The following is a 137316-nucleotide window of genomic DNA, read 5'->3' as shown; positions in this document are numbered from 1 at the left end:
AGTTCCTGGCCAGCTTCCACGACCTTCTTCATGAAGAAAACCTGGGGGGGAAAGATAAGGGGAGAAAGTAGCATCCGTCGCTTTTCGCTCCGATCTCCTCCCTTGGTCACGGAACCCGTACCGGCCTACGTGAGAAGCCCGTAGGCAGGCACGGGATATAGAACAGTGGATGATAGCTGTAGGCGTCGTGCTTCTTGCGTAAGCACCGGTTGTTTGTTTGTCAGACAGCGCGGTAGAGAATGCAAAGTCGCAAAAGGGTTTGCCTCTCTATCTCAGAGAGCATTCCCAGTTGTACACCTCGCTGAGGTTGCCTATTGGATGGAACTGTCTAGGATTTATACAGCTTACGGGGGTCCGTGCGCATGCAATGTTGCCCTCATTCCTCTTTCCTATGACATAACCAGCTTAGACCAGACATGCAGGTTAAAAACAGTGAGAAGAAGGTTCAGACTTATTCCCTGGCCTCAGGTGACGATGTGGGTCTTTTGACAGTGTTTCCACGGGAACCCTCGAATGGGAAGGGACACTCTACGGACTCTACGAGGTGTCCCTTGGAATCGACGCAGCCTCTCGCCTCATTCAGAGACAACCGGGCTGTATTGTTGTTCTTACGCAAATCGTGGGAGAGCCCGTGTTCTGCTCGTGTGTTCCCTGAAACCACTTACAGAGCTTAGGAACTGAACAGATCAAGGTGCATTCCTTTCGCAAAAATACTACCGTGCTTCCTTTCCGCTCCTTGAGTGTTCCCCCGTTTGTACCCTCACCAGATCCTCGTAGCGCTCAGTCTCTTCGGCCAGTCTGGCCATGTACAAACTGTCCTCTCGGGCCATTGTGAACGCAGTTTCCCGTCCTTCGCTGTTTTGCTTTTTGCCAACAGTTTTCTTCCCTTTTCTTCCGCACGGGTCTGAAACGTAGAGCCGCTTTTCCTGAGACAAGAGGCCAGGCTGTAGTTTACTTGAAAGGAAGGTGAAACAGTCCAAATCTCGAGTGTCTGTCGTCCACGGCGGGCACGGTCCACTCTGCAACTTCTTTCCAGAGACCTTTGTCGGGTAGGCAGTACGGGTACAGGTACGAAGGAAAAGTGAAGAACACGCAGGCTCGATCCAGCACGACAGGAAGTGCTTTCTCTGTTCGTAGGGGGCTCTTTTGGCGGTTTCTGAGGGAGGACTCTAGACGTGGCGTGCCTGCTCTGCGGAAGGGAGAACAGTCACGCCAGGCCGATGGCGAATTGTGTTCCAGATGAAGAGCTGGTCAAAAAACACAATCCAGGGGCATGCGTCCAACAAGTGCAAGAAGGTAGCAGTTGCGACAGAAACGAAACTGCACGAGAACTGACTGGGTCATCTCCGTAGTGGCAGTAGACGTATACACATATGTGTAGGATAGATGCGCTGAGGCAGAAGATAGTCAAGCGGATGAAGACCTAAGTAGACGGGCACATACCGATGATACGTGGATCTGTTTTTGTATCTTCGGAAATAATTCTTGCCGTTGTGTGGTCAGGCACGATTCTCGTGTTGGAACAGCGGCAGCCATGAAAGAGGAGTGAGGAAACGATCGTGTGACACTCTTGATTGCCAGTCAACAATCACCTTTGGTTTCGTGAGTGTCGTTGTCTTCCATGTTTCAGATGAAAGAGACCCGTCAGGCTGTAAATGAGAGTGTGCATCAAGGGAAAATATTTCCGGACGTCTTCAGTTCTCCCCCCCAGAAATAATGCGAAAGCAGGGAACAAAGCCTAGGTCAAGGGAGGGACAGGCGCAGCATATCCGCCACTTCCAGGCATAAACATATTTAGCTTCGAGAGAACATCAGCTGGAGAAGCAAAGTCGAGGTTCAAACAGCCGGCAAAGAAAGACCTACTTTCCACACGCGTGTTTTGAGGGACCCGACACTATGCGTAGCGTACGGAGACTCATGCACGTGTCCTGCATGTTTCTACTGATGACTTTTCTCCTGAGGAAGCCCTGTATCACCACTTCGCTGGACAACTGGATTAGCGAGAACCGTGTTACTGAGCTGGCCCTGTGGGCCTAGTTTCGCCAGAAACTGCATAGATCTGAGTTCCAACTTCACCGTCACACGACGCAGCAGTTGAAGTGGCTAACGGCTTCACAGAGCGAGATTCATCTTTTCCGGTCACGGAGACTGTCTCTTTTGGCAAACTCTGTTGTAATTTGTTCTGTAAGGTTATGAAACCCGCGCGGTTCCTTGGTAGCTTGTCGTCTTCCGGTTCCGACGACGAATGGGCCCCGTGATAACGCGTAGGCATTCTCTCACCCCAAGAGGAGGGCGCATATCTCTTTCCTTCGACAGAGTTCGGGGCGCGATTTTGGTCCTGAGGCCTCTGCTTCGTGGAGAGAGAGTTTGACCTCCTGCCCGAAGACTTCCTGTTAGCGCCTCTCTCGTGGTGCCTCGCTACCTCAGCCTTATCTTCATGTGTTTTTTCCCTCCAGTCCCTTTCTGTCTCTCTCTAAGCGAACGTGTCTCCATTTCCCGCATCACCACGTCCTTGAAGTGGCATAATCTCTCCTGTGTAGATTTAGGATTATCTTTTCTCAGTTTTTTGCGCTCGCAGCGTCAGCACCTCCCATGCGATCCACAGTAACGCAGCCCCAAACAATGCCACATGCGCAGGATCGCGTCATTCTATTTAGTGATCTGGGTTATAATGCCTCCCCGATTGTCCGTGTCTCCGGGTTCCCAATAGGGTCACCAAAGCTCAAGGTTCCCAATGAAATCGAACGAGCTACCCGAGTTTGGGACCTCCCCCGTGCGTGGAAATCAATACGGTCTCACGCTCTTTATTCTACAGTCAACTCCCCTCTTTTTTGCATCGTCCGGTGTCACAAAGCACCATGCTTTCATGCGAGGCAAAACCACAGTGTTGCAGGGAGACTGGGGTACGAGGCACACCGGGTACAGAAAAAAAAACCGAAGCTCCTTCCATCGGAATCGTACGGATGAGAACGACTACAGCCCGCGGGCCCGCGCGTTTCCAACACAGCCACAAGAGCAGAAAGCTGAAGCATGTCTGTTCATCTGCCCTGGAAGCACAAATTCTTCTTTTGTCTTCACAGAGAAAAAGAGAGATGGCTAAAGCGGCACTGACTTCAGTGAGGATGTCACTGCGTCGTGGAGTTTTCAAACACCCACACACAGTTTCTCCTGCGATCACAACACCCGCAAGGGGCACGCCAACGGAGGAAGTTGTAAGTGCAGTTGTCATTTCCTTGACCATAATGATGTGGAAAAGACGCATATTGATTCGACGTCCCTGCCTCGCTGCTTCGGCAAATTTGACGCCGATGCACCTTGCTGTCCATTTACCTTGTCAACGCTTGAAATCCCCGCCAAAGGCAAGCGGACTATTCCAGCGACCTTTGGCAACAAGTCTATCCTTGTCCTGTTTGGTTCTCAAGGATTTCTAACAGACTCTGACCCTGTTTTGTTGAGACTCCCTCACGCGATCGTACCGAGGCCACAACGCCGTCGCAGGGGCTTTTGATTATTGTTTCCATTTTCATCGCTTCAATAACTGCTAACGGGGCGTTCTGCACGGTGAACGAAGAAACGAGGCACATAAGCCTGGGGTGTTTTTTCTCTTCGTCTGTTCACACATGTATAGAGCTGTGCCTCAGCGTCCATCGAGCAGACAGCTGAGTTGCGTTGTGCGTCTATGCGTACCTTTGTAACATGCTCTCCTTCTTTGACTCCAATTTTAAGGATTGTGCCATTCATGGGGGCCCGCACCTCACAAACGTTCCTCCATTTTCCTACTCCCTCAGGATCGTCTCTGTATGTGAAGGATGTTAGAACCTGGAGGACAAAGAAGATCAGTGTCGACTCCGTCCCTCGGAAATTACATCCCCTTGCATTTTCATATACTTCTGTATCTTGCTAGAACGGTCTTACCAGTCGCCAAGGAATTTTCTGACTGCCTCGGGGGAACTACTCCGCTGCTTCAGATGTTTTCACATGTCTATGAGCACGCATCGGAAGCGGCGCATATGTTCCGCCGAATACGTAGTGTCACGAGTTAAAGGAAGTCGCATGATGGAAAGGAGCATACAGTTAGATCGCCGGATTTCTTTGGCTAAGAGGGTGCACATTAGAGTATCCATTCATCCCTTGGTCGCCATAACACTTTTCCAACATTTCGTTTGATTGGTTCCTTCGCATCTCCGTGGACGCGCACGTATAAATCAAGATGTCTATGTAGCAAAACATACGGAAATAACTGTACATATTAGGGGACGACTAAACGCCAGGGGATCCAGACAGATAGGCCCGCAGATGGGAAAGCGCTCTAGACCGTGAGATGTGTAATTGTCTAACCTTCCCCAGCGGAATCTTCGCGTCGAGCATCTGTCCACCTAGTAACTTCTGGCTGTCGCGAGGATCATCCAGTCTCTCAGCTGGGCTGTTTTTCCCCAATTTGTCAGTTCCAGAGAAAGAGGCGGGATTCTCCATGTGGGCTTCTTCGATCTCGCGTTGAACCTCTCCGCAGTCGAAGTGGGGAGACGACGACACAACAGCACGAAGACAGACTGTCTCTCGTTCAGATTGTAAAGAGGTGGTGATGATCAGAGCCGGCATACGCTCTGCCTGGAAAAGACACAATGACTTCAAACCTCAGGGGTGCAGAGATGGCAGCAACTGGGCACGTGGACTTTATCCCCCTCTAGGTGTATGCTGTGAAATGGAAACAAGCACTAGGATCATATCTTGCTATTCGGAGGAAGTTATCTTGCGATAAGGTTCAGGCAGGGGGAGCTCGGTCTCTCGCTCAAGCAAAAACTGTTGATTTTTCGGGAACGCTAGAATCGAGATCCTGAAACTTCCTATGAGCGAGAGCCGCCTGTAGCAGCCCTTTTCTGCAGGGTGCGTGGCAAACGTCATTGGTCTTTCTTCAAAAAGATTTTGCTCAAGGCTTATAGCATTCACCCTTCAACAGTTACCAGAAGTGATGTTTTTCCGTCTTGCCAAATCTAGGATAGGCAGCACTGGCTTTCCAATCGGAGAAGGGCACAGACACAGAAGCGCCGCGCAACCGCATTTCGATGAAAGTCGTGTAGAAACTTCGCACATCTTCTACTGACGCAGAATCTTCGACGGTCCAAAACAGAAATGTTAGGAAGCCATCGTTACCTCTCGCCATGTCGCGGAGTCCTCTTCAGAGAGAGATCTGGTCTCCTCAGTGTTAATTTCAGCCACACCGGAGAAGGCGCCAGACTTCCCTTCAACGTCGTATAGCAGTCGTCCCTCCGCATCGACAGCAGCTGCAGGCGAGAACGCGGCGTAGACAGAGGCGTAACCCAGATACGTACATTCAGTCAAGAGGGCAACAAACGTGTTTGTTTCAAGTCTGCTCTCTACTCAGAACCAAGACGTTCATTTCGCTGTAGCTCACTTTAAGTCCTTCCAGTCTGTAAACCCGGCTACTACACCCTGGTGAATCCAGTGCCCGATTTCCTGTGTCATGTGCCATCTTCAACGAATCCAGTTCTTTCCCAGAACCGTTCCGTCTTCAAATCCGCCTTTCGACACGTGCGTCTCTCTTTTCATGGCCGTTTTCGTTAAGCCCCTTTTTTCCAGGGCCGTTTTCGGTCAGCTTGCCTGTCACGCGTATCGCGCTCTCGCTCTGAAAAAGTTCTTCACTATCGGGCGTTTCGGCCTGCGAGGCGGCCGCATCAGAGGATGGCGTGTCAGTCTTCTCGGCAGCCTTCTCGGCTGTTCGGCTAGATGCGTCTGTCTGAGTATTCAGTAACGAAACACCCAAAGGAGACGCATGAAAAACACGCAGGTTGATGGGGTCTGTGAATCACTAATGAGGGCAAAAAGCGATGCTACCAACACGGACCACATGAGTAACAGCCAGTAAGTTCATTCTGTGCATTTCCTCGATCACCATGAGGCAGGTTTTTCGTCACTCGCTCTGAGCACGCTTCTAACGTGAATGCCTTCTCCCTCTCCTAACATGTTTCCATGTAGTTGTTTTGGTAGTAAGAGACTGTCTGGTTATTGCTTACGAATTCCCCTGATGCAGTCAGTATCCTTCACACTCAGATACCTCAGATACAACAAAGAAGAAAAGTGAGACACGTTCGGTACAAACTCGATTACCTGTATTTCTATACACACGCGTAAAAGTTTCTGCTGGCAGATATGGACTCATACTGCGCGGATAGGCAAAAACAAATACGCAAAATACGCATCTCTCTGTTTGATATATAATTCGAATTTGCACTTGTGCTGTACTTTATTGTCATCTTCTGCAAGGCAGATGCGTAATTTGTAGGCAGACCCTCTCGTTGTTTTCCATGCAGAAGCTTTTGGGGATCTATTGTTTTCCAGTCGATTTGTCTCAAAGGACTCCTTATTTGTTAACAACGTGTCTCCTTCAGGCTCGTTGTGTCGCTTGTTTTGTTCCACTTCTCGTCCGTCGAAGTCAGACGTCGAAGTTGCAAGTAATCTTCTCGGAGACGAAGGCACCTCCAACACCCAGACACGAGCTGTTACTGCAGATGCTTGCTGATCAGAGAGTAGACGACCTCCGTTTCCAGCGTACAACACACCAGGTGTTTGCTCCCAGTTCCGAGTCAAATCTTCCTCAGTGCCAACAACGGACGCATCTGATCGCGGTTGGTCCGAATTTCGATCCGTTTCCTCTATGGATACATCAGAAGACGCTCTTCCACGCTGGAGGTCTGGCATGTGTGGAGACTGACAGGTGGTGGCTATTTTATGAGGGGCCTGACTCCAGCGATGGTCACGATTGAAGATTGATGCAGCGACCGTCAGACGGAAGTCGACAGGGGCGGGAGAAAGATTCACACGAAAACCTAAAGGCAAGGCATTATGGTGAGGGGGGACTGATCGAACGTGCAAGCGCACCATTGATATGAGCATATTGGCGTTTTTTACACCTATGTCACAAAAAATGGGGAGAGCGGTATTGGATAGGGGGTGCCCACGGACTTGGTTTTGAGGATATTTGCATATGAATATGCCAACACCATCACGGAGAGAACCACACTAAGTCGCCGGAGGTAATCACAAGCCATCGCAATCGTTATGCATTTTCAGACATAATAGAACAACTCTGGAACAAAATGGAATGAGTTGACATTTTTTTCTTTAGGTATAGCAGTAGGCTTTTGTGCACAGCAACGCAGAAGCGCAACTCGGGGAGAACACGGAGTGGTACTCAGGTAGTATAGAAGACCCTCCCCACCAGTAAAATCTGCCCACGGCATTTTGGAGAGAACTGCAGAAACCGGCGAAACTGCAGAGAGCGGCGACGAGGAGGCTGCTCCGGGATAGACGAAACACAGCGCTGGAGGAATACCGATGACTGCAGCCGTGGCTTCCAAAGTCCTCCTATGCTGAAAATGAATGTAGACTCAAAGCAGCATGAAGCCATGGTAAGAAATTTACCAAGGACCACTTACACAGGGGGGAGAGCACACAAAAGGAGGTGCACGCGAACACGAAGCCGAGCGCGCTAACGCATAGATATGCTGAGAGGGGGAAAAGAGCGAATGATAGCGGCAAGGAAGAAGGAATAGCTCCTATACAGAGAGAACCAATGACGAGTCAGAGCTCATCTACACTATGGGAGATGACAGTGAAGAAGACGATCCGTTAAGCTGCGCTGTCCATCGTAGAGCTCGTCATTTGTCCACGGTAAACGCCTCTCATCTTGTGCTCACTCTTGCTTCTGATTGATAAAGTACATTTGCCCTTTTCGAGATTTCGTAATGTTTGTACAGTTATACTTCTGTGTGGCGACGCCACAGGGCTATGTGGGAAACAGTCGCTCTAACATTTCTTCTGCTGGTGGCCAGCTAACACAAGACCAGAACGCAAGGCAAATATAGTGGCAGAAGGCAAGAATAAAAAGCAAACACGAAGGGGCGTAGGGGAAGGCAAACTGCAGGCGTCTTTTTCAGCCGTGCAGTTGCGTTCCTTCAACAACCACGTTTGTTCGTTTGCTTATCTGCTTGCAGTTTTCATTAACTCTGTTCGATTTTTTCACAACGGACTGACCTCGTGGATGGTCATGACAGCTGCAGCCAGGGTGAAGAGAAGCCTTTTCTCGCTTTCGTGTAATTGCCGCCTTCCATTTGGTTCCTTTCCTTCTTCCGTCTGGATATGACGTTCCGTGTACAAACTTTTCCAGCTCTCGCCGTTTCGCTGTTGGATTCCCTGTCGACTGTCCACTTCTGCCATTCTGTTCTGAGCTGTCGACACCGTGTCGCGGAAGATTTCTCTTCCCGTCATGTCCTGGGTTACAGGTTGCGATGGCATGCCCGTCGGCTTCGCTGGATTTCCATTATCATCTTCCTCACGGTATGTTTTTTTGCGTTTGTCGTTCTGTGGACCTGAGAGGACCGGCTTATCCATTGCAAAGAGAAAAGCGTGGACACGTACAGAGCAAGTGCCACGTGCATGGGGCACTTTGCTGCTTCCACTAGGGTGGGAGGTTTGTTCGTGTTTCTCCGGAACGGTTGTGCTTATTTTTGCCGATGGTGAATTCTCTAGAAACGCATGAGCTACAAAGTGAAGAGTCTCTTCTATGCAATCGTCTGCGCCGGTCGATGCAGATCGGGCACACTGCGGAACTGCCGGCTCTCTGCAAAAGCTTGTCAGCCCTTGTTCCTCGCCGTAGCCTTCAGGAAAGAACTCCACCGACGAGAAGCCCCTAGAGGACCCCACCCCGACGGCTGTGGCAACTTGGTTGGCGCGTACACGAGCGGTCGGAGCCGTGGTTATGCCCATGGGATAGCCGACAAGACGACGATAATCCTCTCTAGTTTGCTGAATAGCAGAGGCAAGTTTCTCTCCGATTTTCCACGGGAGACGCTTCCGCACTGGCAGAAAGCGCGGCGCCCGACGATAAAGGAAAGGAGCGGAAGGTACCCGGAGGCAGACGAAAAAGCTCAGAGGCGGCATAGTCTCGAAGAAAGATAAAACGAAGACGCATGGGAACACACTGGGAGTCAAATCAGCTGCATGTGGCGCACCCGAGTGGCTGTTGTAGAAGGGAAGGCTCCTCTCGTCTGTTCACAACCACCTCGCCTAGTCTTCTAGAAAAGAAAGCAAAACGCATTTGAGGGTGACCTGAATACCCAATCACTTTCATCTACCAGTTGAGTATGGAGAAACGCACGTGTGGCTTCACAACCACGGAGCACGACTTGTCTCTCATGGGTGACTGTATATAACGTCAGCACGAAGCAGCTCGGCGTTTTCAACTAGGCAGCCTTTCTCCGTGAATAAAAAATCAAGCACACCAGCCAAAGGCTGTACTCGCCAAAATCGTAAATTTGGTTTGGGGTGATTATGTCAGGGAGATTTGTCGGCTTCGCTCTGTGTGGGCGCCAAAAAGAAGTCGCTTTCTTGGGAGAAAATCAAAATAGAAACGTTCGGACACGAGGCGGGGGGGGATACGGGGCTAACACTCTGACGTCTAAGGACCCGTTTCAACATGAATGGCCTCTCCAATGTGAGACCACATGCTCAGCGACAAACGACGATAGCATTCATTTTACTCGCTAACCTTCTCCGAAATAGTCGGCATCCTTTTCAAGATCTGCGGTCGCTTCAAGAGAACAGCTTGGGTCTCGCTTCCCCGCTAATGGGTCACGTAGAACGCAGCCGCGCGGTGGCATGTCCCTAGTGGACAAACAATAATCTGTTAAGACCCTGTTCTTTTGGTCAGTCTTGTGCCTTTCATGTTCCATGCAGGGAGCGTTGTCCTCAGAACTAGCCGTATTTCTGTGCAGTTGTATCCGCCGAGCGACAATGCCATGCGAACTTTGGCCATTGCATGCCAAGACAATGTATGGAAACGGCTTTCTTCCTAGAAGTTGTTTCATAGCTAGAATTTCTAGTGCTTTTTCGTTTACGTTGGTGGGCAGGTGTTTGTGAACAGGACAGGTTGTTCACATCAATCCCAGGTGCTATCACCCGAGAAGCTTGTACGCTTGTGAATTGATTCTCACAGGCGATGTTTTCTTTCATCCCCTGCGAAAGCAAGGCAACTGTGGCCTCGGCACTATCGCAGCATTGAGCACGCAATTGCATCCCCCTTTAGTCCCTCTATCGGGAACCTCTGGAACCGCTCTGCAACACACAGTACATAACGCAGGCCAGTTCCCAGTAAACGTCCACGTGTTTCTGATTTTGCCAGGGTGCTCCATTGTTCGTTTCGCACGGTGTTGGGGGCTTTAGTGACGCTGTTGCCTGTACGTAAAGCGCGCCGCCCCATGCGCTCAGTGCCAACTGAATTGTGTCTCGCCGACCACTGGTCGAACTCTTGAAGAAGCTTGACCCATCGATTGGGCATTTCCACACGTCAGGCATCGAGCTGTGACCGAGGCACTAGACAATAGGGCCAAGAGATATTAGAACAGTCAAAGTCTCCCATGAACAGGCTGGTCCACGTGAACCCGTCGTGTACTGCCAGTGAAACTTTGTTCTGCGGTACAGTACAAAGCCATACAGGGGCGCAGGACAGTGAGGCAACTACGACTTCAGCTGCGCAAGTGCAAATCTTCCAAGGCCCATCTCTCTCGAAAAGAAACTAGGTTAAGGAGGGCGTCTCGGATAACGCAGCTAATGCATGAAACACATACTCGGCATTTTCATAGAGAGGCGCCTTCTTCCTGTACCTTTTTTAGGTCCTCATCGAGCGCCTTCTTCCTGTACCTTTTTTAGGTCCTCATCGATTTCGCAAAGCGTGGCTCACGAAATATGTCCTTATGTATGCGAACAGGCAGCTATAGCTATGAATACCACTGCCTTTTCTCTTGTCTGGCGATGATGAAACACATGACTCCTCCCTCGCGACAGACAGGCATGTGACGGGACACTGTGCCTTTGCGGTGTTGTGCAACGTGCTGTGCCACCGAGTCGTTTTTTGTAGCGACACCTTCGGCCTCTCCCTTGGCCTGAGGGACGAAAGAAAGCCCGTACCATCAGCCACTTCGAAAAAAAACACAATGATTGTGTCTACGGCGTCCGTTCAGAAGTCGCTTTTCTCTCTAGGAACACATCTTCAAGCATACGTTTGCATCATATATGATCAGTGCCTATACACGGATATACGGATACATTACGTACACGGATGTGGACGCTTATGTACATGAATGTTTAACCCAGAGACGAAGAGGTCCTCCTACAATGACGCTTCTCTTCCAGACTGCTTCTTCGTCACACGTCTTATCCCGTTAACCTTGGCAACAGACAAGGCGAAACAAAACACAAGGAGGCAGCAGAAAAAAAGTTGCGCTCTCTCGTGGATGACGACGACCCGACACAAAAAAAAGCTCGTACTGCGTACACGCGTACCGTCAAATCCCACCACTATATCTGTACACTTTTTTTACCACGCACAGTTGTACACACAGATTCATGTGGAGTAGTTACGTAAATAGGGTGTGTGTTTGTGTAGGTATCGGGGAGGATATGCAAGCAACAGCGGCGAACACGAAACGTGACTGCACGCGAGGTGAGAGCCAGCAGAATCGGTGAGAGTACGAGAATATCCCACTCTTTCCTGATGAAAGGAATACCGACGAACCCCGCGAAACACGGCTCAAATGTTGGCTCGCTTTGCATCCCTCTTCCTGACAATTCCCTCCGGGCACCCAGGGCCCCCGGTTTGTCCCTCGACAGCGGGGGGGGTTCCGGCAACCCCATTCGCTTGGACGGGAAGACGGAAAAATAAACACCGTGGATACACTTTCACACTTCCCTTTTAAACAACGGTACTCCACACATATACGCAGCCATACACTCAAAGATCACTCAGACACGTCTGCAAAGACATGCACAAGTGAGAACAAATTCGCATATACATGTCAGGTGCACGATCGAGGCATACAGCAGTGTTCGTGCACCAACGTAGAACGACACACCCGAGAAACTGCAACCCCTGCTCTGCGTTGCCTGCGTTTCCCATGGGGCGCATCTTCCAAGTTTCACCCTACCGCGCTCTCACACAAGGAACACACCGTAGTGACAGTTGGGGGCTGCGGCGAAAAGGAAGCGCGCATCCTGTTGTCTTTGGTAGCGCGCGAGCGTCACTGTCTTTCCGTGGAAAACCAAAGAAACTAATTGCTTTTCGCCTCCTAGCCGTTTCCTGAGACGCATCGTGTCTCGTTCTTGTTCCTTCGGGCCGCCTCTGTACAAGGCCCACGGGTAAAAAAATAACACCTGCTAACCTCGCAGAGGACGCCCGTTGATTCCCGTTGTACGCCACGGCATGCTCCTTTCACACTCACAAAAACACCTCTCGACCGCCGAAGGCACAGACCTGGGGCAAAGGCCAAATCCGTGCCTTCGCTCTCTGGGTCCGTGGCCACTCATTTCCATTCAGTTCTGCACATCACGAGTCCCTTGCGAATACAAGTATCTGTCGACAAACACAGACGCGCAGCGCTGCAAACACAGGGCGGTCCCTCGTGTGCATCCTGACGCTTTCAACACACCGTCAGCGATGTCGTCGCTCTCTAACGATCCCAAGTGCCCCAGTATATAGGAATACTCAACATCCAAATCGAAAGCGGGCACCCTCAAGCGTATTGTTGAAGTGCTGCGCGGATCCTGCCCAGTTGATGGAAAGTGTGATGACGATATCCGCCTTCCCGACCCCAGGGAGCGAGCCTACAGTGCGCCCGCGCTGCGCTTGTCCGTGTCTTGAAAGCACGTGTCGACAAAAATAGGGAGAGCGTGGATATGGGAAACAGCCCCCGTCCACACCTGACCGGTAAAAAATAAAACCGGGTGCGTCAAAAAAACGAAAGCGCTGGATACGCTGAAAACTGGGCAAAAATATGGCCGGAGTAGTGCCCTAGCTTTTTTGCCTATCACCTACAATACAAAGTCACGCCGTCGTCCCGACCCGGAGCGGATGTGCATGCAACGCCCTCGACAGCAAAAAATACAACAGCCACGGCCCCTCATACGTTTTTCATCGCCAATGCCACACGAACGGGAACCACATTCACACAATTACACAGGCACAAACACGCAAAACGGCATACACTAATGCATCAACGCAAATTCACAAATCTAAAAACACTCCAGTACAAATCCGCAAATACAACTGCATGAACACGAAACCACAGCTACAAATACACATGCACAAGCAGGCAACTCGGAACACGCACCACGCAGACACTGGTAGGACGATATGGCAATACTTTGCCAGCACTTTAACGAAAGATGCACTTTTTTCGAGAAGAGAGGGAACGGAGGCGAGAGGCACACGTGTTCCAAAACCCGGCGCCTGGCCGTCGTTCGTCGCCCTCTTTGCTTTTTGATCGCAGCCACAAACAGACCCCCGTGCGAGGGCCACTTCCGCTCTTTCCTCCCCATCTGATCCTGTGTGGAGTTCAGCATCGACATCTTAACTCCCGTTGAACGGTCACGGGAGAACCCTACACCCATACATTTACACGTGTGTATGTGTACATGCATATATGGTGTGTACAGTTTGACGCCATAGAGTGAGTGGGGCAACTGGAAAGCCTCGGCGTTGCTCAAATGAGTAAGCACAGTGTATGCATGTCTCTACCTGCAGTACATCGACATGCAAATGCGTACACCTGTCTCCTGCGGGAACTCGCAAACGCATTCCCCATGGTTTTCTCGGGGTGCGAGAAGGTTTCGGCACACCGTTCCTTGGACTGTTTCAATCCCGCGGAGTGGGCATCCGTTCTGGCAGGTCCAGCGAGGGAGGCAAACCGCGAGTTGAGCTGTAGTCCATGCTGTCGCGACGTTCGCTTTGGCGCCTGATGTTTTCGAGAGCGAACGTCAACAGCGGAGACACTACAAAGGCGCCAGTGCGCTCTTTGTGGAGAGCCTGTGCGCAGTCACTGTCGGAGTCAATCGGGCCCTGCTTCACCTCGGCGCGGCTGCCTTCTGCAGACGAAACGGCGCTGGACGGGACTGCCGACTCGGGATCCACTGGCGACTCACTCCTGCGATGGCTGGCCCCAGCCAGAAGGCGCGTCTCCAGCGCTTGCGCTTGGGGTGCTTCGTGTGCCTCCGTCGGACACGCCCTGGACCCGTTTGCTGTAAAAGGCGTCTCTCCAGCAAAGTGGCGTTCCCACGATGCGGCGTTGTCACATCCGCCCACGGGCGCACTTCGTGCATCCCCGCCGTGCATCCCCGCCCCGCTCCGCGGGTCGTCGCCTGTCATCGACTCCTCCCTCTCCCAGAAGTCCCTCGCAGCAGTCCGACTCCCGCGAGCAGATTCGTGCTCGGAAAAACAGCCGTCGCTTGGATTCGGCAGTCCCGTTCCCTGAATGCCTTCTCCGCAGACACTCAGCGCGCGAAAGTCCGTGGCGTCCGGGGTGGTGGGTCGCCGCTGAGCGAAGCCGTCTTGTGTCTCGCGCGGCCACGATCCACCCAGAGACACTCTCTCTAGCAGGGAGACAGCCTCCTTCTCGATGGTGTCCTCGCCGTGCGCCGCGAGAGACGCCACACAGGCACCGATCGTTGAGCCGCTAGAGTCTCCGCTGGGTTTCTCGCCCTCGCTTCCGCAGGTCGGCTCCACGGCGCACTCGCCGGACGGCAGCGGCGCGGTGTCTGGTTTCGAACTCGGCGACGCGGAGCGTGAGCTACTCTTTGGGTCGACGGGCGCGGGCCAGAAGGTCCCCTCGGCGGACTCACACGGCCGGGCCTTCCACATGTCAGGGTACAGAGAGGAAACCGCCGCGTACGGCGAAAACAACGAAGACGGAGACTGCGCGGTCTGCAGGTGGGGCAAGGCAAGATCGCTTTCATCGTCGTCGACAGCGCCCAAGATGCTGGGAACCAAGTTGAACCTACAAAGCAACACAGACACCAGCGCGCGAGAAAAGGGTGGCTGCGAATAACCCGACACTTGCCACGGCAAGTCCAGTGCTTCTCCCCGGTTTTGCCCGAATGCGCCAGACCTGCGGTCTGCATGCACTGGCGCCGCGCAGGTCAGTCCCAGGCTGACGGCGACTCGCAGGAAAGCCGAAAAGAAGCGGTACAAACCGCCGAACCGGGGCCTCGCGGGGAGCGGAAACCGTGAGACCGCCAAATCGAGAAGGACACAACGGGAACCAGCAGAACAGCTACATACAGCATATAGCCACTTTTGACTACACTTTTGTCTTCGATATCGACTCTACGCATATACCTATATATATATATATATATATATATATATATTATATGGACGTGTGTGGAGATTGGGGGGATGGTAAGAGTAGATTCTGGCAAAAGCGCCTCGGAGACTTTCGCGGAAGACTTTCGCTCTCGCTTGTCGCTTCCCATGTGCGAAGCAACTCTCTCTTTTTACGAGAGCACTTACTGAGGAGGTTGGCTCGGAGGTTCGCTGGGTCTGGGGACGACGGACGCCGGCGGGATGAGGTACGGACTACCATTCGTTCCTTCTCGACGCCGCGGCAAGATGATGAATCCGTCCGTGTTGCAACGGACGCGGTTTCTGATGATGATGGGCCGGGACCTCCTCGCAGTGGGGAGGGAGACCGGCATGCGCGACACGAGCTCCGAGCCGCACATTTTGGCTGCCTTTTCACTTTGAAGTCTCGCGTCTTCCTGCGGTTCATACATGCCGGTTCCTTCGGGGGTTCGCGGGCTCAGGGGTTCGTCCCTGTCTCTCCCGGTTTCGTCCTCGGCACTCTTCCTCTCTGGCTCGCTCTCGGGCGCCTTCTCCCTTCCCTCTGCGGCGCCGGGCGTTTGGCCTTCGGTTTGCTCCCCGCGCAGCCTCTGTACAGTCACCAGCGAAGCGACGGATGGCGCCGGATCGCCACGCGCGGAGTCGTCGGGAGTTTGTTGATCCTCGGACCGCAAATTACACGGAAAATTGCAAGAATCGCTGCATGCGTGCATGTCGTCTCTCGGACGGGAAGGCAAGAGACTCTTGCTGGGGCCCGTCCTCCACCGTCCGGTGTGCCTGTGGAATGGGAATCACGGGGAAGGCGAGTGCAACCACGGAGTCTAGCGGCACAGAGTTGCGTCAGCCTGAGGTAGCCAGATGACGACAAAGGTCCAGCAGAGTTGCGCTCTCAACTTCCTGGTCCCTCCTGATTCAAGAGCCAGGTCTGCGAAGTCAGCGACGTCGCAAGGCCAGACGAGAAAGAGCAAACGCGCCTCGAGCGTTCGTTTTCGCCGGGGATTGTCGCGAAAAAGAGGGGTCGTTCCAGAACACCCAGACGCAAGCGAACAAGCTCTTCAAAGGTGTCGAGGTGAACAGCGCGTGTCAACAACCGCGTAGGCGCAGACTTGTCCACGCGGTCGCTAACCGTCAAAGCTGCAGATGTCCAACGGCGACAGGACAAATGGGAGGTCCTCGAGGGGTGCGCCTACGATCCCCGACAAAGCGTGGCCGAGGCACAGGAGAGAGGCGTTTCCGAGACAGTCGCAGAATCTACACACGCCGGAGCGCATGTACTCGAGTTTGGAATCGATCTGTCGAAAGATTCACGCAAATGAACGGGTGTGCCGAACAGGCGAAACGCACGCGCTTGGTTGGCAACGTCAAAGGAATGCGAAGGTAACCGGATCCCGAGGGAGACGGTCGCGAGGCTCCGAAGGCGCCGAGGGGACTGTCGCTGCGCAGGAAGCGTTGTAACTCGCAGGACAGTGGACCCCACGACGCATGCATAAGTTCTCTTCTCGCCTGTCTCCCCCAGTGGAAACGGAGAAGGCGCGCACAGGCGACCGCAAATCGCCCTCCACGACTGGAGGTCCAGACGGCTCGTCGCGTGCACTGGGCAGACAAGAGTGCGGTGGTCAGGCGGAGAAACCAGAGTTGAGACGCCGTGAAAAAAAAATCCCAGGGGAGCAACGGCAAGAGAGCGGCGCGATGTAAAAAGAGCGCAGACGGAACTGAAGTCAAGCAGCGCGAAAAGATGAGCCACGACTGCTGCCGAGCAAAGACCAGCGACGGCGTTCAGCGCTGTGCTTGGACCGAACGCGAGCCAAACGGACACACAGGCCATTACAGGTGAGCAGGAGAATCCAATCGTCTCCCTGCCTGACGGTTCGGCTGGGGGAATATCGTGCCCAGTTCTACAGCATTTTTCGCGTTGCGTCTCAGAAATAGCAGAGCGAGCTATGCACATGGAAAAGAAAAGCGAGGCCGGCGGGAAAAGTGCACGAAAAACACGTTTCTTGACGCATGCTTCTTCGGCGCCGAAACACATTGGCGGCGCCGAGGAACAGAACGAGCAACGCGAGTCGCTGTTCTCTACACGGAGGCTGGCGGGCGTATTCTGTACGGTGACAGAAAGTACCGTTAGACAAACAGCGTTCCTTCACTTTGGCTAAGAATGCTTCGAAAGCACTTCATGGAGGCGCACAAAACCACACACACACACACACACGCAAATGATCACGTACACTCACACACACACGACTTTCTGTGTTTGCGCAGAGAACAGACACCGGGGAAGAAAGCGAGGAACTTGGAATCACAACAACTGGACCATTTGAGTTGACGATTCAGGAAGGACGGAGAGAAAAGGCCCAAGACAGAAGAACTTCGCGCGAGTCATCGCCCACGGGGGTGCACATACACCGCGCGGGACTGGAGCACGGAAAGAAGGCAGGGAGGGCGAGGAGAGAGAGGGGCCGAAAAGACGCAGGAGAGAAGTGAAAGTGTGGCCGCAGTTTTCTCGGAAGCAGCTGGTTTGGCTGCAAAAAAGATAGTGCGGTTTTCGCTGGTTCCCTCGGCGGCTGCGTGGCAACATGGGGGTGACGGAGTTGGGTGGGAATCGAGCCTTTTGTCCAGAAACGACGGCAGAGGGCGAAGCTTTGCGCGCTCTATCCAGTTTTTTCCAACGACTCGTCAAACAAGCACGGTCCGTACGTTGGCATCGAGTTCCAGAAGGAAAAACAGCGCTACGGATTGACCTTGAAGAGAGTCTGCCCACATGTAGTACTGACGTACACGAGCGGAATGCCCAACATGTGGACAGGCTTCACCTCTTTGTCGTCAGCCTCGGGCTGTGTCCTTCGACAGTGTTTCGGTGCTAGTGTAACGGCATTTTGTTGCTTTGTTCGCGAAAACGACGAAACATCCATGTTGAAAGCGGAAAAGGGCAAAAGAGAGAAGTGGGAGAGCGCGGGCGGTCAATCTCACGAGAAATCGGAGAGACATGCGCCGACAGCTTCCGCGCACGAGACTCGTTGTGGGCGCAAAACACGCGCCTTCTCCTGGTCCCCCCCCAGCAACTTGTCTCCTGGACCCCGAGGGTCGCCAGAGACATCTCCAGCGCCAGCCTGGGTTCCTCAACTCTGGCGTCGCTTCCGTTGCCTCCAAGAAACGAAGGAAGGGGCGTCGCAGGGAAAATCGGAGCAACGGACGGAGTCTAATCAGCACGATATACACGCGTTCGCTTCTCGAAATTGCTTTCTCGGGTGACGCACGTCAGAGACACCGTTCCACGTGCAACCCCTCCACAAACACCACACGAAAAACAGCAACAACGCCGTCCTCTGAAGTGGAAACGGAGACACGCAACGGGAAATTCGTTGCGACTGGGGTAGCTGCGAAACAGCGACGAACGACAAACCGCACGATTTCCCGATGTTGCTCTCGCTTCGCCTGCCTTTCACTCCACTTCCGCCCTGGCGAAAAGAACTCGCTTCGTATGCGTTCACTCGTCCCTCTGCCTAGAATCCGCAGGCGTGTAATGTTAAAACCTTCCGAGACAAAAATAAGTGTGGAAACGCCCACTTGGTGTCCGTCTTCCCCGAAAAGGATGCCGTCACATCGCAATATCGGGACGTTGGTACGACCTTTCAAAGATACAGAGGTCTCCGCACCTCCCTGCGTTACAACACCTGGCAGATTGTAACTGTCCATGTGCCATATCTTTCGTAGTAAGCGGCGAAGGGTTCGCGCGCGCTACAGCTGCTCGTGAGGGATCCTCGTGTGGTGAGAAACGAACCAAGTGAACGGATGTAATTTTGAAGGAACAGAAAGGCAGAAGAAACTCCAGACCGACGGGAAGCGACAGCGGCATGCGCGGACTCCGAGCAGGATGCCTGTAGGCGCGCGTAGCATTGCATTTTCGGGGGTCGGGGTGCTTCCACACGAGTCCGAGCACTCTTTGACTCCGAAAGTGTTTCAAGCCCTGTGTCTTGGAAGCCAAGAGCGGATTTTAACGCAAAGAAACAAGGGTAGCTGTCGACTGGAACCCCCCTGGGTAAAACAGAACAAACTGATTCGCTCCGCCCAGAGAGACACGATATCGAAATGGTGCAACAGAGACGAAGACCGTCGCCCCCCGTTGGCCGAGGCATAATGACAGAGAACAGTCTGTCGAAATGACAACGCGGTAAACCCAACACGAAAGCCACTTGGGGGGTACAGATCACGGTGGCAGCGCAGAACAAGTGTGAAAGCATCGCGGTACACCGCTGAGGTGTTCCCGTCTCTCTCTTCTTGGTTACGGCTCTCGACCTTTCGAATAGAACACGTCGCGCCAAGAGACCGAGGCTCCCTCACGCCTTCACACTTAACTGGAGTCGCATCTTCCTCACCAACGGCGCAGGTATCACGATTTGTGGCAGGGTGCCTACATCCCAAACCCCCCGCCCAAACAGTTTTTCGTGCTCGGCGACTGCAAGTCTGCCTTCCTTCTAAGAAAGCGAGGATGCAGAGTGGGTTCTCCGGATTCTCTTCGCTTCTCATGAGCGGTGGTCGGCCACGAACAAGGCCAGGCCGCGCAAAGGTGGAAGGAGATGCGGAACGTCAGGCATGATTCAAGGCAACTAGTCTTGAGGTCAAATTGGCGTGGTGTTGTTCTAATATGGCCCGTACAAGTGTACAACAGCGGTAAGCATTCTCTACACAGTTTCAAGTTCGGTCCTTCCCTGGCAGCTGTGGCTGTCAAGGACACAAAAATACTTTGGGACGACCACGGCGACACGACGAAGCTCCTACATAGGGATGGGAAAGATACGAAGCTAACACGGGGCACCGCCAGCTTTCCTGCGAACCCCGCCTACGAAAGGATACTCGTCCGAGGGGCGGAGTGTTGACACGCAGACGGGTGCGAAGAAAAGAGCTGTACACCACAAGACTGTCACAACAGAAGCAGACAATAATCGGGAAGTAGCACAAAAAAGTGCTTCTGTTCATGCAACAAGAGACACACAAATTTGGATAGGTCCGTGTACAAGATCTGCTCCCAGAGTCACGGAAGGCGTGTATACAAGGGCAGCTACACCAAGGAGCATTGACGCACTAGAGAAACGGTGAGAGGGATAGCGATACCGAAAGTGAGAGAGGGAAGCGAGAAGTCGAGAGAGAGAAGGCAAATCCAGTGTCCCTCTGCTGTTCCTGCTGCTCAGACGGTTTGGAACTGCGTTCTCTCCACGCCATAAACCGTGGGCAAATGCAGGTGATCCGTCCGGTTGTCTGCCTCACTACCGTCTCTGGTCCTTATCACATCTGTTAATATCGCTGCGGGTCAAGCCTCTGCAGCCACTCGACTTCTTCACTTCGCCGTCCACAATTGCAAAGCACTAACGCAACGGATGGCAGCTCTGCACAGAGACACGGTTCCTTGCGTCCAGTACGTTGCTGGTGGAGGCACCATTGGCAAGGCGAGCTCTTCTCAGGGTGGCCCAGAGATGGCCGGGAAATGCAGGGAAAACTGGTCAGAAACTACAGGTCTGGGGAAATGCAGTAGCTGACGCCGGAGTGTCGCTTCATTCCAAAGTCCGCGCGTACTTTCGGAACAGATCCCAAGCCCTCTGCCTTGATCCCTAGCTCTCGCTAACTTTCGCAGTCCCACCTTAGCGCTCCACTTCCCTTACGGCGTTGTTTTCTCCCGTGAACTTCCACCACTGTTCACGTGTTGCGCACGGCTTCTTCCTGCGCGGCAGCAAACGAAAACCGGCCTGCAGCCCACGCAGTTTACATCCCCACTCCCCTCCTGAAACGTTTAGAAGACATGCACGCCGAAAAGGGTGGCGCTCTCAGCCAATCTACAGACTCGGTTTGTCCGTTTATGAGCGTTTTTTTTTTCGCAAGATTCGTCCGGCGTCTTGCGCCCCGAGGCGCCGTTCTGTGAAGGCTGTGTTCAGGGCTTCCTCGATCATTAGCCGAGCCAGATCGTAGTAAGACTCAGCCCTGTCGTCTTGAAAAGAGAGATTGTTGACGCAGAAAGGGGACGGACTCAGGAGTGGTTTCTCTTTACTTTCCCCTCTCCTCTTTTGTGGTGCCGAGCCTCCTCACTCGGGAAAAAGTGAACCTCCGCTCTCGCGAAGAAGTGAACCTCCGCTCTCGCGAAGAAGTGAACCTCCGCTCTCGCGAAGAAGTGAACCTCCGCTCTCGCGAAGAAGTGAACCTCCGCTCTCGCGAAGAAGTGAACCTCCGCTCTCGCGAAGAAGTGAACGTGCTGGTGACTGTGCGATTTTTGCCTGCATGCGCGATGTGCGGGCGAGAGGCAGTGCAAATAGCGCTGGCCGTGAAAAAGTGTGTGGCTCGGTGACCAGGCCCAGAGAGGAAAACAGTGAAATAGCGGGGAGAAACAAGGATTTCTCAGACGACGTCTTCTCGCTTTCCGGGTCCTCTCGTGGGACGGCCTGCCTCCCCCTCTCCTCAGGTCTGTGTCTCCCGCTCTTCACCTTCCGTGCTACTTATCTCACTTCCTCGCTCACTATACCTTTTGCTTCTCCCCAGTCTCTGGGACTTCTCATTTCCATAGTCACACCGAACAGTCACGCCACCAAAAGGAGAGCGACTCTGCTGGGGGAAGACGCACTGCCTTGGCGTCCATCGGTAGCGACACACTGGGCAACCACTTCAGGTTGCCTCCTTCCGTGCTTAACCCCTCCTCGCCTGCCTTTCGCCAGCAACCTGGGACGCCGCACATTTCTGCAGTGGCGCCAGAGAGACGAAGAGAGGACCCAAGGGAGAAAGGGGGAAAACTTCTGTCTTCTCCGTGTGCACCTCTGTCGCGCTCTTCCGCTCCATGTCCCGTTCTCTCATTGTCTCCCGTTCCTCGATCCTCCGCTTCTCCTTTTCCCCTCGGTTTCCTCCTTTCTTTCCTGCGCTGCGGCGTCTCCCTGTCCTCTCCACTCCCTCTCTGTTTGGGTCCCGCCTCCCAGCGCCTTCAAATGCGGAGTGCCTCAGTCGCGTCCCCACTTGTCCCGCTGTCGACTTTCCTCCCGTTCCGTTGCGGCGCTTTTTTCGAGCTCCACAGGCGGCAGGCACCAATCCTCTCGTGATCTTTCCTCGCCACAGACGACAACTGTTGACCTGAAGATCTCTCTGCGTCACTGGGCTCCAAGACCTAACGCCGTCTCACGGGAAACCCGTCCCCTCTCGGCAAGGGACGCCAGCTGAAGCATCTGCTTCCAAGTATTCGTCTCCTCACCTGCCTGTGGCTCTCTGCGGCTTCTGGGACCTGTCCCACACACAGCACGTCCTCCGGCAGCGCCGTCCGCCAGAGAACTCAAATCAGAAGTCGCCCAGTTTGACCAGGGGCGGGCTGAGCTCTGTTTTCCAACAGAGTCACGAGGTGGATGAAGCACTGGGGACTGGTCACATAGAACGCAGCCGACTCGCAGAAATATGTCACGTCCTGGTCCTTCAGAGGAGCTCCGCGCTCCTTCGTGTTCGCGTTCTTCCTCGGAAGAGAGCGAGACACGCTCACCGAGAACAAGAACTCGAAGAACAGAGTCACCTTGTCCGTTCTCTCCCTCCGCGGCTTGTCTCCCTACTTCGTCTCCGGACTGTGCATCCTCCGCGTGTGCATCTTCCTCTGTGCGTCTGTCTTCCGTCTCTGCTTCTTCGTCTGCCGCTCCACTTTGCTCGTCTGCAAGCGAGGGAAAATCGAAGAATGGCGACGACGGCGTGGAGCGCTCTTTCCCGCCTCTTCGCGGCGTCTGGGCTTCCCGGGCTAAGGCGAGACAGGACGCGAGCTCCAGTTGTCTCTCTTCAGAAGCGAAGACGGAGGACGAGGAAGGAGGAGCAAAGCAGCCGGGGCTCGAGGAGAGGGAAGGGCTCTCCTCCGCCCCGGTGGAGGCGTCTCTCCTGTCTCTCTCTGTAGCAGGGGCGGAGCCCGCTGGTGAGATCTACCGGAGCACGGAGCGAAGGATAGAGTCTGAAACGTCCTTGTCTCCGTCTCCGGACGCGTCTGCATGCGAGAAAACTTGTAAGCGAAAACCCGACCCTGTCCAAAAGGACGAGAACGTAAGTTCTCATATCATCAACGGCGCTGTTCGCGAGACCGACAACACTCAGTCTCCGAATGCGTCACCCGGCATAGAACGAACAGAAACTAAATTTGGGGGGGGCGAGACGCAGCAGTCGTTTTCTGGGACCGATGAAGGAATGCTAAGTCCCGGAAGGAAACTCGTCCCTCATGCTAGAATGTCAGGCGTCTCCGCGCCGAACGCAGCTTGTGAAGTCTCGCGTTCTGCTTTCCTGCCAACTTCCGCATCGCCTTCTTCCTCTCCTCTCCCTTCGCCTCCTCCGTCGTCGTCTCCTCCGTCGTCTCCTTCTTCTCGTTCCTCTTCCCCTGCGTCTCCGCTCTGCTCTTCCAAGGCCAGGGGTGGGGTGAAAACGCTCCTGGAAGGCGTGGGGAAAGGGGGCGACGGAGCGAAGCCTAAGAAAATGATTGTTTTGCGCAGAGGCGACTTCTCGGCGCCTGGATCGCGTCCGTCTCTCTGCGCGACAAAAGAACGAGAGAACGAGGAGGATGCGCCAGGAACCCCGAGCAACGGCCACGTAGATGGAGCCTCACGGCACGAGGGACCGGTCGGAGAGGTGAAGCAGGCAGGAGACCAGACAGAAGATGAAGCTGCCGGAGGAAGGCGAACACCGTCGTTGGGAGGTGTGGGAAAGAGTCTAGAAGAGAGAGAAAGAGAGGTGAGAACGCAGAGGAAGCCGGAAGGGATGTGAACTCGCTGTCGGCCGCGTTCTGTCCGACCAGCACTTCGCGGCTGCCTCGTGTGGGTTTCGCGAAGCGGCACTGATGTCTGAACTCCCCAGACACTGCAGGACCGCGTGAGCGGCCCGCGCGCGCCTCGAAGTGTGCAGGGCGCTCGTGCATTCCCATGCAGTTATGCGTCCTCTGTAGATGTTATGTCCGCCTACAGGGTTTAGGGTTTAGGGTCAAGACGTCGTATTCCTCCAAACGGTCTGGCGTGTGCGTGCGTGCACGGGCAGCACAAGCGTTGTCTTTCGGCCGCCAGTGCTTACGCCTCTCTCGTGTGCCTCGCGCGTGCGTTCTGCTTCAGTATAACGAGTTACGGGCGCGCATTTTTTCGGCCTCGCAGAGGCGATCCCCGGCCTCTTCACCCAGTGCCTGCTCGCCTTCGTTCCGCCCGCCACGCAAGAACCTCACTCGCTCTTACCAGGACCGCTTCGATCCGGAGTTCATGCGCAGCGTCATCCCGCCTCCTGGGCCTTCCCACCCCCCTCTCGCCTGCGGGGCCTCTGTCCCCTCTGTCTCGGGCCTCCCACGCGGCGCAGCCCCTCCGCCGAGCCCGTTCCGCGGTTCAGCCGGTCAGCGGCCGTCTTCCGCCTTCTCTCGAGGCGCCGGAGGGCATCCCCGTTTCGAGGACCACCACAGTCAGGCGGAGCGCCCGTCTCCTTTCGTGCCTGCGTGCGAGTCCGGCCGCAGCGCGTACGGGGCGTTGCCGCGAGAAGCACGCCACAGGTTTTACGGGGACAAAGGCGCGCACCACTCCGGCGCATTTGAAGCGAGGACACAAAGGTCTGGCTTCCGGCGAGACCCGCGCCTAAACAGAGAGGGCCTTCGAGACGCCGGCGGGATGGCGCTGAGTGCTCCTGGAGGCGCAGAAGTCCATCCGACAGCGACACGCGCAGCGGGAGGGCTCGGCAGGCAAGGGGAGATGAATGGCCTTGCAAGTTCCCATGAGGTTTATTCGACGGGAGGGGCGATACCTGGCGGAGATCCGACCTACGGCCTGTTTCACCAGGACGACGGGCAAGGGAGAGGAGGCGGAATCTACCCTTACCGTGCAGTTCCTCCTTTTGCGTATCCGGGGTTCCCAGCGCAGCCGGGCTGTCTCCCGAATCCAGGCGATGTCGGTTCACCTTACAGTCGCGCTGGCGGCTGCATTCCGGCTCCACCAGCTACCTCGTTTTCGGGTGTACAGCCCCCCCTAGCTAATGTCCAGGCCGTGGCGAGCGCCTGCGCAGGTCTACCAACCCTTCCAGGCGCGGGGTTTGGGAACCCGTGCTTTCCGGAAAACTGTCTGCCCGAGAGTCTGGTCGGTTTTGTGTCTCCTGCGAACGAAGGCTGGCCGGGTTTCCCGGTGGACGGTCACCTGGTCCAAGGAGTTGGATCGACGGGTGTCAGTTGCGTCTCCGGCTGTCTGTACACCTCGGGAGACGGGGCGGTCTCGCCTTCATTCGTGAATGTCTACGGTCACTCCGGTGGATCGCAGCGTCTCGCGCATCAAAGTCCAAACGTGGTTCCGCCTCCGCCTCCGCCACCCGTAGATGGGGTAGGATTCTTCCCGTATAGTAACCGCCCGTCTCGGCAGAATGAAGTGTTTCAGGCGCGCGTCCCTGGTTTCTCATCCGCCGGCGGTGTTTCTCCCGGTGGACACAAAGCTCGGACAGCAGCAAAACGGGAAGTGGCTACAGCAGAAACCGAAGTGGGCCTGGACGCCGTGGCGCACAAGGGTCTCCCGGCGGCGCCGTGGAAAAGCTAACGACAGCGAATGGCAAGCATAATAGCCTCTCGGGTCCCGTGCTGGGAACTGTGAACGGCTCCGCAGGTGCGTGTATGCCTGCAGAAAGTGCTAGTTCCCTGCGTTCGAGGGTTACAAGGACTTCCCAGCCACTGGAGGAAACGGGGACGGCCATGAGTCATCGGTTGCAACTGAGGTCGAGGCCGGTTTGCCTCTCTGCCGCGACGGCGGGGGAGGCACGTCCTCGTAACGAGTGGCTCGATATTTCACTCAAACCAGGCGGCCAGACTCGTCTCCGAAGCTTAACGCTGGGGTTTTGTGCAAGGAGAGAGGAGTCAACGTTCCTGCAGCGGTGCTGGTCGCGCTGGCGTCTGTGCCAGTGTCTCCTTACGGGGCTGGTCGCGTGCGGTCTTCCTATCTGGTCTGTGGTCTGACCGTATGTTTCGCAGCGTTGCTTGCCTTCCACGGGAGGCAGCTTCAGGAGAGTCTCTCTTGTAGTCTCCGGACTAAGAATGTGAGGGCCGTTGACACGGATAGCGTGCGTGGTCGCTATCTCTTTGGCGTACGAGGCACTTTCCCTACGGGTTTCCTAGTAACAACGCTTCTTTTTAAATTGTTATATGGCCTTCAAAAAGTGTGTAGCGGCACAGGGAGTTAAGACCGAACGCACACGCATCGCTTCGTCTCCGTGGCGGCGTCCCGCAGACCGCCTCATAAATTCTTGGGGAGGTTCTGAATGGCGACCAAGCCCGAGTCGGAGTGGAAATCGAAGCAGGAAGTGGATCTACCGAGGCATTAGGCAGCGGATGAAAGGGACCAAGTGCCCAGACACGCCGTCTTGTTCCTCCGGTGTGTCTTCGCACCCACACGATAGATCCAGAAGAGAGAAAGAATGTCAATCTTGGGAAGCAGTCGAATGCGAGACTGCCTCGCTTGTCAGAATGTGTTTCCGACTCGTTGTTTCCTTCATTTGTCTTTTTCCTCACTTCTCGTTTGTTGCCTCTGTCTCTTCTGTGTAACTCAATGCGGCATGCTCCTGCCTGCCCTCATGCTTTTTGTTACTCCGCATTAGACAGAAGACTTTTTGTCGGCGAAAGTCAATGCAGAACTCGTGCGATTGTAAGATTCAGTTGTTTTCTCTCGGCCCGTTAGCCCGTTGCAATTGCTCACAGTTCAGTACGGTAGAGAGGTCTCGCTATGTCCGTGCCTAGAGAAGCGACTTGCTGGCTGTTTTCTAGAGACCACTGAGCGCCGCATCATGTACTGGCTTTGCCAACCATGAACAGTAGAAAGGATCGACGGTATTTGCTGGCCAAACAACTTGTCTCCAAGAGAAACAACAGACAAGCTAGAAAACAGACACACTCCAGCAACAGAGGCTCAAGCATAGACCTCTGTAAGAACTGCACACCGGGCACGTACCACGTCGAATGAGACATATGCTACATGTCTTAGAGTTTCAGGGGTTGGGGTGAAACCCATTCGCCTTCATCTGTTGTACACAGCAGACAGCGAATGCCCATAAGTTTGCTGTTTGACACACGTTTGGGCAAAAGGAAGAAGCCAAACACTCTGGACAGTGAGTCGATCGTCAGCCTCGGTCCGCGTGACGCATCGAGAACCGAGCAATCCTCAAGTGCACCGTCTGACAAGAATTTCCAGGCCACAAGAAAGCAGGGAAAAGAACGACTCTAACCCCTGGCAACGTCGTTCCGCAACAAAATTCGTGGAAAAATAGTGCTCCCTCAAAACAAGCACATCCTGCAACGTCACGCGCGAGAACAAAACGAAAATACTTGTTGTAACATGGGCGACCGGCTTCACGAACAAATGTTGTGCATGTGCACGATAGGGGAGAGATAATCTCATCGGGGCCACGGGCGTATGCAACAGGGGGAGATCCACTTGGGCGGTCTTCTCTGCTGGGAGACCTTCTCCGGCGGCGTGCCTAGCTTCTGTTGTGTTTTAACTCGCAGATGCGTCCAGCTTTTGGAACATATTTCGGTGCATTTGCTTGAAATACAGCTCTCCCGTTTTCGTGATATCGCAGGATCGGCGGGGAACACGCCAGTACTGCTCCGAGTCTGGCCTTCGAAGGCCTGACGTTGACCCGTCCGGTCGCCACTCGGTACCTTTCTCTAGTTCCTTGAGCACAATCCAACCAACCTAAACAGGGAAGCTCCAACAAGAACAGAAACAAGTTCTTCAGGCGAAGAAACACAGCATCTGTTCTACGGGAGAAAGCTTCTGGTGTGCACGTAACGCTACACGAGTTCCGCAGCGCGAAACGTGCGTCTTGGTGCAGGCGTGTGTGCTACGCCATCGGTAGTGTCGGCACCGTTTAACACGGGCACGACCGTCTTACCCATTCGTCTGCTGTCAGAAGCACGACCATGGGTGAACGATTCTTCCCGACGAAGCGCCCCGTAAGAGGCCTTGAGATCCCCGGTTTCAGATCGGCATGACAAAACGGCTGTGCATTTCTTTACCTCCTGGGAACTTGTTTCAGAGAAACGGAGCTTCTGAATGCTGGGCTGCAAATGCTCTTGAACTTTCCTCGTAATATCCGCATATGCTGGATGAGGGACTTTCGTCTCATGGCTGCCACGATGGTTGACCTTCTCTGCAGCCACATGTATGGGCAGTCAAGAAAGAAGGCTATCAAAAATTGTTTGGCCCCCAGTGAATGCTTTACCATGGCTGAATGTTACTATGAGCCTACCAGCACTTGAAAACGACAATCGGAAAATGGAAGGCGAGGAGTCAATGTATAGAAACGCAAGGGAACAGGTAGAGGAAGCACGAAAAACAAAGACTTGGCGTGCGACCTGACCCCCTGGTCATCCGCGGCATCCCACGGTCTTTACTGCGTGGAATAGAACCGGGCGGAGTCCAGCATACACACGAGTATCATCCTAACATGCGCGTTTGCCAATCAACTTAACCTGTGATGACTGGCACATGAGACGGGTTCATCTGGTAATTTTGTGAAAGCTTGAGATGCTTGAGTTCTGTGGCCACACTCTCCTCGAAGACCCGTATTGCCTCAATACATTCGAATCCTCGACGCGACTTCGGAGCTGGAGGCACAGACGCCCCCTTTCTTCCTGATGGTTCCGCCATCTGGTCGGCTATTTTTTCCCCGAGTCCTCAAGACATAGCAGGAACTGCGTGATGGGCAGTTGCCGATCCGCCCCTGGCACTGGCGTTGCGAAAACGAGCTGCGTATTTTCTGCAGGTGACACCGTCGATCACAATCCCCCTGAGTTCCTTTCTTGGACTACTACGGCACATGAGAATAGTCGTTCATCGGTGTCCTAATGAAACGTAGAAGACACGTCCAAAGTATCCGCTTCGGAAGAAATGGCGAAAGACATTGGAAAAGAGACCTCAGGGGGTAGTCGCGTATGAAAGAAAGGACAATCCTAGACCCTAGTAGAAACCTCCGCTTCCAAATTTGTGGTCTTTACGCGACAGACTAGGTTTTTTATACAGAAGCAAGGCACTTTACGTTCGAGACCAACCAGAAGTCTGCCTTTTTGTTACCTTCCCGTGAGGGCTACGGCCCTCTAAAAAACTGCAGATCCAGCTCTAGGCAAGGCAGCTGCCACAATCGTTTCGCGTTTGGCGTGGAGACGTGATGAGACTGTCAAGGAGACACTGTTTTCCAATAATAAATATGTGGGGCGGTTCCCCTCACAGTGTCTCCCTTCTTGCGAGAAAACGGTGTCTCGAGAAGCGGGAAACAGGGAGATCGTAGCACCTTAACGCTTTAGTTCTGTGCATCCTGCAGTCGCTTTCCTGGACTCATCAACTGGAGTCTTGTGCAATCAGTTCCCCCTCCCCGGCTTTCTACAAGGTCGCCCCACACGCCATGCAGAAGCGTGTTAGCGCAAAAATACACTCCCGTACGAGACTCCTCTTTAGAGCACGAACGCTGTTTCCACAGCAAAAGAGACCTGCGGGAGACCCTAGTCCTAGGAGAAAAACAGGGCACACTTCTTTGTCATTGGATCCTTACAGTAGTGCCGTCAGCTCTAATGGACACAGCGACGGACTCGCCTTGGTACAGCAATCAGCTACAACACCCAGAAGCTGCAAAAGTCGGAGCCTACGTTGCCTTGCGTGGCCTTCCACAGGCGTAAACGGCTTCCTTCGGCGACCTGCTTCATGCTTATTCTCAAAAGGGACTCCGCGTAAAAGAACTCCCTTTTCGCACTGTTGTTTGCAAAATAAAGAACGCAATGCTGGGAAGTCAGCGCCGAGAGGGTGGCTTGGTCAGGGCAGTCAAAGAAGCGAAGAAGCTTCGATTCAGCTCTGCCGAGCTAAGGCAACTAACCGAAGAGACTCACTGTAAGGAACTGGAAGATGCTCTTGTCGTCCAGTATATCTCTGGAACCGCGTCTCGATCGTAGTCCGAGTGGTCCAGTCACAGCAGCCGACCCGAACCATCCTTGCTTCTTTGTGTGGAAAGAGGTCAAAAACGACCTCTGTGCCAGTGCTCTAATCCCCCGTAGGGCCTCTCAACTGACACATTCGAGCTTTTATGCGTCTGCTTATATTAATTTACAGTCACCCTCGACGAAGTCCAAGAACTTTACAAATGTGAGTCTCTTCTCAAGGTGCAGTGGACATCGCCAAAGATGGATAATTGTTTAGGGGTCAGAATATGCATCCGTAGCTTCTTGTTGGAGAACAGAAAAGGGCAACAGAGGACGGAGAGGAGATAACATCGTTCTTAGAAGTGTTGCTCGTGGATCTGCTGCGCTCACGCCCCACCGGCGTCAGCTGCCGGACACCGCCAACATGAGCAGTGCAAATTTTCCTACAAAGACGAGGGACACGGCGTGCGATTGTCCAGCGTGACAACTCGGCCGACACACACACTTCTTTAACAAGATTTTCTGCCGTGTGGGCTTGCGAGTCTCCCGTAAAAAAACGTGAAGAATGACACATCTCCACGATGTTAGAAGTGAGTTATTTCATGCTAAGTTATGCAAGTTGACCCTCTGTTTTCACAGGTTTCCGTGCACAGGCGGGAGAGAGACGACCGGTTGAAGGCGGCTTGAACGCTGTGCAGCTGCTCGGCCTCTTCAAGCTTAGCAACGCCATAAGTTACATGTTTGCTGACCGATTCTCTCGGCTCTTTTGGCTGCATCGAACGCAAGACAGAGGTGTGGAAATCGGATTCGAAGAGTTCGTCAAAGTTCTGTCGCTTTGGACGCGCGGTGAGGCTAGCCTCAGGGTTGTGCACATCAGGCGGGTGCCCTTCTACTGCAGCTGCCTCGGTTGGTTTGGAAGGTACTCTCCGGAGCCAGAGTGGAAGGTGACAGGCCACCGCAAGCAATGATGTGCCTTGATCCCTTTGGGTTGCATAACGTCATACCACAATGATGAGCATGCAGTTGACTACCGTCAAAAGGCTTCCGTATGCTTCGTGACATGGCACAACATACTCGACTTGGAGTTGGGTATGCAGTGGATCACCCTTCAGTGGCTGATGCAAACTTGGCGGTTGTACCCTCTGCACGATCATGAGGCGTTCATGCAGCTGCTTTTCACTTGGGGATCTTGCTATTGCATGTCCCTCGATCCTGGCAATAGAATGTTCCTCTTGTTTTTGCTTCTGTCTCCGCTCAGGCACTCCTCATCAGCGGTTGACGCGTGAGTGATGGAAGCCATCGTAAAAGCTGCGCCTCTTTCTGGTTGCATCCGCATGTGAAGTGCTTTCTCCTTTCCTTTCGAGGGGCCTGGATGCCCAGCCTGGTTCCGAGTTCTGCCGACACACTGGTAGACTTCAAAAGGGACAGGCATGCATTTGTTCAGGAATCTTCCGGAACTCAGGCGCCGCATCAGTTCAGAAAAGACTGTAGCCACGTGTTGACAAAAAGCACTGTTCAGCTGCTTCCCCTCCGGCTCGGTCAGGGGTTGTTTGACACGAAGTGCTCTTTCCTCCACGGGATCTCTAGATATTGCGGCCGCCTGCACAGTAATTTATGATGCGCAGGATCTTTCGGCACTCCTGTATCCCTGGAATCGAATGCGCGGGCACGCCGTCGGATGCCTCAGTCGAACCCGTTTTGCAGGATCAAACATATAACGCCTTCTCACACTCTCCGCAAATACCATTTGCATCTCTGGATGTTTGTAACGTGCAGTGCTATTTCATCTATACGACAGAGGAAACAAAGGGTAAGCTTCTACTCGACGCGATCGAAAGGAACTGGTCCTGGTGTGCGCTACCAACCTGTTCTTACAGAAACTTGCAGTCAACTTCTGAAGTGTAAATGCCTCGCGATACCCTATGGCAGGAATGCATAGACGGAAAGTTTGTGTCGAATTCGGCCTGCAGATACGTGGTTAAGGAGGATATCGTCGAAATAATGCAGTCCCTTTTCCTCTGCTTTCTAAAATCTGGGGTCGTCCCATTCGACTGGAACAGCGAAGAGTTCAAGGCAAAGTACGTCTCCAGTACGGGAAAAAATGATGAATACCTTTACGAAGAACTTGAGCACATAACGAGACTTTGTTCTCCTGTGTCGTCTCCGTCTTCGCAGCAAGGAGTGTGCATTGAGACACATGTAAACGGTTGTTGAGAATATGCATTCGACAGGTGTTTGGGGGGACGATATTGTTACTTTCTCTGCTCGCCCGTATGGCAGATCGCCTCGTGGGCAGTCTGCTTTATTCGGTTGGGAAGGCAGATTCGCCGCTAAGAGACCGCCTACCAAACGGGGATAGCCCTTCTCGCCGAGGCACTGGCGAACGATCATTTTGTGATGGACAGCACCACCTACTGGAGGGATACGCAGCCAAAACTGCCTGACTTTGAAAAGATAGCTCCGAATTTCTCATGAACGGCAGGCGTAAACTACTGTGTCATCTACAGTTTTCCAGATCGGACGTCCCATTGGGCGTTAGAGTGACGGTGTTATGCAAAGACGGGCGCAGTTTGCAGCTCCGTTTGTGCCGGTGTCACACGGAAAATCCTTCAATTGGCCTGACGGGGTCAGAGCAAAGCACTTCTGCATTGCATAATGTGAGGATTCAGAGTCGTTCTTGAGAGGCATACAGAAGAAGAAATTAGCAAGTGAGTGAAGGGCAGCCGGCAACTAATCAGGTACATGGGACTAGTGCCAGAGTCGAAGATAAAAGCGTTCCTGAAATCGCTAGAGAGAGCTAGAGTCCAATTCAACCACTTAGACATTCCTGACGGCTACACTGCACAACGGTCCTCGATGTCTATCTTCCAAGAGGGGTTCTTTTAGCCGCCGATACAGAAGTCACCAAGTTGAGTTCACTGCAGACCTGACGAACCAATAGCGTCTCCATGTGTCTCCCTATCCTCCCTCCCAGAGCAGCATATGGAATTTTGGAGGCCTGGGCCGATGCGGCAATCCAGTAAGCTCTCCGCCTCACTCAACGGTTGCAACCAAGTTCGTAGTTCAGTCTATCGGAGGGACTGTCATCGTCCGTAACTCTGTCTCTTGGTGCTTTTCTCTTAGACAGTTTCATCCAGAAGACAACCAGAAGCTCTTGTGGTATAACGGTAAGCGGAGCACGTCATGCACGAAAGCAGGACGGCAGGCTGGTTCATGCCAACACCTCCCATGGTATAAAGAAGCATGCACAAAAAGTTAACCAGTAGTTCACGGTGTGGTGAGGGACCTGAGCGGCAGCTCGCCCGTCAGCTTGTGCCTCGCGTGGCATGCCTTCCCCAACATCAGCGGAATCCCGAGAGTGCACGTGTGCGTCACCACCACAACGTTCTGGGAAAGCGGTCCAAGTCAACCATATCTGCTGAAAACGTTGATAAAGAACTGTCTGCTGTCTCATTGCAGAGTTCCTGCAGTGGATTGTCCATATGCCGGGCGTCGCGGAGACACTGTGCGTACCAACAGACGTCCGCACATGGCTGTACAACGAAGACCGCCTTGGTCTGAAAATGTGACAGGATTCTGAGCGCTTTTGTCTTAAGCCTTCTCTCTCGGTCTCCCTCCCCCCTCTCTCTTGCGGGCTACACGAAGCCCCGTTCGGTTGCCGTCCCGTGCAATTCAGGAGCTTCGTCCTGAAGCGTTGAGGAACCAAAGCAGGTTTCATCGTTCCCCCGATGGAGTATCCAAAGGATTTGGAGAAGTTCGGCCGTGCTAACGCCTTTAGGGGAAGCAGAAGCGCCGCCCTGACGCAATTGTGACCGTTTCCCCTTTGTGTTGGGTGGGCAGTTCGTCCGTCCGCCCAAGGCCACAACGCTCGGACCGTCTTCAACCTACACTAAACTTAGACTGACAGCTGCTGAAGCCTAGAGTGGTTTGGCACGACTCTCGAGAATCAAGTCACCTGCTGAACTTCTACTCTCTCTCCTTCAGAAGTTGCAAAACGTGTAACGCTTTGGGCTCACCGCGGATTTTACGGCTACCTGTCCTGTGGTCTAATGAGTCTCTCACATGCGTCTGTTCAGTTTTCGGCTGCTACGTGCCCCTCTTTTTACACGCTGGACCGTTTCTATTGCTGCCACAAACGGAGGGCGTCGTTGTCTGCATCAAGACGTCCTGAGCTGGTGCACATTGAGGCGCTCGCTTTCACATGCTCGGCAACTGGAGGCTTTTACGCTGTTCCTTCAAACCATCTAGTTTCCGAGATAGCAATCGATCTGGGCATCAAGAGCAGCACGGGGCGCCATCGCTATAAGGCATTCGAGTCTCGAACGTCCGGCAAAACACGACGGTTTATTTGCAGGCATCGGATTGTACGTCTCTTTCCACACGTACTCCGGGCCTCTGCAGCGCTTTCTTGCTTCCGATAGGCCTGCCTATCCCCCTCCTCTCGCCCCAGGAAGGGACAGCGCGTCTCTTGGCCTCACAAAAAATCCCCGTTCCTCGAAACTTCCCGCCACCCCTACGTCTTTCATAGACCGTTGCACTTCAGCCAACGGGGCTTCGGGGGGCAAGCTGGTCTGTGGGGGCAACACTTTTTTCAACTGGGCAAAAGACGGAGTTCTCTACCTTATCTCCTCAAAGTTTCCCTCCTACGATCCTCTCTGTTCTGCACTGGTCGCTAGGCGAGCGCGACTCTTTTCAGTGCGGAAAGCCTTCTTTGCCGTTAGGCCGCCGTAGGTTTTTCTGTCATGATCGGTACCATACCGAAGTTGTGTTCGCTACTTGGTGAAAGGCACGTCAGAAACGCACATACACGGATATGCATATACGAATGGATGCATATACGTATAGGGGCACGAAGAGTTGCAGAACACAGACCGGCTGGTCTGCAGCTCGACGAGTCAATGGCAAGATATATAGACGGGGGACAAAAAAACGACGCAGTCTTCGTTTGTTGTCCCAGAAGCATCCCATCTTTCTTCATCTGTGACATCGGACAGCGTTCTCCACCTGTCTTTCCCATCGTTTTATATTTCACATCTTGTCGCCTCCAACCCAAGCGACTGTCCGACCGAAGTCCGACTCTGTTGTCCCCTTCCTCTCTGTTTTTTCCTTACTTCGGCGAAACAAATGCCTCCCCTGGAGCCGCACCTTGTCTCCCTCTCTCCTGCGACCTTTCGGCTTTCTCCCTTTTCTGTTGCATTTGCTTCTCTTTTTCTTCTCGCCCATTTCCTGGCTTCCGACAAGAGTTCTTCCCGCCCCCCACTGCCACCGTTCTCTCACTCCCCGTCATCCCAGCTCTTCCTGCACTCTTCAAAGCATAAAGAGCGGTATCAACACCTTGTTCTTGCCACTCAATCACATGGTCATCGACCTAACATATATTTGAAGCAAAAACGCACGCCATTGGAAACATGTCCCCCCGTTTTCCCTTTCCTCCCACGCCTTTTGAGATCACTTTGCCTTCATGTCACTTTCACGTTTTGTCAGCAAAACGAGCCACCATTCCTGTGTGCAGTCACCTTCCGCTTTGGGCCACGTCCGTTCTTCTCCTCTCTGACCTCAGAACGCTTCACAAAAATGTGCTGGTTTGTGGCAACATACGCCGCGTTCACGTTCTCTTGATCCGCTCTCATATCCCGCGGTGTTGCGTTTAAAAAACCAACAGCAGCTGCGGTGGCTACTTGTTCCTAGGCGTTACTGTTTTAGATCCTTCTGGTCTTTCCCTCTTCAGAAAAAGCGTCACTGGGCACTCCATCCTCCCTTATCGCATCGCTCATTTGGTTTCCTTGCAGCGTCTCTCTATTTGCTCGTTTCTCGTTCTTCTCTCGCTTTATCTTTTTTTCTCGCCCTCGTCCTGCTGCGTTGTTCATTAAAACAACACCGCAACAGATCACAAGACGATCTACGTCATGGTCTCCCCCGCGTTCTTCCACAGGTTCATTTGTCTCCCTAGAACGGAAGACTCTCCGCTGATGCTCTTTCCTTCTTCACTTCCCTCGTGTTTCCCGTATTCTCCGTTGAAAAAAGAAAGCCGTCTCCTATTCCCGAACCTCTTGCCTTTGCTTCAGCGTGAGTGACCTCCTCAGATCCGCTTCCCGCTCTTCCCTTTCGCGTCTTTTGTGCTCTCTAGACATCACCATACCAGTCGAGAGGTCTCTGCTCTCTCCTTTGCCTCCTCTCCCTCACTCCCCCACTGGGTGGTTTCAGTACATGGCACGGCCGCAGTGCGCACGCGCCTCTTGCAGTTCCCGTGCGAAACAACGCCACGCACGGGCGTTCGCTCTTCCTCTTTGGCGACTCTACCAAGAAAGCGCCGTCTCCACGGCGGGCTTCGTCGGCCAGCAGCTCTTGTTTCCATCTCTCTTCACGGGTGCCCTTCACTCCCGATTTCTCTCCATCCGGAGTCTGCCCCTGTCGCGAAGTTCAACGGGGGAGAGACGCACACACACACTTTGGTCTCGTGGTGCCGCGGTAGCTCCATTTTTTCTGGTCTCTTACAGGTCGTCACCGGCTCGTCCTCCTCGGCCTCTGCCTCGCCCTCTGCGGCCGCCTCGGCCTCCGCGTCGTCCTCTCCCCGGGCCACCCCAACCCTGCATGGGTCGGTAGTGCGCAGCTTGAGAACCGAAGGTGCTCACGTCGAGTTCTCTCTGTTTCTGACGGTCGAACCGCTCTTCGCGTCCTTGTTGTTTGTCCAGCGCTTCACAAGAAATTGAATCGAAGAAAGACTCGTTTTTGTCATACGGCTTCTTCTTCTCGATCCCAAACTCCTCCGCACCCTCGAGTCCCGGGCCCTTCTCATCGGTCCTCTCCGCCGGCGGAAGCGACGCTACGAACGACAACGCACAACACACAAACCACGCAGGCTCCTGCCAGAAAAGCACAGTTGACCAATGTAGAGATCCACACCCACCCACCGATACACCAACCTATATATATATATATATACATATATATATATGCAGATCTACGTTACACACAGGTACGGCTGTGGTCATGTGCGTTCAGAACCGAGGCGGTCCACGTGTCGGTTTTCCCGCGCTTTCCGTCTTTGCGAGCCAATCTCGTCGCGCGCGCAGGGACCGGTCCGCACCGTCTCGCCCCTTGTGCAGGGATTGGACTCGCACCCGCGCAGCCTGCTTTCGCTGCTCGACGGCAACTGCTTGGAAGCGCGCAGTTGCCGTTCTGCCCTCCCGCGTCTCTCGGCGTTGTGCCTTACTGGGTTTCGCGAACTGTTTGTTCATTGTTTCAAAGTCGAAGTCCTGGGCAGTTTCGCTCTTCAGTTGCTCATTCGGGTGGCTCTTCAGTTCCCCGATAGGGTTCCGCTGGTGGTAGCCCCTGCGGCCTTGCTCGGGGCCGCCAGGCCCGCTTGGGGCGCCGTAGTACCCGTTCTTCCGCCCATAGTAGCCGCCGTACATGGCGCCGCCTCGCCCAGCCCCGTTGCCGTAGAAGCCCCGCCCGCCTGCATGCTGCCCGTTCTTCGGCCCGCGGTTGTAGCCCGCGCCGCCCGCGCCGCGCCCGTAGTTCGGGCCGAAGGGCCTCAGGCCGTCGTCTCGGCCCCCCCTCGTGCCCATGTCTCTGCCGTTGAGCGCGCCGGGGACGCCGTACTGCGGGAGGCCGTGCCCGCCTCGCCCTGTGCGCTGGCTGCCTGGCAGCGAAGAAGTCTGACTGCTTGGCGCTGCGAGGAAACTGCCTTCGCCCTCCCCTGGGCGACCCGCCCCACCAGCGGGGTATGCAGGGTACCCCGTTTCCTGGGCCCCGCAGACCACGCCGGGTGCCGGGTGCGGCTCGGCGCTCAGAAGGGGCGACCCATTTCCGCCGAGGAAAGAGGGAGACGGGAAGCCTCCGCCGCCGAGAATGCCGCTGGAGCCGGGGAGCGACGAGGGATTCAGAGGCAACAAGCTGTGTGGGGTCGCCCCCATGAGAGAGGGAGAGGAGACACTGCCGTGTCTCCCCCGGTTCGGCGTACCCAGCGCGCCCGAAGAGCCGTCCATGTACAGAGGGTCCGAGGACAGAGCCGGCGCCGGCGACGCGTAGCCGTGCGCATTTGCCGAAGGGCCCGACATGGAGACAATTGCAGGATCTGGGGGAAAGGCGCTCAGGTGATTCACCAGCGACGGGTCAGGCTCCGAACATACCGTCAAATCCTTGATGTCCGAACCTGAGCAACGACACAGATGCAGGCACAAAACGGCCAACTGCCAGAGGCAAAAGACCCACGGAATCCCACAAAGAGGCAGAAGTTCTGCAGTCCTTGCCCCGCAACATATATATATATATATATATATATTCCTAGATAGATTGAATGATATGGGCGCTTTGGCGGAGTACAGATCGCGAGGAAACGGGAAGGGAGAGAACCGTCTTGAGAGTGGAGCGACAGGTGAACACAAAAAAGAAGCGAGAGAGATGGCGGCTTCACTGCCTTTTTTGTGCGGCACGTCAACGAGGGAGGCGACCGCGTTTCGACGGGACAAAAGGTAAAAGGTACCGAAAGTTACCTCACAATGGACTAGCCATCCTTGACTCGTATCTCTGTGCCAGGCGTACCTTTGAACACGATGCAGTCATACACTTGCGGAGAAGGCGGGATGTCTTCTGGGTGTCTCCGTCCCTCCGTCCCCAGGGAGCGAACCATGCGGAGGGCCACCGTCGCTTGCTCCGCGTTGATCGAGTCCAAAATTCCTGAAGAGACACAGAACACGAAGACGGAACCGTTGACACATCTCGAACAAGTTGTATCTATCCATCACTGTACCGACAGCTGAGGCGCTCGTGTAAAAAAAAATGCACCGTTCCCTCCCCAGGTCCGGAGGTAAGTGTGCAGAGTAGTTCCGTCCATGCACGCCAGCTGGCGTTCTCGGCACCAGGCGCCTTCGCAGTTCTCCGAGATCGAAGGAGAAGTCAGCGCAGAGGAAAAGGGAACACTGCGTGGGCCAGATGTGCGAGACTTAGCAACGGCCCATTCCTTTATATTTCCGTTACACGGCATCAAATTTCGCGTTTGGACAAAGTTCGTGGTGGCCCTACACACATTCGAACAACTTCTATCCCTTCCACCGTGCACTTGCCTCCACCTCCACTTAAATATCGCTCACAAATCTTTTTCCCGATTTATTTACGCGTTACATACCGATAGACCTAGATCTCAAATCAACATCAATATATGCATATTCCCATGCCTCTCTTGCTATGCATATGCACATACGCATCACTAGACATATCTACAGATTTCCCATCCTGCACGAATATACATACATATATGAAACTGTACGGCTACGCAACACATAAATGTACGAAAGTTTTTCAGTGTCGCTGGAGTTGCTGAAACGCGGACCTTCATAGCGGATTTCCGTGTTGGAAATGAGAGAAATTCGACTGCCGAGGTAAGGGAGTTCTGCGCCTGGGCCGACGTCCGCGGCGCCTGCAGCTGAGGCGTCGCCTCCCGCCGCAGAGGTCGCCGATCCGAGCGAAGCGGCCGCCATTCTGGTGCGAGAGAGAGAGAGAGACAGACGCCCCTTTTCCTTTCGAAAAGAGGAAGGGAAGGCGCGGTGGGGAGGGGAACACAGGAGTAGGGGGAAAGTGAAACGGTCGGTCGCGTCAGCGAGGAACTCGTTTTTTCACAGACAGCGCGCGAGAGTGCAAAGTCTGGCCCAGGAAATCTCAGAAAAGAGGGGGAGACCAAAGAGCCAACAAGCCTGCGGAATCGAGGAACCGGCGCAGAGAAGGGGAGAGACTGTGAAGACACGTGAAGGGACAGAGAGAAGATACGTTCGGAATTTTAGGGCCGAGCAAACTTCGTCCGTCGCACATTCTTTTTGCAGCCGCGCCGCGCGTTGTTTCCAACTCCGTCCGACGGATATACGGCTTTTCCAGTTTCTGGCTTGGGCACTGAAGGTCGGAGAAGTTGGAAAAGCAGCTGTGAGGAAAGTGGAGACGAAAACGAGAGGCAGAAGAGCGTGATGTATGTACACGCGACGGGGTCCCGCCGTCGAGGCGGCTTGGCCACGCAGAGCGATTTCCGGGATAGAGAGGTCGACACCGGAGACGCGTTCGTCTGGGAAGAAAAATGCACGTCTCCCAGAGTCGAGTCCTGGCAAGGAGACTGCGCCAAAAAGAAGAAAGGAAGCCTCGTCGTTTCTCCTCGCTTTCCGCAGCCTGCTTTCTGTGTGGGGTATACGGAGTACACTCAGAGGCGTCCAACTCCGGAAAGTCGGTTCGGTGCGGCCGTACGCGAGCAGAAAAAAAGGGGACTGAAAGTGGCGCTGTCTCTTACACGCACAAAATCCCAAATCTCGCCGTTTTCGCTCTTCTGCAAAGGAGGAAACCGCAAAGAGGCTTCCAACCGCAAAGCCGGATGACGCACGCGTGCGCCAGCCCGTGCGCAAGCACAAAACCTCTGAGAAACAGCGGCGTGTGCGCGCCGCTCGCGGCAGGCGCATACTCTCCTGTGACCTCGGAGACGAGCTTGGCGGGCTCCGGAGACAGCACTCGCCCAATCGCAACATCGAAGCTTCTGCTCTCGAAACTTTTCGCCCGTTCCTTTCGCACGGTCCGCGAATCTCGCGCGCGACAGGCGTCCGGCATTTCGTTTCCAGCAGCCAGCCGCCTGGAGGTTCTCTCCTGGGATAGCCGGGAATGGACGGCCCCGTGTGGATGCAAAAGGACAGCCTGGAAAGGCGGGAAGGAGAGAACACAAAGAGAGGCTTGGGCAGCGCACAGAGCGCCGAGCGGCCGCGGGAAGGACAGAGGAAAAGAGAGAAAGAAGGTGAACGGCTAGGCGTTTGGGTCTCTGGTTGTCTTTGGTTGTGCAAGGTCCAACACACTGGCGGGATGTGGTGTCACGGACCGATTTCGACAAAGGTAAGAACACGCCAGGGGACGTTTATAGCACAAACGCAAAGCGACAGAGCCGACAGGAGGGGCTCTTTCTGGCCTGGAATTGCACACGCCTCCGGCCGCGAGAACGCGCTGGCATTGGTCAAGTGATGCCTGAACTTGGATCCGGTAAAAACAAAGACATCAAGATCCAGTTCCTCGTGATCCACCAGAGACCGTGAATCCCCAACGCCTCGCGGGAGAGAGACAGCGACGCAAAAAGTGTGCAGAGGTTCCGTGCTTCACGATGAAAATGAGAGAGTCGGGGGCTTCCAGTCGCGAAGCGAACAGAGTACGGTTACACAGTGACAGTGACGGGAAGCCGAGAGGTTCACGCACGAGAGATCGGTGGACTCTTTGTGCAGCTTTGCCGTCGGGGTAGCGAACAGAATGCCAGAGGGTCGGATACATTTTGAAAAGGGTGCAAAAAAAATTACACACACAACCGACTCCTCCCCTGTCCCGTACTGCGTTGACACCGGAGAAGCGCACGCGTAAATGGCTGCGCATTCCGAAGGCGTGGCCCAGCTCTGTGTGGTCTCGTTCTCGAACGATCCAAAGTTCGGTCGCGTCTGGGGTAAGAAAGCGCGGCGATCCTCTGACAGCGGCGATCGCCACGGGGCATCCGAGGCCGCTGGAAGAACTCCGAACTTCAGATGTGCAGCCGCAGGAATGAACGCAGCCTCGAGTTTTGGTCCTTGACGAGCGTCGCGAGCGACGTGCATTCGGCAATTTCGCAGGGGAGCAAGTCGCTTCGACGCTCGCTACATCCAGTTACCTGACTGCAAGTTCAGGAAGGACAGTGAGTCCTAAGCAGTCTACACGGCCATGTGCGCTAAGATGTGCGAGTTGCGGGCCTCGCAACTTCCCGATGTGTCCGCAGTGCCTCAGGAAAGCAGTGGTCAAAAACTGGTCCTTCCTTGTGTTCTCTTCCACCGCGCGCAGCTTCAAGAATATACGGATACATTAGATAGACGATGTCGACGTTTCTCTAAATGTGAACGTCTAAACCACAGACGAAGAGTTCTCTTCAAACGACAGCGTCTCTTCCCGACTGCTTCTTCACGTATTTACCACGCATCTTCCTGTACAACGAACCATTTCGCATCTCTCTGAGTGAGGACGTTTGCCAGTTTTTTTTTTTCGGTGCGCGTCTGCGCGCAACGTGCTTGAACGTTTTCCAGAGAAAGGCGGCAACAGAGCCATGTCTCCGGCGACGCGAGACTTGTCTCGCGGTCGACCACACAACAACTTGAAAAACGGAGAGCGCACGGGTCTCCCGCGGAAGCCGCGTCTTTTCCCTTGGGTTCCTGCTTTGGAAACGGAAGGGGCGAAGCGAAAAACGCCTCACCGCAGGCCAGAAAAAAGCCGGAAAAGGCGACCCGAAAGAGCCGTGCGTCTTGTACTTTCGAAACCCCCAGTCTTCTACCGGTGCGTCCCGTTCATCGTTCTCTCGGCTGCGCACCGCCTTCTTCCCCTCTCTGCTCTTCGTGCTTCGGGTGTGTGCCATCCTCTTCACTTTCTGCAACGAAGCTCTCCGAAGCAGAGGATCGACGAAATCCTAAACCGCCCTCAAAAAGGCTTGGACCCGTTTTTCGCCTGGAAAGGCGAAATCTGGAACCGCGCCTTCCGCCACTCCGTCTCTTCTCTCTCGCGTTTCCCTCGGCCTCTTCAACCGGTTACTTTTTTCCGTGAAATCCTCGAAAGAGAGGATGCATGGACGTGACGTCCGAGCCTCCACTCCGCCCAGCGCGCTTGCCGCCGCGGCCGCCGGGCCGTGCGCCGTAGGAAGGCCCTCCATCGCCTGAAAGAGGCAGAAAAAAAAGGTTCGCGAGAACGACGCGGGCGTGAAAAAGCGCGCACACTGAAGGCAAAAAACTCCACTTTTCCTGTGTTTGGACGGACGTCGACGACGCACAAAAGACCTGACAAAGACGACACGCAGCGGCCAGGTCGACTTCTGCCTGTACATGGAGGTTCTCTCCCCGGGTCTCGTTCCCCGTTCCTGCTGTTTGGTGTGTTGCCTCTCCAGTCGCGCTTACCGGCAAGTCTCGCTAGGCTTCCTTGCATATGTACATGCGGCGGGTCCCCGAATCCGCGAAGACTTTCCCCGAAACCCTCAAGTTGGCCTTCGTCACTGCCGCCCCACCCTTCACGCCCCGCTCTCGAACTGCCTCCAAAAAGATGCGCCCGGTCCCCGGCGACAGAGAGCATCGGGCGTGACGCATCGTCTCCATCGTCGTCCAGCGTGATGTCGTTGTCATCAGACGCCAGAATGTCCGTCAAAATCTCTCGCTGTCTCTGCGCGTCCCCGTAAATCAACTTTTCCGGCTCCAGCGGCAAGTCGCGACTGTGAATCACTTTGTACGCGTAGCCCTAGAGAGAACGCAGACGCAGAGGCGAAACAACTGACAGACAATCGACGGAAACGAGGCCGCAAACAAAGCCAGGGAGAAAGCGGCGAATAGCAGACGCAAACACATTTGTACAGGAAAGATACGTCTATGGAGATTCACGCACCGAGAAACAGATGTAGTAAAGACGGACACACGTTTACTCTTCCCAACCCCTTCGAAATGAAGTCCGCGACGGTTGGCGTAGAGAGCGAACCGCCTGAGCATATATACAGATAGATGTGTCAAGTCCACAGCTCTCGTCCGCCAGGAGTTTTCTGTCCCTCGCTAGAAAGCGGAGAAATCCCGTTTTGCACAAAAAGCGCGACGGGGCTCCGGCCTCTCGACTTGAGCCTCTCCGAACCGTCGCCCGCGCGCGTTATGTGCTGGTTTTGCTTTTTGCCTTCTTTCTCTGCCTTCACGGGCCCGTTCTGCCCACCTGGTCAATGATGAACTGCTGCCGTTTGTCAGCGTACACCATCTCCAGCGTATCCTTCGATATGAGAGAGTAAAAGAAGGCATTGAAGTTCTCGCCTTCGTCCCCCGCCTGAGGCTTCGCGCGCAGAATTCGCCCCAGACGCTGGGCTTCTTGTCGCCTGCACAAGAGAGGCGGCAGAGAGTGCGCAGACGAACGACGTGAATGCCGCAAAGACCAGAAAACCGCGGCAGGTAAACGTGTGCGCTGGCCCAGAAGAGAGCCAAGAAAGAATCGCGCCTTTCAAACCGCTTCGGCCTTCCGAAGCGGAACCTCCACCGGTCTCAGGAGTAACCCGTCCCGCGGCATCATCGGAGAGTCCGTCTCCCGGCAGCCTGCATGCACACCCCGTGCGCCTCGCAAGGGCGTCTCCTTGGTGTTGGCTTCGACTTCTTTCAAGCAACATCCATGTTTCAAAGAGCTCCGAGCGGGGAACCGGCACCGAGCTCCAACGAAGAAGAGACAGCCGCAGAGAAAGCGACGCACCGGCGTTTCGTCGATGGGCCCTCTCTGATGGAGAGGCGCGAAAGAACCGCGAACGCCGCGCACAGATACACCCCGCCAGGCGGTGCCCGCCACGGAAGAGTCGCAGCCTTCCAGCAGGCCAGGTTGTGCGTGTGTGGGGCTCACCGTGACGCGAAATTGAAGGAGATTTGAATGACGACATTGGCGCAAGGAATGTCGATGGCGTTGTCTCCCACCTTTGAGAGAAACAGCGAGTTGAAGGTCGACTCGTGCTGAAGGCCGGACAGACAGGAACCCAACACTCTCCGGTCGTCCGCCTGGCGCGCCTCTCGATCGCTCGGCTCTGAGTGGGCTACCTCAGAGTGCGCCTTCGCTCGAGGAGAGGCCCGCGGATGACGCGCCGCCCTGTCCCGGCCGTCGGGGCCGAGCCGTGTTGCAACCTGCGGGCGTCCTCTCCACTCCCCCTTCCACGCCGGCACTCGACTACGACCCGCGCGCGCCTCTCGCAAAAAACGTTTGCGGCCTTTGCGAAAATGTGGAAACCGGAGCGCACAGACCTCCGGGCTGAAGGGGACGGGAACGCGGAAAGCGAGCGCTGCAGTCCGGGCTACTCGGCGCAGTAGCGCGGGTGGAAAGGTTCCAGGCCACGCTTCCGACCCAGTCCGCTGCTCGCCACTTCTCCGTCCTTCTCCCTCTGGCCTGTTTTTGTCTCTCCCCCGTTTCGTACGCATGCGGGCCTAACTACCAGCAGCTTTCCTTTCGCTGGGACGCACTCCTCTAGACCGGTAACTATGCGAGAAACCAGCGCGCGTTCAAGTACGGGGCATATCGAGACAGCTGAGAGACGTTCGAGCGCACCCGTGGGGGCTGAGTCCCCGCAGGAGACAGAGGGGGTGCCTGTCGGGTTCGGCGATCTTCTCGCGACGCCTACCTTGAATTTATTTAGGATGGCAACGCGTTCGACGGCGCTGACCTGGCCGTAGATGAAGGGGCGGTTCAGCGCCTTCGCCGTGTGCAAGAGCGCAAAGACGTTGTCGCTGAAAACCAGAACCTTGTCGCCGCGAGCCTCGTGGTAGCGCAGCAGCCACTCGCACGTCATCAGCTTCGTAGGGTTACACACCCACAACTTGCGCTGCTTGGCATGTGAGCACTGTTCGAAAACAGAGAGAAGAGAAAAGGATCGAGGAAAGCGAGAGACGAGTTACCATCCACAAACAGAAAGAAAAGGCATCCAAAAACAGAAAGAGAAGGCGAGAGGGGGAAGGGGCGGCGGAAAGGAGAGGAGAGCAGGAGAGCCAAGGAGAGGAAAGGGAAGGACAGGACAGGCGAGACCAGGAGAGAAACGAAGGGAAGCAAACCGCCGACTGAGCTCAGAGAATGTCAGAGTGTGAGAGAGAAAAGAATCTTACTCGCAAATACTCGCGGTAGAAATCGGCAGTCATTGGACACCAGACCTCTTGACATGAGACGCGCGCGAGAAAGCCCTGGAGGAGGAAAGAAAGGCAATAGCTCAGAACACAGAGCACTGCAGAAAAGAATGAAAACAGTCGACGCCTGACCGACGCACTGGACACCACCCCTTTGAAAACAAGCAGCGACATGCGAGAGACGAAAAAAAAAGAGGCGAAACCAAGGTGGAGAGAGGCACGGCTATCCCGTTTGTTTGCCCGGGACGAGAAAGCATCTTTTCCTGGAATCGCCTCGCGGGTGTACCTGGTCCTGAAGTTCGATCCAGTTCGCCTCGAAGAGTTTCGGGCCGATCAGCCACTGCAGATCCTTGATGAGATCATCTTCGCGAACGAGGGTTGCAGTGAGGCCGAGTCGGCAGTGACTCCTGCAGAGGCACAGAAAAGCGCTCGAGACTGTTCAGGAATGCGCTGTACCAGACACGCATAGGGACGCGTTCTTTAACTGGTAATGCAGGGATCGAATTGTGCAAAACTTCGCTAGGTACTGAGAGAAACGCACGAGTCCCCAACGCGAACGCGAACGTCGTGTGCGGGGCGAAAACCTCTCCGTCTCTTTGCGCATCTGGAAGGGCTTGGTCTCCGCAGCGGAAGCCCCGCGAAAAACCTCGAACGGGAGAGACACGCGCGAGCTCTCTTGTGCCCATGTGGATCCCTCCAATGCTCGGCGCGTCTTCGCCTTCGCCTCGTCTCGCGCTTAAGCTGAACCTTCCCCCACACCGACCAGGAGGTCATCGATATCCAGCGCCGTGCAAAGAAGCAAAGAGACAGTTGTGCTCCCATGGGACGCATGGCCGCCGCTTTTTCGCGTCCGTGCGCGTGAGAGAGCGGCCCGAGGACGGTTTTTTCACTCACTTGACGAGGTCGTTGATGCGTCGAAAGGCGGGCGCCGGCGCGAACTGGACTTCGTCGAAAATTAAGAGCCCCCACTCCCGCTCGCGAATCTGCTGCATAATTCGCTCCGCAGCCAAACTTCTGCGGCCGCTGAAAGCAAGCATCGTGTACGTGCTGACGAGAACGCCCGCCTCGTCGACTGGCCAGAGCGTCTGCGTACCGCACGCAACAACACACAAACGGACTGCAGCAGTAGAAAGACGGAGACAAAGGAATCTGCAGTAGTAGACGGCAGGCACCTAGAGATCTGTAGTAGTAGTAGTAGTAAACAGAGAGATCTGTAGTAGTGGACGACAGAAACACAGATATCTGTCGTAGTAGAAGGGAGAGAGACAGAGATATCTGTGGTGGTATAAAGCAGAGACAGAGGGACCTGTGGAACAAGACACCGCGAAGGCGAGGACGAGGTATAGAAGGAGAGAGGCAGGGCATAGCGTGCAGAACGACGGAAGAACGCCATATGTTCGGATGGCGGAATGAGACGCTTGCGGAGAAGACGCCGGAGACGAACAGACGCAGAGGGGAAACGCCAGGCAGAGGGGTGGACGCATCGGGAAGCCGCTTTGCGCGTGAGAAGAAGCGAGTGCTAATACCTGCTTCGTTTCCGCAGTGAGAGTGAGCAGCCGAGAAGAATCAATAGTCGTGTACTCCTCGAATTGCTTTCTCCACTGGTCGACTGCCACTGCACTAGTCGTTAAAACCATGACGGACTTTCGGAGCGTGCATGCAGCCGTGATCCCTGAGGAGCGAGAGGAAAGACAGAGATGCGTGCACGAGGAAGAACGGGGCAGTGACACACAGAGCTCTACGACAGAACGAAGGTAAGAAGGGACACGTATACAAGCAAGCGGAGGAGAGACGCCGTAAAGAAAAAACGTTCGAAGGCGCGAAAGAGGCAGGCGAACCAGAAAGCCGGAAACGTGGGGCGCCGAAAACTTCGGCAACAACGCCCCACCCACAGCCAAGCCCGAGCAGCAGGCTTTTGCTCGTCACACAATGGTTCAAATGCTCTTTTTTCCCGTCTCTTCTTTTCGCCTCGGACCGCAGTCTCCGACCGCCAGCAGGCTCCGCGTCTTGCGCTTTATCTCTCTCATTGTCTCTCTTCCCCTCCATCTCACTGTCTCCCTCTCCGAGTCTCTAGCTTCCCGAGTTGGTTCTGTGCGACACTCTTTCTTCTCCGCATGCGCCGCTGGCGTCACCGATCCGTGTCTCGAGCAGGCTTACGCTTCTTGGGGGCGTTCCTTTCCCATTTGAGCCTGCTCTCCGGTGCTCGCGTTTCCGCAGTCTCTCCACCCCTTCGTTGCGGGCCCTCGCCCCCCGTAGACCTCCGCGACTCACCTGTTAACGTTTTTCCCGCACCGCAAGGCAGGACGATGATGCCGGAACGTGCGCGGCCGTTGCTGAACATCTTCCGTAGAGCGCGCTCTTGGTAGTATCTGCCACAGAAGCCAGCAAACGCTCGCGAACCCGATTTTGTTTCCCAATACCCTCCGACGAGGGACGACTCCAAACATGGCAACGGCGCGGCTAAACATGCATACACACGTACACGCATCTATACACATTCCTATTCATATATATATATATATATACGTATACGCACATGTAGGTCTGGACATATATATATATATATATATACATATACATATATATGCATATATACACATCCATGCCGTTTAGAGTTTAGGCATCCATGTAAATACCTATGCATATACAAATAAGGGCACCCGTAAATGCATATAGACATGTATATGTGTACATATATGCCTATAGGGTCGATGCCCGGGTACCGATCCCGACGTTTTTTCGCATTTTCGTTTTCCTACCGGATTTTCGTGCTGGACTTGAGGAGAAGTGACGAGAGATTCTTGTTGGTTTTGTCCCGGCGGAAGTCGTACTCATTCAGCAGCGGTCGATGCATGCTCTCGACGGAAACGCGCTTCACTTCTTCGACGCGGTCGCTGCTCACTTGGAAGGAGAACACCTGCGACGAGAAACGACAGCAGAGAAAAGGTGAGGAGAAAACGAAGGCAAAACAGGGGCAGAACTGGAGAAACGGCGAGACGGCACACTGCTGGGACACCCAGCCCTCGTCCTCACGACGATTCGAAAGATGAGAACCCACGCCGGCTGCGCTGGCGAAGAGAGAAGGCGCTCAGTCCCCCTCGGGAAGGCAGATGGAGAACCCAAACGGGAACCGAAAAAGTGGAGACGCGCTAGACCACACACGCGCGACACAGAGCTCTCCCCTCCTCAGAGCCAAAGACGAACAGAGCGAAAGCGAAAAGAGCGGAAGACCAAAAGAGCGAAAGGGAAAAGAGCGGAAGACAAAAGAGCGAAAGGGAAAAGCGGAACCGACCTGTCGAGCTTGAGCCGTCGTCTTCTTCCGCTTTGCACTGTCTCCGTCTTCGGTAGGTGCGGCACTCGCGGCGGCCGCGTGGGTAGACGCTAGAGATCCCTGCGGGCCTCGCCCTTCCTCGCCCCGCGTGTCCTGCCTTCCGTCCTCTCGCGGTCTCTTGCGTGTCTCCGACGTCGGCGTTTCCACGTCGGAGGTTCCACGCGCTGAGGCTCCAGGCGTCGGATCGCCAGCGACCGCGGTCGCGGCGGTGTCTCCTTGCGCCGCGGCGCTCCCCGGGCCCGGCAGGTCCGCGGTGGGAGTCTCCTCGTCGCGCTCCGTGACCGGAAAGGCCAGCTGCGAGGCGTCGAGAGTCGGCGCATTGGCGATGACGTACAGGCCATCGTTGCCGGCAGGAACCGGCGGTTTCAGAAGAGAAGCGTTGAGCGAGGCAGGGACGGGAGCGGCAAGTTGCGCCTGCGCGAGATCTGGGCGGCGGTGGGCGACCGCAGAACTTCGGATGAGAGGATTCGATAGCAAGTAGTCCAGTTCCTTCTTCTCGGCGGACTCGATGTAGTACTTGTTTTCATTCAAAACCAGTTTCACCTAAACCAGCACAGAGATCAGCAGTGGTACACCTATGTGCTCCTCGTTTTTCGGAACTAGCGCTCCCCCCGCTCTCGTGGATCTTCTCCCGCGTCTACCCCCCGTGACTTCTGCTCTCTCTGCAGCATCTTTCTTCCCTCTGCCTGCGCGCCCTTGATCTGTCTTCTCCCCGTCGGAAGCTCCTCCTCTCCCCTAGTGCGCGGCCTCACCTTGCCGAAGGCGGAGGCGACCTTCTGGATTTGAACCACCAAGTCCTCGGGAATTGCATTTTTGCTGAACTTCTCCAGATTCAAAATCATGTCTTCGCACGAGAGCCCAATGCTGATGCCGGCGTACAAGGAAAAGATGGTAATCTGGACACAGCAAAAAACGCACCAAACACCACGATCTCTCTTCTCCCCCTTGCATCCATCTCCCTTGCCTCCTCTCGGTGCCCTCACTGTCATTCTCTTTCGCATTTATCGTTCTCTCTTTCTCGTTCTCTCTTTCTCTTCCTCTCGTTCTCTCTTTCTCTTCTTCTCTTTCTCTTCCTCTCTTTCTCTCTTTCTCTCTTTCTCTCCACCCCTCTCTCCTCCCTCGCGTGACTCTTTCCCCTCCATCGCTTTCTCTCTTCCCCTATCTCGCGTCGTTCTTGTCCTTCTTCCGGCACACGCGCGCCGCGCCCGCCGCTGCGCACCTGGAACTCGTGGACGAAGTCCCCGCGACAGATCGGCTCCGCCATTGTGAGGAGGAGTTCGTTCGCCTGCCTGCTCGCGGCGGAGAACGTCTCGAGGAGAATGGACCCATCCTGACAGACCCAGAGAGGCCGGTGTGCGTGGTCGGCTTTCAGCGAGAGCTTCGAGCCGTAGTCCCGAAATCCGCCGACGCCGAGGCTCAAGCTATCTGCAGTCAGCGGCAAGTTCCCGTACACCCCGCCCTGTGCCGTCTCGCTCGGCCGCGTGTACGTATTCGGCGCCTTCGACGCAGCCTTCTCGGGACCCGCCGCGTCTCGAGGCAGTCCTGGAGAGAACGCGGCATGAGACGGAGCGTCTGCAAGCAGCGACGGAGGCTTCCACTCCTCGTCTTCAGGGTCGGGCCTCCGCGGTCGCCTCGGCAGAGCTTTCCCGAACGGGAACGGCGTCTCGTAGGAGAGATCGCCTGCACGGAACATCCCAGATTCCATCTCCCCGATCTAAAACGGAAGATCTCCACACAAGATAAAGTTTCTCTGACCCTGTGGCGGCTTCCCGTCCTGTTTCCTACAGCGGGTCTCTCCTCCCTTCTGCGTCGACGATCGTCCCTTTCTCTCGTGTGGCCCTTCTCTCTCTTCCTTTTCCTCGCTCCCTTTTCGTCCTCGCTCCCTTTTCGTCCTCGCTGTCTCGGTCGTGTTGTGTCCTCAGCGAGTAGCGAAGGAGAGGAGGCGCGCGCGGTCTTCTCGGCCGCCCCGCCTCTCGACCGGGTAGTGCCACGAAGAGCCTGCGGGGGCCGCGCGTATGCAGAGAGAAAAGGAGGGGAGAGAAGGTTGGGCGCGGCCTCGCCTCGGAGACGCAATGCGCGCGAGCGTCTCCCCTCCCTTTTCTTTCCTCCCAACAGTCGGGCACGCCCCTGCAGCCGCGCGCCTGCGAGGACAGCGGCGCCGAGCGAGGCGGATAACACCCCGCCTGTACAGTGAGCAGAGCCGCTTCGGAGAAAAAGGAAGCGAGAGGGATGCGAGCGAGACGGCAGGACCGCACAACCCGCAGGGGAAAAAGAAGGAAAAGGCGCATGCAGACACGTGGACGTTCTCGCGCGTGCGTCTCGGCAGGCAGGGACCGCCGAGACCCGACGGAAAGGGAGGTGAAAATATGCCAAAGACACTGGAGAAGGAAAGGAAAACGTAGGAGAACGAGACGCGCAGAAAACACTCGAAAGGAAGAAGAAGGCCGAGGAGCGTGGACAAGGCTAGTTCCTCGTCATCGATCTATTTTTTGAATGGAACGCGCGAGACAGACGAGCTCCTGAGGGGGAAGGCGAGCCCGTTTTCCAGAGAAAAACCAGGAAAGAAAAGAGAGTGGAGGGTTCTCCGTCGCAGCCCTTTTCTCTGTCCTTCTTCTCGTCTCTTTCTCTTCCCAAGCAGAATGCCCTTGCGAGCCCCAGCAATCGAAGAGCTTGCATCTACCGTTGAGTTGGCCCTGTGGCGCATGCAAAGGAATTCTTGGTGTGCTCGCCGCTCGACTTGTCGAGCCCGCTTTTCGCGGTTTCAACGAAAGAAGACAAATCGTTTTTTCTCTCTCTTCGCCCTGTGTGAGAGGCGACTGTCGTCGCGCCTCTTTTGCCTCCGTTTCGTTTCTCTCCCATTTCCGCGCCCTCGCCTCTCTGACTGCTTTCTACGGAACTTCGTGTCTTCTCTCCCTCCTCCGCTTCGATGCGCACGTGCACACGTCTAGCGAAACGAGGAAGAGCACGAGAAACAGAAAGCAAGGAGGGAGAACCAGAGAGAGAAAGAAAAAGAGGAGAGGAGGGACGAGACGGAAGAGGGACGGGGCGAGGCTAGTTGGAGTTGGAGGAAAGGACCAGGGAGGGGGTGACAGGCAGTTTGCGGAGAGAGGAGAAAAGGAGGGGGAGCTGTGGACGGCGATTGAGGAAACAGAGCCGCGAAGAAAGAAACGGAAACTGACAGAGAGGAGGCGACTCTGTCGTATGTTTTGCCGTGGAGACAAAACCGAGGAGAGAGGGAAACGTTATCTGAGGGTGTCTTGACGCTCTAGCTTTTCCGTGGACAACTGCTTTCTCTCTGCTGTTCCCTGTTTCCCATCTTGTCTCCCGAGAACATTCCAACGAAAAGTGACCTGTCGTCTTCCTCTCTTTGGTATACCTCCTCGCACATCCCACTTCGTCTCTCCTGTCTCTCTGCGTCTCTCCTCGCTCGCTGGTTCGGCAGTCCTGCGCCGTCTCCTCCACTGACGCTCAGAGGATTCTCTCTCCCCGCCTGCATCCTCCTCGCACTGTCCCCTTCCGTCCCCTCTCGCGACGAGGAAGAAAACAGAGGACGAAACGGAACGCGACGAGGCAGGGAAGAACGGCAGAGGCTGAGGCAGAAATGGCGAGTGCCGGTGAAGAAGCAAACGCAGAAGCGGGGCCCGTAAGAACGCCCATGTACCGACCTTGCAAGGAGACAGTCGGAGACAGCCTGAAACGCGAAGAAGGGCGAGAGAGAGAAGGCGATGACTGGCCTTGGGACCAGACGGATCTGCCTCATCTTCTTCGCCCTCCGCCGTGGCTCTGCGGCGAACCAGTCGTTTGTCCCTCGCCCTCGAAGAAAGGTGTTTTCCGCGGCGTTTTCTTCCAGAGAAAAAAAGTTAAATCCGTCGCAGAGGGGAGTCGGCGCACGCGTTCGCAAAGTTCCGTCTCCGCTGCGTGTCTCTGGGGCAGTGCAGCGGAAGCGTCGGATGCGACTTTGCGTCTTTCCTCTTCAGATGCCTCTTCCGAGGACAGCGAGAGCAGAGCCGGAGCGCGAGAGACACACGCAAGACACGACGAACGCCTGTGCGAGCATGGGGGGTCGCGCGACGAGAAAGACCGAGAAGGAAGCGCAGAGACAGAGAGCGGGAAGAGAGACACCAACCCCCGAGGAGACGCGGCAGGCGGGGCAGGACGGAGAGGAGCCCAGAGCCGCGAGCCGAACGGTCGCGCGGCACGGGACGGCCAGGAGACAAAGGAGACACGAGAGACAGCGGCGAGAACTGTGCGAAGCGCAGAGGGTTCGGAAGGAGAGCGGCGCCTGTGCGAAACGAGAGGCGGAGTCTCCCCGAGAAGTAGGCTTTCGGATCCGTGTGTGCTCCAACTGTCAGAGAAGCTGTGTGGCCTCCCTAAGGAGCGGGGAAGGGCGCCGAAGACGAAACGCGGAGAAGACAGGAAGGAAGATGGAAAAGGAGACAGGAAGGAAGATGGGAAAGGAGACAGGGAGGAAGATGGGAAAGGAGACAGGGAGGGAGAGAAGGAAATGAAGGGAGTCGCGTCTGTTCGGGGCATCCCCCGGACCGGGCGCGTCGGTCTTTGGCGAAGCGAGGCGGATCTGTCGCCTGCCTTTCTTCTGGCTTGCCTCCCCCCGCCGTCTGTTGTTTCTTCGCCCGGGTCGTCTTGCGCGCCTTCCTCTTTTCGAACGCGCAGAGTGAGGAGAAGGAGCGGTGCGAGCTCGCTGGAATCCGAAAGAAGCGGAGGCCCAGCGAGGAACTCAGTCTGGCTGCAGCGTCCTCTCGACGGCGACGAAACAGACGCATTTCCCGTTCTGCGTTGCTCCTGCTGCGGGCGCCCGGCGACGGAAGACGCCGAGGCAGTGAGCGAGCTTTCTTCCGCGTTCTCGAGCTCGGCTTTCGACAGCGATACGGCGAGGAACGTCTCGGTGCGGACGAGAGGGGACATCCGCTCCGGCGATTCCCCGCAGAGAACAGAGACTGCGCCTCGCGTGGCCTCAGACGGGGTTCCCCCGCAAGGTCTTTCTTTTGGAGACTCGGCGCGCAGAGGACCGGCAGTCGGGAGAGAAGGAGCGCACAACGGGAAACGCGGGACAGAGCGAGAGGGAGGGAGAGGGAAAGGAGGCGAGAGGGACGGAGGGAGAGAGAAAGGAAGCGCGAGGGACGGAGGGAGAGAGAAAGGAAGCGAGAGGGACGGAGGGAGAGGGAAAGGAAGCGAGAGGGACGGAGAGAGACAGGGCGGGAGGTCTGCAGTCCAGCGACAGAGAGGGAGCGCTGAGGGTGAGGTGGGCGATCGCAGTGAGGCTCCGAGGCAGAACCTGCGGCGAGCCCAGTCGGTGGCGGCAAGGCCGAGGCGTCAGCCGCGTTCTGGAAATGTGCGACACCGAGCCGGCTCTTTGCCGGGAGCGAGAGAAGAATTATGTGATCGGTCGTCTCCTGTCGTCTCCGCGGCGCCAGGGCAGAACAGGAACGAGAAAAACCGAGAGACCAGACGGCAGATTCCTCTTCCGCTCAGAGCCGACGCAGCGACGAACTGCATGTCTCTGCCAGCAGCCTCAATCTGTCCCGAAATCCACTCTGTCTCCTCTCCTTCTTTTTCTTGTTCTTGCGCTTCTCCGTCTTCTCCGTCTTCTTCCTCTTCTTCTTCTCGCCCTGGCGTGTCCTCTCCCAGTGAGTCTCGAGGCGCGCATCTTCCACTGGGGATTTTTCGGCCGAGACGCTCCCCCCCGTCTGACGCCCTGTCCTGCGTCTCCCATTTCCCTTTCTCTGGCAGGCGAGAGGAACTCAGCCGGAGAGAGACTGCATTGTCCGAGCGTCCGCCGGTTCGCTTGCCTGTCTCTGCTGTCGCTGTGCGCGTCGAGTCGGCGAAATGTCGGGAGACGAGAGCGACTCGGCTTCTTTCCCCCTTCGCTCGCGGCACACCGTGCGCCTGCCCCGAGAAGACTGGGGTTTTTGGGAGTCTCTCTCCAAGTGTGAAGCGAGGGGGGAGCAACGCCGTCCTCCCTTCGGCTGGAGTCCATCGAGAAGACTTTCGTGTCGAGAGGAAACGAAACGTCTCTCTGCGCGACCGAGGGACAGGACACGTGGCGACACATCGGCCCTTTTTGTCGGTTCCTCCCCTTCATGCTCGCTCCCCCTTCTGTTCTTTTCTCCCCTCGTCGTCGCCTGGTCCTTCTTGTCCTTGTCCCCCCTCTTCGGGTCCATCTTCCTCTTTCCCTTCGCTTCCTTCTTTTCCTCCGCCTCCACCAGCTTCGCTTCCGGTTTCCGAGTTCTCTCTGTCTTCCTATATCAGCCAGATGCATCGCGTGGCTGAGGAGATCGTGCAGGTTGTCTCTCCCCGGCCCGCTGGAGGGTCGGCCTCTCTAGCTCCTGTTTCGGGTGAGGAGGGAAGCGCGACGCTCGCTGAGTCTCCGTCGCGCCGCCCCCCTGTCCCGGAAAACCCGCAAATCCTTTTCTGCCCACCTTCTCTCGTTCAGCCTTCCCGCTCCTTCGGTCTGCAGGCCGCAGAGCGCGCAGGCGCCGTCGGTAGAGAAGACGCGGCGGCTACGCTAGCGTTTCCTCAAGGGCTTGTGCGCCCAAGCGCAAGGCCCACGGAGGCCGAGCGCGCTGTAAGATCTGCGTTTTTCAGTCCTTATCCTCTGTCAAAGAGGAGCGAGTCGGAGACGCAGTTCGTACGGCAGTCTGCCCTCTGTGGGGCGCGGGAGGAGACCGCAGATCGTGAAGAGAGGACAGAGGCGGGCGGCTATCTGGAAGTCACGACTCGGGCCTTGCCCCGCTGTGTGTCGATGGGAAGCGAGGCCAAAGGGAGGAGACGCGAAGAACTCTACGCGGGTGGCGAGAGCGCGCGCGCCGCGGGAAAAGACTTCGCCTCTCTCCGGCACGCGCTGCTTCAGCAGTCGGAGGATCTGCGCATGCAGTTGGGTGCTTTAGATCGGGCCGAAAAAGAGGCGGAAGCGCAGCGAAAGGCGAGTGAGAAGCGCGAACAGACGCTTCTCCTGGCGTACCAGGGGCTGAAGAGGAAATACAAGGCGCTGGTGAGAGACTTCGCCTTCAACCGCCGCCTTCTCCAGTCGCGAGACGAGGAACTGGACCGCGTCGAGCGCTACGCGTTTTCGCTTCTCAGCGAAATGGAAGAGAGGAAGAAGGGAATTGAGGAGGCAGAGCAGCGGAGAGCGGCCGAGGAGAGAGAGAAGCAGAGACAAGCAGTGCGCGAGAAGAAGAGACAAGCAGTGCGCGAGAAGAAGAAACAGGAGGCGCGCGAACGCGAGCGACAACGACACGCGCGGCTCCGCCTCAGGACGTGGGGCGTCTGTTTGCAGGTGCGCGAGAAGGCCAAGGAAGAGCGAGAGGAAATGGCGAGGGAGATGGAAGCGAGACTCGTGCGGCTCCAGGACGCACACGACGAGGAGGTGCACAGACAGCGGGAGGAGGCTGAGTGGCAGCGCGAACTGCTGCTCAAGGAAGCGGAGAAGAATGCGCGACGGAATCTGGACAACTTGCTCTCGAAAGTAACCGAGAGCGAAGACGCGCGACAGAAGCTGACGCAGACGCTGAAGGATCGCGAAGATCAGCTGCGCGCCGCAGAAGAGAGGGCGGAAGCGAGCGACGTGGCGCTCGCGCTCCTCGAGGAGGAAGTCGCTCACCTACGACGCGAGTGCGAGCACGAGCGCGGAGTCAGGAAGAACCTGGCGCTCGAAAAAGACAGAGAACTCGAGCGCCTGGCAGCCGAGCACGCACAGGAGATCCAGATCCTCAAGCAACAGATGGCAGGTGAGAGACGGAACGAGAAACGGGGGGAAAAACAGAGAAGAAGCGTGGTGAAATCTCGAGTCAAGGGCCCCAGCTAAGTTGCACATTTCGATTCAGGAACTCGAAAAACTTTGAAGGTTTCGGCCAGCAACACAAACGGGACACGCTTTCTGTCAACTGAGGAAGAACCATGCGTGAAGCAAAGGAATCCTGCGCCGCCCGAAGGAGTTTGGCAATGGGATCGGGGTAAAAGGGAGCAATCGGCTCATAGGGCGATTGGATAGGGTACGCCTTCGACTCAAGAAGAGTTGTTGACGAAGTAAACATGCAGGAACAGTGCGAACGTTTGAGTTCTTCAGCGCGGGTACGTAACTGATAATGGAGCCGTACGAACAACTCTAAAGGCCTCGACACTAAAGAGACGTCAAGCGCCCAGCCGCCAACAGCGTATGTCGGCGCCGAACAGAAAAATGTCGATGTACGGCACTGGCGGTAGAAACAGGGCTGTGGATCGGTGCTGCGTTCTATGCGGGTCTGCAGTAGGTGGTCTGTGGGTTTCTCTTTCTGGAAATCCTTCTTTTCCTGGTGCCCACCTTCGCTTTCTTCAGAACAGCACGAAGAGCACTTGGCAGCTTTCGCAGAGGCTCGAGAGCGCCACGCGAGAGAGCTTCAGGCGCAGAGCGGGGCTGCCGACGAAGCGAGCAAAAGGCAGGCACAAGACGCAAAGAGAGACCGCAACGAGGTACACTTTCTCTGCAGAGTGCAGGAAGACATCGATGACAGAGGGAAATCCTCACTTGCATCTCCCCTGTTCCTTCTCTCCTTCCTTCCTCCTTTTCTTTCCTTCTCTTTATCTTTCTGTCCTGGCCTCGATCCTTTGTGCGCGCTTTCCCCGTGCCGTGGTTCTTCCGGTTCCTCGTGCGCCGCTCTGCCTCTTCCAGGCTCGTCCTTCCTGTCGACCTTCGCTTTTCGTGCACTCTCTCGTCTTGTCGTCGATACGATGCGTTCCCAGCAGCAACGCGCGTTTCTCCTTCCGCAGGTCTGTAGTCACTGTAGCACCCCAGAAACGCATTTGTCCCCGTGGGGGGTTTAATATCCGAGGAAGGCAGTGACGAGAACGTGCGCTTCCTCCCACGCTGCCTCTCGTCCTCCGTCGCTCCTCGCTGGTGCCGCTCCAGGTCTCCCCGTTTTCTTGTGCTCTCCTCAGGCAGACGAACGGCGACCGGTGGGCGACACCCAAACTTCGCAGCGCTGGCCGGCGACAGATGAGAACGAAACGCGGGAAGCAATCCTGAAAGCATCCGAGCACGAACGCGCCTCTACCCTCAGTCAAAGAGATCACGTAAGACGTACTTATATATATATATATATATATATATATATATATATGCATGGGTATGGGTCAGCTGTATTTGTAATCAAACTAGTAAAGTAGTATCGTATATGTATGCATGGCTACGTGTAGAAGTGTGTATATATACGTAAGTGGATTAACCCGTATGAGTATTCTCTACAGGGATGCATGTGCATCTCTTGTAATCCTGCGGAATGTATGTGTGTGGGGAAGGATGGGATGATGGTTCACTGTAGAAGGGAATCGCGGTCCCTGTGCAGTCTGTGTGTAGATACACCGCGCGGAGAGTGTCCGTTTTTCCTAGATTTGCATGTGGAGCGGGCGCTGATTTCGAATCTTGGCCAATCTTGGGCTCTGTTTTCGCGTGGCGCGTCTCGATCTTCCGTAGGTGCCCCAGCAGACGCGATGGGACCTCGAGAGACAGCTCGAGGATGTCAGGAAGAAACTTGAGCAGCGAGTAAGTCGACGATGGGTTGCGGGGTTTTCGCGGAAAAAAAAACGAAGCCCAGTGCGCTTCCTCACTCCACTTGTGTCGTTTCTTCTTGCGCGCCCGCCAGGCCCCAACAAAGGGGCGAGTATCTTGGTTCTTCGCGGCGTTGTCTCCCTGGGCACAGCGGCGCGCAGAGAGAACAGAACGCGTCAGAAAGCGACAGTGAGAAGCTTGCAAAACGCCTGAGGAGAAAGCTGAAGAGGCGCGCTGCTGTCGCGAGCCTTTGCGTTTTCCGGCTCTTTGTGGCGCAGGAGGCAGAACTGGCTCTGGCCGTCGAGAGTCGCGTCCTCGCCGCGGAGGCGCTTCAGCAGTTTCGACTGTTCCACGGAGACACCGGCCAGCGCAGCGAGTCCTTCGTCGAGCGTGGAGCGCGCGCGTCTGATCCAGCTTCGCGCGCTTCTCCGCTCCAGTCCCTGCCTTCGCACGAGTCTCGCTCGGTGGGTTCTCCCACTGCGAAAGACTCGCAGCACGCAGGCGGGCCACGCAATCCACAAGCGGCGAGCACAGGTGGAAGAGCCGCGGAGTGTCTCCGTGCGGGTGCGGTGGACGGGACCGGTGCCGAGCGCTCCGCGGCCTCTCTGAATGCTGAGGGAGGCGAGGAACAGCAGGGGAAGGCCGCTCTGTTTCCCGGAGACTTGGGCTCGATCCACGTGAGCCCTCTTCAACTGTCTCCTGTCGCCGAGACCACCCGTCTCGCTCCGTTCGCGCAAGGCGCGCCCCTATGCCTGCCTTCGCCGCGCTTCGGCAAAGGCGAGATAGCCGAAGAGAGCGAACAGGCGCCGACCCTCCGACAGATGGTCTGCGCAGCTTGGCAGGCACTCGCGAGGAAGAAGCCAAGAGACGCAGGGGAACGAAGTCGAAGTTGCCTCCCTCGAATCGCACAGTTCGGGGACGAAGCAACACCGAGGCGGAGAGAGACAGGAGATTCCTGGCGCGTCCCGGAGCGAGAAACCGACGTGACAGACGAGGACGTTGTGTGGATCCTCCAGACTCTCCTCGTACGCCCTTCTCCTTTCTCCACAATCGAGAAACATGTCTACATGCATATATCTATATCTGTATGTATATATATATATATATATAATCGTGTGTGAACATCAGTCTAGATAGAAAGCCGGCGGGTGTAGAAAGGAGTGTGTCTCTGTGAGTCACGGCTGTGTAGGCTCTGCAGCTATGTCTCTGTCTCTGGATGAGCCTCACCGGGGTCTCTCGTCCGATTTGGGTGTCTGGGAGTCTCTGAACTTTCGGAGGAGCCTGTGTGTCCCTGGCGCGAAGCTGGTTGCCCGGGCTGGTCGCTTCTCGATCCCCGTGTCCCCCGTCGCTTCTGCTTCCTTCGCACTCTTATTTGCGCTGGCCCTATTCCTCTTTCTTCGATTCCTTTGCCGACGCCTCTTCATTGGTCCTCAGGGCGAAGTCGCAGAGCTGGAGGCTGCGCTTCAACCGCTCCAGAGACAGTTGCTAGCCGCCACGGCGGCCACGGTTACGCTGCAGGTGAGAGCCGAAGTGGAAGATGTGAGGGTATCCTGAGGGGTCTGGCGGGGGTCGCCGTTGTCTCCGTCATTGACCCACTTTTTTTTGACGCCACGTTCTGCTCGAGCGAGGAAAGCCTTTATCCCCTTTATCCTGCTTTTCCCTCTCCCGCTTTCAAGTCCTAAGGATGAGACCACGTGAAACGTGTGAAGTGTCGGAGTGCCTCTGCGGAGCGTCCATCCTCGTTGTCCGTTGCCAGACGGGCAGGTGGAAACAGAGCTGTCCCCTTTCGTTTGCCCGGGGGATCTTTCTACACCGTAGGCCTCTCCGAGTGCAGGCGACAAACCGTGAAGCGAGCCACGCAGTTTCGGAGCGCATGCACTTTTCCGCCTGTGTCTCTGGGTAGGCGGAGCGCGACAGAGAAAGAGCACAGTCAGGAAAATCGCCGCGCCAGGGGGGACGGGGGGGGGGGGTGTCTGCAGTGGCATGTCTCCCGGCGACATATGTCGGGTGTCTCTTCTGGGTCAGCGAAGAACGACTTTTAGGCGAAAGGGTGAACATGGCAAACCAGGAGTCTCTGGTGTCCTTTTCCTCGACAGAAGGAGCGCGACAAGTTGATGGAGATCACGAATCGCCAGTGCAGTCGTCTTCACCGTCTTCGCGAGTCGCCTCCGTCTTCATTCCTGGCAAGATGTGGCTGCTCTGTTGACGGAGCAGATCAGCGAGACGCCGCGAGCGAGAAGCCTTGTGTCGAAAGTCTAGAGAGCCGAGGAGCGGGGTGTGGAGAGGGGTGCGATGTGGATGAGCGGAGAGAGCATGAGATGTGCGTGGCTGTTTTTTCCCGGCAACGGAAAGCGAGATACAGGACGAACGAGGACACCGACTGTGGACGCAGTGGTGTTGGGATGTCCGGGCGCGCTCGCCACGGAGAAGAGGAACGGACAAACTTCCGAAAGGGAGAAGAACCGGGCGAGCTGTCGCTGCGAGTCACTGGAGCCTCTGCGTGTTTCTGGCCTCAGCCAAGACGCACTTTGTCCGCGAGAAGGGGAGGCAGGCGAAGCGTCTCGGCCGGCCGGCGGGCCATGCATGCGAGGTGAGGACAGGGAACGACAGAAAAGGGAAACTCTGATGGCAGATAGAAAAGAGCTTGTGGGAGCAGAGCAGAGGGGGGCAAGAGGAGCCGAAGGAAGTGACGGCGAAGAGGAAAAGGCGGGATTACAAAGAAGACCGACAGACGCTGTGTGTAGCTGGAAAGGGACGCATGCCTTTCCTTTGTGTAGGTATGAATGGGCTTCGGCGACGGTTTTCTCTACGTCTGGTGACTCATGTTCGCTCGGCCTCACCCTCCGTATACTCTATCAGCTTTTCTGTTCTCGGATCGTACACACATGTGGCGCTCCGTGTGCAGCAGTTTGACGCTAGCACTATAAAATGTACGGCCGCTTTTTCTCTGTTTTCCGAATCTTCTCGAGAAAACACAAACTCTGCAGAGCACAGGTGTGTGCTCGCTTGGTTCTCTCCGATAACTCTCCTTCAGGGCGGGAAGTCGAGAAGAAATTCGGCAGAGATCCCCTTGTACCCCGCCGTCGTCTGCCATCGCCTCTGCCAAATCTAACGGAGGCGTCTACAGAGAAAAGAATGCAAATGCAAGTGTGCTGCGTTATCCTAGCCTCGTGGAGGGCGCTTCTGGGGCGCATGAAGGAAACCAGAATACTAGAGTTCTTGAGTTTCCTCCGGAAGAAGAAACTGGCGTGGATCTCAAGAGAGAGTGTGGGCAGAGGCAAAAGCGTGCGGTTGTCTGTGCACGCGGGCCCATTACGAATGCGCCGCTCATGTGGATCGTACAGCGTCAGCACATGAGCGAAAACAAAAACTCCGACGGAAAGCAGTGCGACTGAAGCACAGCGAACCGAGATTTCGCGAGACCCAGTGCGGCCTCTCCCCTGCTTTGGCTGGGGTCTCTTGTGGTCACACTCCTACAAAGGCTCATTTTGATGGTTGTGCTCCAAACAATGAAGCGAAAGCGTGGTGATATTTTTAACCTGTCAAGACTTGTCAAGGTCACCGCGATATTGTCTCTGTTTGATAGGCCTTCGCGGCGGCAGATATTGCTTTCCCGCCACTCGCCCGCTGCTTTCGCTTCGATCTGTTCGCCAAAGGAGGTGTGGTGTCACAGAAATGGCCAGCTGTCCTCTAGCCTGCAAAACAAAGATAGGGAAAACAGAAATGTGAAGAGCAAAGTACTGGGCGCAGTTCGGATTCACGCTCGAAACGGTGACATTGGCAGGATGCCACTGCTGGCACAGAACAAGTCTGCCTATTTACAGGCTAGCTCAGGTCACAAAGAGGAGAACAACCCGATTATTTGTGGCTTTAGTGTTCCCCTCAGCGAAAGACCACAACGGGGCAAAACTCTTCCCCTTCTGTTTTTAGTCTGATCAAGTGACAAGCAGAGAAGGAAACACACTCGAGACAGAACAAACGCAGAGCGAGACAGTCCCACGGAAACACGGCAAGGGAGCGACAAGGAGCTAAGCAAGAGCTGCAGGTATCCAGGCGTTCAACTCAGAGAGACCTGTCAAAGCCGAGATGTGTTTTTTTATGTAGTTGTGAACCGTCAGTGGCACAGACCGTGCGAAAGGCGAGTCGAACGAGCGCATGTGGTACCAGCTCGGCGATAACCGGAATGAGAAGAAACAAAGAAGGAAAAAGCACTACCGGTTAGCTGTTGACGATGTAGCAGCCTGCCCATGGCAAGCGAATCCCTGCGAGTCGCCTGAAGTTAGTATATGAGATCGATATTGGTATGTATCCTGGTTGTAATGGATTCTGAATATTTTTGTTTCTGGGTATGTTTGGTAAGAGGACTGTCGCAGTCATCACTTTATAGAGGCATATCCACTTGTTGGTTCAATCATTCCGTCGTTTCCTAGGTTCCCTACGCTAGTCGCGTCGATCGGGAGGGGGAAAGAATGAAACAAGTTAGCAGGGTTGGCAGACTAGCGAGTTCCACACGATGTTGAGCAGTTATGCGCGGAGCGCGCGATTGACCCTTACCACGCCTCCCCCATTGTTATGAATTTTGGTTCCCCGTGCCTCTGCTCCCAATGCAGCAAAGCTTTCAGCATCCCAAATTTCCCTTGTGCTTGAGCCTAGACCCACAGCAGTCCTGTTATGACACTTCAGACATCAGTCTGTCAGTGCTTTACATTTTTCCTTTACATTGTGGGGAGTGCAGAGCCATAAACGGCACCGCGACGCCTCTGAGGGCAGCTTTGCAGATAAGCAAATGCTTCGAAATTTGGACTGAATGTTTCCGGAATGTGTTTCACTTTGATCGCATCCACAGGCCGTTTCCACACTTTGTGAAAATTTCTGATTTTCTTTCTTCACGCCGTCTGTGGTTCTGGCCGGAGGACACCGCTGTCTCCGTGTGCGCCGTCAGCTGTTCGTTGTGCGCTTTTTCGAGAATCCACGCCTTTCCTGATTCAGAGGCTATCCTGCCGGTGGTGTCACATATGTCTTGATAGGTGGACAACTGGCTTGCCCAAAGTACTGAATGGTTTTCTGAGTCTTTGCCCAACACACTCTTTCTGTTTGGACGACACGATAGCGTTATACAGCGTAAACACGCACATGGCTAGCTGGTTTTGTGTCCAGGGACTCGAGCACATGCGTATCGGGCAGTGACCTTCGTCTACGTCGAAACAGATTCGTTTCGTTTTTGAACTATCGAAGCGCTCCAATAGCGACGTCAAGGCCAGCACAGTTTTCCCCGTCTCGCACCTCACGATCCATAAGCTTTTCCGAAGTGATACCTGCACCAAGCGATTAGAGCAATGAATCCGATGCATGTGTCCTCATCGTTCATTCCGTTTCAAACCACATCAGCCTTTGCAATTCGAAATGGAGCACAACTCTCGAATCGTGGTTTTCAGGTAGCGCATTCCCTTCCATGCAATATGTGCAGCAGAACACCAGGTAGCAGTTCTTCAGCTCGAGACTGCTGTGCCAAGTCGGCCAGAACTGCCAGAATATGGTACGGCCTCCTCACTCCAGTAGGCGAGCTATGTCGGCGATCCATTTGCAGTCGGCTATTTATCCCTTCCCATGGAATATGTTCAAACGTGATGAGTTCCCCCTGGAAGGCGGCAGGGAGGCATGCTTGCGAAACCGGAACAGCAACTAACAAACACAACAAACGACTGGCAACAGAGGCGTCTCCGCAGGAGTGCATGACGCAGTCAAGGACGTCGTCTTTCTGTACAAGAAAGCCTGTCGTAAAGGCCCAGAGTGGTCCCCTCAGTTCCGTACCTCGGTTAATGGAAGCACAAATTCGCAGTACGAGCTGTAACCCGCTCAAACACGAAGCCGGCAGTCATCATGGGCCGTCGCTTCGTGGTGTAGGTTCTCCTTCCCGGTTTGAACAGAACAAAGCCCAGATGGCCACCTATGTCGACGAGCTCAACGCCGCAGTAAGGATAGCTGTTTCGGGTGGGGGACCAGAAGCACAGAAGCGCCTGCTCGCTCAAGGTAAACTGCCAGTGCGGACTCGTATTCACTGCTTGCTGGACTCAGGCAGCCCTTTCCTCGAGCTCTCCCAACTAGCAGGTCACGAGTTGTATGGCCCGCAAGAAGAAGTTCCTTGTGGCGGTATTGTGACCGGGCTTGGTCTCGTTTCAGGCAGACTATGTATGATCGTGGCGAACGATCCCACAGTGAAAGGAGGCGCATACTTTCCCATAACCGTAAAAAAACACTTGCGAGCTCAGGATATTGCAGCTGAGAATCGATTGCCTTGCATTTACCTTGTGGACAGTGGAGGAGCGAACCTGTCTAGACAGGAGGATGTCTTTCCGGATAAGTTACATTTTGGTCGCATCTTCTTCAATCAAGCGACTATGTCCGCCCAGGCGATTCCTCAGATCGCAGTTGTGCTGGGGAGCTGCACAGCAGGAGGGGCCTATGTACCGGCCATGGCAGACGAAGCGATTATCGTGAAAGGAAGAGGAAGTATTTTTCTTGCTGGGCCTCCCCTCGTCAAAGCCGCTACTGGGGAGGTTGTTGGAAGGGAGGAGCTCGGCGGCGCCGATGTGCATTGCAGAATATCTGGAGTGGCAGACCACTGCGCAAAAGATGAAAACCACGCCCTGCACCTCACTCGGCGCATCGTCGCCTCACTTCCAATCCGACCATCTTGCTCCGAAAGCTTTATCAACAGCCGTACGTCGTCTCTGTAACACGATCATGGCGCAGCTCACAATCAATGCAAAGGCGCGTCTCCATTTCTGCATCGCCGTGTCGTCGAACTGCGAGTGATGATCCTTTTGAAAGTTGATCAACTGGACCTCCGGCGTCAATTGGGTTTCGAACCCTATGACGAGGGACGTGTCGGGACTTCTTATGCTGAACTTTCGTGTAGGTTGTCGTACTCGCTTTTATGGCAGCATTCGACCGATAGGTCGTCCGCAGCACACACACTGTTTTCTTGTCGTCACTACTCAATCAGTATGTGTGAGTCTGGTTTGTCGGAATACCTAGGACACCTGCATACTATTCACAGATGTAAATCAGTCGTTTATCGGCACCACAAGAACAGCCGATTTTATCTTGTACTGGCTACTCTGCGTCATTTACTTCATCTGCCCGTCCATTTTGAATCAGCCGTGGATACAGTACTGTAGTAACATGTAGGCGATGTTGCGTCGTTCATCGCTCTTTCGAAAATGAACATGCCGAACCGCGAGCTCATCAGGGTCACGGCAACAGATGCTGTATGAGATGAATCCTTCCTCTTTCATTAGGAAGCACTTGAGGTGCATGCCTTCCATCACCTAGGTGAATTTTGCGAGTCCCCCGTTTGTAGCCGTTTTTCGTTTCAGCCGCTGCGCAACTCCTTAGTTACGGTTCCCATTTTAGAGAGTCTCTGCGTCTTTCCACATTTGTGTTTGGGTTCTCCTGCTGTCAAGGCGGCCAGTTCCTTCAGGGTTTGTTTCCTCCTGTTGCGTAATATGTTGTGCTCAGAACACGGTTCCACTGCGGCCCTTCTTCTTGGCTCTTCGTCAGTATCCAGTAACGTCGATCCCCTCCTTCCTCCAGAAGAGCTGGACGGTCTAGCACCTTGCAATTTTCGCCAGCCGACAGATATTCGGCGCATCCTGGCTTGTCTGCTGGACCGCTCTGCCCTGGCTGAGTTTAAGCCTTTATACGGGGAGACACTAGTGTGCGGCTTTGCGCATCTGAACGGGTACCCCATCGGAGTCATGGCGAACAATGGAGTCCTTCTTCCGGAGAGTGCTCTCAAAGGGGCGCACTTCCTTCAGATTTGTGCACAGAGACATCTTCCTCTGCTCTTTCTGCAGAACGTCACAGGCTTCATGGTCGGGAGCGAGGCGGAACGTGCCGGAATTGCTAAACATGGTGCGAAGTTGGTTACTGCCGTTTCATGTTTTCCTTTGCCAAAGCTGACACTAATAATTGGCGCTTCGTTTGGTGCGGGAAACTACGGGATGTGTGGCAGAGCATATGATCCCCGGTTTCTGTTCACGTGGCCGAACGCCAAAATCGCCGTCATGGGAGGCCAGCAAGCAGTGAGCGTTCTTCTGGATATAGAACGGGCTGCTGCTCTGAAAAGAAAAAACAAAAGCATGAAAACACAAAGCCGGGAAGCAACAATGGCACAGGGGCCGCGTTTTGAGCTTAATGAAAAAGAATGGGAAGAACAAAGAAGAGCGAAACAAGCCGAACACGAGAGAATGTATGACCGGCACAGCAGCGCAGTCTATGCTTCTGCTCGAGTATGGGATGACGGAGTTATTATACCTCAGCAAACACGTAGAGTATTGGCCTTAGCACTCGCCGCAACTCTGCAAAATCCATGGAACAACGGAAGTTCCCTCGGGGCTGCGCGTGGGTCTTTAACCCCTGCATATGGTATCCTCCGAATGTAAGATGAGGGTAGACGTCCAGACTGTCAAGAAAGGCGCCACAGCGACCCACAGGCGAAGGCATCGAAGCTGAGAACGAGACGCAAAACGAACTAGGCCACCAGTTCACAATGGCATTCATACAAGCAAGCAATCGAAAGGTAACCGGCAGAAAACGCAGCTGGTATTCTCCAGTGATTCTGTCATAAAGTTCCTATTGAGTCGGTCGCAACTTCAGAAGACACGACGCTCGTCATTGCAAGCAAGGCCGCAGGGCAGCCCAGGAAAGTCGATCCTACAACGTAACGTTGCCTGTGATTTCCCCCACCCTGTTGTCGCACGAATTGTGTCTCCATACGCTGTTGTGATGCTCGTGACTCCAACTCCTTCGCAATAAAGCTCCTCCGACGCGGCAACTGATTACCAGAAAATTGTGGTAATTACAAATCGAGCCGAACTCACCTAAGCATTGGAAGTGCTGTGGAAGAGTGTGGCCTCCCTGCTGTCGACGCTGATAGACACATCTTCTTTCACGCGAGCTTGTAGAACTCAGCGGCAAGCGAAAAGTCTGTCTACGTCTACTCTGGTATCTGTTCTCTTTCGAATGCGAACTACCGACCGTGTCTTCACGTGACGCCAACACGAGGTAGCCCTGCTTCATTCGGTGCCAAACTCGCCGGGCAGGAGGCTTTTGCAGCGGCTCATCTACTGTACGAAAGGGTTCAAAAGGCTTAAGTCGTGGAAAGTTGAGTTTCGGGAATCAGGTACAGTTATACACGACCGTGTTTCTCGGTCTCATCCCATCAGAACAGTCGTGCTCGTGCTGGCACAGCTAGCACACCCCTGCTGGGGCTTAGACAGAGCAAGCATAACATCAGCATTTCACCTTTGCAGAAACTTTATAACGCATGCACCTGACAAGGGGATCCTCAACAAACTCGACACACATATTTGCCCGTGCTACGCGTACGCGTACAGGGGCTCCGAAGCACAGACCCCCCCCTCTAGGCATACGCTTGCCCCGTGGAGTCAACCAACAGAACGTTACCATTGCCATTGGCTAGGTTGTTCTCCACGGGGTTAACGCTGCGAGTATTTGTGAGAGCATGCAGCGGTAACTGGATCTTTTGTAGCTACAGTCCATTCCATCACTATCGTCCGTCACGTTCCTTTCTACCATCCCAATCAACTCTTAGAGGAGTGCCCCATAAAGGCACCTCCGTGCCCACGTGTCCATCTCGAGAGTGTCATGTTGCCTTTTACACGCACATGCTCCCCCCCCCTCACCAGTCACCTACATTCCCTCCCATGCTTGGACCACCTGAAACTTATACGGACGAAATTGTCGGATCGGCTGATCCAGAAACATGAACGGAACCGGAAAAGGCGGACACCACCCACCTCACTAGCGCTGTATACACGCTGCGGGCCTGTGTCCGACGCCAACACCGCTTCAATACTGTCAATCAGCGCCTCTGACAATACAGCTCTCCCTACGAAATCGCCCCTTCCCACTGCGCCAGTCCACAAAATTGGCTGTATCTTCAATTCTTCCCTCTCCCAGACTGCTCGCCCAGGATTCCTCCTCAAACTTGACTCAGGCTTCAAGCTGCCTCTCCTTATATTCCACCTCTGCTTAGTCCTCCTAGCCCACCCCTGCTTCCTCCTAGCCCTCCCACGTTGCCTCCTAGACCACCCATGCTTCCTCCTAGACCTCCGACGTTGCCTCCTAGACCACCCATGCTTCCTCCTAGCCCACCCACGTTGCCTCCTAGACCACCCATGCTTCCTCCTAGCCCACCCATGCTTCCACCTAACATACCCGTCGCTCTGGAGCCCATGAGCCCCTGTGACATGAGTGCAGCAGAGCCGCCGCCCAAGCCCCCTGTCATACCAAGACCTCCGCGCAAGCTTGCCATGGTCATACTGGCAGTTGGGGCTGCACCAGTTGTTAGCGACTGAGCCAGAGTCATGGTGCGCACGATTCTTTGTTGCTCTTCCGTCAGTTCACGTTGTTTGGTTCCCACTTCTGCCTCCAGTCGACGGGCTTCGTTTTCAAGGCTCACAGCTTCACGCTGCTTCGTTGACAGACTCTGGCGCAGTTCCTGAAGCTTTTCCTTTGCAGCCTGGCGTTGCTGCTCCAACTCCACAAGAGTAACTCGAGAATCTGCGTTGAGTCCTCCACCCACAGAGCTTCCAAGGCCCATCACCGAACCGGCAGAGGTTCCCAGTCCGTCAATAGAGCCCCCGAGTCCACCAACGGTGCCTCCAAACGCGAGCGAGTTTCCTCGCAACCCTCCAGCGGCGGAGCTCCCGGCTGCCACTCGCTTTGCCGCCAGGCGCTCGTGATTCATCCGCTGGTCGAGTTGAGCAATCGTGGCTTGGGCCTGCTGCAGCTGGAGATTGATCTGCTGGATCTCAAGTTCGACTTCAGCCTTAGCTCTTAACACGTCTTGAAGTTTTGTCGACACCTCGCTGAGAGCCCATTCCGCCTGCTCACGAGCTGCAGGACTCCGAATGTTTTTCACCTCATTCTTCAACATCTCCAGCTTTCGCGAAATCTCGACAGTTTGATTTAGACGAGCTTTGATGAGTTGAATCATCTGCTGGCCTTTTGCCTTCACCTGCATGTCGACATTGAGCGCATTGAAGAGTCCAGGCAACCCGAGGAACTCCAGGACGGCAGGTGGCAGCTGCGCAGCAGATATGCCTTCCGTCATTCCAGTCATTTCTCTTCCTATCTCTTGAAGAGCCTTGATCAGGTTCTTTAAGTCTTCTTCAATAACATTCGCCGAAGAGCGAAGGGATCCAGATTCCGTTGCGTACGTGGAAACCTGAACGATGAATGCGTCAGGGTTCTGCAGAACTGCACTCACAACTTCGCCCGTAGTCCGATCGAGCTGCGCACTGCTCTCGAAGAACTTGCTGGCCGCAACTTCAATGCCTTGCGCGCGTTCACGCAGTGTAGCCAGTCGGGCCGACCAGTCGTTGGTTCGTTCCTGAAGCAACGCCAGGGTCTGCGTGCGGACCTCATCTCCAGAAAACAGTATCACGAGTTTTCGCTCCTCAGCAGTTTGCATGAGATCTTCCAGTCGCACTGACAGGTCAGTCAGGAGATTGTTGAAACTGTCCAAACGATCTTTGTAGCCTCGCTGGCGCTGCTGAAACCAGGGGGCATCATCCCTCGGTGGAGCCGTCGCAGTCACACCCTCTGCCTGACTCAAAATCTCTTGAATGCGAGCTACCGCGCCGGATGCTTCCTGGTAGGTCGCGACAATTTGCTGCATAGCCTGCTCGACAGCGGCTTCACTTTGAAAAGCGTACGAGAGGGCGGAATACGCTGCATTGCCCGTAGGGTTCTCCTTAGACGCTTGTTGATACGAGTGAAGCTTGTCATAAAAAGAACTCAATTTGAACACCTGTTGACTCATAGAGTGGACCCGTTCACTAAGTGCCTCGATGCCCAAGTGTGCGTCAGTGAGCAGGCGACTCACTGCGTCCCAAACCTTCACGCTATGGTCGAAAAGCCGCTTCTCCTCCGCCAGTTCACGACGAAGTGTGTCCATCTCTTCAGTTTGTTTGAGCTTGAGTTCTGAAATCATCTGTTCCGTCTGGCGGTCGTGTTCCTCCTGAAGGAGCAAGAATTTGCGATGGCGAGCTTCCTCCAGTTCCTTGGTTTGGTCCATGTGAGTCTGCCGCAGGCTGGCGAGGCGCTGCGAAGCGTAGTTCTGAATCTCGTCGACGGTTGGAAGAGGGACAACTACTTGCAGTGCCTTCATTCGACTCTTCAGTTTTTCCTTCTCATCTCCGTCCCCCCGCTGGCCGGGGACGTATTCGTTGCTCTTCACGTGCGGAGGAACAAAATTCGCCGGCACGCTGAATTTTGTTCCAAGGCAGTGGTTAAGCACGGCGGCTGCCTTCATGAGGAGGAGCCAGCGGTATTCTTTCTGGTTTGGGGTCAAGTCCTCTTCTCTCTGTTTGGAGGTTGTAATCTCCTCTTCAAATTCATCCAACTGAGCGCACACTGCTTTGAACGAATGGAAGGAAGCAGGATGATGAGCAAGATGTGCTTTGACTTGCTCGTAATCACATCCGAGAATTGCGCAGACGGAATGTGCTCCATTGCGCCAGCCCTGGTTCATTGCCCGTTTCAAAGATTTAACAACTCTCCCTGTCGCCGCATCTGCGAACTGTGGACCTGCCACTGTCATGCGACTGTCCGGAGAAGCCCAAAACCCCACCACAGCAACCACTGCCCAAAATAGGGCAACGGTCACACGAACGGAGCGCATGTCGGAAATGAGAGGAATGTGAGTTGCTGAAGAGCGCCCGGGGTAATCTGAAAACATACACAAGATTACGGAACAGGCCAGTATTCTTTTTCTCTTGGACAACGCGGGCCACTACCAAAGAGCTGCGGGTGTGTCCCACCTCTTGCAAACACGCGGGAGATAAAAACGGCACGGGAGTGCCTTGAGGCCAGAGGTTGGCGACTCCCGCTTGGCGCTGCTGGAAGATATACGGTCGTAATTTGAAAAGTTCCCTACTTTGCGCAATATCGGAATGGTCTACAATGTTTATTGCCGCGTGGAAGTTCGGAAGAATGGCGCAAGGTCGAGCACTCTCCGTCAGTTGAATGGTTGGATTGACGTTTGCACGCCGCCGACGCAAATGTGTCTAGCACAGTAAAGGGTAGACTGTTATCCTCTCCTTGCGTAGCTGACGTTGCAGTCAGAAAACATCGATTTTCGGCCTGTCCGTGTGGAATGCCTCAGGGACAACCCGTCCCGCCCCTTTTTAAAGTGCAATGCGGCTCTGGTTGATCCGTAGGGCACGGAGGTGTCTCCCCGTTATGACTTTTTTTGAAGCGCGTGTGCCCCACAAGTGAGGATATTTGAATGAAGCGCGAAACTGGCACTTCCAAATACAGTACTTCCTCTTTACACTCCGAAGATCCTTACCAGAAGGAAAAGTCGCGGGAATATTCCGCATCCATCCGGCGCAATCCGTGCCTTTTGAGGTGACGGGTGAATCGAAATGTCGGCGAAGTTCAGCTAACGCCGGCAGCTATCTCCACGTCGGTCACAGTGCAAAGGATATGTGCTTCTGCTGGCCACTGAAGTGGACAGTGGACTAAAAAACGCCACAGCTATATACCTCAGAGGTAGAAAAAATGCAAACAATATCGATATACCTGTGAAGGGCCAACACTTCACGCGGCTGCGACATGCGGGGAACACGGCAGTGGAGCACACTGTCGCCGCGCACCGGCAGAGGCGTCACTCCGCCGCATTCTCCTGCGCCGCCGCCGTGTCCAGTGCAATGCGGAGACGCCGGTCGTGCAGGATTTCCGCGTACCGAGACGTCTCGGCAAGGCGACCAGCGCCACGGTGGCAACCCATTCCTTTGCCCTTATCACGGCGCTGCGCTTCGATATCGGTTAGTCTCCAGAGCTCTATACTTTTTACGAGTCCTCGCCCGAGGATCTGACCCGCGGTGTATCTACAGCCATTCACGGGTAGCGTGGTTTAGGCATGCACCCACATTTCACGTTGCCAAGCGGGTCAAGGAACGAAGGTGAACAAGGCATTTTTTGTCGCTGAACTACACGGAAACTCAAGGAGGCACACCTGCGTGACGGAGTGTGTCCAAGAATTCATGAAAGGCATGATTTGAGATGGTTTGGTTACAGCAGCCGTAGGGAAAACTTCATTGATTAACGGCTTGAATTCCGCTGTAGTGCTTGGGGGGACAACAACGGTGGTTCATCACAAAAACCTCTGAAAGACGCGCATTCGTTTCCTCTGTCTATGAAGCTCACGGAGCTGCGTGATTTCTTGCTGCAGTGTCGTTGAACGCCACTCGCCACGGGGCAGAAGCACATGGTAATCTGCGGAGCCTGTGACCCTGGCAAACCACTGCACGCTGTCCTGTAGGGCTGTACTCACATTTCCTCTACGAGCGATGCTAGTTCTCGCCGACCGGTCTACGCTCAACCGTTGACTGTTTTTGGGTATCGCAATAGAGCCGAAGGGAGTGCTCTTTCCGTAGGATGTGGAAGCTATATCAGCCAGTTAACTCAAAGAGTTTCACGGGAATGTCTCCAGTCACGTACGGGGGTGCGTATACTGCACTCCCCTCTGCCAGCACATCGAGTAAGCTGCATAACCGATGATTGTGTGTACCAGATGACCTGTTTAGTGTACAGGAGGAGGCGTGAGCTTTCACGAGTATGAAGCCTTTTCTATATGCTAACAGATAGCGTTGGGGCTGAAGGGCTGATGAGCCCACGCGTCCTCCCATTCGCGCTGTTAATGCAAACTTGGTCTTTTTTGCAAATGTAGTTCGCGGTCGTCAGCTGAAAACCAACGCTCTCACTAGGGTACACACACACGGACGCAGAGTACCTGCAGCATGCATACTGCCCTTGAGCCAACCCGGATATGTCAACGGTCCCCATCTCTTTTTTTGTCCTTTCCTATCTGTCTCACGTCAATCCACTCAGCAGTTCACTCATCACCCAATTGAAAATTTTGGGTCGTCTTACGGTGAAAATTGATCAGCAGTTTGGCAAGTCAGGAACATGTGCACGCAGGCAACATTCAGGCACTGCAGCAGCCTTCACAAGCCGTAACACCAAGCGGATGAACAATCGGCTCGGTGGGGACATGCTAGGAGGCACGACGGTCAAGCAGCTGCCCACTGTCGGCCGACACCAGCTGCTGTCTCTTCACGATCCGACGAAGAATGATGGGCAGAAAATCCAGTCTCCACGGCCTTCGTCTTCAACGCATCTGACTCAGCCTCAAATTATGTCAGTTCCACCTCCGTGGGTGACACGCCAGTCACTTGCTTGTCGAGGAACTGTCCGACTCCATTTATCGTTAAACATTCGCGCCTGTACCGTGTCGCTGACAGAACTGTAACTTTGTCCTGGCCGGTCCTCCTGACACTGGACGTTCGGTTTAGCTAACCAGCAGTGGGGGCGGTGCGGTGGTTGCCTGTGCTACACATGAGAAGTTCTGTTCCTTCAGCAAAGAAACAAAGCTTGGCCCCGGTGTTGCAGCCACAGTTCTTCCTCGTGTAGGGAACGTCACACACCCACCGTCTAACCCCAGAGCCAACTCTGGATACTCTATAGTCACAATTGAACGCAGATCTCAGGGATACAGGGGTGTAGTGGGAACTAATATCCCGTATCACTAGGGACGACCCAGTTAGTCAGACACACCTACGAACATGTATATCCCCTATAACTACAGTACAAGTTCGCCCCATGTGGTGATGTGCACACCTGAAGTACGGGGGTTTGCTAGCAGTGCATGCCTCGATGCACGAAAAGCACTGAAGTTCATTTCCTCTCCTTCCTTGACATGAAGAACGTCGCTCCTTAATCTCTGACGGAAAATTCAGGAGTGTTGTGCACCAAAACGGCCCCGCGCATTTCTCAGAGAATGGCAACTTCGGGGGTGATGTGGTTGTGACTCTCGACCACGGCTAACCGCACGAGCAGAAAAATTGTACCACGGCAACCGCATCTAAAAGACTACAACCGACTTCTTCCCACTTCAGATAATATATTTTATGTCCTGACCTCGTTCGCATATCAAGCGAATCTGCCCATAATTTTTATGCATGAAGGGTGAAAGATCCACAAGGTAACACTGCTTACCACTGCAACAGAGCAATATTGACAACTACCTTTCACCGCCGGGCTTACACGCGCTGCCTCACTGTTTGGAACTGGGTACCTCGTCGTTCTGTTGGGAGCGAACACCCACGTGTTGGAGTTTGTTTCTTACTGCCGTGGGACCACCGGCAAGACGCTCTGTTCTCCCCTTCCACCTGAGATTCCACATGCGATGTGTTGCTGATGTATCCCCTATGTCCAACATCAGTATTTATTTGCCGACTGCTTTTGATGCTTGTCGGTGTATCTTTCGAAAGAGAAAGCAATTCCTTCATTCAAATACTCCACTGCAGTTCGAAATCCGAACGTCTTAGGAGCCAAAATTACCGTAAGTTTTTCCTTCGGAAGTTCCCACCCACGCTGATTATCGCTTGTCCCTGGAGGTGTCATTTGACAACCAACGGGAGCCGATTCTTTCCCACGACTTCCTCCCCGCAGCCTCATGCAGTGTACAACAGTATTCTTGGAGACGCCGCAGAACGGCATTTCCACCCCCACAGAGATTCCGACACTCCCACGTAGTGAGCACCCTAGGAATCAGAAACACCTGGACAAAGTCGTCTTACGCTTTCTAGAAACTGCATTGCTTCCGATGAATTCGCCCACGTGGTAAGAGTGTTCACTCGGTACGACACGGCCGTGGTAAATTTTAGACACGTACTCTCGTCAATCGAACCAGCTGCCCCCATTCTATAGCGCTTGCGCTGCCAAGATTTCGAGGCGGCATCGCAACTGCACTTCTACCCTCTGTCTCCCAAAATAAAAGCGATTTTCGCCTTGACACAGCAGGAGAACCTCGCGATCTAGACGGGGGAGGTGGTACTACGGAGGAGTGACTGACCGTATTACCACGAGAGCAGGTCGCTACGAAGACAACAAAATGTGTGGACACATAGAACGGCCGTTTCCAGCTTCGTGTTAAATGGCACACTCGTTGCGCCGCGTAGCGATTTCGCGCCTAACTAAGAAGTGCTTCCGCGAGCGTGGGTTTTCTCCGACCAATGGCTTGCCATAAAAAATCGATCGTTATGGTGTTCCTGTTTGCTATTCCTGAGAGGCAGAGGCACCATTATTGCTGGCGCGCCAGTTCCACCGAGTGTACATTGGCAGAGGAGCCGTCTAGCGACGACCGAATTAAGACTGCCGCCCTGTCACAAATTTTATGTCATAGCATAACATTGTGGTCTAGGCATGAAGCCGCTGCGACTGCTGGTGCGATGTGGCACAAATCACGCCCTGGCCAGTAGGCGCACCAGGACCGCAGAGAGCACCACACAATGACGCACTGTGGGTGCCTGTTACCGGCGTCACGAGGGGCGCACCTTTTGGATTGGCCGTCGGTACAGACAAGCCGCGACAGTCATCAGTGGCGTACAGCTGTCGAACCGTCTGCTTCTCCGGTCGCCAAATGAACAGCAACTCCTCGTACGGCGACGTTAGCGTGGCGCCGTCACTATACGTGCCAGTGCTAAGGAACTCTCGTACGGGAAGGCTCTCCGGTGGAGGAAATGGATGAGCTGGTTCATGCTCCGCAACCGGCTTTTCTTGGGCTAGATGCACCCAGTGGTCACGGTATGGAGCAGTCGGAGGACTGTTGTCGTAGTAGGTGCACAGTGCATCAGCGTCAAAAGCAGATTCTGGCACCCGTGCCAGTGCAGCCTCGCAGCAATACAGCCAGAGTGTGTGCACACGGGCCAGGTTCGTATTCTCCCTACACACACACACGACACATATCACAGAACATTCACGAGAGGAGGAAAACGAGAAATGGAGAGACGATCCCGCATACACGACGTTTGCCGCCGCAACAAACAGGGGCCATTGAGCAATTCAGGCAGAACACCATCCAACAAAGGTGCACTATCAATGTTATCACCACAAAACGAACGGTACTTCCTGGACAGGACTGGGGAAGGGACACACCGGCCCCATGTGTTGCCTATTATCATGGACTTTTTCCTTACTTGCACGCAAGCATGTTATTCGTATTGTTTTTGCCGGCCACAACATGAGTCACTCCTTCCTCGTCGTATCGCTTGTAGACCTTTGCACCGAGGCGCTGCGCAAGTTCGGCCTGCCGTTCTTCGCAGTCAGCTACAGCAGCTCCTGGAGAGAAGGTTTTTCTAAATCCCGTGAAGAAAATACCTACGCCAGAGAGTACCTTCTGCTGGAAATTGCACAGGATCGCTCCAATGCTGCAAACAAAAAACAAACACGAAGGCCACACACTCATCTCTGGCACGCATAGCCATACACACCGTGCGACCCCCTCACAGCATTTCTCAGGTAATATACACTGCGTTCACGGTAGGGGGAACATCGCTCGAACACGACTGCCACAGACACCATCGGTTCTACGAACCACACAAACAAACCCAAAATGCCACCTACAACAGCTGCGAACGAAAGTAAGCGTCACCAAAGGCCACCCGTGTTTCACTGCATGACGCCTCAGCGCCACTGTATCACCAAACGAGAAAATATATATGCACGACACTACAAGAGGTGCTTTCCTGAAAAACCGCACAGCTTGCAACACCGAACCGAGCCTTTCGAAGGTACGTTTCCCTTACTCTCTCCCAGTTCTACGAGAGTGTGTGGCCGAGGGTACACGTTTCAGGCAACATAGCACGACCACAGCATCACGCTGCTAATACACTTCTACAAACGGACATCATATAGCTCCTTCGGCACCTGAAAAACACTCGGACGCGTGGTGATTAGTCTACTAGAATTCACATTGTGGAGTTGAGAAGACCGTGACAGGCCCGCATATTGGCGGCTACCTATTGAGAAGAACGCGACAGCTCGTCCCAATTTCCCCGTTATCATACTTGGCGTTGATTGGATCTTTGAAAAACTCTGTATGGAGATGCAAAAACAACTTGAGCATGCATTCCAGATGCCTGTCCCAATCACATGGCTTTTTCCCCTCTGCAGCCGCTCGACTTAGATGCTGTTGCACAGGTGTGTTCGTCGACTGCTGGTCTTGTCCTGCCTGTGACAAGGAACTACAGCCAACAGGATCCATCATGCCCTCGTCCTCGTTTTGTCTGTTTCCCATAATGTCCGCAGTTGCCATTCCTCCAATGCCGTTCGATAAAGGGGGATAGTAGGCGTTCAGCTCTGCTTTATGCGAGTCGAAGAAGTCATAATGCTGCGCCTTCACTACATGAGTCAGAGGCAGGTCTGTCCAGATGTTTTGACGGTCATCGAAAGCAACAATGCACCTTTTATCCATTCCTTCGTATAATCGTCGAACAGCTTTATTCTCTGAGGCCTCTCCTCTGAAGCCGCTGTCACGCGCGACAATCCTAGACACACGCAAGATACACACACCGGAACTTGAACTCTTTGTCTCCAGCACAGCGGGTCCGTATTTCACGAAAGCTGTATTCACAATATAAAGCCCAACGTGCGTGCTCCGCACGCCTCTTAGCGTTTTGATCTCTGTATTGGCAGTCGGCCGCATCAAGCGACGTTGTACAACCACAGCATTTATATCCCTCATACAGACATTCCATTGCCCAAATCAAGTACACAATGAACAACTCGGCCCAATTTCCTCTCTTCTCTCAGGAGGTGCGCAGCCGTCTTCACTCGTGTAGTGTCACATGTCCCTGTCGTTGGCAGGTCCCCCCCAACAAAATGCGGGCAGATCCGTGCCTCGCTGCAGACGACCTTGTCTTCCGACAGTACCCAACCGGAGTGGCCCCTTGTAAAGCTGGAAGTGACACCGTAGTGTCACCCCGAACTCCTTCATACGAAGCCATTCAATTCTCCCGCATGTCTCCAGGGCTCACATACACCCAACCCACGAGGGGTATGTGGCCTTCCAAGTTGCCTGCCACACTCTTCACTGTATGTGAGCCGCCCTTGACCGAAGGACCCTTCGAGGGAGAGGGGGAGCCTCGGCCAACGGTACTACTTCGCGGTGGACATGCACTTGACAGCGATTTGGTAACCTCATTTAATCGTTCAGTCAGTAACGACCGCTTAATGCGACACCGCATGAGGCTTGGCGACGAATCTGTTTACTGAAGTGCTACCCGATTTCTGGCTTTGGCAGACGGGCAAAACTCGTTACACTTGCTGTGCCAAAATGCTGCACGCAACTTGTTGCCACGAGGCCACCCTTGTGCCAAGTGCCCCCAGTGTGCTCTAGTGTTGCAGGCCTGGGTTGGGAATCAGAAGCAGAGCGCTAAGTGCTAACGTGTACACAACGGAGAAGTGCAGCGGACCGCCACTCCAATTGGCACGTTAACCGTGCGCCGAAGACAAACCAATAGCAATTGATGGCTGCTGATTCAGTGGCATGAGCAAAGACGCTCCAGAGGCTTCGTTGCTACCTAGTACATACAGTGTGGTTCTTCTTGTGACACTGCCTACTGACCCACCGCATCTATTTGTGACGCCTGCTCAGGTCAAAACGAACTATACGCGATGCCTTTCCTCGACCTGTGTAGCGTCCGTAGAGGCAGCAGATCGCACCCACCCTCATACCGACAATCGGCTCAGTCACTACCTGCTACTACAACCGGGTTCACATGAAGCACTTTCCGACAACCTCAGTGTCGGGATACGTGGACAGGCAAAACTAGAGCGAAACGAGACCGGGGCTTCGGCAAGATGCTGTGAGATCACCTGTCGGTGATGGCGACAGGTACAACCTCTATCCTTGGCCGCAGAACAACTTACTTCGAAAGGACCGCTACCTGTATCAGCAGCTAGACACCAAAAATCCCGCACGGATATCTGCCATCGACTACGACAGCTATTCTCAACAGAGCCGACGACTGTCTATTACTTCGCCTTGGCAGCCTACCGTAGCTTGTTTTCTCTTTTTAACGATGTGCTTCCTCATTCCCCGCTTCCCCGGTGATGGACCGATATCCTGAACTGCGCTACGCCAAGGAGTTAACCTTCGTTTGTTTTGTGGACTCGTTGTACCGGCTTTTCCGCATTCCTTGTCCCCAGTAGTCGCTGGTACTTACCGATCCTGGAAAAGTTGACGATTGTCATCCAAAATCGCAATGACTATGTCCGCATATTCTTGAGTAGCATTTGTGTACACGCTCATTTCGTAGAATGGCTCCAGCTTCTTCAAGAAAGTCCTCAGGTAGGGCCGAAGTTTCATATAGTAAGTCTTGCGGTTGCACGGCAGTTCGAACCGATACAACTCGGGTTCTCCATACGGATCGAGCCAATCCTGGAGGCGCACATCGCACCCCGTGGCTGCTGCTGCCTGAGCATGCAGCAGCGTATTGTCCAAGTCCAAGAGAAGCGGCAATTTCCCTCGGGCCACACACGTGTTCTGAAGCTCGGGCGGTAGCGAACCAGGTGGCGGAGGCGTCGGAGGGTTTTTGAGCTCCAAAACGGTGCCATCAAAAGAGCTTACATAGCGAATCACTTCAGGCAAGACCTTGTCGCCCACTTCTGCTGTTCCCTCTACTGCCGTGGCACATTCTGCGGACACGAGCGCCTCCCCACTCGAATCGCTTGCTTCATGTGACACGGGCGCGCCCTCCGCACCTTGCTGCTTTCGCTGTCGCAGCAGCCGCGGATCTACAGGCCGGGCGCGACCCATACTTGAACTACGCTCAGAAGCACTTGCAGGGCCGAGTGCGTGAACACTCATCGATGACTGCACGGGAACTGTCTGTGGCCCCAAGCTGCTCTGGCCATCAACAGCGTCTGGTGAAGTCGCTGAAGCCACACTCGGAGACACTTCTGCAAAGGGCCGATGTTCTGAAGTGCTGTTGTTTCTGGTGACGGAGTACCCTACAGCACCTAAGGCAGATGACGGAGGTCTGAACAACGCCCCTCGCGGGGGCGGTCCGAGTAAGCTAGGAGCCTCTGACGCGACTCTCGACGCAAGAGACGACGCGGACACACCAAAGCCCTGGCCCTGGAAAGGCATGTCTCTCGCGCCAGTAGAGACTGCTCCCGCAGGACCAGCTGACAAGCCTGCAGCAGAGTGGAAAGAGCCCCAACTGCCAGGCACGTTCGCCCCCTGGCCCTCGCGCTGTGCATTTGCTGCGCCTGCGAAAGATGACGCTGCAGATTTATCCGTCACTCCCGAAGCAGACTCTGCCGGTCCATGGGAGTACGATCGAGAAACTCCAGAGACTTGTTCCGGTCGCGAGCGCGCCGCCCGACTGTCTTTCTTCGCCTCTTCCACCTCACCATCCTCCATTTCATCATCACTTTCGTCTGCGCTGACCTCACTCATATGCAGAACAGAGTCGTCTGCGTCGGCGTGCCCCGCCGATCCACCGTTCCAGGTAGATGGAAAGCCTGTCTGAGTGGACGTACCTCCAGCTAAGCCGGAGGCCGAACTTAGGTGGACAGCGCCTCCTGCCTCCCAAGTTCCCGCTTTATCCCTACCGCCGGAGGGGTCCAATACGCTACCAGCGGGCGTCCTAAACCCTCCACCGGCGCCGGGCGGAATGCCTCCGCGTGCGTCATCCACACGCATATGTCGCGGCACGACAAGGAAAGGCTGGCCTGCCGCTTGTGCAACGCTCATAAATGCTGCCTTCACCCGTTTTGGGCACAGCCCACCATGCTGGTAACTAATTATTTGATCTGCATATATACTTGTCCTCCGCCCTTCAAACCCTCGACGGCTCCGCGACAACGGCAACGGGCGTCGCTTTCGCTGGCCTCCAGACGCGGAATCTCTATCACGGTCACCAGATGGGTCCACATGGTTCGCGGACCCAGCGTCGTGTGACTCTCTAGCAGACCAGCCTGCTGTAGAGTTATCCGTGAACTTTGCAGTGTGGTCTACAATGCCCTCCTTCATCGCAGAGCCATTCACCGGAAACTGCTGTGAAGCGTGACTGTGAACGCCGAATAGGCGCATATCTCTCTTTCCTACATGCTGACTACCCGCCCCCGGGGGTTCCGAGGACCCTACGGCTGGAGGTCGGAACGGCGGTTTGGCATTTGGAAAACTCCGAATATCTCTGACGTGGTCCAACTCGCCACGCCCAGATCCTTCGTTACTTCCAGAGCCACCCGCCCAGCCTCCTGGCGAGCTCGCGCCCGGCCTGGACGCGCCTGCCACACCAAACCCATGCGCATGCCTCATTCGGGGGAACCCACGTGAGCTCGCCACAGCTGCAGTTCCGCCAAAGCGTGATTCGCGACTTCGTGATCTACCAAGAAAGCCACTCTCTTCTTCGTACTCTTCCCGTGGCATCCCTCGTGCGAGGTCGGGTGGTCTCGCCAGCACAACTGACCCGGGCTGTCCTAGCAGCGACTGAGGCGCATAGGCAACTACAGCATCGACGGGCCCCACAGGAGAGGGACCGGACGCTGTGGACATCTTCATAGAAGGAAACGGCGCAGACGACGGTAGAGAAGGGATGAACTCCCCAGACACTGCTCGAGGCATCCGACTGTCCACGTGGCCTCGACGCCGTGTTGTTGGAGACGCCAGAACGCCCTGCGGCGCCGACCTTCCCTGCGCTGTAGAACCAAATCCAAGCGCTTTGCTACTCAGCGCACTTGGTTGATCTCCGCAACTTGGCATCTCTCTCTCCTTGCGGAGAAATCCGCGAGTCTCAAAGTTCTTGGACAATCGAGCGGAATCACGAACTTTACGAGGCGCGTACCGTAGGACCGTTAACTTTGCCGGCTTCGGAAAAAGAGCAGCCACTGGGCCGGCGACGAATCTGGCTGCAGGACACACGACACACGGAGAAAGCCGGTCTACACGAGCGAACGCATCTCGCCAACACGCGTCCACGGTGAAATGAACACGCGACACAGAGTACAGACACCAGAGAGAGAGTGTGTGTACGTAGTATAGACACCAGAGAGAGTGTGTTTCATAACGTAAGTGGGAGAGAGCTTGCCAAGGAATCCGGGGACAAAGAAGGACGGCAGATCCAAGTCCGTAACTCAATCACGGGGTTCGACGGTGCGCGTGTGACCCGTCGTACCGCTGCAGAATCGTCCGTGGGAAATTGTCCACCTGACGCTTGATGATTCAACACATGGACTGGCTAGAGATTGCCTGTCAACGAACCGTATACTGACCACGTAGATGCTACGAGTCGCGCAGCTTGCCTTAAGCATGCGGCTAGCGCCACTACGAAGGACACTTTCAGTTCCAAAGACGATGTCTGGATCCCTACAAAACGCTTCCTTGCGCGCTCAAGCGTGAAAGAGGTCGCGTGTACGTGATAACACCGAACACCATCAGCCATCCACGCCAGCCCAAGGTGGTCTCAGTCGCGTTTCCAAGCGCCAAATGGAAGACCGAACCGAAACAGGCCCTTCAACCGGAATAAACAGATTCCTCCCTTACCAACGTACTTTCGAGTTGTTTCGTTGCTGGAAAATCCTCGCCCGACAAGTGCGTGTTGATGGAGATTTTCACCGGGCGACGTGAGCCCTACACAGTGCGGGAAACGTAGCATGCACCGAGTAATGCCGCTTTGTACCCGCACTTTTTGTGTCTCCAGGGTTCTTCCCTTCCCGTTTGCCTGAACTGCGTCCTTCGAACCGTTTCAAGCGTCCAAACCGCATCAAACACCCGCCCGCCACGCCGTGTCACGTGGAGGCTGCGTCAAGTTGGGAGTGCTAAACGTCGTGCAAATGACTCTCCCGACCCTTTTCCGCATTTCATGTGAACTTTCCGTGAAAATGAATTGGGTACGTCTTCGGCGCCATCCAGAGATCATCTACACTCGTGCTGTTGCTTCCACCCGCAGAAAAAGCGACGCTTTGCGACGCCTTGTGTCAGTCATACCGTGCCTGCGAGCACTTATCAACTGACATACATACACCCGACGGAAGTCCTCGGATATCCTAAGTCCTTCGCAAGTCCTGCTGAATCGCTGTACAATGCTGCAATTACGCCCAAATAATAAGAAGAACCCGAGAGACACACCACGAAAGCCAACGAACAAGGGGAGAAAGAGCACTTCCACGCCTGGCGGGCGCAGTAGGGGGCGACAGAGTGTGTGGAGGCAAACGATGATAGGATTCTACGAGTGCGGGTGACTATTTTTTCCGCCTTTGCCATTCTGCAGTTTTCACAAAACTGGAGCTTTTTTGACTGAAGTAAATGTTAGTAAAAGCGGATTAGTAACACCGAAAAAATACGAGTTTCTGCTAGCGGCGCCCTTTCACGACAGAGACCGTCACCATCACTGCTCGTCCTCTCCGTAAATATCCCCCCTCCAACAATCCCGCAGTAGCAGCGCGCCACCCGTGGGCCGTCATTTTGGATGAGAAGCGTACCCCTGGGAAAGTGTGTTGATCTGGCGGCCCGAGTCGCATGCGTTTTGTCCGAAACGTCGCGCGTACCCCAAAGACAGCAAAAGCACAATTAAAATGGTATACCAGTCTACGCAGATAGCAGTGGATGTGGCGTTATGCGTGCATCCGCAACTGGGACATCCTCCGATGGATGATTCATGGACCACGGCAAATTTTTTTTAACAAGCTTCCAACAGCAACAGCCATGACTACGTGCAGTCCCGATGAAGCCTGACGCTTCTGTCACGGGATAGTGACTGAAAACAGGTTTTCCGATCCACCGCGCGTAAAACTCTTGGCACTGTTCCGCATTCCTACAGACTAGCTGCAGCGCCAACATAGGCAGCCAGTAACGTCTGATAGTTATTCTCGTGCCTAGTCAACTTTTACACAGCAAAAGGAACAGCGAAAGGCCTTCTACAAGTGGATCAAATCCACCGTCGACCGAGCATGCCGGGAGGGTCGTCGTCAGACGCAAGATCAGCAACTTAATCCGAGACACAGTGCTGACAGACATGAATCGGTAAGCGGCCTTCAAAGAAGGGTTCCTTGAGGCTGTTTGTTGTGCGTGCCGGTCGAAAAGAGGGTCACTGGTGAAAGAAGGCCGCAAGGAAAACTGCTAGATTCCAGTGCGAGCAAGTGGGCCGCACGACCTCGTCTCGCTATGCAGGAAGGTTGTAATGTAATCTGAGTGAGTTTTTTTTTTGAAGCGTACTGAAACTCGGAGGCTTGGCTTTCAGTCAAGGACTGCTGCTGCGAGCCGTCCACCCAGCATTCTTATGCAGGACTCTGCAGAGGGTCAGACTGATACACGCCAGTAGAGCCGACGTTCCCGTGGTATTCAGCTGCTTGTGCGAAACAATCTGACAGAGCGGCAAGAGGACGAAAACTTGCATCCTGAATGCATGCGAGGCAGCCTTAAACTTCGCGGCACAGTAGGACAACTAGCAAAGGACTGTGGTTGGGGCGCGTCATGACTTGAGTCTCACGTGCTCCTCAGGGCAAAACCGAAATTAAAGGGATCAGAGAGGAAGCGTACAGAACCTGTCACAAGAAAACCTGTCATTGTGTGGAGAACGAGGTGAATGGATAACAGCACGGCGGTGGAATCTAGCTCACTCTGGTGTGACACGTCTGGTACATTCGAGAACTTCGAAGTTTTAGCGCGTCAATCACTTCTCATTGTTTTCTCTACTTGCCCCCGGTGTACACACGAGCGAGAATTGGTCCAGATGTCTTTTTTGTGGTAATACAATGACATAAGCTATGTACTGCTGTGGTGAAATCCTATATCTTTCCGCCTCCGTCGATGTGGCTTCTCGTTTTTCTGTTGTCTCCCTCGTCCTTTCCTTCTTCAGATCCTTGCTTTGCCCCTTTTGGATCCCTCGCTTTATTTCACATGTCTCGTTATGCTGCCCCCTTTCCTCCTTCATCTTTCATCCTTCTGCATTTCCGATATGTGCGTTCCTGCCATGCCTGTGTTCGCTCTATGCATTGACTCGGCGAACACACGCGCTGGTGGAACGACAGACAGGTACAGCTGTTCAGCAGGCCCGTCTTCCGGCACACACAGAACAGAGTACCGTAGTGCGGGCTGCAGGCTGAACGAGTGGATCTTCGGCGTTCGTGGGTGAGCGAAGAGAATCAAGGTGCGTACCAAATCACGTAGGATCCGATGCGATGCATGCTACATATTCCTCTTTGCCCTAAGAATGCCTGCGGAGAAACGTCCTTCTCCGGTTGAGAAGAAGCACTGTTTGGCATCAGTCGAGTGAAGGCAATAACTCTTTAAAAACCAACACACAGTCGGGAATACACTGACGAACATACCGCGTAAAACACCTCGTGGACACCTGGAGGAGCTGAGGCACTACTCTTTTAGATGTTGAGTGTTTCCCTTGTGATCGGGGACATTGATCCACTGCAAATGTAGGCGATTAGGCACGATTACGGTAGCTCTCCTAATGAGATTGAAATGCTGGACGGCATGAGAGGGCATCGGTGCGTACACACATCCCGGCTGGAAGCAGAGCTTGCGGCCTTGCGCCCCCGCGAGCGAAAAGACACGTCAGATTTGAAACATTTTTATTGATGCGCAGTTGTGGGTGTCTCGAAAAATACAATCGGCTGTAGAAGGCTTTAATTCTCTGTCTCCAACCTTGTGCATCCAGCGATGGCCAACCGTTTTGTTCTCGCGACGCTTAGCGTTGTTAGCATGGCTGTAGCCCTGAGCGTTGTGAAGTTCTTCGGATGACAGGCCCCAACACTACTGTAGTTCTGCTGCGAACAGCGATTGTTACTGCTTAGGGTGGACAAATCAATACATGCATTAGTAGCACATGAGAGACGTGCGGGCTACAACTTGTCCTCGTCCTTCGCAGGGTGTCGCGAGATGCTCACGTGCATGCAAGCGACGGAGTCCGCTTATCTGTTTTCCGCTGATTAGCCGAAGCCGGCCCTGCCAGTCGGTTGACCAAAACTGTGACTGCATGTGCGAATTGGAAGCTGCTGCCCTCTCGAGTCCGGTTTTCCATTAATTGCGAAGCAATTTCCCCAAAGCTTGCCATCAGTTTGAGGGGGAATCAATAGTTTTTGGGTTCTAACGCCCCCTTGCTAGCACTTTCCAACCTGGAGGACTTGTCCTCGTGGGGGGTCGGGCAGTGTGGAAATCGCGTTGCTGTAATACGGAAAGCTTGGCAGCACATTCGTACTAGGGTTTGTCCCTTGTTATCGCGTTTTTTTTTTCAAACTCTCGTTTCGCCCTGGAGCACTCAGAGGGTGTTAGCCTCTGCGGATGAGCACACACTGTGTCACCTTGTCATAAACAGCGATGTTCCACCGAAAGTGAGCATTTCGGAGACTTTCGTGAGCCCAGATCGTGTCCGCAGCAGTCGAGGGGGCAGAAGAAAGCCAACGTCAACACTTGATAGGTGTCGTTCCGGAAATGAAAAATGGAAGAGAGGTTCCGTGCCTCTTCGCGTGTACGTACACACGTTCTTCAGGGTGGGCTGCCGATGCTTTCGGACGATGCCTAGGTTTGTGACAGGAAGGGCGGGTTATGCCAGTGTTTCTTTACCACCCTTCTCGGGTAGTCTTCGTCGGGCGCTCTCTCTTGCGACTGAACGGCAGACGTTCATGCCTCATGTCTTTGATAGACTAGCTGGGACACTGCAGATGCGGTAAACGAGAGGCGCTCCACTTCGCGTGTCTTCCACTCTCACGCGCAGGCAAAAGAACCACACAGGAGGGCTGAGTGAGGACGTTTCTGCAGCACGGCGAAACAGGCACCGGCAACACAGTTGCCCAGCCAGGACAGCGGACCGCATTCGGGAGAGGCGACAGGCACACAGCCACTTTTTGTGCCGGCGACTGGATTCCGGGAGCGCAGCCCTGCCGGCAGCCTCCCGCGGGTGTTGGTGCTCTCCAGAGAAAATGTTGCCTGTCCCATGCCTTGTTAGCTCTGTAAACTGACAGCCTCTGGATGCATTCTTTCTGTAGAGGAACTGCATTTCCATCTTTGCCCGGCCGCGCCCTCGAACGGTGGACAGCTCGAGCCCCGTTGACCCCGTCGAATTTCCCATACTCGCCTTTCGTGTGAGTCTGAGAAGCCGGCATATCGGGTCGGCGCACGTGCCGTCCCGGGGCACATCTTCTTTCTCGTCTCGTCCCCTTTCTGCATTTCGACGGGGTGCGCGTCAGGGAGGAAACACCGGCGCTTTTGGTGCCCACCAAGTGTCGTTGCTGTCCCCGACGCGAGTCTGCGTAGTGTCGTCTGACCAATCACGAGCGCTCCCTGTCTCTTTGTGAACTCTCTCCCACAGTCCTCGTGTTACCTTTTTTCGAGTATGACGAGCCCCGTTGTCGGCACCTCTCCCTCTCTTGAGGGGGATAGGGAGGCAGAACGCACGTCGTCTGGTGCGCCGTTCGCGGCGAACGCGGGCTCCCCGCAACCTGTGGAGTCTTCCCCCACAGCAGAAGCTGCAGTGCAGGGTGCAAATACGTGCGACGGGGGAGTCAACGTCGGGCCCCCGTCTTCCCCACAAAACCCGACAAATGTTTTCGCTCCACCCGTAGCCGACCCGAAATCTCCAGTGCAGGACGCTGATATCACTTCCCGGACTGTTCCGGCGACACATCCCGCATCCCGGCTCGAAGAGCCGTCCGCGCTTCATGTGTCTTTAACTGCATCCGCCTGGGAGTCTGTAGCACTTCGTGCGCCCAGCGACGCACGGGCTGTTGCGGGACCGGAACGAGAAACGTTTCCCCTCCCCGTTTCTTCTGTCTCTGCTTCCCTTCCGCCCCGGCAAACTGCGCTGGGGCCTCCAGATTGCGTCTCGGCCCCGGCAGAGACGCCGGCGCAGACTTCTTTCGACAGCGAGAGGCCGGGCAGCGAAGGGAAGGCAGGCATCAGGTGTTACATAGAACTCAAGAGAGGTGCCGCTGAGCCGTCTGCGGACTCCACGGCCGACTGTGGCGGCGCGAGGGGCGCGGAGGCCTCGCACCTTTTGGAGCCGAAGGTCGAAAAAAATGACGCGTCAGGCTCGAACGCGTCTGACGCGGGATTCGACGCGCACGGTCCACACGCTCCACTGTCTGTGCATAGTGCCGATGGGAAGACGACTCCCGCAGGCAAGAGCGAGATAGGCCAGACGTTAGCGACCGAAGCTGGCGGCAGGCCAGCAGGAGCAGAAGATCCGCGCAGCGCTGGCCCAGGCGGGAAGGATGAGGCAGCAGAGACAGCTGAAGCCTACCGCGGAGCCGAGGAGACAGAGGACTCCTCAGATGAGGATGCGTTGTTGCGCCCCAAGAAGAAGCGAGGCGAGAAGAAAACGGATGCACTCGGGAATGACGGGACACCACCGAAGAAGAGAAAAGAGAGGCCTGGCGAAGAGGACGGCGCCGGAAAATCGGTCAAAGGCAAACAGAAGGCACGCGAAGGCGGCAGCTTCGGAGGCGGCGCGAAGAAGCCTCTCCTTGCGCAAAAGGGACCAAAGAAACAGCGCAGTCAATCTGCTCAGACCTCCGCGAGCGAAGCAGAAGACGAAGCGCGCGTGGGTCGGCCTGCTGTCAGCGAGAAGAAAGCCAAAGCCGTAGATAGACAAGCACGTGGGGACTCCGCGCCCGGAGAAGACGAATCTGATGAGGTAAGGGACGCTCGCCTACGCAGCTCTCCAGCTACGCTCTTGTCTCGGACGCTCTGCGTCTCGAGATCCTTTGCACAAAAAAGGCACCAGTGGAGAGATGTGGGACGAAGCGTTTGTCCACGTTTCAGCGGGTTTTTGGCGTTGCTGCGCGTTTCTTTTCGACTCTTCGAGACTCGGTCTGCGGCATTCTGGGAAAGGCACTCTGAAGACTGTGTTGGCGATGACCCACTCAGAGAACGGTCTGTCAGTCGCTCCAGGGCAGGTCGCCTCGGACTGGAATCGGGCGTTGCATTCCCCGTGAATGCCTCGTCTTGAATCGTGGAAGCGGCGACGCCTCTGGGGCTGCGCCAGGGGCAGGCGTGGCTGCGGTGTCCTGACGCGTGCTCCCACGGCGCCTCGTTCGCGCGCGCGTCAACGGAAGCGTTGTTCGACAACGCAGTCGCCTCTGCAGCTCGGCCGAGATTCAGGCTGCTCTATAGCAGGCCTCAGTGTAGCCGACTGCTTCTCTTCGGGACTGCGTCTTTGGGTTCCGTTGCCTTTTCCCCAACGCACACGCGACAGGAACTGGTCTCGAGTCTGTAGGGAGCACTCCCTAGACGCGCCGACACGTGTGCTGCGCCGTTGGGATGCTGGCGCGTGCCCAAGTTGACCGTCACTGAATGCTCAGAATTTCCAGGGGCGCTGGACATTTTTGCTCGGGAACAGTTCCTCCAGCTGGCCCCGTCGGACGGGGTTTCAGAGTGTGAGGAGCCGCAGGAGACGCTGTCTGCCTGGCTTACTTTCTTCCGGGTATCCAGATAGATGCTGAGCCAGGGGAGAAACCCTGAAAGTGACACGATAGGCAAGCGCCTCGTGCAAAGCGCCTGCTGTCGCTCCTGGACATCATTACGAGAGGCGAGAGACCTCTGGGGTTGGGGCACCACTTTTCGGAGTCCGTCGAGGAGTGTCGGGCTGTGAAAGTCTTCCCGACTGAGCGGTTAGCGCTGCGTCTTTTTCTGCCTTCCAGCAATAGTCCCGCGCATGCACGCGAAGGCTGACCGTTTTGTGTACGCCGACTGCCTCGTGCATGCTGTGTAGGAAGCGAATCAGGAGCTCGAGCAGTACATAGAAGCGATCACAAAGAAGCTTTGGACTCTATACACGCAGCAAGTTGTGGATGCCCGAGAGCTTCTGGACCACCAGCTTTCAAAAGGCGGCCTTCACCCCGTCTCTAACGAGGTATGCTTCGCCAGAAAAGACGCAGGCTTCCGCAGGTGGGATGTCCTTACCCTGCCGAGGGGGGCGAGGCCGATCTGTTAGCGACGTGCGTTGACAGAAAGCAAAAAGTGGAACTGTAGATTGCGTGGACCGCCTTTCACAGGCGGGGACGGGCGTAGCTGCAGCGAGAAGGCGGGTGTCCGGTCGTCCCCTTTCAAGCCCACCAACGAGGACGCGTGAGAAGACGTGTCGGTTTCTTCAGGATCCGTATCGCGTACAGTTTTGTGGCTGTGAGAGCTTAACGCGAGTTTCCGCCCTAGAGTCCTCGAGTCGGCTGAACTCCCAGCAAACGCGGCGGTTCCCCCTCCACGCACCGCTAGCTTGACGCAGTGTGCAGTCTATAGAGTGGACACGCGCGTGTGTCGTTTCCGGATGTGCGCATGTGGGCTGCGTGCTGCGTGTGTGTGATAATCAGGGTGTTGCAACTGGCCTCATGACGGCCTGTGCCCGTCGACGCGTCGGCATGACCTCGCTTCTCGCCGGCGCCCTTCAGTGTACGTCAAACACATTTCCCGCTGCAGGCTTACGATTCTGGGGCTCACTGGTTGCGTCACACAGTTTCCAGTTTCTGTCCTGGCTATCAGGTTCGGAGTTCCCACTTAACAAAGGGATCTGCGCGGTAGCGCGCGCCTCTCGGGAGGGAATCGAGGACGGGTTTCGCAAGCTTCGACCGCCGTTGCGCTTGCTTCTTCGCATTGCGAGTTGCCCCAGCTGACTTGTGTACCCGTCTGGCGACTGGGAAACTGAGGGTCAAAACGCTGTTGAGTCAACGTGGGAGACGCACCGACATGCCGCGCCGGTGGACAGACCACAGGGAACCCCTCTCGTCTTGACGACTTAGAGAGAACCGCTCTCGAAGTAGTAGAGAGCGAATCGTGGACCACTTTCGATCTAGGGCAGGTGACTGTGGAGACGCCGCCAGGTTCACTGTGGACACAGGAAATAGCTCGTAGACGTTTTGCTCAAGTACCTGCATCTCTTCTACTGCGTATCTCGGCGTCCGATCTCTCCTACCCTTCCCGCCTTCCACCACAAGAGCCCATACAGGCCCAGAAGCGGTGTGGAGCGCCGCAGCCGTGGTAGCTGTACAGTCTAGAAGTGCTGTCTTGGACGTTAGCGCCCAACGTGCACTTGTTCCTTCGCATCGGAGACACAGCGATTTTTTGAGCGTAGCTTTCCAGGGCGGGTCTGACGGTTGGCTGTCGCGAAGGACAGAGAGCTGAGGCGCTCCGCGGCCACGCGTTTCAAGGTCACCTACCAGAAAAACGTTTAGCGGATTTGTGCATGCACAGCAGGAAAGACAGACCTGGAAACTTCAGCTTCGCTCAGGTGGAACTAGCTCAGCTGACTCTTCCTTTCTGCTCGTTAGTGGCGCGTGTGGGACTCCCCGGGGGGTTCCTGAGGTGCGCAGCTTCACGACAGACTCGCCAGGTGTCCCCGGCGTGCCTCGGCGGGAGGGAACCTCTCGCCCTCTCTCAGAGGCGACTGGCGGCGTCCAACTCGCCGACAGCTGCACCAGAAACGGTCGGCGGCTCGGGCTTTGAGCTCTCGAGTTCCCGCTCTCTGGGGTGGAGTGCTGCTGCCGCGACCCAAGGGACGCAGGCAGGCCTTCTCGCCTGGTCCTATCTTTTGATTTGGCTGCATGCGCTGGACGAGGTTAAAAGGGGTTCACTGTGAGGAGCGAGGCGCGAGCCCAGACCTGCGCATGTGAGGTGGTGAAACGGCCTGTCGCCCCACAACAAAAGAGGGTCGAGAGACCGTGCCAGGCCTGCGGCTTTTTCGTCAGGCAAAATCCCGGCCCTCCGAAGGCGGACGCTGGGGGGGGGGGGGGGTGACCAGACAGCGGTGCGGTGTGAAGGAACTCCAGGCAGTGCTGTTCTTCTCGACCCCAATTTTTGTCTGCGGGCCGTGTTTGTTGCTGTGTTTGCAGCCAAGAAACTGGCGGCGAGGCGGTTGGCGGCTTCCCTCACGGAGGCGTCACGGTCAACTGCAGGGAGAGAGCTGTCGCCGCCGCGGATCTCGGAGAGCGAACTTCTCCAGCTGGCCGTGGAGCACGCAGCAAAGCAGCCGTCCGAGTCTGCCCAAATGCCGGACCCGTCGGTGCGAACAACTCCGTACCCGCGGCCAGGAAAGCCGCCACGCGCGACCGTTCCATCGAAGCATGACCTCATCCACGCCGTGAGCCGTGAGCAAGCGGGGGAGTGTTGCTCCCCGTGCTGCTCGGGGACGTGCCTCAACCTGATCTTTGCGCCGCTCTTGGCGTCTGCTGAGAGGGCGGCGGACGCGAGCGAGACAGGCGCGAGCGAGACAGGCGCACCGCGGGCCGAAGACACGCGCGCTGCAGCCGATCTCCGGGCCCAGCTGAAGGAGCAAGACTGCTGCTGTTGTTGCGTTATCCACGCGCCGTCGAGATCCAGCAGCGACGACGAGGGACCTTCGCGGCGCTCGCATTCGACTTCGAGATGGGCGTACGCCGACCAAGTCAGCGCATTCGACCGAGCGAAGGTCCGGCCGCAATACACCGCCAGCGACGACGACGGCGTGCGGCGAGGAGAGAGTGGGACGGCCGCGAGTCGGGCTCCGGATCGACGAGGCGCCGCGACCCGTCCGCTCGCGCCGCAGCTCGGCGCCGGCGGAGTGGGCCGAGGCCGCCGCGGTCTCCGAGGCGGGAGCAGTCGGCCGGGCGTGGCTTCGAGGGCCGGTGCGCCGCTAGACCGGAGTGCGATGTTTGGCACGGCGGACCAGCGACCGGAGAAGTGGACGCCTCGGCCGGCGGCGCTCAGACGCCTGGAAGGCTCGACAAGTCGGGGCCTGGAGAAGGCCGCGCCGCTCGGCGCCGGCCGAGCGCGGGGCTCCGCGCCGAGAACGCGCTTGCGGGGAGGCCCCGCAGGCCTCGCGGGCTCGGGGGGATCGCGAGTCGGGAAGCCACGGATCGCCTCAAGCAGCAGCGACAGCAGCAGCGACAGCAGCAGCGCGAGCAGCTCCAGCAGCGAGGAGGAGACGAGTGCGCGGAAGGCGCTGCGGGACGGAAAGAAACGGACCGATTCCGCGGCTGAGCATGGGAACCGGCCCCGAACAATCGGCGGTGGGGCTCCTGGGGCGCTGCGCACAGGCGGGAGCGGTCCTCCCGATCGCGCGGCGTTGAAGGCCCGCTTTCAGAGATTCTGCAGGCAAGACGAGGAACAGAAACTGCCGGTGCTCAAGGAGGTACGTTACCCCACTCAAGATCGAGCGAGGCACGTGAGAGAGGTCAGCGCACAGAGCGAATGCGCTGCTTGCAGAGGATACCTTCCTAGGATGGAGCAAAGACCAGGCGCTTTACACCTGCGTCGCGCAGTCGCGACGAAGGAAGCACTCGCGCCAGGTCTTCGGGGCTTCCCACGGGATGCCTTCGCTCTAGACTCTGCGTCGCAAAAACTAGGCTCGTTTTTCTCCTGGCGCGCTTCGGGCGTTCTCGCGAACGTCGTCTTTGCTCTAGCTCGAAGTGTCCGCGGTTCTCCCTGCCTCCCGAACGCTTGCCTACAGGCCTGTGTCGCGATGTTTGTGACGGCGATGAAGGAGCTATGTGGCGAGCCTTGGGCGCAGCACTACGCCGTTCGTAAGTCGTGCGCACTCCTGGCGCTTGCGTGCGCGCCGCTGTGACTGCATCGAAACGTGTTTTCATAGACGCCGGATTTACACACACACATAGGCCGCGAAAGAAAGAAGGCGCCGCTGGGCGAGACCCCGTCGCCAGCTTACCTGGAGCACTCCGGCGATTCTGGCAAGCGCCGGCTTTTCAGCGGTGACTGTTCCAAAATCGCTCGACTCCTTTCTGCTACCGGGCGCGAACGCCCGTCTGGGTTTAATACTGTTTGCTGCGCTGTTTGATGTGGTTTCTGTTTCTGGTGCGATGCGTCGGTGGCCCCAGGCATCCTCTTGCGTTCCAGGGACGCGGTTCTGCCTCAGTTCCTGCGAAACAGCGGACTGCTTCTTCTGCGCGAATGGACGGAAGCGCTCGCGGTGACTCCAGAAAGCGTCGAAGAGCACGAAGGAATGCTGATTTCTGTGCTGAGGCTTCTCCACCGCCTCCGGCCGACTCGCCAGGAAATCGCCCAGGCCAAGGTACTTGCCGATGCAGGTTCAGGAACCTTAAAGTTGCCGTTTTATCCTCAGTTAGTGAGGAATGCTGAATGTCTACCATACTTTATTGAATCTGTTTTCCAAGGGAGATCTAACCGGGAAGTCGCGTCTACAAGGTGTAACGACGGATCAACTCGATGCACAATTGCCGTCTAGGCCACCTCGCCCTTCTCCCCCTATGTCGTCTGGGCAGCCAGAAGGCGTGCATGCGGCCCCCAGCCGGTGGACGCTTTTTCTCGTGAAGGTTCCTAGACCCCCAGGCCGAACAACGCTGCTTGTCGTGCAGAGTCTCACCCGTTTTTCGTGTAGAATGCCGGACAGAAAAGACTTTTTCGATTCGCCGCAGGGACGGCGTCTCCGCGGGTTTCACAAAGAAGATTAGCCTGCCTGATCTGCAATCTTTGCACTGTCTTCAGATCGGCCTTCTCGTTCGAGGGATGGCGCAGCGGAGGAAGACGTTAAAGTGCGACTTTGAAGCCTGCAGCGAGGAAGTGTCGGCCGTGGCGGAGAAGCTGCTGGACAAGTGGAGAGCGATGTTCGCTCCAGCGCAGGTGAGGAGCCACGGATCGCAGAACTGCAAACCTTTTTCTTCTGCGAGTGTCGGGACGTCTCACGAATCGAATGCTGGGAATAAGGGGTTCGCCCGTCCAGTGCAGACCGCTCCCTCTCTCGCCTGGAGGCGCACGATCGACACAGGAAACTGCATGCAGAGGCCATCTGCCCCCTGTTGAGTCCGATTCCGTCGGGGTGAGGGCTCTGTCGCCGTTCCCGTGATCGCCTTTTGGTTCTCTGGATGGCACACGCGGCGGCTTGGGAAGAGGCAGCCAGGCCGAATAGGCGTCGGGCCCACAAATCGCCCGCGTTCCTTCCGTTCAGACCGACATCGGGACGGAGCGTAGCCCACTGAATGTTTGTTCGCTTTTTCATGGCGTCGCACATCTCGTGATGCGTTGCTTTCCGACTGTTTGTGTGTGTGACGGGTCTCCAGCATTCCGACGGACAAGCGCAGAGCACGGCTGGGACACCTGTTCCCAGCAGTGCAGCCCCGCCGGGAAGCCGCGCTTCGTCAGGGTCTCCAGCTTCCCTTTCCGCTCGCGCGGCTGCTCCCCCGCCGCCTCGGCCTGGCGCCGCTCCTGACCGGCAGGGAGCCGCCGGCAAGGGACACGGAACGGAGACAAGCCAGTCTGTGATCAACGGGAGGAGCGACGAGCGTGCCCTGCGGAGCCGAGACGGGAAGCGGAGCGCTCCCGGGGGAGGGGAACGAAGGGCGCGAGTAGAGGAGGCGCTGCGGTCTCTCGAGGAGCTCGGTTGGAACTTGGAAGACAAGGAAAAGCGAAGACGACTTGAAATTGCAGGGACGTACTCGCCGACAGCAGACTGTGACGAGGTCCAGGAGGCCGCCGGTCCCAGCGCCCGAAAAGCCGGGGATGATCGCGGTCGTAAGTCTTGTCTGAGTGCAAGAAAGAGCCCAGCCTCAAAACCTAGCGCAAACTATCTTTTTCCGCCCTCGCGGTGCACAACGCGTTCCTTCTTCTTGGGGGAGGCGCGCGTCTCGCGGGGAGCCGCGCAGGCGATCGCTTGCCCCAGCTTCTACTGGAGAGCCGGGAGTGAACGTGGTGTTGTTTGCAGGTCGCGTGCATTTCTGTCCTGCTCGGCAAGCAGTTGCAGATATGGTTTTCTTCAACAGTCTCGACGCGCCAAACGCAGTGAGCGTACGTTCCTGACTGAGCCTAGGAAGAAGGGAAGAAAATGCTGCACACTGCCGCTCAGCCCGCGACTCTCTCTCTGTCCTGCTCGCCGTTCTCGGCGGAGCAAAAGAGGGAGGCCGCATTGCAGGATGGGGGACACAGACATCGCGACGCGGAGAGGTGGGAACGACTGGTGTTTGCGTGATCTGCCTCATAAATACGGTTCGGCTGCTTTGAGAGGGTCGACGGACTCTGCGACATAATCGGTGTTGGTGTTTGCAGACGTCCCTGAAGAATGAGAAACTGAAGGGAGATGAAGCTGCCGAGCATCTCGCTTGCCTTCGCCAGAGCAAGGCCGAAGCCGATAGCTTTGATCGACGTCGGCGGATGCACACCTACAAAGAGATCGACGGCTACACTGCGGCAGGCTCTGTAAGTGCCTCTGCCTTCACGGGAGAGGCGCGTAGCGCATGCAGCACAACACGGCTGCTGAACACCAGATCTGTGGCCTCTATGGCAGAGAGCACTCCTGCGCAACGGCCAACTGCGTCGTCGCGTTTCGCGCATCATTGGTGCTCGTCCCTGTCCAGCAGAGACAGCTCTTTTCTCGCTTCTGACGGTTCTGTACGAACACTACTTCAGCGGCCCTTCCAGGCGCCCGACTTCCTTCGTTTCTTAGCAAATATCCAGCTCGGTCGATGGCGGGGGGTGTAAAGCTCGACAAAGAACCACGTGAATCCGATTCCCGCCGATGTTTCCCAGGCGAAACTTGATTCGCTTGTTTTCTCCCTCTGGAGGGCGTCTGCAGTTCGAGCTTGCCAACTATCTCTCTGCATGCAATGCCTCGTAGGGCGAGCGGAACTTGACCGTGACCAAGCCTGCAGCTGGAGACCACACGCCGCGGCGCGACGCGCCCATGAAGTTCACGACGCCTCTGCGTAAGTGAAGAGCGTCCCGACTTGCATCGTTCCTGAGTCCTCTTTGTTGGGATTCGTGAAGGGGAGAAGAGAGGGAGACGTGGAAAGGCTCGAGACCCGAAGCTGTGGGCGTATACAGCAGGCAGGCTTTCTGTATACCCATCATCTGCATGCGTCTTTTCGCGTTTCTTTTCAGCGCTTGACTTCTCCGACGTGAAACCTCCGCACGCGTATCCGAGCCCTCCATCTGCGCCGGCGACGCCGCCGCCAGGTTCGCCGCCGGTCCGCGTCGAGCCCCCGAAGCAGCTCTTCGCTGCCATCGCGCCGTTTTCTTTCCTTCCCGTCCCCACGATCTCCTCGGACGCACAGGTGTCTCCGGCGCCGGCACTCCACGCGAGCGACGGCAGGCGGGCGAAAGGCGCAGGAATCCCGGGCGAAGGCCTTTCGCGAGGAACAGCCGCCGAGGACGGCGACGCAGGGACGGACTTGTCAGCCGACGGAGAGAGTCGCGAATCGCAGCCGGGCGCCGGCGGCCCAGCTGCTGGAACGCCGCTGGCCGTGCCGCCGTTTGGACTCCCGCCTGGACCGGTGAGCCACCTGGAGGCCAGCAGCCAGGGGTCCGTGTGTGTTTTCGAATACCCCCCCCCCCCCCCCCTGCCGCGTTTGTTCGGGGCTCAGGTTAGGCAGGATGTGTAGTTTGAAGCGTGGAACAGTTCCGCTTGAAGGACGCGAAGCGTTTGCCGCATCGCTCTCTTTTTTCGCCTGTATCTGCGTTGCCTTGCCTTCAGCCCATGATGGCCGCGCCTCCAGGCGTTCCCTTCTTCCCGGCTCCGTGCTTCCCGCCGCTCGCTGCTCCCGGCTTTCCGCCGTTCGGGCCACCCTACGTGGCTCTGCCACCTCCAGGCTTCATGCAGCCGCCGCCCGGAATGTTTGGTCTTCCGCCTCGACAGTCCGAAGCATTCCCCGGAGCTCCAGGGAGTGGTTCGGGGCGTGCGGGAGGGTTTTCCGCGCATGTGCCAGGCAGGGTGACCGCCCCGCCTCGAGGGCGGGGCGGTCACCCGCCCGGCGGTTGGCGGCCGGAGCGACGAGGCTCTGGAGGTGAGAGAGGCCGTGGAGCGGCAGGCTCCGAAGAAGACGGCGCAGGGAGAGGCAGACGGTGAAGGGCGGGGAGGGAACTGTCGGAGACACATGTCGCGTAGCGCGGGGCCGTTCAGGGAACAGAGTCAGGCAAGGGTTTTCATTCGTTCGCGACCTTTCCAGTGGGTGAAGGGTTCAAGAGCGTACAACGCATACCCCGGGGCGGTACACTTGGAACTGCAGCCTTCGTGGCAGATGTAAACGTGTGTCGAGGGCAAGCGCGCGCGAACAGCTTGGCAGGGAACAGTGTGTTAGTACATCTCGTGAGCGGATGGTTTTTTCGAATCTGCACGTCACCTTCCAAACTTCAGGCTGTCGTCGGAGTTTTTCTCAGTGTGAATGAGGAACGTAGCTCGGCAGTCGGGATGCCGTTCGTTGGTTTCAGTTTCCCCGTGTTAGTTGCCAGAGCGTAGCGAGACTCTCCGTGGCGCTTGACCACTCGAGCGGGCGGCCAAGCTTTCTAAGCAGGGATTTGCTCCGACGGAGACGGCCTTGGGCAAAATGTTTTGCCGCTGGCGTGCGAAAAAAATGGGCAAAGACCAGGCAGCTCAACGGGCGGTCTTGCTCGGTTGGTGACAACGGTTCTGCAGCCATTCAGCACCTGAGGAACTAGAGAACGAGCAGATGAGAGGAACTCGTGTGCAACACTGGCAAGAGTCTCAAGTCGAGACAGACGATTTGTGGGATCCCAGTCAAGAGGGCGTTTTTTGGCCGATGACGCGTGTTGGCCGTAAAACTCCGCTGCCAAACAAACTTGAGCACGCTTCGCCGGCTGGTGTGCAGTTCGATCGACACTTTCTGCACTGTACGCTGCAACGAAGCTTCAACCGTTTTTATGTACCGGAGAACAGCCGCCGCGCAATGGGGGTAAAACCTCTTGAAATGGGAGACTGGGCTGGCAGCTGCTGCCGAAGGGTGAAAAGTGCGGAACGCTTGCCTGTTTTGTGCACTGACGACTGCAACCGAGGGAAGGCTGTGTTAACAGGAATTCTGTTTTGTGGGCAACACGTAGCCACCACTTTAACATGGCCGGGTTGAAGAAAGACTGAGCTCGGACGATATTAATACTGGTTCCAAATCTTCTCGTGAAGCGGCAGGCCACGTGGGGCGCATGAAACGCTCGGATATGTGCCCCTGTTTGCTTCGAAACGGCAAGAACCCACAAGGTTCTTTTGGGAGGTTTCCGTGCCAACGCATCCAATGTTAGAACGCATGCGGTTGAGCAACGACGCCAAACCCCCATCACCGGCGGCTCTACTTGATCTGCCGCACCAACAACTGTACCAGTCTCGTCCGTTTGCGGTAACTCGCCTCCAAAGCGTCTCCGCGAGACAAGCGTTGTCACAAACAAGCTGATCTGGTCTACGCGTTTGGCGGGTGCACAGCCTGCTGGTTTCTTGAAACTGCCGGGAGTAACTGCATCGAAGCCTTGAAGGGTACACAGCCAGTCGCCCGCCCGCCGCACGCGTATTTTGCACCAATCAAAGTATCAGGTGTGGAATAATTAAATATATTTTTGCGGACACTCCGGGGGAGGAACTAAGGGGAGATGTGTAACGGAAAAAGAGCGGCCGAGCGCACCGGCTCAGCAGGCGTCGGTCGCCAGGGGAGCCTCACACACATACCGTGAAAAAAAAGGTCATGCTCAAGAAGGCCAGAGAACGGGGTAGAGACTTGCATCTGACTACTTGGATTCCCAGACCTTCTTTTGTGTGTACAGTCGAGCTGTGAAAACCTTCCAGTTGGCTTTTTGGGAAACTTCCGCTCTTGGTACGGTAAAGTGGAAACGCGTGAACACACATCTGGTGGAGAGTGAGGGCTCTGTTGTGGAGGGGCGGGATGCTGTAGCTCGAATGCAGTGTGAACCTCGCTTTGCTGCTCTGAGTCCTAAGCGTTCCACAGCACCGGCTTGGACACAGAGTCTCGCTACCCCAAAATCCTGCAGAAAAACCTAGGGTTGTGCAGCTTGTTTTCTCTTTCCTAGCCACACTAACTGCCTACCGCGAACCGTATCTCTCAGTCGACGGCCCCAGCGCATGCGCGGGCTGTCGAGTGGGTTGGATTTGAGGGGTGCTCTCCCGAGCGGAGAGATCTACACGCGACGGGCTCTGCTGGCATACCAGCAGGCAGCGTTTTTCCGCTGTTCACAGCTTTAGCGCAACGTTTCCACCGAGCGGTTGACAGGTTCTTTCACTTCCGAGGTACAGGAGGGATATTTTGTACCATAAAATCGTGCCGGAATGTCCCGGTTACACAACACCTCCCCCGCCGTGTTTTTACGGGGCGCCAAAGTCTGTCTGCGGACGGTGTGCTGTCTTGTCAACCGGGAGTTTCGGCTGCATGCAACACGTGTCGATTTCGTAGGTTTGGAACAAAGTCCCGTTGAGAGGACATTGCATGAAAGCGCCCCGCTAGTACCGGCGAACTGAAGCACCCATCAATTCTGGGAAAGCTGGACAACAGGCGTGTGACGCTCGACCGTTCGCGTTTTACCGTGGCTGCAGGCAGCTCTGTCCCGTTCTAGACATGACGACGCGCGATCCAGCGGCTACGCGCCTGTGCCTCACAGTCTCGCGTTCGAATCACGTCAAGGCAGCGGCATGGCGGACTTTCGTTCTGTAGGCTGGTTCATCGTTCCGCGTGCGGGTCCGCTCAGCTGCGTACTGGCCACAGGCGCATCTTTTCGTTTCTCGCAGCGAAGGGCTGAGTAGGCAACAGGCTCCAGTCCTCCTTTATGCCCTACTTTGTATGCGGCCCGCGCGCGTGTTTCTGTCCCGACTGAAGCGAGCGTCGATCCTGTGCTTTCTGGCCGATGCGCTGGCGCTTCACAGCCTCGCAGAGCTCCTCCAGGTGAACACCGCCATGGAGCCTCTTCTACAAGCACAGCCGGTGAGCGCCTGTCTTCTGTTGCCGTTCACAGCTTGCGCCTGTGGAAGTCACTCGCCGGTGGCGGGTGCATGCTGGGCATGGAGTTGTTGCTCTTGAATACGACGTCGAGCCCGTTGAAGCCGTCTTTCTCCGCTCCCCGTTTGTTTTCTTCAGCACCGTTGAAGCCGTCGTTCTCCGATCCCCCAGAAAAAGTGCGGCGGAGCGGCGCGCGCCAGGCTCGGGCTGCTCTGTCGTGCCAGAGCACTCAAACCCTCGAGAGGGTTCTCACGCGCGGCCTTTGTCAGGGGCGCTCTCACGGCGTTTTCCACGACATTTTTCAGATGTTTGTGTTTCTGTGCGCGCAGGTGAGGTGGACCGCCCAGAGAGCTGCGCGACTCAGGAACTTCATTGTGTCTCTCGTCGCCGAGCACAGACTGGCGAGTGCTCCGGAATGCCGCTCCTTCGTTCGCGCCGGGCACACCTCAGGACAGGCGCCGGAGCGTGGACCTCCGGAGCGTCGAGGACTGTCTCCGTCTGAGCGCCACGCGTCGCCGCTCACGTTCTCATCTGCCGGGGTTCAGTTTGCCAGGCCTCGACGGAGTCTTGCAGCAAACACGGAAAGAGAACCTGTCCCCGACCAGGTTGAACACGCCTTTTCGGTCGCTGCCACCTGTGCCCTAAAGCGGATAGCGCAAGTCCCTTTCGACCCGCGCGCGCGTCTCTCTTGGCGGAACTCCGTCGGCCGAACGCTTGCTTGCCTGGCGGCAGTGGGAATGGCCAAAGATGCGCGACGCCTGCTGGATGTTTGCGTTGGAAGGACACGGACACCCCACGTGGAACTCAAGAGGACGAACGAAGGGGAATCCCTGCACGTGGCGGGCGGCTACCGTGGCGGCGAAGTTGAAGCTCAACGGTGGCGACGAGCCTGCGATGCGGAGATTGTCGAGACTCTCATCGAGAAGTGTCCGTTGTATGCCTTTGCCGATATGGTTGGCGCTTTTGCGTCGCTGAGACTGATCGATCCAAAATCTCTGCAAGTGCTCCAGAGACGCACAAAACTGGAGGAACGCCGTTTCACCGCACGGACCTTGACTTACCTTGCTTTGTCTGCGAAGGAACTGCCTTCGCCTCTGGATGCGGAGTACCTTGAAAGTCTTTGCCCCGCCATAGCCAGCTGCCTGTCCCGACACCCCGAGGCGTTTAAGCCCCGATTCATTGCTCGAATCGCAAATGCCTGCGCCCGCCATGCCTCGCGTGCGCAGATTCACCACACCTTCGACCTCCTCCAGGACAGGATGCTGGACACGCTGGACGAATTTGATGGCCCCAGCCTGGTGCTTGCGTTGTGCGAATTTAGCAAAGTGAGCGCCAGGCACCATTCACTGTTTTCGGCGTGCGTCCCCCGTTTACGCGCGATGATTCCCTTCTTGACGCCAGTGGACACGGTCATGCTGCTGGCAACACTCGAAACTGTTTGCTGGAAGACTTCCGGCGCCTTTCCCGCCTGGCCTTCCTCTGGACCTGTTCGCGAACTCGCGCATGCAGTGCTTTGTCGGCTACACGAGGAGGGCCCCGCAAGTCTTCAGTCGGACGGAAGGTCCATCTGCCGGCTGCTGGATATCCTCTCCCGCATGCCTCAGGAGCCTCTCGCAAGCGCGGTCTTCGACGCCGTGTGCGGGGCTGTCGGCGCAGTTGAGAAAAGCTTGGCAGAGAGACAGATAATTGATCTCATGAATGCGTGCAGCCGTCTTCAGCGTTTGCCGCCTCTCTGTCTGATTTCAGCCGTATTCGCGGCGGGCGAACGGCTCTTGTTCACCTGTGACCCAAAGTACGTGGCGCTGTTTTGGCATGCGCTACCCGCATTTCTGGACGCGTCGTCCCTGGAGTTCAAGGCCCCCGGCGCGGATGAGTCTTGTCTTTCGTCCACACGCGATGAAGAACGACTTGGGGGATTAAGGTGGAAGGAAGGTGCGCGACAGACGTCTAGCGCCAGCGGTCGACTGGAATATGCATCGTCGACAGAGGCGCGTTCGGTTGCTGGGTCTCACGGGCAAGTCCCTTCGGCTCGCAGCGTGCGGCAACTCGAGCAGGCGGAGCACGAAACCGGCTCCCACGTGCCAGGGAATCCTGAGGACCGTCTGCGTTCGTCAGCTGGCGGTTTCTCGTATCGCGGGGGAAGGCGTGGATCGTCGTGCAGTCAAAGCTCGTGGATATCCGCGGACGTGTCAGCGATGGCGACGCGTCTGCTCTCAGAGCTGTGTGACCACCTCGCAGGGAGAGAAACGCCACACAGGCCAGCGGGCTCAGCCACAACGGACGCTGAATCCTCTGGCGGTTCATGGTCTGTAATGCAACCCCGGGACATGGCGATGATCCTGAACGCCATGAGCAGGATGGAACTTATACACCTCGGCACTCTTCGTGCGTAAGTCCTCCGCTTCTTGGGTCCTGTCGTCGTCGCTTTGTGCGTGCCTAGACGAGGTTTCAGTCTCCGGACTTCACCCTTGTGTTAGCACTCGCTGCCAACCTGTCCGTCGCTCTCTACAATGCCCACGTTCCCCCCCCTTGTGAAAGGCGAACCCCTGGATGCCGCATGTCCCATGCGCGGCGGCAGACAGCTTCGCCTAGCGGGTCCCCGTCGGCAACAGAGACAAGCGCCTGACGCAGAGCGGGATCGACAGAACCTTTGCACATCCCACAATGCGATGAGGTTGGCCTCGGCATTTGCGTGTGTGTGTGTGTACGGGGGATAGGGCAGATGCGGACCTTGGACAGCCAGGGAGGCTCTCGCGTTTCACCATTCACGAGCTCACCCTGACTCTGAATGCATTCAGTCGGCTCCGCTTCCAGCTGTCTCCACGGTAAGCTGCGTCTTCTTTTTCGCGGGTTTGGTGCCTTTTGGGTGTCCACGAGTGCCGTGAAGCCGATTCGCTGGGGCACACAGGTGCGCGGAGACTTTCCCTACACAACAAAGCGGCGATAAATAGCGCTTTGTGTGTTTCCTGCAATTTACGGACCCCACGTGCTGTTGGAGGTCCCTTCAAATCGAAACCTTTGTTGTGGGTACACATGCCCATATGTTTTGTGGCAGCCCCGCGTCAGGCCTGACTGGGGTGTGCGCCACGGCAAACACCGCACGTTTTATCGCCCTACAGGACTTTCTCTGGAATCGCCTCAGATACACTGCCGACGGGATCAGGTGCCAGGACAAGCTGTTCTGAGATCCTTATTGTGTTCGTCCAGGTGCTGTCACCACGGATTTTGCAATTGTGTCTTTGCAGCTCGTCGGACGCTATCAGCGAACGTCTACAACACTTTGTGCGTTGTCAGAAAGCGAGGCATTCATCCAGTTGGAGAGCCTCCGTTCGGGAAGAAAACGACGTTCGTCTAACAGACGAGGAGCCGGCGCCAGTCGGACTGCTGTGTTGCTTGGCCCACAGTCTGGTAAAACTGGAAAGCCCGGTTTGTCAGACATCCGGATTCCTTGGACTCCTGGAGTTGATTGCCGGGATGTGCAGCGAGAGCGGAACTGATCCTTCTTCGATGGATACAGGTCGACACAGCGAAGGCGTTTCGAACAGCGTCGGCGCAGCGCTGAATCGTAGAGAGCTACAAAGTGACCCAGCCGCGCAGCCAATGTCGAAATCAAGGCAAGGGCCGTCGGACGATGCTGCTGGGCGTTCGCTGGGGTTTCGCCAGTCTATAGAGAAGCGCCATGATTCGGAGCACGTAGGAGACGAACCAAACTGTCAGAGCCCTCCTTCCACGCAGGAGTTCATGCACCGGACACCCGCGGAAGGCGATGACCGGGTCCAGTGGAATGGAACCGCGCGGAATTTGTCACTCGCCCTCTTCGCCACAACCTTCTGGTCGTACGCCTCACGAACAAGTCTGGCAATATCCCGCAGAGAGAGAGAGATCTCGGAACTGGATGCTCCGCTGTTGTTCCAGATCGCCGACGGAGTGGCTTCAGCAGCCAGGCAGGAAGGATGGCGCCTGGACCGCCCGGCTCGGCGCCAGTGTTTGATGAGTGCGTTGGTGCTCTGGACTATGTGGATGGATAAGCGAGCACGGAGCTTGCGGCTGCAATCTCAGGCTGTCGATCCGTTCCTGAGATGCGCTCAAATTATCGTGGGTCTGCTGGACATGAACCACGAAAAGACGGACGTGTCGGACTGTCGGTCGTCGACGGTGCAAGAAGAAGTCTACCGTGCCACGCAGAGTCTGATCACCCAACGAATCGTACTTCCCGGTTCTCTTCTCAAACCAGAGGAGCGAGTGTTATTGTATACCATTGATCTGCTGCTCATTCGTGATATGGAGGGGCCCTCCGGAGAAGTGCCGACACGCGACGAACCTTCGGCAGAGCGCTCCTCGACTTTGGTCTCTTCCTCGGAAAAAGACTGTGGAGAGCAAACGAGAGCGACACACGAAGGTGAACGATACCTAATTTCAACTTCCGCTGTGTAGATAGCTCTATCATCACCCCGTCCCGCGGGGTACAAACTTTTGGAATGGACGGTGACAACTGCACGCTGATTTCTCTGTTGCTGTTGTTGCCGGACATGAGCGAGGCCGTTAAGCTTTTTTCTGCAAACGTCACTGGAAAGCACACCGCGTCTAACGGAATGCACTGCATGTGATCATTCGCTTCCCGGCTCACCGTTGACTAGCATCGAGAGTCACCGCAGCTCAACAAATCAGAGGTTTCAGAAGCAGCGTTTCTTTCCCGCATTTGTGGAACCCATCAGGACAGGCTAATTAGTCATCAAGAGAACAAATCTGGAAACACGGACACCCGATGCTGTCACTCCGTATCTTAACCGCCGTTCCCCATGCTTCACCCTCCTGCGTGTGTCAGGTGTGGCCCACTTGCCGTTCGTAGAATCAGCCGAAGAACCCGGCTGACGATGTGGTTGCGTGTTCCATGGCGTGAAAAAGTCTAGCGTATATGCCAAGTTCAAAGAGAGTTGCCGTCGCAAGACCTGTGAACCGTCCAGCTCTCGCTCTCTGGTCTTCGTCGTTCAAATGTGTGGAACCATACACGGCTTCTACATATAGCCTGAAAGAAATGGGCAAAGGGGCTCCAGTGACTGTTGTCTTCAGACTCCCTCTGGCGTCGATTGTGCACATGGCGCATCGCATCAACTAAGGAATTACACAGCTCCGCGTTGACTGCTTTCCGACTGCTCCCTTCAGGCAAACCGCTTCACCCGAGTGGAGAGGTCCCAGCAGTATGAAATAGGGTATCACACAACCTTCCGTGGACACACGGGAAAACTGCACAGGCAAGAAGTGTGTGCAGGAGAATCTTGCTGTTCGTCGTTGCCTTCACGCAGCCTGCTGTTCATTGGCGGCACAGCTCCAGTACGCCGGAGCAGCAAGGCGCTCACTCAAAACTGGGATATTTGGGACCATGGGCCGTAGACACCCCGCCAGCCAGCTGACAACTCCGAGGGGACTGAAGAGTTTACTCGTTTGAGCACACAGCGCCGGAGCACAAGCTCCAAACGACGGATGCATTTGCGGCATTTACGTCAGGATCTCATGCGCCCCAGGCACCATACGGTTTCTTTTGTTGGGGCTGGGGTGGAGTTCATGCGGGAGCAAGCACAGAACCTCCAATCTGACTTTACCCACAAAACAGATCGTCGCCACACCATCAAGTTTGGTCGAGCAGGACCGCGAAAGGTACACCGGGGGGTTCCGGCTCTTTCGCAGCAGCACGGAGTGCGTACCCTCGCTGAGAGTCACTTGACTGCCTGCCGGTGGACGCTCGCCGTTCATGAGTGCGAATGCTCTTCACAAGTTGTTCCGCGCGACTCCTCTCTGGCGCGCGTGTGCGCAGTACCTCGAATTCACCGGTGTCTTGCGCAGATTTTTCGGTGACCACACAGAGACGCCAGCAAACCCGCCGTGTGGTTCTGTCGCCGACGAGTACTCAAGTGCACTGGGCCGGAGTCATCATCGCTCTACAGGGTCGCCGTCTGGCCGAGTCTCCCGGCTGTTTTCGGACCAGAACCGCCGATTGGCTACTTTTGCAGGGTTTGCCTTCCTCCTGGCGGCGCGGCCTAGCGCGCGGATTTTACGCGCTGTCGCTTGCCGTGAGAGAGTCTGGGGTTGCCTCGGCGTGGAGAGTGTGTGTGAGGCTCCCCGCCCAGCGTGTGTCGGTGCCGCCGCATTCCCCAGCATGAATGAGCCACAAAGTGACGGGAACTGTTTTTGCGCTGTGCGGATCTACAGTGAAGCTCTTTAAAAGTGGATTTTAGACGCCGCTGCAACGGCCAACGGTTACTGACCGGCTGCTTCCAGGACTGCTCTGGGGCTGCTGCACGTGTCTTGGCCGTGAAAGTGCGGCCCATCGGACCTTTCGGCGTCCCTTTAATAACCACCGGTACACATTTTCCCGGGGACTTTCCCGGAACTGTTGCTGGCGGCCCTGTACCGAATACGCGCTTTTCTTCCGGACTCCCGCGACATTGTGCGCCATTTATTACTCAACGCTCCGCGTGAAAGCGGACCTCCAAGCGCGTCAGCGTGGTGCCCAGTCTCTCTCTCGTGTAGGCAACTGCCGCGAAAAGACGCGCGACAGGCAAAGCAGCTGGTTCTTGAGTCAGTCTGCTAGACATATGTGAGACCGCGCTACTAGCCGTCCACCCATGTGACCCGGCTGGCTGCTGCGTTCAAATTAACAAGAGACGCTATCTCCAGCGGAAGTTTTTAGTTGCCAGAGCGACAGCAAATGCGAGAACTGTCGCGTTTTCCCTTTGATGCTGACTCAAATGCCGCTAGCTCACTGAGATCTTCGAGGCGCGCGTGAAGCCGGCGGCAGGTAGCAGTCCCCGACTGTTGTGTGGTGTTAGCGATCGGCCGACACACTGTCGACTACCTGTCACCTTCCGTGAGTCGGTGGAAGCGACGGCAAGTGATAACGGTGCTTCAGATTTTATCCAGCAAGGCCCAATTCGCCGTCAAAGTACGAGTGCTTGACGGGATTTTCCTGGCACTGGCCAGCCGCGTCGTGGACGGCGAACCGTTTTAAGCTGCGTGTCTATCTGATGCCTGGCCCTCATTTTCTCACTCTTCCTGCTTCAGGCATGTCGGCCGACTTCTTCAGATAAGCCTCGTAGGTCGTGCGTTTGTGCCTGTGTCGAAAAAAAACCTGGCCAAGTGACCAGAAAAGCTTGCCGTCGCGCTGTTGTCGGCCGGTACAAGGCCGTCGCCGTTGTCCGGGCTCTTCGCGACCGCCCCTCCTCAGAGGGTTATGTGTGCTCCGTAGACCTTCGTTTCTTTTCGGCACCCAATACACATTTCCGTGCTAGAACTTGCGCAGCGGCGAGTTGATCATCGCAGATGACTGCGTCGCCGTCGCGGCTTCGATGGAATTAGGAAACCAGCAGCGCGGTCGACCAGGAAACCGGTATACGCTGTGCAGCCCGTGTCTTTCGCTTTTCCTTGATGTCTACACAGCTTCCCTAACAACCCTCGCGTGCAGCGCTTGATCTTTGACTAGGCACCTGACCTCTAAAGACGTGGCGTTGCTGGTAGCCGTCGAAAGCGGTGTGGCGTCACGGCCCCCAGCGTACGTACACGACATGGTACGGGACGCGTGCAAAGGCGCAGTCGGGAACCCGTAACTTACATCGATATTCAAAGACATCTATTATTCTCCCCTTGTGCATGTTTTGGCGGGAGACCCAAAATAAAAGTGTGGCTGCCTTCCAGAGGTCTCCGTTGCGCCCACGGGCAGACTGGAGTTCTATGTTCACGCCGTTCTCTCCTAGATGAATTGTTACACTTTTGCGCGCTCGTCCAATGCGGCGGCGGCTTCGGCGGCAGCCGCGCCGCCTTCAGTCCCCTGTCCTTCCACCAGGGGAGGAGGAAGATCGAGTGGAGTGTGTCGGCGCGGGAACCTCAGGCTTCGCTTGCCTGAGACGCTCCCCAATGACATTCCTCTCCGTCGAACCACCAACAGTTGCTTCGAAGGCTACCGCGTGCTGGAGTCCGTCGGGTCCGGCACGTACGCCAACGTGTGGAGAGTCGTGCGAGCAACCCCTTCCAAAGTCTCGTCTGATGACAGTGCGTTCTCGAGAGAGACGGTGGCTCAGACCTCGCCTGGAGCTCACGGCAAGGCGGGGGAATTCCTGTCGCTCGGCAACGCTGAGAAGCCCGAGGTTTTTGCAGCGAAACTCCTGCAACCGCAAAAATTCCCGAAAGAAACGCTTCCAAGGGTGCTCGACATGTTTGCCAAGGAGATTGTGAATCTCGCCACGTGCCAGTGCCCCGGAGTCGTCCGCGTTGAGGAGGTCGTCGAGGGATCTGAAGGCTGGCTCATCGTACAGGAATATGTCGACGGAGGAACTGTGTGGTGCGAACAAGTGTGTAAGGACGAAGACGACGCGTTCCTCCACTTTATTCAGCTCGTCCAGGCAGTGCTGTTCCTCCAGGAGAAGAAAGTCATGCACAGAGACCTGAAACCGACAAACATCCTCAGATGCAGGAAGGACAAACGCGTGGTACTCGCCGACTTTGGCTGGTCGGAGAGGGTTGAACAGTGTCAACTCACGCCGATGGAGTGGCCCGGGTGAGCAGATTGACAAAAAACGCGGAGAGTGAATCAGCGGGACGACACAGGCCGAGAGAGAGGACGGGCGCGTTCAGAAGACGGCTCGAGTCACAGCCTTATCGTAGAATGTCTCACAGGGGGGATGTGTCGACGCTACGCAGTAAGAGAGAGACAGATACTGCGCGCCAGGGAAGAGCGGCTGCAAGGAATGTCCTGCCGACTTTCTGAGAATGGTTTAAGGCACAACTTGCAGCAGAACCGTGTGACGTACTGAGGAAGCACTTCGTTCAACGTCGAGGAGCGCCTCTGTCGCAGTGTCCGGCGACGGAGCCGTTACAACGGGAGAGGCGCCTTCATGTTTCTTTTTTCTCGAGTCTTGTGTGTGTGTGTGTGGCGTTAGAACCCTCGAGATCAACCCTCCGGAAGTCATCAGCTCCACTGGGCCGTTGACGGAACGCATTGACAACTACGCCATCGGCATGGCACTTCTGCTTTTTCTCTCGGGGCGTTTCATTTGTCGGCAGAAGGGACTCGACGCAGCCACTGCTGCTCCGTATGTCCTTCGCACCGTCCAGCAACTGCGGGCTTCGCGACCGCCTTCGGTCTTTCGCGGCCCCGCGGATGCTTGGATCCTCTTCCTGGGTCTCACTGCTCCGCATCCCTCCAGGCGATGGTCGCTGAACCGCGTCCTTTCCCATTCCTGGGTCCAGCAGAAGCTGCTGCAGTTGGCGCCGCGTGCTCGCCTGTGGCATCCGCGCGTTTGCCATCTGGCGACCCACCTTACGCGAGTGTTTGAGGACCCGCTCGCATGCAGTTCGCCGCGCCTCGGCTCGCCTGCGGAACAGGAAGGTCGAGCGTCGACCGGCGGAACGTCTGCCGAGAACTCGTTCGCGTGTGAAAACGCGTGCTCGCGCAGCAGCCAGGGACTCCTGCCTTCGCGGGGAGATATCGAGGCAGGGAACAAGGTGATGCGGGCGACCAAGTGTGAGCTCTGCTCGCTGTGCGGCATGCCGGGTTGTACTGGACAGCCGTGCACCACCTTTTCAACTCAGGGACGAGTTGTCTCCCGAGATCACCACAACCGGCAAAGTTCTCTCGGAGCGGAGAGCCACCACACCGCAGCCGGCCGTCCGAGCATCAGTGTGTGCTCAACAGCGGACTCCTTCGTTCCGACTCCTCAACAGATCGCGTTTCGCCCAGAAGGAGAACGGAATGCTTCGTGCCCGCGGGGCCGTGTCAGCGCTCCGACCTCACAGGCCTTCCACACGTTTCTGCGCTGCGTTCCCGCGGCCCAACCCAGACTGGCGGAGACGCAGCACGCGTCTGGCGGTGGGGGCTCTCCGCCAACCGGCCAGCGATCTGTGCATCAGACCGGCTTCGAGAACGTGAGCGCGTCGCAGGTTGGTGCGCCTGTCCCAAACTGCTTCCATCCGACAAAGGGAGGTTTGCAGTACTCCGTCTCGTACGTTGGTCCTCCCGCGCACTTCCGAGCAACCGACTGTGAAGCGAAAGGCCGCTCAACCCAGCCAGTGGAAGCGTGGGAATTGTTCGAGCAGAAGCGACACCTGGAAGAGCAGCTGGACGCGCTTCAACACCAAAAGCGTCAGCTGGAACGGTTCCATCAGCGACAGCAACTGAATGCGCCGCAGTGCAATCCGCCCTTCAAGGCCTTTGCGCGCAGCGTCCACCAGTGCGTGCAGCAGACCGAGCCTCAGGCCAATCCATCACCCGCTTACGGCTGGGAAGCAAAATTCTGCGCAGAGCGGCACGTGCTTCCCCTAGGAGAGAAGGGACAATGTCCGGGGTCTCCACCCCAGCTCCGGCAGATCCCGTCGTCCACGAGTGATGGTGGGCTGGCGCAGTCTCCCTTCGCCGCAAGTGAGACGGCGTCGCCTCCAACGTGGCACCAGAAGATGCCCCTCAAACTACAGTACAGGAGGGGAGGCAGCTACGAACAGACGCCTCAGCCTCTCGATCCGTCTACGCAGCCGTCCCAGTCCGTATCCGACACTCAAACCGACCCGCAAGAATGGCATGACGGCCAGGCGCTGGTGAGGGACGTGGCTGCGATGAAGCACCCGCAAGGTCTTTGTAGACGGGTGACAGTAACCGGCAATGAGGGGCCTGAAGCGCGTCGTGATGGAAGAATCGCCCTCAATGCTCACGACGCAGGTGGCGTCATCATCGGTCGCGGCTACCGCCCACGTCCAGAAGCCCGCTCGGCTGCCACGGACGAACCCGCGATGACGTCTCGGCCTCCGCTGCATCCAGAGTGTGGCTCTTCGGAGTTCTCGCCGCCTTCGCATGCGACTACGAAAGCGTTTGCGAGGGTCAGCGTCGCAGCCCACACCGTCGCTGGCCCGCCACCGACCCTGCGGGGATCGTCAGTGAGCCCGCGGAGATCAAAATCGCAGCTCGGCCAGGGAGGTCCGCTCAGACAGCAGGTGGATCCGAACCACGCGTACGACGCGTCAGTCCGAGGTGAATCTTCGCGGACGAGCTCGCAGGAAGGCCGGCTCGTTAGGACTGCAGCGCAAAGATGTCTTCCGTCAAGGCTGTCTTTCGAGTCACCTCTCGCGGACGAGGCCGTCACGCTCAAGCGCAGCAATGCTCCGGTCGACGCCTTCATGAGCTCCACTGCTTGCGCAAGTGGTCAGGACACTGAATCCCGAGGCGCGGCCGCGTCACCTCAAGGCACGGCGGGCTGTGAGACTCCTCCTGGGGTCCTTGAACGAGAGCCGCAGCATGGCCGGGCGTCTGCCGACTCCGGCGGTTCCAAAGGCGAAAGCGGCACGGATCCCCGCACAAAGCCGTTCGTGCCTCCCCTGTTTTTCGGAGAGAACGCATTGCTGTTGCAGTCGCAGCGAATGCCCCACCAAATGACTGTCTACGGAACGCCTCGCATCCTTTTCAGGGGAACTCCGGGCGAGACTGGGTGGCGGCGCACAGGCGAGACCGGCCACTTCGCCAGGGCGGGCGCCAGATTTCCGCTAGACCCAGGCCGCAGTGGTCGGTCCCCGAAACTGTCCCGTTCCCTCTGTGGAGCCCAAATGTCTCGGGACTCCGCGGGATCTGATGGGGCGATTGAGGGCGGTTCAGCGCCTTGGCGCCGGCTTCTGGGCCACGCTGCAGCCGAGCTGAAATGCGCCGTTGAAGTTTCGTCGGAGGCGACTGGAGGGAAGGACTGCATTCTGGAAGCCACACTCGCGAAGCACTGCTCGCAAGGGACAACTTACGGACATTTCCATCGCGTCCGAGGCAGCACTGGCCCTTCTGTGGAGCATGAAAACGACGGCGAATCAGCGGGCGTGCGCCCCGACTCCTTCACAGCAGGCACGCCACGAGGGACGTGTACGGGAGAGATGCGTCGGGCGCTCGGCGAGGCCGAGACAGGAAAAGCGCTGTCGCCCGAAGTTCCTGGCGGCTACATGAGAGCAGGCGGGGATTACCGGGGCGGCGAGGTGGGTGTGGACGCCGAGGCAGTGGCTCGGCCGGACCCGCTTCAGCGCCTGAGGGGGTCCGAGCACGAACTGCGAAACGGGTCCGCTGGAGCCGAGAGAAAAGATGAAGGCATACCTCCGAGAGAACACTCGGGAAGCTGCGAAGCGACCAGCAGGGGAGGCTCGGAGCCGGACGTCGCACAAGCAGTTGCGACGATCAACAGGGACAGTCAGGGCACAATGGCCATCGCAGGAACCTTGACTTTCGGTGGCAGTTCTCTTAGAAACCGACGCAGCGGCAGCGGAGACAACCCGTCTCCAACGGGTGTGCAGAACGGGTCAGAAGCAGCACAGCGAAAGGTGCCGGGGTACGGCGAGACGACTACCACTTCGGTTTTGAGGCTCGTTCACAGACCTTCGCTCCCGGTGTACACTGAGGGCCTTCATCCAGATGGGTGGTCCCCGCAAGGCTCCCGCTGCGCGGGACTCTTGAGCTGCGAGGGCGACAACGGGGGGAACAAAACTTCCGGACAGGATGAGCCGTGGATAGCTTGCCTCATGCGAAACTATCGCTGGCCTGTGCAGCGGGATATGCCTCCCGCAACAGCCGCGGAGACACCCGAGGGGTTCAGTCAGGGCCGGTTGCCAAAGGGTTTGGCTGAGAACCCCCGTGATTTGAATGCAGGGTGGATATCTGAGCAGAGCTCAGGAGGCAGCGGCAGAGCGGGACTTCTCGACGGTTGCCCAGGGTGCCCAAACCAGATGCTCCCCGCTCACGTGGTGAGGCGAGAAGTCCAGGGAGGTGACGCGCCCGAGCCGGGCATCGTGAAGCGGAACCTGCAGTCGTTCCGGAATCAAATGTTTCAGGGGTTGGAGCGGAGGGTCGCGTGCGAGACTCAAGACGCTCAGGAGATCCACGAGCAGGAAGTCGGCGAGTCCGAGGAAGCCGATACCGAGCCTTTCCTGCAGCGCTTTGTGTCCCATTTGCTCGAGTTGGGTCGGGATCCTCATGCTGTGGGGACACAGAGTGGGGTGAACCCTCGAAGCGCCGACAGGCCAGATCTCGCGAGGGGAAGCTTGGCGTCGTTTGAGGGCCGAGAAGATATGCTCGTGGACTACGGCGGCATTGGCGGAGCCGCCGCCGTGAAGGCGCAGGAGATATTTGAGGGTGATGACGCTGGACCGGGCTTGCGAGGTCATAGCCACGACGACTTTATTTTGTCGATGAAGCCGTCATCGCCGGGGGGAACCTGCTTGAGAACGACGCCTACAGGAGCGCAGGAACTTGCGCAGTTGATCGAATCGGGAACAGCCTCTGCCAAGCGATGTACCTTCGAGGGAGGCCTCCTTGGAATCCCTTCGTGTGCAGGCGCCACGACCACGGCGACGACGACTGGACCCGGAGTGGGGACTCTGCCGGCGACGTCTCCAGGCGCTGGCGAAGAGGGCCTAGACAGCGGCTGGGGCTTCCAGGGAGTCGAGGGCGAAGAGGAGCTCACCGAGTTCAGGACCGACTCTCCGGTGTGCATTCCGATTCAGTAGTAGTTCGGGAATGCGCAGCGCGCCAGGAGAGAGCTCACTGCCTCCAGAGTTTTCCAGGGCTTCACGGATCGCACCATTCGATTCCTGGCTCGCTGAGGTGTCAAGCAAAAACGGTCGGCAAGGCGCAGGCAACAAGCGAGCGTGCATGCGGACGCGGAACGCGCAGGAGTGGGTTGCCTAGTAGCAAGCCGCCACGCGCCCGCTGCGCCTGCTCGGTGCTTCTGAGGTCGGTGGACTCTTTCGACGGTCAAAGGGCCTCCAGTGCATCATAGAGTAGAGAGAAGTTCGAAGCCGATTGACTGCCGAGCTTCCGGGGCACACTTTCGGTTGCGTAGGAGCGTAGCTTTCGCCAACGCGGTGAACAGGTGAACCTCGCGGAGCCGGACACCAGTTTTCTTCAGGTCTGCCACGAAGCCAGCTCCGGGAGGTTCTCGTATGCGGTCGCCAGTGTCTGTTGACACTGTTATGTACGGTGCGCTGTCCATAAAAGTGATTCAGGCGGCGAACGTTTCGTGGGCGGTGGAGATCCCGTGCAGTCGTTTTCGCGTGGTGCGCGGCTCTTTTATCATGTCGGAAGTCACCACATGACGTAGGAAATGTGGGTTATGTATCACACGCCTTGTCCCCGGGCGTACGGCTCTCGCTACGGGAACCCTTTCCCCAAGTTCAATAACAGTCGCCGTTGTACGTATTTTCGTCTAGAACAATTGCGTGGTTCGAAGCTGACGCCTGTTTTTGGCGCACCCGTAAGTGCGTATGCTTTTCCCGCCCGCGCAGCCCCGCCAGGGCAAGCGTGCACGGTCTCTGCGCTTCACCCCGAAAACCAAAGAGCACCAGGTGCCGCCCGTCCGACGTGGAAAACCAGGAAACTCCAGGCTTGGGACATTAGGGAGACCGACAGGCACGAGCGTACATCAGCGGAGCAGAGAGGCTGACCGAAACTCACTTTTGTTGAGTTGGGACGTGCCTGTTTCCGGTTCGAACGGTAGTACTCGTTGTGAACGCCCGGGTCGGCGTCCTCGTAGAGTTGATTCGTGACGTCGCCGGAGCTTCGAACAGAGCTCACGCAGAGCGCAAGTGCAGCACTGAGGTGCGGACCAAAACAGCAGTGGTGCTTGCGAGCCCCCACACGGTGGTAGAGAAAACGACGGAGCCTACGGAGAGCTGCGGCCTGGACTCTAACCGCTGCATGCGCACCCGGGAAACTGAGCGCACCTGCGGCTACACGAGGCAGACACTGTCGGCAGCTGACGTACTTGTGCAGCGCCAAAGAGATTGTGGAACTGACACACGTCTCATGCCCGCCTTCCTGCTTCGCGTCGTCAGCAGCGGAAGACGAAATGAAGTTCACTCGACTGCCTTGCGTCCTTGCGGAAAAACGAGATTGTGTGCAGCCACCTGGCGGCGCCTCAGGAAAGAACCTTTCAGCTGACTCTGTTTCTGGGCGCTGGCGACTGCCGCGGGAGGTGAATTCCCACCGAAGTATCCTAACGGAGTCCATAAGCACTACCGTAGCTAGCAATTCAGTGCGGTTGGCCCACAGCCAAACGACCGTTAAAACACCACTGCAGTCTTGTGCACATTTGCGAGCTGCTGAGACCCGTGCGCCTGCCTCAGCCTGTCACAATCTAGAGGGGACTTCGGTGAAGCAAAAAACACAGCCCGAACGACCGCCCTACCGCGCGCCGTCCCGGCCTGAGAGTTCTGAGGTCTCACCGCATTTTGTCGGCGCCTCACAGGCACCCTTTTTCAGGAAAACGCGATTGAAAAGCCGTGCTGCCTGGTGAGCCTTTTGTTATCGTGCACCCGATTTTTGACCAGCTACGGGAATCCTCAGGTTCTGCGGCGCTGGAGTGAGAACGTTTCCTTTTCCACAGTATCTACAGTCTAGGCTTTCGAAGCCAACATACGTCTCAGAGGGGCAAAACGTGCACTGCATCAACACGTGTCCGTTTCCCTCATCCCACGGCCCTTCCTCCATCCGGCAGTACAGGTCTTTACTTTTCAGAATTTCGACTTCCTTCCACGCCTCTGTTTCTCTGGAGACTGCCTACATTTTTACTTCTCAGCTGCGTCGCCTCTGTTGTTTGTCTTGTCCCCGGGGCTCTCGATCCCGGATCTTCCCTTCCGGTCTCCGTAGCCCTCTTGTGAGCTCTCCCGTCTGTCTTCCCTCTTCGTTTCCTCACAGTGCCTGTCCACCTTCAGACCTTTCCGTTTCTCTCCACCACGCAAGCACTCGAAACCGACACAAAAACACACACACACACACACCGTGCGGCGCCTGCGGCGGCGCCCACCTCGGTTTCCGGGCCGTCTCTCACTCTTTTTTCCCTCGTTCCCTGTCTCGATCGCGCTCACTTCCTTCCTTCCTCCTTTTTCTTGGCTGTTCTCTTCTTTTTCTCCTGCTCGATCTTGTCCCGGAGTTTCTGCTGAGCCTGCGACTGGGCCCAGGCGTTGCCTGCATAGGACTTGCCAAGAAAGATGGAGTTCGCGCCGCTGGCGAGGCCGCTTCCCGACCGTTTCTCTTCCTCTCGTCTTCGCTCGCGCGCCACGGATTCCCTGAAGCTCTTTCGCGCGCCAGCCGATGCGGCGTCGCCGCAGCCGTGAATCTCCGGCATCGAGTGAGAGAAGCAGAAACGTTTTCGGCAGAACGGGCATGTGCGACCCAAGACTTTCGTCGACGCTTGACACCGCGAGAAGCCGCAAGTCCAGTCTTCCTTCGACAGACTCTCCAGCAGTGCGTCGAAATCGTCTTCGCTGCCTTTCTCGGGCCTTGCTGCCTCCTCTCCTTTCTTCTTCTTCCCTAGCGAAGCTTGCGGCCGTCCCGACGTCTTCTCGAGCGGTCCCTCTGCGTGTCCACCCTCCTCTCTTCCATCTCCGCACCGCCCCCGCTCACTCTCTCGCACGCTGGCAGCCTCGCCTTCGCTGCCGCTCCTCGGACTCTCGCGCCACCCTTCCGCGTCCGCTGCCTCTGCCTTCGTCTCCTCGTGCCGAGCCTGCGCCGTTCCCGGCACCCCGCCCCTTCGCTGCCGGACGCTGACGACGACCTGCCTCTCTTCACCGGTCCCCAAAGACACGTGAGAAAGGCCTAACTCGACCGCGAGTGCGTGCACAATTTTGCGTTCGTAAGCAGTCAACGAGGAAGGAAACGTGTAGGAGGGAGATGCTCCAGGCGACTGACGGGCCGTCTGTTCCGCCCGCTGCACAAACTGAACCAGGATGCTTCGGTACTTCGCTTCCAGAGAATGCGCCTCTCCAGAGTCCCCCGACGACCCTGCGCGGCCGTCTCCGACCCCACGTTGGCGGCTCGGGCCTTCGCCACCATCCCCGCTGGCCTCTGCCGCCTCTGCGGTCCCCCTTAGTTTCAGTTTCCGCTCGTGTTTCTTCTTCTTAGCTGCCGCCCGGCTCATGCCTTTCCCCGGCTTCGCGGGGTCGAGTCCCGAGCTTGAAGCCGCCCACCCGGAGCGGTCCGTCCTCGCGGCTGTTTTTCTTTCTGCGGCCGACGACGGCGTCTCGCGCGCCTGTTTCGGTTTTCGCTCTGTGGCGCCGGGGACTTGGGAGATATCAATGAACTCGAGCGCGCTCCGAATCTCGCCCTTTTCACTCGCATATTGAAACAGCGACCGCAGGATCTCTCTCGCCGAGCGTCTCGAGCGGGGCGCGCCCTCGGCCGGGCCAGGTGTCTCCTCCGTCCGGAGGTCCGCGTCGGGCGCTTCCGGCTCACTCGCGTCTCCTTCCTCCTGGCCGCCGATCGTCTCGGAGTCGCCGACAATGAGGAGGTGACGTTTTGCGCGCGTCACCGCGACGTTCAGTCTGCGCACGTCTTTGAGGAAGCCGACTTCGTGGCGCGGATTGCTGCGCACCAGCGAAATGGCGACAACTTCGCCTTCTTTCCCCTGGAAGCCGTCCACTGTGTTGACGGGGATTCGCGCGAAGCTCTGCCGCAGTCGGCGCGTCTCGCGTTCAGCTTCTTCGCCCCTGGCCCCCGCCACAGACGCAGGTGAAGGCTCCGCGTCTGCGGCCTCGCGCAAGAACTGCCGCAGAACCTGTACCTGTTGCCGGTAGGGCGTGATGACGCAAATGTCTTCCGCGTCCACGCCAAAGTTCCACACGAGCTCCTGCAGGCGCTTCACGAGGAGCGCCGCCTCGCCCCGGTTGCTTTTCGACGCATGCACGCGGGCGGAGACCGGACCGTTCCGCAGCAGGCTCGGGTCCTCTTGGCCGTCTTCCTCGAGCCAGGAGACACCGGCCGTGTCAATCCAGAGGAACGGGGGCGCGACGGAAGCGCTCGGGACTTCCCCTTCGGGTGGTCGCTTTCCCGAGGTCTCGTCTCTCAGCCGGGGATACTTGTCCTCGAGGAGCCGCGAAGCGACGGACTCGTCCGCCCGAAGCTCCCCCTTGTAGAACTGTTCGTTGCTCCAGTCCATGATGGTGCGGTGCATGCGGAACTGTGTGTCGAGCAGCTGCGAGATGCGAGACCCGTGGGCCGCCTGCATTTGCCGCTCAAAGAGCGTGATGCCCAGGCCGCCCCGCTCCGCCGCGCGGCTCTTGATCGTGGGGGCGAGCTGACAGTGATCGCCCGCCAGGACGGCCCGGTGTCCGTACAGCAAGGGAATCCAGCAGACTGCTTCCAGAGCCTGAACAAACACAGATCAAAGGCAAGCGCGTGCGCCGCGTGAAGCCAGCGGAGACGAAGAATGTTCGAAGAAGCGACGCGCGACCGAGAGGACGCAAAGAAGCGTCTGGGTGGTGGCCCAAAGACCGCGGGACACCACGCGCACAGGAGCGACGCGATCGGAAAGGACCGCACACACGACGGGGAAGGGAAGAGGGGAGGTGAGGGAAAAAAAGCCTGAACTTGCCTGAGCAGCTTCGTCGATGACAACGACGTCGAACCCATTCCGACCAGGCTGGCTAGCACTTGTGTCCCCGTTTCCGAAGAACTGTCGGAGAGTCTCGTCGTCTGCGCCGGCGCAGGTCGCGAAGACGATGGGGCACTGCTCCAAGACTTCCTCGACTGCTTTTCGCTCGAAGGCCCGCAGTTCTTTCCTCAAGGTCCGGATCTCTTCTCGCAGTTCGCGCTTCGCCAGACTCCACGCACTCCGCGAGGCGCCGGGGCGCGCGCCATCGTCGTTCGCACTCGCCTCGCCCGCCGTTTCGACGCGTCTGCGCTCCACGTGCCTCTCCAGCTTCTTGCGGTCCTTCAACATCTCTAAATTGAGGTCCAGTTCTCGCCGAATCTCACGCGACAACGCCGCGCCTTCGCTCCTCTGCAGCTGACTCTCCAGGCAGAACCGCGCCAAGTTTTCGTCGACGCGGGCGGGGTGCCCAAGGCGCACGCACTTTCTTAGCCTCGAAGCGAGGCGCAGCGCCGCCCCCGAGGCTGATGGCGTTGCGCTCGGCTCGGCGAAAGCGGCGATTCGCTCGAGAAGGTTGTCCACGGCCACGTTGCTCGGCGCGCATGCGAGGACGCGGCAGCCGCGACTCGCCAGCTGCAACAGAAGCTCCAAGAGCGCGGTCGACTTGCCTGTGCCGGGCGGGCCATGAATGAGGGCGAGGTCCCGCGAGCGAAGGCCCAGCAGGACTGCGCGCTTCTGGGAGACAGTCAGCGTGGGGCAGAACCACGGGAAGTCGCCACATCGCGATAGATCGAGAGACACAGAAGGGAGAGAATGAGAGCCAGCGGCGAAGTCGCTCGTTTGGAGGCCGTCTGCACATTCTGACGACCCGGCTGCGGGGTCGGAAGCGCCCGTGTCTTGCTGAGGCGCGGGAGCCAGCGGCTGGGGCTGTTGAAAGCCGAAGCAGAGATTGAGCAGCGTCTGGGCAGGCCCGTTCGGCGCGTAGTTCTTGAGGCGGTCGAGAGCTTTCAGCTGCCGCTCGATCGTCACGCTGCTGGAGATGAGGGCGAGGTGGAAGCTGCTGCGGCCTTCGTCTTCTCTTCCCTTTCCGCCACTCGCCCCACGGTTTGCCTTGTCAGAACTGCTCACCCAGTCGTCGTCTTCGAAGGCGATGGAAATGACCTGCGCACGAACCTTGTGCACAACCCCCGAGGCGAGAGCGCCCTTGCTTCCAGCCGCCTGCAGCGCATGCACTTCGTCGAAAAGACCCACGATGTCTCCGGGCGTGAAGCGGTGCTGGGGAGGAAGAAGAGACGCATCCGACGCGGCGCCATCTTCAGCGTCGGCAGGACCAGCCTTTTTCTGGCGCTCCTGGAAAGCTTGCGAGGCGCGCCGCGTGCAGAAGTCGACAAGCGTGCGGGAGTAGAGCCCACTCCGCACCTGGTGAACCACGAGGCGGGGAAGAACCACGCCTTGCGCCTCTAACTCTGAGAGCGAGAGAGACTTGAGGGCACTCTCCAGCTCTTCAGTCTCCGCTGCATGTTCGTACTTCAACAGCTTCTGGTGGAGATCCACGAGCCGGTCGAGCGCCGTCATCGCGACAAAAAGACACTCGAGGGCGCGCAGAAAACATGGGAGGTCGCCTGAGGAACCAAGACCAAGGTGGAAGAGAAAAGGAAAACTCGCACACGAAGGCACGCGTGGAACGCGGTGGCTAGCCGGGGAAAAAGAGGAAGGGGGAATGACCGGGCAGTTGGGCGCAGTTGGCGACAAACGAACGCGGGGAAACGCGGAAGCTGTGCGAAGGTGGAGAGGAGAAACGACTAGCGATGAAGAACAATGCAGGTTGGAAAGCAGGGGAAACCGCGGCGGAACCCCCTTTTTCCCCGGAAAAATCGTTGATTCAGAAGCAACACAGAGAGGCGAGAGACGTTGTGGCTCTTCGGGGGTGATTTCTGCGGAAATCTAGAGGGACAGAGGTTAAGGTCTGAAGGGAAAAGGAACGGAAGACGACAAGACAGTTGGGACGAACGCAAAGCGTAATCTGCTTTGAGAGTTCGACTGTCTCCTTGGCAACTGGGTGCATGCGGACGAAAGCCTCGCCGCAAGGACCAGAAATCGCAAAGCAACAAAAACACCGCGACAGACTGCCAATGATGGTTGTGAAACACGGAGAGATCAAGGAGGACAAAACGCGTAGAGATGAGGATTCATTCAAATCAGTAGAATTGCTATTCCTTGAGTTTGCATGCGCAGCGCCATCGATGTGCCGAGAAAAGATGCCTCTTCGGGCGCTCTCACTCCTTTCCCAGGTTCGAACTCAGATGGGTTTAAACCTTTTTCCAGTGATACCTGTTGAGCCTCGAACCACTCGCCAAAACCGCTCCTGCAGTCCTGACTTGCGCGAACCATCCTACCGGTAAAAATCTATTTACCTGCGAATATCAACCCGCAAACTGCCAGCATCTACATGCACATGCATCTTTATTTTATATATACATATATATATATATATATATATATATATATATATTATTTGTGTCTGTGTAATAAACTGTCGGTGTTTCGGCTCATCAACTCTAGCCAAATGTCCTGTATGGGTATTCTACTGAGACTTTATCTCCAGAGTGTTTCTGTCTCGTGAGCAACCCGCGTTGACAGCCGCCCTCCACAAGTACGACAGAAATGCAAAGGCGACACCTTTTGCGCACGTTTCCGTGTCTCTCGTTTCGTGAACCACGAGAGGCGTTTTACCTGTGACCCGCGCACTAGCAATAATGGTAAAAAGGCTCTGAAATCACGGAGCAGCAAAAAGCCATCGAAGCCACGGAGCAACAGAAAGCCATCGAAGCCAACGGGCCCTGTGCTTTGAGGCTGCTGAATCAGTGAAGGCATCGAAAGTGACACACGCGTTGTGCACTCGAAGCGTAGGTCGAGGATCAACAGTTCTACTTTTTTGCCTCGTATCCGTTGTGAAAAAACGTCGAACGCTCGGCGTGCCGCGGTCGCTGCAGATCGTTGATCGAAGACGACCGACTGATGGGACAGATACGTGCATCTTTCGTGCTTTTTGACGTAGACAGCGGGACACCCTCGCAATTCTGCTGCGAACGGCATTCTGCTTCGAGCACAAACCTTCGGAGCGTAGACTCTACGCGTTTCAAAAAGATTGATTTCTGCGGTGGCGCCGATGGACAAAAACCACCGGCTCCTGCCACACTCGGTCCCTTTACCCCGCGGTTCCGAGTCCGGTGCCTAGGGCAGAAGTACCCTTTGCTCCAGTTTATTTCGGTATGGTGACAAAAAAACGCGTTTCGTCCACTGTGTGGGTCCGTCACACCAAACAGATTTTTTCGCCGAAATGGAGCGGCGCTTACAGAGATTACCACTGCGGAGGCTCCTCGCCACAGCTGCCTTGTTCCGCATACGACAAAAAACGTCCCAAAAAAGTGCGCACGCCTTGAACAGAATCGTCTGCTTTTCACAGAACGGCGGTTATTGGCACACCTGGGGAAGCGTCACACGCGGCCGCGTGCATTTGGAAAGCGACTGGAGAATACGCGAGTTCGGAGACCACGCTAACTCGTCATAACGGGAGTGTACGCCTTCATCTCAGCGGAGCGTACACCAAGATGGCACAGCCAAAGGCAAACAGGACAGTAAGGAGACCATATCTGTACGCGTAACGAGTAGGAAGGATGGACAACTCCGCAATGAAAGTTGACATCGTACTGAGACTGCTACAGATTCCGTAGGCCGCAGCTTCGATCAGGAAGTACGGGGTATCTGTACACTTGGCAGGCTGCAACCGAGTCGAACGTCGACACTCCCTGTATTCTCTGTGCAACAGAATTTCAACACAACCGACCAGGACAGAAGCGAGGACGTTGCTGAGGAAGGTTCCCATGGGGAAGTACGGGGTGTACACGTCGAGCTGAGCAGAGAGCGTGTATCGGAGCCACGCACCGACGAAGGACAACAAGGGAGGGTACCTGACGGCAGAAGTCCAGAAAAACGCACAGGGACAGAAGTCGCGAGTTGCAGGATGCGGTATGCAGCGGAAAACACGCGAAACTTGCTCTCCGGTTCCACCAAAAACGCTCACTGCGTTTACGGGGGACATGCGGCGAGACGAAAAAACCCGTCTTGTCCCTCCGCACACACACATATATACGCATGTGTGCAACACTGCACCACGGCCCCTCTTTTCAGCTACAAGTGACTCTACTTGGTGTCTCCTGCGCTCTCGTGTACTCTGTTCCAGTGGGAGCACGCCGGCAGAGATTCGCGGGGAACAGGTCAGCCTTGCGTATGTACACAGCGGAAGCACCAGAGAAGCCCAGACGAGCTGCATGCCGTCGGGCATCGCCGCAGCACCGGTCGCGCGTTCTTTGGACACCGACGGATCCGACTCATTTGTTCGGATTTCGTTGAAGGCTGAGGGGATCCCTTCCTTTGGGTCCGCCAACCTCCAGGTTCTGTTTCGGTCGTTTCCCTCTCCGAAAAACTGCGTTCGCGCGCTTCCCCGCCTCTCCACTCACCAGAGAATACTCTTTCGCGTCGCGTCCGTGTCGTATCTCGCTAGACACCCAAAGAGGGCATACACCGCAGCTGCCAGAAGAGCCGCGACGAACGTGGCTTTTCTTTCTCCCGCGCTGGACCCCGCAAAACAGTCCCACGCTCTCTGCGCCCAGCCCGTTGTCCGCGTTTCCAGGATCCGCCCTCTTCCCTCGTGTCCCTTCTTCTGGGGCCTCCCGCCGCATTCACAGCCCCTTCCGTGCTCCTTACCATCGCGGAGCGACACCGTGCTTGCTACGCCAACGAATTCCGCGCCTTCACAGGGACTTCCCTTCTCTTCTGCCTTCTGACTGTGCACAGAATACGCATTTCCCGGTGACTGACCCTCGACGCGGAAAGCGCCGGGGCGGAACCTGGCGGTGCCCGTGCCGTTTGCCGGCTTGTCGACGCCCGTCCTAGCATCACGCATCAAAACACTCGTGGGAACTGGCCCACAGGCAGAAGGCGCTTGCTCTCTGCGAACGTCATTTCCTTTGTCTCTAGGGGATTCTTCGAAAACCTCGTTTCCAAATGCGCCGCTGTTCCCCCGACTGTCGGGCGTGTCCAACCGCAGTCCTTGGTCACCCGCTGACTCGTTCCGACGCGGCTCGTGCCCCTCTTCTCCGTCTTGGACTCTTCGCTGCTCTGGACAGAACATCTGCGACTCCGCGCTTCCTTTCCGTTCGTGCCTTCTAGACCCGCGCCACTCGAGTTCGCATTTCGCTCCCCTCCGACGCCTGTGCTTCGCCTCCGCCGGCGCCTCCCTGCTCGCCCGCAAAGTATCTGAAAACGTCCAGAGTCTCGGGCGTTTACGAAGAACCAGGCGCTGAAGAAGGACACCTGCATCTGTGCCGAGGCGGAAGGCAAACATGGGCGCTGAGATGCCGAAAATGGCCGCCCAGATGAGGCGGTTGGCCCGAGTATAAGGCGAGGGGGGAAGCGCCGCGGGCGTCAAGTCGGGATCGTCGCAGAGAGCATGAAGAAGCGCGAGGATCCAGGAACTGAACGTCGTGAGACTTGCACAGAACCCTTTCGACAGCGCCACCGGAAGAGCGGCCAGGAGCGGAAAGAGGAGGGTGTGTGTCTGTTCCTCTGCCTTGTCCAGCTCCTTATGTCCACGGGACAGTGACAGAGGCGCGTGGAGAGGAGGGCGAGCGAGAGATGGAAAACGAGGGAGGCCATCCACGCGTTGGTCCGCACCTTCCACACGCGCGAGAGGCTGGGAGTCTACGAGACCGTTGCCGACCATGTGGATCTCTGTCCCGTGGTTGGAAGAGGATGCAAGACGGGAGGCAAGAGGGGAGACAGTCTGGCCTTTCGCCTCGTTCACCGCCGTCTCGCTCCTCCCTGCCATCTCCCTCCCCCCAGCTCCACGGAACTCGCGCCTTCTTTCCCGTTCCTCTCTGTGGCGCTTCGTCCTCCTTCTTTTGCCTCGCCTTCTTCTCTCGCCGGTGGTCTCCAGCAGCTTGGGAAGAGGAAGAAAGAGAGAAGACAGGATGCTACCGACGCAGTTCGGCCACAGCGCGTCAAACAACGGGAGAGGAGAAAGGTTCCACCCCGGAGTATACTTCGTGAACAAAAGGAAGCCCTGGCGAACGAGTGTTCCACAGGCACTGAAGGCGGCAATCAGCAGGAGTTCTGCGCCGAGCGGGGCCCCCGGTTTCTTTGCATGCTTCGTTTTTTCATCGCGCGGAGCTCCTGGTTCACAAGAGCCGAGCGATCGCCACGACAAAGGCACCGCGCCGTCGTCTCCGCTTCTTGACCGGCTGTCTGTGTCCTCCAGCAGACTGGGATCAACGCCACGGCGCGAGGATACGTCGGAAGACGACACCTCGAGCGTTGCACTGAGCTCACGCTGAGGCCCCGACAGGTTTGGGGGCTCCTGAGTGAGAGGCGAAGGAGAGACAAATGAAGACATTGTGTCTCCAGGCACACCCGTCCCCTGCGAGGACCACCGGAGAGACGCAGGCGGCGCGGAGCACGAGCAAGCTAGCCCGTCATCCCCAGTTACGGAGGGCGAATACGGGAAAACCGCAGGAGACGTCAACAGCTCTTGCGGTTGCAAGCATTGACGAAGAAGGCGGCGCCTATAGGGGCTACTCCTTTCGTGGGTGTGCACCCATACGGTGCACGGGGGCAGAGGTTGCTAGGCGGGGAAAGGGGACGAACAAGCGAGCGTCGAAGAAGAGGAGGCGGTGTGCACGGGGACACGATAACAGAGGTGGAAGAATCGGGACAAAGAGATTGTCGGAAAACACGCTGAAATCGACGGCTTCCTTGTCTTTTCAAACGACAGAAAACGGGCGATTACTTCCGGCAGGCATGCCGCAGACATCTCCCCTCAGACGGGCGACTTCTCTGCCGTTGCCGACGCACGAGGCAACCGGTATCGCTGCTGTTGCGTGTACCCCGGCAAAGTAACCGAGAACACGCAACGACACATCCTGTCACAAAACGCTGAATCCCGCCGTCCAGCAATTCCCCCTTTTCTGTTGTATCCAGGCTCTAGAGGCGTCAAAAGTGAGGTCCGTCGTCGAAGTGCTGGGGGTGCCTCGGTACGCTTGCCCATGCAAAACCGAGGGTGGCCAGGGAAAAGTGGCAGCGAGAAGAAAAAGCAATCCACTTTTATGGCTCTCTCAATGTGGTGTGGAGGAGTCGGCTGTTCGGATGTGAAACCTGTGAAAACCCCCCCCTCCCCCCCCCGGTTCCATGCCACGCGAGACTTGCTCGTTGAGGAATGAAAAGCAAAAGTCATCTGGTAGCAGTTAGAAAAGGAAACAAACACGGAAACCCGACATTGCCACTGTAAAAACGCTCGAGAATTTTAGTTTGAGCGCAGTTGGTAACGGATTGAGGAAGGCGTTGAAGGGTGTACAGACAGCAGCACCTGCCGCGATAAAAACGTTCCGTTATCGTACGGCCTCAAGTTCACCCCTGCTAACGACTCGCTTTGAATGCCAAACCCAAGAGAAACCTGCAAAAATACCTTTTTTCCATGTGAGAAGAGAGTAGCAATCAACCGCAACACGTAACTGTACCTCCTTGTTCAGCCGAAAAGTGATCCTTTGGCAGCGCTGGCTCTGAGCGCTCGTTTACCTCTGGCGTTGTACCGCCGTGTCGGCAAAGTGACAGTGACGTCCTTTCATGCCTTTCCTCAGCCACTTTTCCAGAAGACCCTTCAAATACGTTGCCTTTGTCTAGCCTCCTGGCGAAAAATCTGTCACCTCTCTACACTCTTTGCTAACGAAAGCGTCACGTCACCGTCCCGCTTACCGGACGGCAAACAACTTCACTTCTACGCTGTGTGCGTGCCTGGCCCCCAACGCACACCACTCTCAGGTACCAACGCTCGGCCGGGCAATGGGTTTGGCGTAGTTGTGGAGACATTCACGAAACCAGAAGGCCAAGCGTCCTAGTACGTCACATCCCGCAAAGAGTTTGCTCCTAACAGCGTAATTCTGCTGTGCATGCAGGGTGGCAAAAACGCCGTGCCTTGCGGATTGAGTCATGCAGCTCGTACGTGGCGGGCCAGCACAAACTTCTTAACGGAGAGCTTTCAACTGCAACAGTGGATGCGTGAGACTTTTCGTGCGGAGGACGAATTTCGTGACCTGTGAAGCTGTCCGTCCACGCAAACTGATGTAGTGGTTCCGGGTAGTGCTCAAAAAGACAAAAAGGGTGGGTTTTTAGAGGTCGACCAGTTGCGTCCCGGCAGTTGGCGTACCTTCCGCGTCGCCTGCTGCACACAGGAAAGTTTGCACAAGGTTGCTCGCGAAAGTCGGCTGAGCGACTCTCCGCGTTTTTGGCTTCACGTTTTCTCCGTTGTTATGGGCAACTATCTAGAGACGCGACAGTTGCCGGCCCGGATTTGGCGGAGAAAAGATACGGAGGAGAGTGGAATCGACCGCTTGTTTCGGCTCATGCTCACGTTTCGGTATATTCGCGTCCATAAACAACCTCATTTGTCCAGTCCGTGAGTTTCCTGCCGTGCCCGCCTCGAAAAAGAGGCGTACCATGGGGTGTACATACACATCGCTTGCAATCTGATGCGTACGTGATTGCGGGTGCATTTCCGTCTTGCGGTGCGACTTCCGTTCACTGCCTGCCGTTCCGCCATCGGAGTTCGTGCTCAGGTCTTCACACCGGTACCCTTGCCCGCTTCGTCCTTGCCAGTTCTGTGCTGCCGTTGGAACCCCAAAATTTGGAACTTTTGTTCCACAGCTCGTATTTCTGATGAAATCGGCTGCTAGTCGAAATTGAAATGTAAGGAGCAAGACCCCAGGGTGTTGGTGACTCTCACTCTTTGGCCCGTTCGCCTGGAGCGTCTGCTTGATGCACAGCGTTTCTCGGAACCTCCCGCACTTCTTTCCTCTTCGCTTGTGATTCTTTCCGTGTCGTCTGCTACGTTCACGGCCTGCTGAATACTATGCGTTCCGCCGTTCACACTTGCCTTTCCGATCTGGTCAGTTTTCGTGCGCTTTCTGTTTCCTCCTCGTCTGTTCCACGGTATTATCTTTGCTTGCTTCTCCATACCCGCTGCCGTCTGCCATTGTTTCGAATCACACTCTTCACACTTCTCACTTTTGCTACGGAGGGTGTCCCTTGGTTCTTTTTCCTCTTCTCTAACAAAGAGCGAAGCTCCCTTTTATCACACAGAGACAGAACTAGAGAGTGGGGGGCGAGGCGCCTGTGTTGCCGGCTTTCCTTCTCATCAAGTTTTTCACAGGTTCTCCTTCGGCGATATCGCGCTTTTAAATAAAAACGCATGGAGTCTGGCGTTGGCTGCCATGCGGGCATCCTGCCAGACAGAGGAGGGAACTTCGTCTGCCCACATAGATGGGAAGGTGGGAAAAACGTTTTTTCTCTGCTTCTTACACCACACGATTTCGGATTTTCCTTGCCTCTTTAGTAGCGTCGCCTCCACTTTCTGGGTCACTCTGCATCTTCGGAGGCCCGAGGAGCACTTACATCCGGTAGTCGAGGCCATGGAGCGCAACACTAGACTTGTTTCTTCCTTTTTCCTCAATGGAATCTGAGGGAATCCTCAATAGTGTGCCTGAAAACGTTCGTCTGCTGCCGCTCCTCCGTACGCGGCACTGTTGTTGCGTCGCCTGTTTCCTTCCGTACTGTCTAGATTAGGTGAAGTTCGTATGTCCGGTCGGCTTTCCTGTATTGTCCCTTTGTGCAGCGATTCACCTTCGGCGTCTTCTTCGTTTCGCAGTGTTTTCACGCCTTCGTTTTTGGCATTGAGTCTCCACGTTTTCGGCATGGCCTGCCTCTCGTCGGGTGTTGACTCTCTTGGTTCTCCTCCGACCAGCCGCTTAGCGAACCCCTTTTTAATGCGGCGCGCAACTTCGTGCAGTTCGCTTTGTCTTCTCCGCTTTCAGCTTGCCGCTCGCGACTAGTGCACCCATTGCCCACAAGCAGAGTTGGGGTGTCCTCGTTGTCCTGCTTCAGCGGCAGTGCTCGGTTCACTTCTTGACAGAATGGAGGGTCCCCGACGCGCGAGGCTGCCGCCTTCTTTCTCGTCGCTTCTCCCCTCACCAGCCCTGCCTCGTTTATCTTCGCACGACACACATTCCCAAGACGAGCCGGCAGCCGCGGGAGAGGCCTTTGTCCCAGTTTCTTGTCCACCTTCACCCCTCGCCGGGGTGCCAGGCCTCCGGTCACTCGCTTCAGTGTCTCCTCTTTCGTCACCTTCCTGTGGCTTTATCCTCCCTGCTTCCCTTCTCTCGGGTGGGCTGCCGTGGGCACTTCAATGCGTCGTGGCGAAACACGCGCCTGTACAGCTGAACCAGACAGAGCAATCCACCCGAGTTCCAGTGAGTACGACGGGGCCATGTACGAGTCTGCCTCCCACGGCATCTTGCCATGGGGTTCTTTCCTTTTTTGATCCCAGAGGCGAGGAAGAGAACGCGCGAGTTCGGGGATTCTCTGCGACTGAGCAGGCAGCGGCACGGGGTCTGTGTTCCTATCTCAGTGCGCCACGTGGCTTCTCGGCTTCACCGCGCTCGTGGTCTGCCTTCGCTTTCCCAGCAAGCGACGGATTCAGGGAAGACGAGAACGCGAGAGAGGGAGAATCCGACGTTTGCTTCGCTGCAAGAAACAATCTCGCGATTCGTGGAGCCGCGGCGGGAGACGCGGCTGTGGGCCCAGCAGAGGGCCGCGCACTGGCGGCGACTCGTGCACACCCGTCGATCTCCCATGTGAGAGCAGAAAACAGGAGCCAGGACGAGAACGCGGGGTATGCACCGAGAGAGGAAGCTGCCGACTTTGCATTTCAGTGTTTAAGGCCATGGGAGGCAGACTGGAACGCCGCCCCAGACACAACGGGAGACGCCGGCGATAGCAGGACATGCACGAGGCTCGGCCAACCGCCGGGCAGAGGGCGGCCCGCTGACACTGGAAGAGCAGAGGGAAGAGACAGTCCTGAATGTCCACCGAGATTCGCTCCACAGACTGCCGCAGGAGTTGCTGGAACGGGAGAGGGGATCAGAGATTGTGGCTATCAACCGGTTATGTGCGTCCTGCAGCCGCTGCCCTCCGTGTTCGCGTCTGCTCTCAATGCCAGCTGCCTCTCCGCCGCGTCTCTGCGCGACCTGTCGCTTCTCGCTCCTGCTGTCTCACCCCCCTCCCTGGGGTATCCTTCCTATCCTGCTCAGGTCTATTTTCCCGGTGGGGGCCTTCCGTCTTCCTCTTCGCCAGTCTCGAACGGTCCTACACTTCCAGGCTGTCGGGCACCCTTCCCCCAACACCCTGGGGCGTCGCCTGCCGCTCTTCCCCCCGCGGCGGTCTATCCGCCCGAACTTCCAGCGCTTTCTCCGCTCCCTGCCTTGTCACCGGGTGCACGTACACCTGGAGACGGGCGCTTGGAGGCCGGGAGGGAGATGGTGGTGTGTCGCCGGGGCACGGTGCGACCGCGAGTGAGAATTGACGATACGCAGACTGTCGGGCCTCTTACCTCTCCAGAGGGCGGAAGTGACGGAGCGCGCAATCGAGAGCGAAGACATCTCGAGAGAGATGAAAGAGACTCTCAAGAGACAGGCACTCTGGCGCCCTCCGCACAGGAGCCTCAACACGCCGGGACGGCTCCGCCTTCAGCCCGCAGACACCCCGCTACGTCTCGGGCTTCCTCGCCGGCCGTGTTTCAGCAAGACCTCTCTACTTTTCCGGCCTCTTCTCGAGGCCGGCCTTCTTTCTGTCGCCCAGCAACCGGCCGAGAAAATCCCCGGACCCAGATCGGCACTTTCCGCGTCCCCATGGGCCTCGAGCACACTTCGCCGTCGTCGTCCGCTGACCCCCGGCTGGGTCTTTCTCCACTTGCGGGGGTGTTTCGGACCAGCGGGACGAGCGGCGTTTTTCAGGACGCCCGTGAACGGCGAGTGCAACTGCCGGAAAGCTCTGCAGGAAGACGCACGGAAAGACAGCTATCAGGCGAAGCTCCGCTAGCTCGCCGACCGCGTCTCGAGGTGTCGGCGCCGGCGGGCGGCACAGCCCCGTGGGAGCTGGCGGGTTCGAGGTCTCAAAGAGACGCGTTTTTCTCCAGACACGACGGAAACATCCACGACAGAGATTTGGCCCTCCCGGCTACTGGAAATCCTGCGGTAACCCGGAGGTCTCCGAGCCAAGAACCCGCGGAGGTGGGCACCGGCGCCTTCAGTTGGCGCACCGACCCCGGGTCTGCCGGATCCGTAGATCTCGCCGGGAGGGGCGAAGACCGAGAGCGAGGTGAGCAGGTGAGTGGCCAGCGAACGGCTGACTGTGGCGGCGAGTGTGCTGGAAACTCTGAACGCGACACTGCAAGGAGACAAGTCGCGCCGGCAGGTGTCGTGGCAGCTCCATGGGCACCTGGGCCTGCGTTCCGCTACCCGCAGGAAGTCGGGCTTTCGACCGGGCCAGAGACGCTGCCGCCTTCGTCGATATCGCAGCCTCTTTGTGGACAGGAGAGGCTTACGCAGCCCCTTGCCGCGCTGCCTGGCGCCGCTCACGGCTCCGCGAATTTCCCGCTTTCGCCATCTTTTCGGCTGCAGGCGGAAGGCGGGGAAGGCCGTCGACCGCCCGAGGGCCTTTCTAGCCAGCCGACGCATGCCGAAGAGTCGCGGCGGGGGCAAATCGCGGCGAACGCCGACGCCTCGGCAACCCAGTTCATCTCAGGCTGTTCGCCGGGACTGTCTCCCTATGCTACAGGCCTGTCTGGGCGTTATCTCCAGTCGGCGCCTTCACGTTGGCCGCCCTTCGTGGGTGACGGCGCGGCTGTGAATCCCGATGGGTGGCCGAGAGAGCCCGGCCGGCGTGTCTCGCAGCCAGTGCCTTCGGCGGGGAGAGACGGCGATGCGCCGGAACTCGTGCACAGCGCTTTTTTGGGTCACGCTTCGCGGCGCGCCTCCTCTGCGGACTTGCCTGGCGCGAGGCGTCTCGCTGCTCCGGCTCCAGGAGACCGGATGCGGCGCCCTGCCGGCTTTTTAAATGAGGGTGCGCCCCTGGACGCCGAGAGCCAGGAGATGTGGCGCGCAGAGAGACAGGCCCCGTGGGCCGCGGCGCCCGGGCACCTCCCGCCTCTTCCCGTTTCACCCGGGGACGCGGCGCGGGCGACCGCAGTTTCTCAGGAGGCAGGAGGCCCGAGAAGGCTGGCTAGCCAAGAGGGTGAAGGGGGGAGGCGAGCCGAAGGGCCCACTGCCCCGTGCACATCGTCTCCTCACAGTCGTCGTCTCAGTGTCCCCGACGGCGGGCGTTTCGCCTCTCAGTTCGCGGCGACTCCACGGCGCGCACTGACCTCCTTTTCCCCGCACTCCCTGCCGGCCTACCTGCAGCGTTCGTCGCATCCTCTAGAGACTTCAGTCGCGTTCCTCCCACCCTCAGCCTCCGCTGGACCCTTCTTCGACACCCGCCTCGCGAACGGTGGAGGGGCGCCGCATGCAACGGATGGGCCTTCTCTCCCAGCGGCGGAGTGTCTTTCAAGAGCTCCCGCCGGGTTTCCTGCTCGCTCGCATCCCCTGCAGTCTTCAGCCACTTTGCCCCTCCAACCGTCCCTGTCTCCACCCGTCGCGCCGTGCGTCGTCGGCGGCTTCCCGCCGCCTTTGCCGAGCGCGCGCGAGGATCTCCGGACCTGGCCGACCCAGGCTGGGGCCCGTGCGGGTTCTGGAGGCTCCGCGCTTCTCCATTCGAGTGCGGAGTTCGCGCTCCCGGGTGTCTGTCCGAGTGAGCGTCGCTACTCGCATCCGGCTGAAAGCGAGGACTGGCCAGGGCGTGGGGCGCTTGGGCGCGAAGAGATGCCTCACGGCCCCTGTCCAGGGTGTCCCCCGTTTGCGTCGCTAGCCGTGTCCTATGGCGCGGCGGGCGGCGTCTTCAACGCGAACGAGGACTCGTCACAGCGCGCAGAGGCTTTGGACGCCTTTCAAGAGAGGAGCATGCACGGCGCCGACCTGGAGTCCTTTCCAGCTCCTGAATTCCTTTCTTTCTCGCATGCAGATGTCCTGCCTTCTCGCTTCCCGCCCTTCACAAGGCCCGTTGCGAGTTCCTCGGGGGAAAGATGCGGATCGGAGACCTCGGTTCTGGCTCCACCTACCCTCACGCTCGGGCGCGCACAGGCCGCGGCAACCCTCTCCTTCGGCCGGCAGGAGTCGGGGCCGCCCGACAGTCGCTCCTTTGACAGCGGCGATGTCTCCGCGTGCGCCGGCTCCGACGCGGCCCACGTGGGTGTGGGAGACCTTGGAGACAGAGCACGGCGGAGCGAGGGACAGGCCGGAGGCGACGAGCCGGTGAGAAGAGGCCGGGGAGAAGCAGACGAAGGTCATCTCAGTGGTTCGCGGCGGAGCACCGCGAGTCTCAGCTCGAACGGGCTGCTGCGACCGCGTCTCGAAACGTTGGGGGCCCAGGCAGGGGACCGGTCTCCGACTCCCCGGCCGTTATCCGGTTCAGGCGCCAACGAAGGGACCAGACGGGGACAGCACGGCGCTGTGGGGGCTCCCGCGTGGGGCGAAGGCGGCCCAGAGGGCCTGGGGCCTTCGGACCCGTCGGCACCCTTCCGGCGGGGCCTCAGAGGCTCGACGGCCGTAGGCTCGGGCCGCCTGGACTCGGAGGGAGAGCAGGACGTCTATGAGTCGGACGAAAGCGGAGAGATCGGCCTGGATGACGAGGCTGGAGAGGACAGCGCGGATGCGACTGGGGCGTCTGCGGCGGAGTCTGCGCCCGCCTGGTGTCTAAGATGGAACGGCGAAGGCGCCCAAGAAGTTGTCGAGCTGTACGAGGTGGAGCGGATCATCGGCGTCCGGCGACTCGTCGATGGGACCAAACGGTACAAGGTCAGGTGGAAAGACTACCTTCCCGCAGACGACACCTGGGAACCGCAGGAGCATCTCGAAGGTCTAGAGGAGCTGCTGCAGGAGTCAGAAGAGGTCTTAGGCAGGGAGGAGTTCCATCGGTGGGGACACCTGCGGCGCGACGCCTGCCGTGAGGGGACCAGGGGGACGGGTGCGGAGAGCCAGGGCGACAGGAGACGCGGGCGGAGAGACAGGAGGGGCCGAGACGGCCAAGGAGAAGATCCAGAGGAAGCGCAATACCAAGAGGAGGACGGAGAGCGAAAAGGGATGCGAGAGGAAGGGAGAGCAGGCGGGGGGGCGCGCGACGCGCCAGCCGATTTCTGTCCACTGGAGGACCACGCGAACCCCGGCGAAGCACGAGACAGCGTCGAAGAGGACCATGAATGGAGCGACAGGACAGAGGACGCGGAAGGCGGGAAAGACCGAGAAGTGGAAGCGAGCCAGCAGGACGAATACGCCTTTGTCGCAGCCTCCCTGGCCGAGGCAGCTGATGATCCGTCTTGGCAAGGGTACCTCGACACGTCAGAGTCGTCGACGGAAGGTGTTCCCGACGTGAACAGACGCCATTCGAGGACAACTTCGCAACGTCCTGCGAGGTGCTCCGGCACTCTACCCCGTCGGTGCGCGCCTGGCTCCTCCGGGTCCCCTGACGAGCCCGTGGACAACAACCGTTCTCAGTCCGTGGCGTCTCCGTCGCTCGCCCGGTCTGCCTCGCAGTCCGACGCCATCTCTCCGCGAAGGCGCTCCCCGTCTCGACCGGAGCAAAGAGGCCGGTCGACGCGGTCGCCTGCTTCGTCGCTGTCTCCTAGCACGGCCTCTCTTTCGCTCTCTCCGCCGCGTGCGCCGGCGCCCTCGGAGTCCCGTCTGGAACTCCCTCCGCCCCGAGTCGTGCACCGAGTGGTCCAGTACCGCAGCTGTTACGGCCAAGGCGAGTTTCGCCTCTTGTGGCGTGGGAGCTGTGCAGACGCAGTCGAGTGGGCCCCAGAGTGGCTACTGCGCGAACTCCCGCCCGAGGCCTTGAGCTCCGAGGTGCGCATGCAGATGGTCCGGGTCAAGGAACGGTGGCGCGCGAGACAAGCCCTGAATGGAAGGGCCATGGTGTCCAGTTGGTGCGGATCGGTGTGACGATCCGGCCAATCGGGGAAGGGAAAAGCGGCGAAAAGGCCCCGTGACCTTGCGTCCCGAGCGGAGATGCGATATGCGCGTCTCGTCCCTTTTTTCCTCGCGCGCACGCAGAATGATCGGAGCCGGGCGAGCCCGGGAAGCCGCCGTTACAGGGCGACGGCAATCGACTCTGTTTTTTTTTGCAGACTTTCGCTTCGGCCGCAAGACCCGCTTTCTCTCCGGCCCGGAAAGCGGAGTGGAGCCGAGAGATCGGCGGTCGGGGGGGGGGGGGGGCGGAGGAGGGTGCACGGACACGGGCGACGAAAAGGGGAAGGCGCGCAGAGGCGACTGAAGACTGTCAGTGCCGAAGTTTTCGAGGACGCAAAGGTGAAGACACACTCGACAACAAAGAGAAAATCAGCGGAGCCGAAGCATCCAGCTGGAGCCCCGCGGCGCCACGTGTGTGTTGGCCGTCTCGTGTCTGAGAAGGCGCCACGAATCAAGCTCTGGCTATATATATATATATATATATATATATATATATATATATTTGTGCATATACAGGGGCATTCCTTGTGGTGGCCCATATGCTTTTATGTGTGCAGTTTTTAGGTTTGCGTCCTTTTTTCAAGCAGGAATGAGGAGACGCAGTGGAGGAAAGAACGCGGCAATCTCAGTAGAGCTCAGTTGAAGCAGATCTGTATAAAGGGACAGATGCCGCGTTGTGTTTCGGTTCTCTGTTTTGCATGCGCAAGAAACAGAGGAAGGGGTGCGCGTGTCGTGTGCCTACGCGTTCGTGGTCACTGGAGGTTTTTTCTGCGTCTCGCGTTAGAGCTGGTGTCCTCATGCCTCATTCGAGAGGGCCTGTGTTCCGGGGAGGCGGCGAGGCATTGCTTCCGTTCCGCAACTCCGCAGTTCGCGGCGTCGCCGCTTCGGTGCTCACAGGTGATAACGCTGCCGCGTTTCGAGATCTGCGGGCGATGCGTCCGGGAACCCCAAACAAGCGCCGTCCTTTGAGCAGGCCTCGTGGGCCCTATGCTGTGTTGTGCCGCTGCGCCGTTTCCGCAGACAACACGCAAAGCTTAGGATTGCCCCGGCCACTCACACCTTTCCTCGCCTTTTCAACCGGTGGGATGCTCACACCAAGGCGCCGCCTCTCTCTGAGAAAAACGGGGGGCGAAGGCACGGGGTGCGCGGACTGTAGAGCTGGAGTTATGGTCATTTATCAACCGCTCGGATGCCCAGTTTTATAGCTACTTTCTATAGCCACTGGATTCCTCGGATGCGTAATACCTCGGGGACGGTATTCTTCTGCTCGACAAAAGCGAGCGTGAGGCGACCTGGAGTCCACGACCGCCTTCTCGCCGGTTGCCACTCCTCTCGACGGGACCGTCTGTCTCTTTTCGGCAAGTCGCCGATGCGACGGTTGTTTCGCAGAGTTGCCTCCTCGCGCGTGTGTGTGCCCTGAGGCTCCTTCTTCTGGACGGAGAGGCGCCGCCGTGAGTGAAGAAGCGAAAACGCGTTTGCACTTTTAGACCACGCGCGCCTACGGAAACTTGACGGCAAACTCAGCAGCTTTAACGGAGACGTTTTTCCCATGGACCCGACGCACACGCACTGCAGACAGACTCTGTAGATCAACTGCATCCACATATAAAGTCTGCAAAGATATATATATATATATATATATATATATATAGATATATGTACGCATAGAAGCATGGACGTCGACAAAAAATACAAGTGGGAAAGTCGCTGCCACCACATTTGGATATTCTGCACAAACACCGGCTCGTCCCTGGCAACACCGGTCACGTTCTTTGCCGTCCTCCTGGCGGTTGCGC

General features: G+C 56.7%; 17 protein-coding genes across 17 annotated transcripts in view; 6 read left to right on the top strand and 11 right to left on the bottom strand.

Moving 5' to 3' along the window:
• Positions 1-830, bottom strand: part of NCLIV_036930 (putative 14-3-3 protein) — a gene marked incomplete at both ends in the record, with an annotated part of 5396 nt that extends 4566 nt beyond the window's left edge. The window contains 2 exons of the mRNA XM_003883894.1: positions 1-41; positions 765-830. The exon at positions 1-41 is cut by the window's left edge and continues 29 nt beyond it. Coding sequence (XP_003883943.1) covers positions 1-41; positions 765-830 — 107 coding nt within the window. The remainder of the gene's footprint in view (positions 42-764) is intronic.
• Positions 831-3395: 2565 nt separating this feature from the next.
• On the bottom strand, positions 3396-4473 carry NCLIV_036920 (putative biotin carboxyl carrier protein; the record flags this gene model as incomplete). The annotated part of the gene is made up of 3 exons (XM_003883893.1): positions 3396-3554; positions 3688-3819; positions 4339-4473. The coding sequence occupies 3 exons, from the start codon at positions 4471-4473 to the stop codon at positions 3396-3398; spliced, it is 426 nt and encodes a 141-aa protein (XP_003883942.1).
• Positions 4474-5242: 769 nt separating this feature from the next.
• On the bottom strand, positions 5243-8958 carry NCLIV_036910 (conserved hypothetical protein; the record flags this gene model as incomplete). Its single annotated transcript, XM_003883892.1, has 5 exons — positions 5243-5282; positions 5586-5728; positions 6262-6717; positions 7229-7449; positions 8049-8958. 5 exons carry the CDS (start codon positions 8956-8958, stop codon positions 5243-5245), a joined length of 1770 nt encoding a protein of 589 aa, XP_003883941.1.
• Positions 8959-13705: 4747 nt separating this feature from the next.
• NCLIV_036900 (conserved hypothetical protein) lies at positions 13706-15900 on the bottom strand (the record flags this gene model as incomplete). Its single annotated transcript, XM_003883891.1, has 2 exons — positions 13706-14843; positions 15359-15900. 2 exons carry the CDS (start codon positions 15898-15900, stop codon positions 13706-13708), a joined length of 1680 nt encoding a protein of 559 aa, XP_003883940.1.
• A 7504-nt stretch (positions 15901-23404) lies between these two features.
• NCLIV_036890 (conserved hypothetical protein) lies at positions 23405-25719 on the top strand (the record flags this gene model as incomplete). Its single annotated transcript, XM_003883890.1, has 2 exons — positions 23405-23902; positions 24274-25719. The coding sequence occupies 2 exons, from the start codon at positions 23405-23407 to the stop codon at positions 25717-25719; spliced, it is 1944 nt and encodes a 647-aa protein (XP_003883939.1).
• Positions 25720-27663: 1944 nt separating this feature from the next.
• Positions 27664-28821, bottom strand: NCLIV_036880 (conserved hypothetical protein; the record flags this gene model as incomplete). Its single annotated transcript, XM_003883889.1, has 3 exons — positions 27664-27864; positions 28188-28321; positions 28644-28821. 3 exons carry the CDS (start codon positions 28819-28821, stop codon positions 27664-27666), a joined length of 513 nt encoding a protein of 170 aa, XP_003883938.1.
• A 7750-nt stretch (positions 28822-36571) lies between these two features.
• On the bottom strand, positions 36572-39559 carry NCLIV_036870 (hypothetical protein; the record flags this gene model as incomplete). The annotated part of the gene is made up of 4 exons (XM_003883888.1): positions 36572-36903; positions 37294-38235; positions 38625-38759; positions 39412-39559. 4 exons carry the CDS (start codon positions 39557-39559, stop codon positions 36572-36574), a joined length of 1557 nt encoding a protein of 518 aa, XP_003883937.1.
• A 2954-nt stretch (positions 39560-42513) lies between these two features.
• NCLIV_036860 (hypothetical protein) lies at positions 42514-50748 on the bottom strand (the record flags this gene model as incomplete). Its single annotated transcript, XM_003883887.1, has 14 exons — positions 42514-42602; positions 42995-43328; positions 43785-43941; positions 44451-44557; positions 45217-45435; positions 45695-45769; positions 45999-46119; positions 46607-46797; positions 47239-47384; positions 47984-48081; positions 48472-48629; positions 49005-49586; positions 49796-49939; positions 50263-50748. 14 exons carry the CDS (start codon positions 50746-50748, stop codon positions 42514-42516), a joined length of 2907 nt encoding a protein of 968 aa, XP_003883936.1.
• A 4566-nt stretch (positions 50749-55314) lies between these two features.
• On the top strand, positions 55315-61979 carry NCLIV_036850 (conserved hypothetical protein; the record flags this gene model as incomplete). Its single annotated transcript, XM_003883886.1, has 8 exons — positions 55315-56788; positions 57376-57509; positions 57975-58109; positions 58510-58578; positions 58863-59609; positions 60019-60102; positions 60681-60904; positions 61619-61979. The coding sequence occupies 8 exons, from the start codon at positions 55315-55317 to the stop codon at positions 61977-61979; spliced, it is 3228 nt and encodes a 1075-aa protein (XP_003883935.1).
• Positions 61980-64316: 2337 nt separating this feature from the next.
• On the top strand, positions 64317-67031 carry NCLIV_036840 (putative acyl-CoA carboxyltransferase beta chain; the record flags this gene model as incomplete). Its single annotated transcript, XM_003883885.1, has 2 exons — positions 64317-65304; positions 66106-67031. 2 exons carry the CDS (start codon positions 64317-64319, stop codon positions 67029-67031), a joined length of 1914 nt encoding a protein of 637 aa, XP_003883934.1.
• A 1595-nt stretch (positions 67032-68626) lies between these two features.
• NCLIV_036830 (conserved hypothetical protein) lies at positions 68627-71356 on the bottom strand (the record flags this gene model as incomplete). Its single annotated transcript, XM_003883884.1, has 1 exon — positions 68627-71356. One exon carries the CDS (start codon positions 71354-71356, stop codon positions 68627-68629), a length of 2730 nt encoding a protein of 909 aa, XP_003883933.1.
• A 4526-nt stretch (positions 71357-75882) lies between these two features.
• On the bottom strand, positions 75883-81904 carry NCLIV_036820 (hypothetical protein; the record flags this gene model as incomplete). The annotated part of the gene is made up of 4 exons (XM_003883883.1): positions 75883-76408; positions 76662-76892; positions 77532-78011; positions 79692-81904. The coding sequence occupies 4 exons, from the start codon at positions 81902-81904 to the stop codon at positions 75883-75885; spliced, it is 3450 nt and encodes a 1149-aa protein (XP_003883932.1).
• A 5914-nt stretch (positions 81905-87818) lies between these two features.
• On the top strand, positions 87819-105576 carry NCLIV_036810 (hypothetical protein; the record flags this gene model as incomplete). The annotated part of the gene is made up of 16 exons (XM_003883882.1): positions 87819-89117; positions 90195-90335; positions 90790-90868; positions 92305-93581; positions 93900-93972; positions 94285-94478; positions 94913-95047; positions 95485-95935; positions 96126-96202; positions 96467-96616; positions 97035-97122; positions 97298-97689; positions 97890-98199; positions 101281-103531; positions 103860-103967; positions 104388-105576. 16 exons carry the CDS (start codon positions 87819-87821, stop codon positions 105574-105576), a joined length of 8214 nt encoding a protein of 2737 aa, XP_003883931.1.
• A 3314-nt stretch (positions 105577-108890) lies between these two features.
• NCLIV_036800 (putative protein kinase) lies at positions 108891-114654 on the top strand (the record flags this gene model as incomplete). Its single annotated transcript, XM_003883881.1, has 2 exons — positions 108891-109690; positions 110073-114654. The coding sequence occupies 2 exons, from the start codon at positions 108891-108893 to the stop codon at positions 114652-114654; spliced, it is 5382 nt and encodes a 1793-aa protein (XP_003883930.1).
• Positions 114655-117008: 2354 nt separating this feature from the next.
• On the bottom strand, positions 117009-121088 carry NCLIV_036790 (putative DNA-binding protein; the record flags this gene model as incomplete). Its single annotated transcript, XM_003883880.1, has 2 exons — positions 117009-119291; positions 119436-121088. 2 exons carry the CDS (start codon positions 121086-121088, stop codon positions 117009-117011), a joined length of 3936 nt encoding a protein of 1311 aa, XP_003883929.1.
• Positions 121089-123099: 2011 nt separating this feature from the next.
• On the bottom strand, positions 123100-125967 carry NCLIV_036780 (conserved hypothetical protein; the record flags this gene model as incomplete). The annotated part of the gene is made up of 2 exons (XM_003883879.1): positions 123100-123484; positions 124034-125967. 2 exons carry the CDS (start codon positions 125965-125967, stop codon positions 123100-123102), a joined length of 2319 nt encoding a protein of 772 aa, XP_003883928.1.
• A 3107-nt stretch (positions 125968-129074) lies between these two features.
• NCLIV_0367 (chromatin organization modifier domain-containing protein) lies at positions 129075-135493 on the top strand (the record flags this gene model as incomplete). The annotated part of the gene is made up of 2 exons (XM_003883878.1): positions 129075-129135; positions 130086-135493. 2 exons carry the CDS (start codon positions 129075-129077, stop codon positions 135491-135493), a joined length of 5469 nt encoding a protein of 1822 aa, XP_003883927.1.
• Between the last annotated feature and the right edge of the window lie 1823 nt (positions 135494-137316).

The sequence above is a fragment of the Neospora caninum genome, chromosome VIII (genome assembly GCF_000208865.1).
Source record: "Neospora caninum Liverpool complete genome, chromosome VIII".
Classification (NCBI taxonomy): Eukaryota; Apicomplexa; class Conoidasida; order Eucoccidiorida; family Sarcocystidae; genus Neospora; species Neospora caninum.
This window is presented reverse-complemented; position numbering and strand designations above follow the sequence as displayed.